At 40.4% G+C, this 131,094-nt stretch overlaps 1 protein-coding gene across 10 annotated transcripts; it reads right to left on the bottom strand.

Moving 5' to 3' along the window:
* Positions 1-11,521: 11,521 nt before the first annotated feature.
* IKZF1 (IKAROS family zinc finger 1) lies at positions 11,522-84,640 on the bottom strand. Of its 10 annotated transcripts, XM_035318629.1 has the most exons (10): positions 84,343-84,629; positions 83,545-83,756; positions 71,566-71,619; positions 63,942-64,061; positions 36,519-36,578; positions 34,129-34,389; positions 27,685-27,852; positions 25,631-25,756; positions 20,363-20,497; positions 11,522-15,953 (listed from the first exon to the last, which is right to left on the bottom strand). In XM_035318629.1, exons 3-10 carry the CDS (start codon positions 71,603-71,605, stop codon positions 15,247-15,249), a joined length of 1,617 nt encoding a protein of 538 aa, XP_035174520.1. In that variant the 5' UTR covers positions 71,606-71,619; positions 83,545-83,756; positions 84,343-84,629; the 3' UTR covers positions 11,522-15,246. The 10 variants fall into 10 exon arrangements, with proteins under 10 accessions (XP_035174520.1, XP_035174525.1, XP_035174521.1 ...); XM_035318634.1 differs by lacking the exon at positions 83,545-83,756 and having other exon boundaries at positions 20,393-20,497; positions 84,343-84,631; XM_035318630.1 differs by lacking the exon at positions 83,545-83,756 and having other exon boundaries at positions 84,257-84,630.
* Positions 84,641-131,094: the final 46,454 nt, after the last annotated feature.

Raw genomic sequence — 131,094 nt, 5'->3', positions numbered from 1 at the left:
TCCCTTCCCTTCCCTTCCCTTCCCTTCCCTTCCCTTCCCTTCCCTTCTTTATTAAGAAGTTGATCAAAAAAATCCAGGCAGTGGCTTGTGAAAATTCCTACCAAATTCTTACAGATTGAGTTCTGTGCTGTAGGCTAAAATGTAATAAAAGATGAAATTTTCTAGGCTTCTGCTTTTAAACTTTGAATAGGTCTTATTATTATTATTTCTCTATTTACTGCTACTAGTAAAAAATTCTACTGGTAACTTTTCAGAGGAAATGATGTCTCTTTCATTTGGGATGATCCTCCACTTAAGCCTGTTACCCAGAATCGTTTTGATTAATAAATGTCACCAGTTAGAAATATTACTCAGTAGTGACTAAGACCTACAAGTCTATTTTCTCCTATTCCAAGTAAATGCTTTTATATGGTACCTCTTTCAGCTAGTAACTGGTTATCCTTGCAAATCTGATGTAGCCAATGAAATTTCTTACAAGAGCTTTCATGAAACAGCTTGTGCTCATGTATTTAATTCAATATTCTGAAGAAAAGCTTTTGACCTTATTTGTTTCAGCTATTTTTTTTCCCAAATAAAAGAAATAAGAGATGTGAGATTGACATAGGGAGTTTCAATGCTCTCAATATATTGCATTTCTTGCATACCAGTTATTTACAAGATATGGTGATTCATGCCAGAAGAAATTGCCCACTGGAGCCCTCCCAGCCCTCATCTGGAGCAGTTTGCAGCACACAGTCAGGCTGTAATAACAAGCAGTCACCATCTTTAGCGCCTTGGGTTTTGAACTGTGGAGGCTTACAGCTCCCATTTGTGTTTAGCCATTTGTGCTTAGTTAGCTGGGACATCTAGTTCGTGGCTAGCCCTCGTGCCAGAAGAAGTTACTGCTCTCAGCCATCCCAGTAAACCCAACAGGGAAGGATGACAATTGGAGGTACTGGTGTGGCTTGCCCACAGCAGAATGGATATAAATTAGTTGCAGTGAGGAATATAGATAGTTATGTAAGTTGATTTGTACAGGTTCATGATTTTTCTTCAATTCTGGAGAAAATTTATAGAGAGGGTGTGAAATCTAGAAGCTGTTTTCTGCAAGATATTCTGGTGCCAGCTACTCCAAGCATGCCATAACTTGGCATCTAACTGGGAAAAAAAGGGAGAAAACTCAGAAAGAATCAACAGAGAAAATGGTAAAGTATAGTGGGGGAACTTGATCGTATATAAAGATGCAAATAAACACGTGTCCATTGAAGTTGAAGGGCAATGATGATACCTGCTTAACATCATCTAAAAGCATGCGTTTAGCATTGATGGCATAAGATTAGAAAAAAAAAACTTACTTTCAACAAGGCCACAGAAACTTTGGGCTGGTATATCTACACCTATAGTGAAGGAGGAGGTAAAAAATAGGCTTTTAGTGACAAGGGAGGAGGTAACAGGTAATTTGTTCCCAGGTTCTGTGATTAGTCTGTTATTTTCTCAACATCCTCTAGTGTTTTTTTCATCAATTTTAATGATAAAATAAAAAGGTTTCACATTGCTTAATATGGCGTCTTACTATCTGTCATATGACAGTCTTAGAGTTGACTGAAAAAAAAGAAATATAATAATTAAAACACTGATATCAGAAGGTGCTCTAACATGAGATGTTTTGCATGAAAACAATGCAAGCAATCTCAAGATCAAATTTTCAGAAACTTGTGCTGTTACCTGCAAAAAGTATATGCTAATGCTCTATCTGCAAATGTCACAGAGCTTGCACACTCTGGGGCCTGCTATATCATAACTTAATTCCATTAAAAGTATTCCTCACATGCCTTTAAAAGTAGCGATAATACAACTCCCTAAATAGTTAGGATAGCACAAGCCACCCCTCTAGTGACCCCAAGGTAGGGGTAAGTTGTACCAGTGAAGGTAACCTTTTATCTGTGGAACGTTATCCCTCCACTTCGTGGGGAAAAATATATCTGTTAGGAATCTTACATACCGATGCTCTCTGCTTCACATGACCCACAAACTGGGGATGTCTTTCCCACAGCACGGCCAGCAGGGAGAGTTCTGCTGTCGGAAACGTTAACCAGGTTGGCTCAAGTGCTTTTGCTGTTTGTTCAAAGTAAAGCAGCTGAATGCCTAAAATTGGCTATGAGCTATCTGAAGTCTTTACATGCGAAAGAACTTCTTCATGGTGAGGGTGACGGAGCACTGGAACAGGCTGCCCAGGGAGGCTGTGGAGTCTCCTTCTCTGGAGATATTCAAGGCCCGTCTGGACGCCTTCCTGGGCAGCCTGCTCTGAGCAACCTGCTTTGGCAGGGGGGTTGGACCCGATGATCTCTCAAGGTCCCTTCCAACCCCTACAATTCTGTGATTCTGTGATTCTTCCTCCTGGAGAGTGGTGGAAGTGCTAGCAGAGGCTTACATGTGTCCCCAGGTGGGACAAGCACTCTCAGGGTGCACCTGTGTCCCTGGACTGAAGGGTACAGAGCCCTGGGCAGACAGGTTATATTGGGTCTGTTTCACCTGGTCCAGGAATTATACAGATTGCCCCAAATAATTCCAAGCACTTATGGTATACAAAGGTTTTACCACAAATTCTTGTCTGTTTTCTTCATTCCCTTAGCCACCTGCTCTGGCTGGTTGGTTGTGTTTAATAGGGAAAAAAAAAAAAAAAAAAGTATTTAACAGTGCTTAGCAGAGTGCCTTGTACAGGAGAGGACGAATATTTAATAGTAAGACGTGCATCTAGGACAGGCTTGACGAGGCTAAAAGAAGCCGTGCTCAGTATATATGAGGTTTAGAACTTCCTGGAGAAAAATTTACCCACAATAAATCCACTCAATTTCTAGTAACTTCAGTCTTCTCAAAGGAAAGTACCGCACCTGTAGTGTTGACTTGATCTTTTTAAGCCTGCCACCAGATGGAGATCTTTTCCCAAACAAGTCCACCCAGTTTCTTAAGGAAAGCCCAAGGGTAGTCAAAGTGGTTTCCTTCTTTTATCACTTAAAATCATCTAATATTAAAATCATCTATTATTAATGACTTGTTACTGGCACTTTATTAAGGATTTGGTGGACTTTGATTTTTATGGTGTTTTTATTTATTTATTTTTAAATGGGAGCTGTGGAAACCAGCCTGACATCAACTTGACAACAAAGACAGGATTTTTAAAAATTAATTTCAGCTTGTGTTAATTAATTACAGCCTGAGGGATTGGGCAAAGAGGTGAGAATCCTGATACATTTGTGCATTCGTGTTGAAACTCATCCTTGATCTTAGGATTTTAATAGTAGAACAAATGAACAGAAATCAGCAGCCTCCCGGGCTGGAGATCCTGAAGTGAATGCATTGAAGTTTAGCTACATAACAGGTACATAGCAGGAGCTGAATCCAATTAATTCAACAGTCTCAATTCATTTGAGTTTTGGTTGATAGCAAGTGGCATTTGTTGCTCTCTTCATGTCTCGCAAGTAAAAATCATTAGTGCTATCCTAATAGGCTTACACTTCTGGCAACACCACTGCACCAGCAGTGCAGGGACCTTCTCTTGACCCACTTGACAGAAATCCCAGAAGGGCCAGCCCCTTCGTGTTGGGTAATTAATTAGCTTGCTGGATGATCCCTCCAATTAAAGTATGATTGAGTTGTCTTGGCAGGGTAAGACGTGTCTGTTTGTGGTCGGCATTGTAGATAGTTTTCCTGACTAAAGAAACCACTTGTAAGATTAGTGAGTGTTGGAATTGGGCAGGATTCTCAGGAGCTGCTGAAAGTATCAGCCCTTTGAGCGTATTTTAAGTGAACCATGCTGATGTGATCCAAGATCATTAATCAAAAAAAATATATAAAACATTTATTTTAAAATAGATGGCTAATATTGCTTTGTCTTCCAGAGTCCTGCAGTTTCTCACTTCCCTGCTTTGTGGGTCAGATGCTTTGCAGCCAATTTACATCAATTCCTGGCACTGTTTTTAAAGGAAGCAAGGGGGAACAGTGAGAAGTCTCACTTTCTGCCAACAACAGGAAGTGTATGCTCTTTGAGTCAGACAGCTTGTTTCAGCGATGCCTTTTGTTGAACCAACAAGTTACTGGACGACGCATTTGATATAAAGTGTAGTGCTGCTTGGCAAATCCCTGGAAAGGCAACAGCACAGAGCAATGGCGTGGGGGGTCAGGCAGAAGGCTATTACAGCGCTCTTTTTTCGAAGCCAGCATTCACTTTAAAGACCAGTCATCCGAGGGAAGAGAGGAAATGGTAGCAACATCTCTCATGATCTGTCTGATGGGTCTGAATGTGCAGCTACTGAACTCTTGCTAGGGGTGACCACTGGGGCTCTTAGGCTGGTCAGCTCCTGGGCTGATACTGCTACGCAAGACAATACAACTTTCCTGCATGTTGGATGGAGAGATTTACTCTCCTGGGTCACATACTTAATTTTGGGGCCTAGAGCGGGCTAAGGAATTCTTTGAGGCCTATAAATTGGTTCTATATTTTTTTTAAAACTTCCATGGGAAAACTTTTTTTTTTTTTTTTTTTTTTTCATGATACATAGTTAAAAATGAAATTAATATGGGGCCAGCTGTAAAAAAGAAAAGGAATATAATCTCTTCTCTGAAATTTGCATCTTTGCAGGACCCATTTCCAGGCCTACCTTTTGTATGCTGATTATACATTGCACTTGTTCTGTGTTTTATTTTGTGTTTGTTTGTTTTCCATAGAAACACAGAATGGTTTGGGTTGGAAGGGACCTTAAAGATCACTCAGTTCCAGTTCCAACCCCCTGCCATGGGCAGGGACACCTCCCACTAGACCAGGTTGCTCCAACCCCATCCCACCTGGCCTTAAACACTTCCAGGGATGGGACATGCACATCTTCTCAGGGAAAAACAAAGATTTTTCCTTATCAGTGAAATAACACTTAAAAAAGCTAACTGCAAAAGCCAGTCTCTTGCATTTACCATTTACCTTCATTCCTTCCAGTGTTTTCCTGGTGCACAAGCAGGCATAGTCTAAAGAATACAAGAATGAGCAAAGTACATTTCTGAAGAAATTATTTTTAGTATTTTACTGTCCCCAAATTATCTTTATATTGTGTAAATCTACCATCCTCTTTCCACTGCCACCAACCCTCTGTTTGTGTTTCTCCTAGGTATATGCTTTGTAGCACATGCTAGTGAACTTGCCAAGGAGTGCTGTGGAGACACGTGCCCCCTGCGTGAGGAAGTGGGGTGTCCTGAGGCACACAGTTGAGACTGGCAGCAGATGGATGGTGTGGTACGGAACAGCAAAGAGACTTAGCCCTCTGTTCCCATGCACCTTTTGGAGAGGCTCTTCTCAGAGCTGTTAAATGATCCCGCCAGTTCTCATCGCACCACCAGCTTTAGCTTTCTAAAGATTAGTGCAACCTATGTGTTGAGTTCAGAGAAAAAGTAGGTAAGGATATAATATTCCAAGTTGTCTAAGTGGCCAGAGGCTTAGTACCAAATACATATGGCACAGTAGCATATAGAAAGGATGGCTTTTTGACTCAAATATTTATCTAATTACAAAGGAAATTAGGCAAGCAGTTTATTTAGGAGAAGCAGAACCAAAAGGAAAGCTCTCAGCTTTCCCCATGGGCAGTACTGTTTCTCCAGAGAAGCTGTGGTGATCCTGCAAAATTTGACAAGAAGGGTGTAACAAGTCCTTCCCTATTTTCTGGAAATCCCACCCTCTTTCCACATCTTATCTGAAGTTTCTATTTTGCACGTTGGTATTTGTGCAAAGTTTCCAGCAAGACTTCTGTTTTCTGCTGTAAAACTAGCCTGCTAAACTAAATCCATCATTTGCTTCCTTTTGTTTGGAGCATGATATTTTCACTTGGCCATTCCCCTGCTGGCTTTTTGTTTGTTGCTTTATTTGGCCTGAGATATTTGGGAGGCTAAATAGCATGGTTTTGCTTTATTTTTCCTCTTTTTTTTTTCTTTCCTTTTTTTTTTTTTTTTTCCTCAGCTTAGAAAAGCATCCCAACTGTTAAATTGGCTAATTGCTACAAATCTCTTTTTTTTTTTTTTGAGTAGCTCCCAATAACTCTGTAGTAAAGTTCATTACATGTCTATAAGAAAGCTGAGAAAAGGTCTGAAGTTCCATACATCAGCCAGAGAACCTGTTTTCCACTGTTGTTTTCCTCTTCATCTATGCATCATTTAAAGACATTTGCAAAGTAAATGTTGTCTGACTTCAGCAGTTGATCATGGAAAGGATTATATATCTTTGTATATCTGGGCAAAATATTCTGTAAATGTAGGTAGTGTAAGGACTGTCAGTAACAGAGAAGTGGGAAGAAAACTGACCACTGTTGGTTAAAAATATATAAATTAACTATTTTGAATTAGACACACATATAATACAGATATACAAACATACTTTGACCTAATTAAAGCCTGATTTGGATTCTTAAATTTAGGTCCTTTTTACAGCTCTTCAGAGTTCAGTGCAAGGGCCTGCGAATACAGATTTCTGAATTTACTACCCACGGAGAAGAAGCCTAGTTTGTGGCTGGAGAATAAGCAAGTGATAGAAGACCTGGCTACCAATCCTGATTTTGTCACTAACTTTTTGCATGATCTTGCGTAAGGAATTTAGGCTTTCTTTGCCACAATTTCCCTTTCAGAAAAGGGGGAAGGATTTAATAGTTTTAGAGTAATGCTTCCTTTTACCAACTTTTCATAAATTTTATCTTGGATTCTGGAAACCATAGCATAAGCTTAAAGATAATAGGATGAAATGGTATTTCTTTTTGCTTCTGAGTCATTAAAGAAAACTCCACTTATTTTAATTCCCCCTTCCAGTAAATTGGGCTAAATACCTCCTTTATTTGAATCAAAAATTGATATTCTCTGCAACTGTGTGTCTCCAAAGACTGGGATATTAAGAAATACCAATAGCAAATATTTTAAGGTTAACGACAAACCGAAAAGGATTGTTAAAAAGGATTTACACTATCTGACTCTCTGCTTTGTCAGGTATTGCAGAAAAAAAGGAAGTATGAATGTATTGTGAGAACACCTGCATTGGCTGTGTGGATTTTTTTTTATTTTTTTATTTTTGCAAGGGGAGGTTGAGAATTTGCTAATATCCAAACAAAAAGTAGTAAAGTAGTTTTACTTCACAAATTGATTTCACATTTAAGAGAGACCAAGGCAAGAGGCCGACCATTCCATAGTGTAAAAGATGTGCAACTATTAAGAATGGTAGAATCACTTATTTATTTATTTATTTATTTATTTTATTTTCCTGGAATGCACTGGTTTGGGCCTTTCTTAATTCTGTGGTAATAACCCTTATGGTAGTAATTTCTTTCTTCATCACTGCTGAACTTGATGTGTTAATTTTTCCACCTGATCTTCTACCACCCTTCATTTCCCTTCTGGTCTTCCTATTGCTTCTGGTACATTTGTCCCTACCTTCAATGACCAAATTATGATTCAGCCATCGAGAACTGTTATACAAAACTCAAACAGATGCCTACAGTCTCTTTTCTTCTGGTTTGGGCTTTGGACTTTTGTTGAAAATCCTCAATTTTACCTTTCTCAACCTATTGATAAGTGTATTTCACTGTCTCCCTAAAAGCACACTAGCGTTTCTTCTGTCTGCTGCTCTGCTGATCAGGATCCAGTCTTTGTTTAAAGGTCAGGTAAATGCAGTGTAGTTGTGGCTTAGGCAGAAGCAGAATACTGCAGATGCGTGAACTGCAAGGCATTTCAGTAGGGTGTACTCTGCATCAGCTTGATTATTTTCCCTCATTCGGGTTTACTGCTCCGGCTACTTCAACCGAATTCTCCTGACAGGTACTATCATAATATTAGGCAGTTTCAAACTGTTTTGTATCTCAGAGAGCTCGCAAAAGGCATGGTGAGACAGATGTTTCCAAAGCAGAAGTAATCATTCTGATTTGTACTAATATTTGATGAGTCCAAAAAAACCCCCACATACATGTGGAAGTGTGTCAAGTGCTTTTGCTACAGACTATGCAAATAAAATACCATACATATATATTATTAGGGTCTGTGTCAGCTTCGTGACTGGATGCAGTGCAAAAACAGCGAGTTTGTTGGTGGTTTGGAGTAGGACTTCTGAGATGGAGAGGTGAATCTTAAATGTGCAGTGCCAGAAAAATAAATGTAAAATTTGCATTACAGCTCATCTGTTAGCACCTGCAAGCATGTTTTTCAGGAAGTATTCACTTTGTCTTTTTCTCCAGCACAAAGCAGAAGGATCCTGTAGTCTCGCCCTTGGCTAAGCACAGGAATCTCTGTAAGATGACGGAGGCACTTTTTGTATTCTACTGTTATCAGTGAAACAAATCTGCCGTGTTTGAATCCATATTTGAACATCCCTGAATTTTAAGAGCTCTTTGGGTCTCTCCTTTAATTTTGATGGTGTACAAAGGCTGCAGTATTTGGTCCTCATCAGTGTAACAGGAACACTAAAGTAAAAGCTGTGGTCAAATAGACATTACTACAGCCGTTCAAAGAGAAAGAGAGGAAGAGGGGAAAAAGAAAATAAAACTCTCCTTCACTTTTAGTATATCATAGGTACATGTTAAGCTGCCCCCCAAATATTTATGTTGTGTTCTGAGTTGTTTTGGCTGCCGGGAGGCGAGGAGAGGAGAGGAGCTTGCCCATCTGGGGCTCTGGGTCTGTCTTTGCAGTAAGGAGCCTGCAAAGCTGGGGCTGCACCCTGGGCCTACATTGCACTCGCCTCCGGTCACAATGAAGTTCAGTGCATGCAACGAGGGGATACCAGCTCGGGAGGTTTTACTCTTTGTTCCTGGGGTGGCGTGAAGTTTACGGGCATTAAAGTGAACATGGGAGCCCGCTGAAATTAGTCACTAAAATTTTCACTGTCTTAAGAGAGATGAGTGTTTTGGCCCTGAAAGCTTCAGTACAGACTTGATGAGTCCCCCCTGCCCGCATCATAGTTTCCCTAGAAAATAGCTAAAAGCAACCTCGGGCAGACACTAGGTTCAAAATTAAAATTTAATCTGGTTGAACACTGAGTGGGAAACAAGAAGTGAAAACTGTCAACTGTGCCCAGATCCATTCAGATCACTTCTAGGGACAGTTTTGATACCAAATTATCCTTGTTATGCAAATTTCCTCACCAACCGGCTGGTTCCCAGTTATGCATGGGGAGAAGCGGTGGCCACATCTGCTTCCCGTTTTGCCGTTTCAGAGACGAGCCATCTGTTTGGCCTCATCCCGAACAGCCTGCTCGGTGCTGATTAACTTCCTCACCCTGCCAGCCCTGGGCTCACTGTCTGCTGCAAGGTGTAGATTTTTTTTTTTATTTTTTTTTTTCACTAACTGCTTATAAACCAGAACCTTCACTTCTCTCCCAAGGGACAGGAAGGCGTTGGTTTGTGTGATTTGCAGCCGCCACCCGCGGCAGAAACAGCGGCAGCTGCCCTCTATCACTCACATGCTTCATACGTGTGGTCGGGACAGATAAAATGGGAATTGTTCTGTGACCTGGGACCTTCTTTAAAGCAGTGAGGCCTTACTTTAAATAAATTAACAACCTGTAATGCTAACGGCTGAATTCAGCCAAACTCTCACTGCAATTAATAGGAGTCTCTCTGTTTTGGTGGGAGTGCAGTTCCAGCCACTCTCACTGCAGTCCCATTTTCTCTTGAGATGTGATGAACTCCTGCTCTCTGAGGCCCGGCTTTGTAATTCTCACTGCCGTCCACCTCATTTTTGGGGAAACTGTTATTTTTTAAAAAATTATTTTTTGCATACCTATCTTCTGGCAGCGGTGGCAGGATTTTGGGAACGTGCATGTGCACAGCTTCCAGTGATTTAGTTGAGAATCATGCGTTCAGCAGCCCTGAAATTTCAAAGCTGGAAAAAAAGATGGGCCAAAAATTAAAACTATGAAACTGGGATCATGGATCTCTTTTTAACATGAAGACTCCCGTTGGCTTTTACAGGCCAGGTCTCATGGATTTGGGTCTTTCTGTATGCATTAGGACCACAAGCTGATCTCACACACACCATTTTCCTTCCAGGCAGGCAGCAGATTGTGTTTCGTGACTGTGGATACAACCCAGTTGGCCCAGAGGATGCCCTTGAGTTTGACCCACAAGGCACAGGGGAACAGATTTTTTTAGAAACCAAACACTTTGGTTTTCCAGGCACAACACTTCCAGCTTTCAAATTGCTGCTGCTGTTGCTGAAAGTTTGAAGCTTTCAGTGGGAAACCTTCTCTCCTTCATTTTTGACCAGCTCTGCTCCCAAGCTGGCAAAAATGGTGTGGCATTTTCAGTCTGTTGGGAAAGTCGGGAGCATTTCTAAGCACTTTTCCCCAAATAAAATACTCTTTTTTTTTTTTTTTTTCTCTCCTCCCTACCCACAAAAAATTAGTAAATTGTTACATTATCACATCTATGTCCTCCAGGTCTGGCTTTGAGATTGGAAAGAGAGTCTTTGAAACATAATAGATACCTGGTACAGATCTTTAGTGACACAAACTTTAATTTATCTGTGGATGTCTCTACTTAAGTTTGATGATTTAATAACTTTGATGGGGAATATTACATTTAGTTTATTTCTGTGATTATTAACAGCCCATATTTAATTTGCCAGAGAGCCACCTGCTGAAACAGAAATTTGTAGTTCATTTCATTTTCTGAGAACTGGCTGTGGTGGTGAACAAAAGAATCAGGACGTAAGAAGCTTCCTTCTAATATAAAAATAGTAACAGTTTATGAGGAAAACCTATCACAGTAATTTGAGGAAAATCTAGATTTTGGGAATCTGTAAAAGTGTTTATAACAATATCATTATTATTATTATTATTATTTTTAAAAATCTCATTTTGTTTATAATAATACAGTTTTACAAATGGAAATATTTCTAAAACTTTATAAACTATGCTTTTCCTAAACCAACCAATGATTCTTGTTTGCATCAAATATGTGATGTGAAATTTACTGTGCTGGAATCCAAGGGAACCAGGGACACCCACAGAGAAATCACCTTTGTTATGGTAAATAGTAGAAATAATTCCTCAGTGTTTTATTTTGAATTACCATGGCTCTACATGCAGAAGTAATTGTGTTCAGTAATGGCTTAGCTGAGGGGAGGAAAGGGCAAGGGAGGGCTGGAAGGGAAGAAACCCCCTGAGAGTCAGGCGCTCGAAGCAGCTGCCCTAGTTTTTGTGGCTGGGGGCACTGCGGGTAGGATGTAGCAAGTGTATGGGTTTGGTCTTCAGCTGGAAGTGGCCTGGTAGGGCTGCTTTAGGTGGCTTGGAGGTGCAGGGTGGTTGAAACAGCGCCACTTTTTTGGCCACAGAGGATGGGCTGGGAGGGCAGCAAGGTCAGCCTCGCTGTGAAGCGGGCCGTGGGTGTGGCAGCAGATGCTGAGGCCGTGCCCGATGCTTTCCCCTTCGAGCATCCCACGGGACCGCATGTTGCCCACGCACGCAGACGAATGGTGCACAACTGCTTCGTCTCCTACCCGGAGAGCGACAGAAATGTCCTGGGTTTTGGTTTTTTTTTTTTTTTTTTTTTTTTTTTTTTTTTTTTAACCACTTTCTCTTCTCTTACAAGATACATCTCACTTTGCAGACATACCTTAACAACATTTCCAATTTTTATGATTTTTTTTTTTTTTTAAATACAATGTTCTCGAAGAAAAAACAAAGTTACAATAGAAAATCACAGAAAAAAAAAGTGTGTAAATACAATGTTTCTGTTGGAAAGGGCAGTGCCTGGGGAGGGCTGGGAAGCAGTTCTTTTTCACTTTTTTCAAACAGGTCTAAACTTAAAGCCATTCACCATATTTGTTTTCTTAGGGTTCAGCTAAACCATCTTAGGCTATTGCACCATAGCAGAGGAGAGAAAAAGGGAGATTATGCTAAACTAGTTTTCTGAGGGCACAGTTTGTTTAGATGTACACACACAACATCCTACTTTCATGCCTTCCTTGCATGTTCATCAATAAAAGTATTGAAACACTTGGCTCTAAACAAATTGAAGGTGATTTTGTGCAAAATCTAAACAAAAAACAACCCCCAAAAGCCCCTCCATGCAAGGGAATGCTGTTTGCTCCTGCCTTTTGACTACGCCCTCTGATACTCTGTATCTTAATATTACTTACTTATACCACTGTACTGTTTAATATACAACATCAACATATTCTGTGATAGTATAAATAAGGAAACTCCAGACCCAGGAAACAAACCCACGGTGACTGACAGTGCATCATCATGTGATACAAACCATTTTAGATGTATATATATATATATATGCACACTTATATATGTATATAAAATATTTATGATACACAAAACTTTTGATAGGGCATGTGCATGTTGAGGAGAAAAGCGACACAGAAGGCCATACACATGCATGTGCGCACACAGATGTTGCAAAGGCAGTGAACCTAGCCAGAAATCAGAAATTGTATTTAAAAGCGGAGTCTGGGGCAGTTTTGAACTCAACTATGCCTGCTTACAAGGTTGAGGTATGTGTCTTTGTATTGTATTTTTGTAAAAATAAACAAAATCACCTGAGTAAGCTTTTGCCACCCCCATTTTACAGCTTGGTGTGTCTTACAATGGAGCATTATAAAAAGATTATGGCATGGGGTGTATAGTGGCCTAAATCTAAGAACAGTGGTGGAAGAGCTATGAAAGCAGAATGACTACAGATTGAAAAGGGGCCAAGAAACTACTTTGTCCCTTCTTGCTCTGAATCAATTGAAAGTTGAGAGGGGTAAGGAGAGGTGAATGTATTCCTACCAACTATGAAAAAATGAACCCGCTTAAACTTTATTTAGAACAACCAAACAAAACTGTAGGCTCCTCCCTTGAAGGTCTCCTCCAGGTCATCCCTATACAAAGTGGTACTGCCTCATTGTCACATACAGGCTGTCATGAAGCTAAATATGTAACAAACATCGCTGACAAAACCGTAATTGCAGTCCTGTAAGGCAACGGAGCTAAAATGGGGGAGCAGGAAGAGCTCAGCTCTGGGTCTGTCACGTGTTGTACCAATGTCTGGGGGTCTCTGGCCACTCGGTGTGCTCTGTCCTACGTGGTGTGTGGTAACGATCTGTTTTCACTGATGTAGGTACACGCAGCAGCCTGTGGACAAGCATGCAAGGCACCTGGTGACAAAGCCACTCACTGTGCATGCCTGCATGCGCTTACAGGGTAGAAGCACTGCTGTGCACACACCTTCTTTCAGGTAAGTGTCCTGCCAGTGGCATGAAAAGCTAAGACAGGTAAGAGCATAAAAGATCCTGTTCTGCACAGTTTTATAATTCACTATTTCATCAGTATCTTTCCTCTGACTTCTGTGTTGTTGCTCCTGGCTTACACCTGCAAAAGTGAAAGCAGAAGAAGGAACTGGCTGTCTGTACTAGAACTGTGCATTAAATATAATTACGCCTACCAGGCTGAATTGCCCTAGGTACAAGTGTTTGTGGTTCCCTCAAGTCTCTTTTATAACACATATCTGTCTGTGCAGGCACCAGGGGATGGAGCACATGTAACTCTGTTACAAGACCGCTCGCCTTGTTGGTTACATGATCTTGTTTATTGGAGAATATCCATTTGTTATTCCGAGTGAAAGTATTTATGCATTAAGGTAATTGGATGGGTTGTTTTTATGAATGCTGCCCAGGAAATGCTGCAGCACCAATGAGAGTGTTTTGTGCAGCTGCAAAGATTTCTTTTTAGACCCATCTTACACTATGGGGGTATTCAGGAAGAGGAGTGAACTATTTGGAAGAGGAAGTTAAGAAGGAGTTTTTAAAAGTACTTTTTTATATCAGCTGTGTTTGGGGATAAAAAGTATGTATCATAGCAGTTTTTATTCTAACTGAAGTTACAATATCTGCAGCAGAAGCTGCCATGGAGAAAGCTCTTGGCAGATTTTACTGCACTCTGCAATGTGCTGCATTCTCTGGTCTCTATTCAGCAAAACACCATTTTTTTTTTAACCTTAAAATTAGCTCTGCTGAAGTAAAATTAACTTAAAGTACACGGTAAGTGTTTTGTTGAATAGGAAGCCAGGGTGCTCAGCACCTTTGCAAAGGGACCCACCTTTGAGGGATTGGTCCCTCGTTAAATAGCAAGTGTAAGGAAAGAGGGAGAAGGCTACAGATTTTGACTGGGTGGTTTAATTCAGCTCGGTGTTTTACAAGTAATTAGGTGCAACACAATAGAGCCACAAAATCTACAAGAGGTCATCTTCAGTGGAAGCCGAGTGGGAATTTCTCACAGATAAAATATAGGGATATTTGGGTATTTTCCAGGCAATGTAAAAAGATGAGAAATGTGCATAAGGAGACTTTTGCCACACATATTTCTAGCTAGTGCTTTTCTCAACTGTACATCATACTTTTCTAAATAACTAAAACTTAAAAGAGAAAGAAAAATTAAATACACTGTATCTTGTTTATGCAGCAAGAGGAGGGGTTTCTTAACGAAAAGTGGGGTTTTATTGGATAGGGAGAGAAAACATTTATTTAAAGAAGAGCCATCAATACTCTTTTCTATACATTAAATGCAATCTGTACTTCACAGAGTATATTACAGGGGTATTCTTTATATCTGTCACACACCTGCTCACCTGCCTAGAGACACAAACAAGGCATGCCATGATGTCAATCACAGATGCACCCTTGCAGGTGGAAATACTCTACGTCTTACTGCCAAAGTAACCCTGGACCCTCTGGCTGGGTTCCAGTCCCACCCCAGCTGTCTGCGAAGTCATCTGCGATGGGCCCCTACAATCTTTAGTTGAGTTTAAAATCTTCCCAAATGAATCAAATAATACCAGAAAGTCAAAAAATATGCATCTGACAGAAGAGCCCTATGCTCAGAGTGTCAAGAGAGCAAGCTAGGCCATTCCTGTCTGTCACGTTCGCATCCGTGTTGTGCATTCTGCGCGTGGTTAACAGTTTTGGCAAGGGAGGTTTGCAAGAAGCATCACTTAAGGGAAGGGCTTTCAGCTATCTGACTACAAAAGCTCCTACTTACATTACTAAAGGTTTTTGGTGATCAAATACTTTCAGTAAAAACTTTAATATTCACTTTAGAAAACTGAGTTGCAATGCATGCTACCAAAAGAAAAATCTTTTCTTGTGGGAGAAGATCTCTGGATTTTGGATTTTCTTGTTCCTTTTGCTGTCCAGTAGACTTGTGCTTTGTTGCTTGTGCAGCTCCAGTAACACAGCTGTTGAGGCTGGATCTGTGCCGGAGGTGTTTTAACTCATGTGGAAGCGGTGCTCCCCTCGAGTTATGTGGGAAGAGAATTCATACCTGTCCTGGCTGTGGTAGCCACACATGTTGCACTCAAAAGGATCGCGAAACCCGTGGCAGCCCATATGGATTGTGTACATCACATGATCCAAGAAAAGGACTCGACAGTGTTCACACTTGTAAACTTTCACTTGCTCCCCATTGCTGCTGATCACTTTGAAAGCATCCGGGGAATTGTCAGTACCTGCCCTCAAGACATCATATTGCCTGCTTTCTTCTTTTATGGATATGCCATTTCTTGCATGGGGACCTATGTGATTTGTCAGGTAAATTAAACCGCTGCGTTCCTCGTTATTGCTCTCGGTATCTGTTGAGTCTTGGCAGCTGTTGCTGGGAGAGGCATCCCGTTCAGAGGAGACAGATTTGGCTTTGGAAAGCAGCAACAAGTTTTCCACTGCGCTGTCCTGAGCTGTGTGGTTGGAGCGAGCCTGATTGTCCCCGAGAGGTTTGTGGAGCTGATACATGGGGTTGATGACGGGCACCACTTCAGAGCCACCTGGCGGTGTCTGGACGAGGGGGCGCAAGGACTCTGCCCCCAGGTAGCTGATGGCATTGTTAATGGCCTGGTCTATGACGTGCGTCTGCATTATCTCATTCTCCTTCTCATAGTTGGTGGTGGCATCATACGGAAGATCAGACAGACATTTCTCACCTGCGGTGGAAAATATTCAGGAGTTAGACAATTCATTCCTACATAATTAAGGAGATGATTACCATGGACTAATCAAACAACAGAAAATCAAAGAATCGATCAAATCCACGTATGAAATGCACCCGTGATATTCACAGATCTCTAATATAGCTGGTCAGAGAACTGGTTGGTTGGTGCTCTTTTAACCTGCAAAATAATCTGAGCTCTTTGGAAAACCAAAATGGAAGAAAACAGATTTTTAAAAATAATTCTATGGGGACTTGTCAGAGCTACAGACTGAGTGCTTCATCTTTGCCCTATCCTTTCTAACTGAACTCCCTCATCTGACTTCTGCAGTCAACTGGGGCTAGCCTTTGTGGCTAGTGAAGACAGTGTACCAGCACAGTTACAGGGAGCCTGGGCTTTATGCTTCAGAGAGTGAAGCACATTATCAGTTTTTCCCTAAAACATTATTTTTTAAAAATTGTAATTACAATGTTTTAGTTTTAAACTTTCGGTTTCTTACAACTAACGCATATCACTAATGTGGTCATATGTAATTTCTGAAAGAAACCAACAACAACTTAACTTTCCATATTGCAACCTTCCTCCCACGCGTTGTTTTTTAAACAAACCGTACAGTAGACACATTGTGAGAAAGTCCACGTGCTCCTAGAAATTTTGTGTCAAAAAAACTATAATCTACAAGAGCAGGGAAGAACCATGGGATATATTTTTCCTATCAGGTAGAAAGGTACGCACAGAGCAAGATTCTTACTGCTTGAAACCTTGACTTGACTTGCAATGCCAAAGCTAAGGGGTACTCTTCATTTTTAAAAATCAGATTGCCCTAATGTATCTCTGGCTGGATCCCCCCATACTGAACGCTGAATATCACTATAATTTTTCAAAATATGGTCTGAATTTTTGGGTAGACCTGTGTGGTGCCAGGAGTTGGACTTGGTGATCCTTGTGGGTCCCTTCCAACTCAGTATATTCTGTAATATTCTATGATTCTATGACTGAAAATTTCTGGACAGATATGACTAAGAAAAACATAGAAGGTAAAAGTTGTAAGTGGGAGAAACTGTTTAAAGGCGCAGATGCTGTTTTTATGAACCTGAATAGTCTTCTCAAATGGTGTTTGTAAACCATCAATGTTATCAGGCCCCTAACAAATCTGCACAGATACAAAGGGGTGAAAAATCCTGATACGTTCCTAGGGTCTACCAGTACCACATCGTGTACCGTCTGGATAGCCTTCCTAGCTCTGCAGGAAAACTTTGGAAATGCAATGAAAGTCACAAACATCTCTATGAAGTCTGTAGTGCTGTCACCATTTCCTAGTCAACATGACAGTTACTTGCAGACCTTAGAAGATTCCCATGTCCTTTTCCTTGAAGATCCCAATATATAAATGACACCATAAAATGTATTCTCATTTGCCTAATAAATGCTAATAGGAGCATGGGAAAATTACCAGAAGTTCCCCAAATTAATTTCTCAATAATTTCCCGCCCAGTTTCTACTCGAATATTCAATGCCAGTGAAGAGCAAGACCACAGCTTAGAAATCTTCTAGCATGACCTATTGCAATGACAGGCCTCAAGTGCAGAAAGTCCTACTGTCTGCCTTTCCCACAAGGTGCAGTGTCACACTAGTTTGTCCCTGCTCTGCAAGCAGAGAAAGAAACACTCCTGGCACTGCATAAGTTTCTATAAGGGATGCAGAGTATGGGCACTTTCTAACAATGCTGCACAAGCCTCTGCTACCTCTTGTTTCCTTTCCCTATCATTCTACCAATTTGAGCATCCTACTACTGTGGTGCATATATATTTATTTCAGATTTACTCATTCTAATGCTGTAGTTTTCAGGCAGAGTTTGAGGCTCAAGATTCAAAATGGGAGTTGTGAAAGACTCTTGATTGATATACAGAAAAACTCTCCTAATAGGAACATATACCCTTGACTCATGGGGGAAAAAATGAGGTCAAGATCATTTGTATTCAGTGTATACTGCATATCACTGAAAAATTTGACTGGTTTTCATTATACACAAAATTTGGGGCATCTGGAAACCATAATTTTAATAGCTGTTTCTTGGGTAGTATTTGCTTTATGTAGCATAACTACTTGGTACTTGGACTGAAAGTATCAAGTGCTCATAAGAAAAATTTGTTTCCACACAGAACTGTCTGAAAATACACAAACTTGAGGTAGGCAGGTATCATTTCTACATCTGGGCAAAGCCGATAATACTTGCACTCATTAAAAATAATAGCTCATTTCTGTGGTTATTAGAGCATATGTAAATTAAACTACTAATGGTTTGATGCACTTCAAGCTTTGCACTGTTCCGAGTTCTGCAGCAAGTACTTAACTAGTAACTCAAATGCACTCAGTGCATGTGGACTTTTCCCTTTTTTATTTTTTTGCCACTCGGTTTTCTTTGCTGCCTATTGTTTTAATGTGATAAATGTGTGTCAATCTCACCTGTCATTCCCACTCTCTAGTTTGGAAGGCCCAGTTCTGTTTTCAGGTCTGGGAGCTATTCCAGTTTGGAATACATAGAGGGCTTCATGAACACTTTTGCTGTCAAAGAATTTTACAGATAACTGGCTTAATTTGGTAAACAACGTCACTTTGGAAAGGTAATGGATTTAGCTGTGAGAACAACGAGTGAAGCAGCAGACAGTCATTCTCTTATGCAAAGGATCCCGTTTACTCCTTCTCCCTGTAATTCAGCATGGGGATTGGGATGACATGGTAATCTACAGGAACAATAAATCTGTTTTATTACCCAAAGGCTTCCTGACCAGCTGCCCCGACCTTGTGTTAATCGGGAATTTACCTATTACATGAGGCAGCAGGTGAGGATGGGAAAGGAAAGGATTTGGGGGCATTTCCCAGCCAGAGAAGTTTACACTTTTGAAGGCTATCAATTTTCCATAAATATCTACTGTCAGTACATTGTTTTCCTACGTTGCACCCTGAATAACTAACTGACAGAAAACTCTGCTCTCTTAAGACTTGTAGTTAAACTGGCTGCCTTCACTGTTTCTCAGGGTGAAGAGAGAAAAAGAGAATGAAAAAGCTAGCCCACACCCATTGCATGTAGGACACTTGCTAAGACCTTTCAGGTTTTACCCCTTCTGGTCTCCCCGGAGCTTTCATAGAATTAATATATTTGCCTAATACAGTCAGTTACTGGGGAGTCTAATGGAATCTGGTTTGCCTCACATGGTGGCTATATTTTTTGGTAACTACCTCTACTACAAATTTTGTCCTTCATTTTAAGAGCATAAGCATTTCTTATCCTTGACCACCTCCTGCAGTTTTTTTGCTTTGGGACTTGAACACAATCTTGGACTTTGACTGCAAATTTTTGTTCCAGCTGTAGCTGAGATTCTCCTTCCCTTGTCTCAAAAATACTAATTTTTTGTTCATCTTTGTGTCCTCATTGAAGAATGTTTGTTTGGAATTTCTGTCCCATAAACTGGTCTAGTTTTCCCTTGACTTTTGACTGAAGACCTTTATAATGTGTATTTTTCTAAAGACTTCAATTTTCTCTGTCTCCTATAGAATATTATAAATGTATGTACAGAGAATTATAAAAGAATCTGAGTAGATACGAGTATATGCTGTCATCAAATTTCCCATGTTATTATTCATTTAAGACTAATTCAACATAGCTGATAAAATATTGTCTGTGTCTGACTGCTACAGAACTGATCTAACCATTATTTAGTAGAAGGCTTAACAAGCAGAACAAAATAGGTGTAGCCTCCATTTTTTCATTGTTAAGACAAAAAAAATGTGTGTATTACGTGCAAACAGCCATGATTTTTTTCACTATTCTTAGAGTTACCCAAAGATATTTTCATTTAGGTATTATTCTCAGAACTATGTGCATATATTTCCACAATCATTTTGGGCTGTAGAAGTATACAGACTTTGTGAAGGGGTGAAGAGCATTATCCAGGCTATGCTCAACTATTCATGAATGCATTCACATATACCAGCATGTCCAGATCTGGATCTCATCTAATAAGTTAATAAAATAACCCTGAAAATGTGGTCAAATACTTTCCCAACAGAAGACCTTCCTAAAGCTGTTTTCAGGTTCTTAAGACAACCTCAGGAACCTGGGTAGATCTTGTAAAGATCTGTCTTGTTAGCATTAGAAAAAGAAAGAAAGACTTAAAATAGATCTCCAGATATGGGAATTTAAGCCTGCAGAAGTGTATAGTGGAGAAGCTTGGCTGGCTTTTTCTTCCCCAACACATTGCTGTATCTGCTTCTATAGAAGTAAATATTGCTAATTTAGTTAAACAATTAAAATCATAAAGCAAAAGTAAAAATTCTGTGAGTTTTGTTGGGGTTTTTGTTTTGTTTTATTTTTTAGGAGACAGCAAACGTTTAACTCTTACCAACAAATTTCTGAGGCATAGAGCTCTTACGTTTGGCGACGTTACTTGCTAGTCTATCCAGCACGAGGGATCTTTCTGACCCTATCTTGCACAGGTCTTCAGCCATTTCACTCTGGTTAGTTTCCTCTTTTATGACTGAAATCAAATGACATCAGAAGGGTTAGGCACGCTTGTTCCATGTTAATGGAACCATTGTCTTCAGGTTAGAGTTTCTTAGCTAATGTCTTTCAGCTCTCAACCAGATCCAACACTGCAGACACAGGTCAATTCTGACTGTAACAAAGTCCCTTACGCTGATTAATCTATGTATACATATGCATGTCTCCCTTGTTTAGGACGAAGAAATGAGACTGCAACTGCAAGGCATCTGCCTGTATGTAGCACAATCACTCTGCCCTTGATGTACAGCCACTCTGCACTGTCATGAATAAATGAGGCTCTGACATTATACTGGACGTGAAGCAGCTCAACTTTTCACCCTCCCACTGTTACCCCCACCTGTCGTAGTGGAACAGCCTACGTGATTACCACTTCTTTAGCAGGAACAATGGACAAACTTCTCAGCTCCAGTAGTGGAAAATGTAGTTGCAAGTTACATCACCACACCCCCTAAACCCCTACCTTTTTCCCCTACCTTTTTTTTTTTTTTTTTTTTTTCTCCTAGTAAATATTGCCATAATTCCTCAATGCAATTTTTGACTTTAAATCACAATTTTAGCTAAATTGCTAAGGTCACATCTATAGTGGAGTGCTGATTTCTGATACTCAAACCTGTTTTATAACTTCCTGCAGCTGCTAAGACACTGTAGAATTAGAAAGGAACTTGGCTGTGAGGCTCTAGAGCAGGGATACTATTTCACATTCACTACATTCCACTTCAGTATTTTCCTGCAGAAAGAGAAGGGATATATGAAAATGAACCTGTGAAACAATTACTAAAAAATACATGGAAAGGTGTTTCTGACTTCCAGCAAATAATGGAAAGGTAATATGCTGTGAGATCACAGCACTTTTTTTTTTTTTTCTTTTTTTATTTTATTTCTTTTATTTTCAGAGAAAGGCAGGAAAGCAGTTAATTTTATGTTTACCTGCTACTAGGATATTTATATTATTCCTGAACTTGTGAGTTACTATAAAAGGGAGAAGCAAAACATGGTTTTTAGACTTAGATTCTGCACACTACTTCAGTTAGGTGAGGCACTCTGCTACATTTTGCCTTCTGCACTTGCTGAGAATTTTTTTATGGATTTATTCCACTTGGCTGTGAGAAAGGCTCCCAGAACCATTAGTCTGGTACCTGTCTGTTTCTTAGTAGTTGGGAAAATGCAGGTCCTGTGCAATATTATTTTGATGACATAGAACTGCCATAAAAGCAAAAATTGTAGAAGTTTCATTGCTCCTGAAAGATGTGAACATCAGGCCCTGGTGGATAACTGGAAAGAGCAAGAGAGGTGCCCCAGACAGCAATCGCTCACATTACCAAGCAGAAGAGCACATGGCTGGCTTTTGATTCATTGCTGCGGTGACAGGGAGTCAGATGTAATGATGCCCCAACTCGTAAAGATGCAAAAGCCTGTGACTGACACAAGATGTGAATTAACAGCATTTGGTCATTAGGGTGCAGGATATTAAAAGACATTGATGCTATCTCATCACCACTGAATAAGCACGTGCTAGCATCTTGTACTGGCTAAGGCTTCCAGTTAGTAGTTAGGAAGAGACTTCCCAATAATGTTTAAAGCAGATTGTTTAGCAGTGAAACAGGAGATTGGATTTCTAGTTATAAAAGTGAAAGGACTGAGAAATATCTGTTTAGGATGTTACAACAGTTCATTTCTCTTAGTTCAAAAGAGGGTAAATTATATCTTCAACTTCATTCAAACTTCCAATATTACAACTTTAAAAACTGTTTATATATATATATATAATGCATATATATATATATAAATGTATATATAAATTTGGACAAGTTAGATCAAATACTAATTTGCAGCCTTTGCAACTGACCCTTCTTTAAATTTTGCAGCCAACCTGTTAACTTTCTGTAATTCTTTGTTTATGAACTAGAAAAAAAATGTTGTCTTTCCAAGTCAAAATCCACAGGTGATTCAAGAGCTGTAATTGACCCTTTTTAAGCTTCATAAACTATTTTTTCTCTGTTATATATGGTTTGCCAGCTGTATCCCAGGCTGCATCAAAAGAAGGATGGCCAGCAGGTCAAGGGAGGTGATTCTCCCCCTCTACTCCACTCTCCTAAGACCCCACCTGGAGCACTGCTTTCAGCTCTGGGGGCCCCAGCTCAAGAAGGACATGGACCTGTTGGAGTGCGTACAGAGGAGAGCCACAAAGATGATCAGAGGGCTGGAGAACCTCTCCTATGGAGACAGGCTGAAGGAGCTGGGGTTGTTAAGCCTGGAGAATAAAAGGCGCAGAGGGGAAACCTTAGGTACTGGAAGCCCTCTCTAAAGGGGGCCTACAGGAAAGCTGGGGAGGGACTCTTTGTCAGGGAGTGGAGGGACAGGACAAGGGAGAATGGCTTTAAACTAAAAGAGGGGAGATTTAGATTGAATATTCAGAAGAAATTCTTTACTCAGATGTTAGTAGGGCACTGGCACAGGTTGCCCATAAAACTGTGGATGCCCCATCCCTGGAAGTGCTCAAGACCAGGCTGGATGGGGCCTTGGGCAACCTGGTCTGGTGGGAGGTGTCCCTGCCTGTGGCAGAGGGGTTGGAACTAGGTGGTTTTTAAGGTCCGTTCCAGCCCAAACCATTCTGTGATTCTATGGTTTTACATAGGCCTGATAGGACTTCAGCACAATTCCACTCAACTCAAATGCAAAACTCCAGTGAATACCTCTAAGAAAAGAGCTTCACATGGACACTGATATTTTAGTCCTCTAAAGTAAGACTTTTTCCATTAAATTCAACTGGTTCCTAATTTCATGCTGAATCTCCTTCTCTTAAAGAAAACAATCAAAAATTAAAATATAAATACAATCTGTTTCCCTTCTTAATCTTATTTGCTGGATCTTTCCCTTGTATAAGTACTTTCCCAATTACATTTGTTAGATTTACAAGCTGACAGAAAACTTTTACCAGTTTAGTTCCTTTCAACTGATTTATTTTTTTAATGTATTCTGCATGAGGTATTTTAAAAATGCTGTAAAAAATCAACCCGCTGTAGCAGAATGTCATATCAGATGCCCGAGAAAATATTTGTACCAACTTTTTTGAGTCTGAAAAAAGAAAGGACTTCATAGCTCTGTCACACCCTGACACACCCTATCATAAGAATCGTAGCAGTATAATTACTTAATTTTCTAGATATAAGAACAAATATAAGAAAAAATATCGAAGGATGCTCATGTTCTGAACTGTTTCATTGCACATTTTAATCTTTGGGTTTATATGGGAAATAATGTAAACATTGCAAAATGGTATGTATACCCAGAGCTACCCTGTTTGCAGTGAAACAGAAAAGATTGTTTATAATGCAATATACTAGGAAAAAAAAAGTGGGAAAGATTTATTTTTAGAAAAATAAAGGTTTGTTTTATTAACTGATTACTAATATTTTAATTTTTATTTTTAAGAGTCTTGGGCAGAATACAAGGGCTAAACCAGAAGTTAATCCTGTATTTTTTTCCTAACTTGCAAAAAGCAATCCTATTATATCCAATGTGAATTTATGTGATGTTTTCAGTATATGCTTGGAAGGTAATTCTTCCAAAGCGTTCGTCGATATCCCAGGTTTTCATCCCAATCAGATATTAGACATTCAATCCTAAGTTACTGTAAACTCTTTTCTGACAGGATTTGCTATAAACATGGTTCTATCTATCTCTAAAACTATAACATTTCTAATTATAGTTTCTGATTCCTGACATCAATTTCATATGGGTATTTCTGCTTACTAAGTCTTTAGAAGTAGTTCAGCTACTAATTCATGCCGATTTTCATGTGTTGCATGCAGGCATTTCAAATCCAATGCCAGACACTTGAAAAGTTGAATTACAAGGCAGAATATTTGCTTCTAGATCCGATCACCTCTTTGAGGAATAAGTATTGCTGCCTACTGTATATTACTTTGAGCTTCTCTATTTATACTTTTTCCATCCCCTCAATAAAATTAGAAGGGGCACTGCCCTCACACACTGTCTGCCAGACAGTTGCCAGTCACATTATGCCAGTTACTATTATATGCATATACTTTACATTATTTGATGGCATGTAAAAACATATTCAGGTTCTGTCCAGATATAATATATCAAATGAGGAATCATTGAAAACAGGTCAGGGAGAACTTTCCACTTTGTCATTTGACAAACTGAATAATATATACTGACAGGATTGAAAGGTGTGCAAGAAACGTAACTTATTCAGTGAGCTATAACCTGAAGCTCAGATGCTAGATCTTATAATTAGCTAAAATTATGCGTGGGTACTTTCTGCAAATAATCCCGTACAGATCCTTGTGATCTTTATTAAAAAAATATCTAACCCCCAACATCTGCTTGCTTGCTGTATTTCTGGGCATCTCTTGTATTTCTCCAAGAGATGCCCTTTACATTCTTTCTACATAAGACCAGTTTCTTTAAGAAGAGCAACAGTTCCTGTTAAAACTGGTGAGACTGGGAAGATGTAGGCTGTCAACAAATTGTTACCCTTTCTGGACTTAGTAAGATTGGCTAGGTTAAATCCCTCTGGCTTCCTGTCCTCTTGCTTGGAAGACTGAAATGGAAGACAGGTAGCTCATTCTTGCCATATTCATTGGCCCCAGTCATAAAGAGAGCCCATTAAGCTGTGCCTGGGAATGGCAGGAGATGAGAAATGCTGCAGGAGATCCTCCAGCCCTACCTAAACCACTGATATTAACTCATTATTAAGAATACACCCACAGATGGACTGTGATATAAGACTCCAAGCAAAAGGAAGAAGTGTTGAGATGATGTAGTTATATTTTGGTCTTGAGATGGTGAACTGGAGTGTTCTAGGTCTTGCAAATGTCTTAATATGTATCTGATTTCCACTTTGGCTTTTTTTTTTTTTTTTTTTAGCTAAACAATATGAGACAAAAGCCAAATATTTATCAAATATAGAATAAATCCAGATGCAATATTATAAATATGGTGGTGTGTGGGTGTATGCGTAACATTCTGCCTCTCCAACAAGAAAAGATGCCACAAATGGTACTACTGTTCCTTTTAAATTCCTTTTCCTGAGTACGTGACAGGACACTGTTAACCCCCAAATGGATGCTTTTATTACCTGAATAAAGGTTGCTTGAGATACTCATGGTTTGAAGGTAGTTATGACAGCGTTCTTTATGTTCTTCCAAAGAGCTGCGCTGCTTATAGCTGCGACCACAGTATCCACACTTATGGGGTTTGCCAACTGGAGAAAATAAAATTAATTGAAAAGTTCACATGAGGTATTCAACAGCACGTTAATAATGGTAAGAACAAAAAACAAAACAAAACAAACAAACAAAAAACACCCCAAAAAATCCCATGAGGTGAACTGAAGAAAGATTTTATCTATTTTTATAAAATAATGGAAAACTAATTGTATATCTTTGCATCAACAAGCCAATTCTGTGGGTGCTGCAAGCTTATTTCAGATGATTCACATCAGATAAGGACTGTAACACTAAATCTTCAAAAATGACATCTATACAAGTTAGAAACTGAGAAACCTTCAAAGATCTGAGCAAAGTTACCCTAAAGCCTAGCTCCCACGGAGACTGTGAACAAGGAAGACCTATTCATAGGTCTGTTCTTGCACCTGCCCATGACTGGATATCAATTCTGCTGTAACAAGAATCAGCTCAAATCTTTTAGAACAATGGTAGATTGGTAGATTTCACGTTTCCTTGCTCTCTGCTTCTGGAAATTCAAGACAAAGGACATGACAAAAATTGGTTTTACATCAATGCAGATCTAGGCAGTTGCAGGAATTTCACAATGATAATTGGGTTTCATGGACTTCTGGACATGAATTTTCTGTCTTAGTGTGAAAAGATTGTCACCTCATAAGTGATTTCACAATTTTAGGTGGTTACACAGCTGAACTTTTGAATTTTTTTTACAAATTCTCAGGTGAATATCAGACTCAGGCATCCAACTCATTTATAATGTATTTGTGTCAATTTGCTAATTACAGGAACCAATCAAAATCTATATTTTATGCATTTTCTTTTAGTTATGGAATCCTAAGCATTTGCTGAAAGCATTGAGGTGTAGTCTCACGTATGTATGAAAAATTGTGGTTTAAATTCCACAGCCACTAAAATCAGTAAGGGGGAGAGAGGCAAAATAGAACTTTAAATATGAATTTATTTTGGATATGTGGGACCAACCCTAGGGTTCTTATCATTTAATGTGTGTTAGAAGAATTTCCTTAGCTCTGTACAACACTAAAATGTCCCTTTGAGAGCCTCCTTCCACTACTCAAAGCAATTGTCCCAAAGTCACCTTTCACAAGTAAAGTTACCAGTGTCAGTTCCAGCAATTTGTCTTGGAGGTGTCGTATCCAATTTGTATTTCCAGCTTAGCTTGTGAAACTTGGTGAGACTACACTCTGCTTTTTAAGGTACTTTATAAAGTTGCTAAATTATTTTTTCTTCACAGAAGGAATGTGACTAGGGCTTTCATCAATGAGAAGTCAATGGCATTGGAAAAATGCAACTATTCAAAAATATTCACTCATTTCTATATATTACTATTGAGGGAAAACACAGAAAACCTCTACCAGAATCCTAATTTTTGGAAGATTCTTATCTTTCTCTCTCCCTCCCTCTCACTCCTCCCCACCCTTTCCCTTTCAATGTACTTGTAATAACCAGATGCAACAAATAACTGCTGCTAAATGCTGTAGGTGGTATTCATGCCTTACACTGAGAATGACTACCAGACTGAAGGTTTTTGAGACTTCATGACTTAAAATCTACTGTGTGTAGACCTTGTGTTATCTCTGTATGCAGATAAATGACATCTAAGCCCTAAAGCATTCAACAGCTTTAATTCATGTTGGTAGTTCCATGAAATGAATTACTCACACAAGACTTGTAAGATGAAACCCTAATACAGAAACTTCTAACCGGCCAAGAAGTATGGGAAAAAGATCAGCTCAGCTGAAGGATCATGAGTGCAAGCAGAGATTAGTCATTTCTTTGCTGCTAAAACACTGCAGCCAGCTCACAGCTTGGTTAACACTGCCATGAGACTACTCGCCTTCCCAGAGCGAGAAGATCCCTCAGGCTTGGTGGCCATCAAAGCCCCCATCTCCTTGGTGCCCCAAGGCAGTCCCGCAACTTCACTTACCTGAGTGAGTCCTCAGGTGGCCCGTGAGGGCATCCCTGCGTCGGCAGGCATAGTTACACAAGTGACATTTGAAGGGCTTTTCGCCCGAGTGCAACTTTATGTGGCGCAGAAGGTTGCCTTTCTGGGTAAAAGAGGCCCCACACTGATTGCACTGGAAAGGGCGTTCTCCTAAGGGGGGAAGGAGAAAATATGTGAGAACAAAAAATCTTACGCAGTAACAAGAGAAAGATTTCAGCGAAAAAAGTTGTTTTCTCACTGCTGCTCTGTGACTTCCACCGGCTGCAGGTTTGATATAACATGAGGCTTTCAGACTAAACCTGCCAGTTTCTTAATGCTTCACTGGCTGGGTCAATTTGATCTGAAAATCTAATTTTTTTTTTCTAAATCAGAATGGCACATCACAATGCAAATTCAAACTCATTTAAATAAAGTGACTGCAACATTTTGTGTTGAAGAGCCACTCTTCCTGATCAGCAGTTTTGGAATAAACCAATATCCAATTTTGCATGTTGTGGCATTTGGTGGGGTTTTTAATGTGGCTTTTTTCAAAGGGTCTTTAAAATATGCCACTGAAGCAGCAAAATAAAAAGGAAACTCATTAAAAATGCATTTCAGGATCACAAGTTCATTTCAGCGTTACATTCTTATATTTAAATGAAAGGCACTTCATTATAACAGTTATAATAACTTCTTTTCATTTACATTTTCCCTGTATTTTCCCTTTCAATTTCTTCTCCATTACCTGTCTGTCCCTAAGCAGCCAAATCAGGAAAGAGACAGAGAAAGAGAGAGAAAGAGAGAGTAAAATCACATAAGTTAAGACAGTGCAAAGGGAGCCCTGTACTTCCATACAAGAGTCCCAACTCTTCTCTCAGCAAGGTATTAGCAGACAAGTTGTATAAATGGGCTCTTCTGGTTCATGCTTTGGAAAGACACAGGGAAAAACCTGAAGTGATACAGCCTTGCTTTGTCTAAATGGGTACCTCCTATCAAGCAAGAAAATCATGTAGCCTTTACAAAATTAATATGGCTGTTGTTTGCTCTTTAATGCTGTTTACAAATGGTCATATATTCACTTAGCTATTTATTTTTGATTTAAGATACATGAGGCCTTTTCTTAAGTCAGTAGGAAATAAAATCTCTTATGTTTCCAGTTGTACCAGATAGGAATAGAGGAAAATTTATACATGAGAGCACTTCATAAACATGAACTGCTTCTGCACACCCACTTCTCATAAGACATAGCCCTTGACTAAGTCAAACCAGCCTTTGAAACTCATTTGCTGAATTCTGTTTTTCTTAGGCAAAAATGTAATCTACTTTAGTAATTGTAATGCATTCAAAATATTAGAAGCAGCTCAGAGATGACCTGTTCTTAGCTTTGATTTTCTTTATATAGCAATAAAACTGAATATAAAATTCCAGTGCTGAAGTTAAAACATGTAAAAAATAAAATACAAGTTAAATAATTTCTTTCTTCTCTCTCACTTAACCATCACTTACTACTTTGGACATCTAGGAGCAACTTGTATGTCCACACGTGCATTTATGTGCAGCATGATCATTTTTTACTTTTGGATAATGCTGTAAAAAGCTGCAAAGCAATTAGCAGCACAGTCCCAACACAAAAATCTGCAAGCTCTGCAATCAAGGTTAGCAACTTTAGCATTTAGCTAACAATGAAAGAAACCTATGTTATGGCAAGATATTTTCACTGGTCAAATAACTCCAAGCAGGTCAGCCCTGACCAGCCAAATGAACCTGCTTTCTTTGTCCCTCTGGTAACCGTATTCATCTCAGCTACATCCACAGCTGGTACAACTGGGGGCCTACAGAAATGCAAGCATTTAGCTTGCAGGATTTTGCAATATACTTAATAAGCCATGCACAGCAGTTCTTAGGGGAAAAAGAAAATGGGTACGAGTCTGCTCTACCTCCTCATCTCTGTGACAGTACTCAGTGTGGCAGGTATTTTTCAGAAATGGACCAAAACTGTAATGAAGAAGTCAGTTTGCAATGAGGGATACAGATTCAGAAGGAATGGTTAATTCTTACTAGACAGCTTTTCCTAGCAATCATCTCTGATATTTTTACTTAGAGGGGAAAACAAGGATCGTAAAAGTACTCTGGGAGATACGTGTAAAGTAAGAATGAAATGTAGCTCCAGCCTACAGCTCTCATAATTACAGGGTGAAACCTTGTGCTGGTGGAAAGGACAGACGGATGGAGCATTTCCCATGAGGCTGCTGCATAGCAAGTATTTCTACAAAACCTACAATGGGATGACACGTAAGGGATCCCAGGCTTGCACAGCTGCACATGTGAAACTACGTCAGCATTAAAGAGCCTGGTATGACATGTAGGTTTGCCAGCCCTCGGTTGTTCATGCTACAGTTACTGGAGTGGGGATCTCCTGCATTTCATGTGGTTTCTGTCATCCCATACATCAAGCATGGCTCCCAGCCATGTTAGGAGGCAGCTGGTCCCTGACAGAAGGTCACTGGCTGTGGCAGCATCCCCCAGAAACGGGGAAGGGAGAGAATGAAAGGTAAAAATGCGTAATGCATCTTCTGCCTTCTTTGCCTGTTATTTTCTTGTCCCTACTGAACATCACTTGCCTGCCTCATGTGGATTTCACTTCACAACATGCAGCTATGGAGGGACAAGGGCCCCGGAGCAAAACTGGAGTGGGGCACTGAATTGAATCAACCAACACCGCAGTGCACTGCAAGCCTTAGTGGGACCCAGGGCCTGGACTATTTATTCTGTGAAGAACATTTATCATCTTAATTGAAATCTTTCTCAGTTGTTAAGCAACGTAATGACAAAGTCACCTAACACTCAGCTGCTCATAGCTCTCCTCCTTCACATGTTCAGAAACGCTGTTTCTTCAGCAAGCACTCACTTTCTAAATAAATTTGAGACATTCAGATCCAACCAAGACATAACTAAACTAACTTAAACTTAAGCTAAAGGAGTAGGTGTATAAAGAGGGAATATATAAAAATATATGCACGCACATATATGTACATATCTGCACACATGCACACCCATATGTGCACGCTAAACAATGGAAGCCTGAGGCGATGCCCTGAGCTCTCATTTTCGGGGAGCAGAAGGAGGTTTCTCTCACCCTTTTCCTAAACCCCGAGCAAGAAAGCAGTGGCAGGCTGGAGAAAATAAACTCAAAAAAGCCTCGGGGAAAGGGAGTGACTGGAGTTGGACACCTGTGAGTTGGATTCGCTCCACAGCTGGGAGCAACAGGTGAAGTCCTGGGAAGCAGTAAGGGTTTTACAGCTGCTTGCAGGCAGAAGGGGTTAGACATATGAGGTGCTGCTCTGCATATCTGTGCTTGGCAGGTGTATTCATTAAAAGTAATTATGGCTTTTATCAGGTCAGGCAGTCATTTTATTTTGGCACTTCAGGGTGCTAGAGTTTTGTTCACCTATCAAATATTTATTTAAGGAAACCTCACTGCATATGCAGGTTTTATATGAATTAGCAGCAAAGTAATTCATTTGTGAGGCTTATTCTTTCATCAGGCATATATTGAAACGGGCGTCAGCATAGTCAGTTAAATGTCTGTAATAGTATACCCCATTTCTACTTTAATTTTCACAGCACAACTGAAAGGAAAAGCAGTCACCACTATCTCCCCATGACGTCCCTTTAATTTAAACTACCAGCCCTGAGCCCCCGGTACCTCCATTACCCTGAAAGCGCACAGCTCCCCTACGAGGCCTGCTTGCAAAGGGCTTGGGGTGAGATGGGCCAGAAAGCAAAGGCTTTATTTCCATGGAAAGATTCAGGGATTTGACTTGATAACTTTCAGTTTTATTACTGAAAACAGGAGGAGGTTCTGTTGAGCCACGTACAGCTCGTGAGGCTTTAGCTGTGTTCCTTGACTAAAGAGAGGACCCCGTTGTCACAGGATGGGCACCACAAGGGGCCAAGAGGTCTTGTAGGCCCCGCACCTATGGGCTGACAGGGCTTTCAAAGCAGTGCCTGGGGGTGTTTGGCACCGACTGCTCTGCCCAGCACAGTGCTGTGGAAGCTGAAGTCTGCCCCAGGAGCAAGGATGGAGCCTTCGCAGAAGCTGGCAGAGGGGGAATCGTGGCAGAGCTCTCCCTGCCAAGACACAGCCGGCACGGCACGGCTGCCTGGATGCTAACCGGCGCGCTGGAAACGAACGCTGCTCTACCCACAGCCTGACAAAAACCAGGCGTGTCCTCACCGAGGCCATTCAGCCTTGGTGTAAACACCGTTTCTGATCTTTGGGAACCCAAAATAGCTCCTTCTCAGCTGCAGCAGGCGATGTGTTAGCCACAGCCATGGCTGCTGTGCTGCCACCACCCTGTGATTTTCAGAGGTGCTCACCATGGCCATAACATGCCGTGAAGGACTGGGCCATACAAACACCTTTTGCTGACCATCTGTACAAGATGAATTCTGGACAAATTCACATACTTAAGCCACTTTCTTCTCTCTCTTTTTTTTTTTTTTTTTTTTTTTTTTTTTTTTTTTTAAATACTGGAACAAGCACAGCTGTAGCTTGGCTGCTTTGTTCCCACTCCCATTTCCACGTGCACGTGTCTGCACATAAACACGTGCCTAATATTTCTCTGTTTCTCTTTCTCATTTTGTCATTTTTATATCAAGTTATTAATTGACTTTGTATTTTAGCTGCACTGAATTGCACACTAGCTCCTTCTGTTCCTCCTCAACCTACAGTTAATAAAACAGCAGCCTCCTTAACCAAGCACAAAGCCTTCTGCCTCTGAATGCATTTTAAGTTGCAGCATTTTATTTCAACTGCTACTAAACTCTTCTTACCCCCATGGGCCTCTTGTAAAGGCCTCAGGTCCAAGTCATTTTCCATAAACAAATTATCAGCTTTTAAAGGATCCTGCTAAAATTCAATGCTAAGAAAGCACTCTGTTATATCTAGGAAGTGCATTGCAGCCTCTCTTCTAGGAATAAATTGTGGCTTTTCCAATAAAGATACGTATTTGCTCTTCCCTGGCTGGAGGATTCATCACACTGAACTGCAGAGTACTGTGAAGCAGCCAAACAAAGCAGCGCTGCTACCTGTGGATTGCTTCTGAACGTGGCTAATCCACATTAACCCAGGGACTGCACCCTTTGAGATCTTGAACAGTCACAGGTAAAACTGCAGACATCATCACTGGGGGGGCTTCAGGGTTCCTCAGGAATCCTCTCCACCAAACTCTGAAGGCTCTTTGCTAATCTCACTCCTTAGTAATTCTGGGGAAATCATTTAAACATGATTAGGGAAGATGCAGAGGAAGAAAATATTTGCTCAACTATTTCAGTGGAATATAACCACTGGAAAAATTATTTTTACCTTAAAAATATTTCAAAATTTCCTCCCATCTGAATATCCATGTAAAACTGCTGAATACATTATTATTTGTTTTCAAAGTAACTTGTGCAGCACAACAGTACAGTTCAGCTCTTCTCCCTTGTCTACAGAAGACCTTAGAGTTTAGACTGGAAGCCTCATTTTTATATGGCTTATATCAGGTAAGATGAGACTCACCCTGATCTTTAGTTCTTAATTTGTTTCAGCCTCTTCATTTTTTTTTTTTTATTTTTTTTTTTGCACTCTTTCAGATTATTTAGAATTGGAAAATTGAGTCAAAATTCACAGCACTTTGATAATGAAAAGCCATCACTGCAGAGCACAACCTCTTTACGTGTCTCTTTTGGTGTCCCGGTGGAGACCTTTTAGTCCAGATCTGACCAATGACAATACTTGCTTTTACTTCATGAAATGCTTGATGTAAAATTAACCCCTTTTTCCCTAAGACTGCCAGTGCAGTTCCCTTAAAACTTTATATTACTTATTCATTTTGCCAATCACTTTCATAATCATTGATCCATAATGAACTTTTTTGCATTGCTGGAAACATCAGAACTATGTCAATTTCAGAGTTGGTCACATTTTTTTCAGGAGTTCTTAGAAATTTCTTACAAAATAAACAAGACTTTTTTTTTTTTTTTTTTTTTTTTCATTCTGAAACATTTTTTTTTCATGTAGCTTCAAACCTTCAAACCAAAGAAATTGTACATTCCTTCAGACACCAATTTTAGTATCAGCATAATGTACAACTGTTGAATGGAATAAATGAAATTATACCAGTTTCCTGTTCCGCTGACAAATCTTGGTTGGTGTTATTTTTTGTTTTGGTTTGGTTTTGTTTTTCCAATTCTAACGCAATAGATGGACTTTCATCAAGAAGAAATCTCAATCTCTGTGCTGTCCAAAATGCAATAACAAAAAAAAACAAGTTCCAAATGCCCACCGATGCTGCGTTATCTTACAAGAGGAAACATGTGCATGATACTCACAGAAAAAGAGTCTTAGTTCCTAATATGTGGCCAATTCTTGACAACTAAAGGAAAAACTATGCCAGGCCTTACCAGTGTGGCTTCGTTTGTGAACCATGAGCACATTGGGACCGATGCAAATTATCCCACAGATATCACATTTTAGCTTTCCGTTAGGAAGTCGAATGCCTCCAACTCCTGACATAGCCTTGCTGCCTGGGCCATTGTGTGAGCCATTCATTTTCTCTCCCGAGGTATCAAGCATTCGTAAATCCTCCGCACATTCTTCCCCATTCATTTCACAGGCACGCCCATTCTCTTCATCACTCTGAGTCTCTATTTTAATATTACCGGCTGGAAAAAACAATAGAGGATGCCACTCAGTTTTGTTACAGAATAAATATAGTGGCCAAGAAACAGTCACATCAAAGGAGATAACTTCTACACAGAATGTACAATATACCTGAATAACAAAAGCTACAAACATGACTACATTTCTACGTGCCATGCGATGAATTTGCAACACATGGAGCAACGAACAATGAGTATCAGTAAGACAAGTACAAGACATCCGGGGAGCTGGGAACCCAAATAACATTACAAGTCTGTTCCTAGGTCACTGTGAGATTTTTGCATTTGTAACATTCATTTTAACAATTCAGATTAACAAATTTACAATGAATCCACACCTCACAGAGTTGTCCCAAACAATTGCGAAAATATGCAACACATCAAAGACAATGGATGAAAATGAATTGAAAATGCAACATTCTCCATTTGGCAGGAAGGTCCTGAGGGCTGTGCTAAATTCAAATACTTGTTTTGTAGGTTTTTATAGGGTAAGCAAGGACAATGTTCACATTGAGCAAAGAGTACAAACACTGATAAAGAGTGAAAAAAGATGAAAGGATTTTAAGGGCAAGGACTGGTATTACAGGAAATTATAGGAGTGATAATTGTGTTTTAGGACAGCAAGATTAGTGTCACAAAGTAAGAGGAGAGGATCAGCTACAGCCATTAGTTACTATGAAAAACCAGCCAAATCAATAAAGATGGGTGGGAGAACTATTTTGACTTTATTGGACAACTCCTTTGTATTATAATCCCATAAGTGACAATCGGTTGCAACTAGAAGAAAAAGGCAAGTGTAAATTTGGCATAGCCTGACTACATGTGATAGCACATAGGTTGGTAAATTTTATCTGATATAAACACAGTCAAGACTCAAACCTAAATCTTACAGAAATGGGCCAAGATTCAGATCAGTTAATGGCGTTATTTGTTCCTCTTCTCACTGCAGGACCGTGTTATCTCTTGTGTAAAATAAACCATCTTTACAGTTAATTCCTTGTTTTCTGATCTGATGATTTCAGTGGAAAAACAGTTCTTCGTTAAGCTCCAAAAGAGCAGTTAATTGCCCCAAATCTTACTTTCCTTTTAGTGAAAAAACTCATGCTTCACTGAACCTCCAAAAGGGAGAGCATTTATGGTAGTGGCTAGCTGAGTACATAAGGCATCTATTTCACCCCATAAAGAGCCTGGTCTTTTTCTTTTGTACAACAGTAATTACATGGTAGCCTTATTCACAACTGGTGCTGTAGCAATGACATAAATAAGATACAGTCACTAATTACATCAAAGGTTGAAAGATCTTGAGATTTACTGGAAAATGTAATGTTTGCCAAACTGTCCTCTCTTACACCCTGCAGCCTCCCAGGTGTTCCAGTTGGATTGCATGGACGTGACTGACAATAGCACCTGAATCAAAGTCCTACCAGGAAAGATGCTGGGAGTAAAGGTGTGCACATTTCTGAGCACTGCTTGACCGGACACCTTTTAAAAAGTCTGCCATTGTAGGCATTTGAATTTTCTTTCAAATACTGCATTTTGAAAACAAATCATATGCAAGATAGAATGTGCACACCCTAAATAACAAGTTTTCCTTTAAAATTTATGTTCTAAAAAGGGCAATAATTTAGAGGTATGTAAAAAAAAAAATCAGTGTCAAAGCAATGAAGTACAAAAACAGCATAAGTGGCTAATTAGAAGTGGTCTATAGTATTCCACAAAATTAGTAGAATACTACCCCATAATGATGTTTTCGCTGTAGTGAACAGAAACAATAGAACTATTCACCTTAAGGATATGACAGACTTTCCATAAATCATACATCAGTTCTTTTCTCTTAATTATAAGATTATTAATTAGTATGCAAATATGTACATAATAATTTGTGTGTAAATATAATTATAGATGCCTTGCCTGCCAGGAATTTGGAGAAGGTGGCTTTTGAAGTAGGCTTTATGTTAAGTTAAAACAGAACATATGTGAACAAATCAAAAAGATCAGACTCCTTAAGACCTTTGATAGCATATGCAGACAAATGTACATTACTGAGAAGTGAAATGACACACAGAATATCATAAAACTAGGAACTTGATGGAAATGCTCTTTGTAGTGAGCTGAATTTACAGTATACTTACGGGAAAAAGATTTGGGAATTATTGCATGAAAGTCCCTAAAGCCTTCTGCCCCATATGCAGCTGCAACAAAGAAGGCAAACAGGATGCTGGTTTGTGGTACTGCTAGCAGTAAATGTAAAAGAAGATGGCATTATTGCTATACGAGAAATACCTAGGAGAAAGACAGAGCTATCAGCACAGAAGTAGCACAGGTAGTTCAGGACAAAGCAGGAGCAGCAGTAGGGCAGCAAGCAGGGGAATTCTGACCTGCCTACAACTCTGATTTGTAAAAATGTCACATTTTCCAAAGCATCCAACAGTTTTATCATGTTTTCTAAAAGCATAACCATTCCTGGGCATTCCCCTTGTTCACAGGTTAACTTCTGCTGAAGTCAAGATGAACTTTGGCTGAAGTGTCTGGAAAGGGTCAATGGGAGCAGAGCACCTAACCCAGCCTTCTCCTGGCCCCCAAAGGAACCACAGGCCCCTACAATGTGAGCTTCCTCTCAGGATTTATTTTATTTTTTGCCATCACGCCACCTTTGTATGCCAGAGATCTCTTCCTTATATGTGCTTGTTTCTAGTCACCACAGTTGTAAAAAGTTAACTTGCTTTGTTTTCTTCTCACGCCTGATGTTCTTATGTAATGGAAGAAGAGGGAGTTGGATTACATATGTACTGTTGGGTACCAGTATATTTGTCTGCTTGTATTTCTGAGGCTTTTCCTCTCATTGTATCTACAGAAAAGTAGCTGCACAAACACACTATACAGTGCATATTATGAGTGCCAAGCGCAAATTAACATGCCCCGGAGCACACTGATACAAGTCATTACTTGACACTGACAGAGAGATATTGATCCAATCAAACATCGCTGAAGCTCTCTTGCAGCAGTGCCCCTGGAGCAGCACAGCTACACTGTGCAGCTCAGCAATCTGCGTAGATCAGACCTGGCATGCAGGATGCTCCTACAGTCGCACTTGTTTTGGCAAAGGGGCTCGTTTCGGGTGGGAGGCTGACTTGGTCACAAGAGGTGACACACAGCGAGGCCAGAGCCTTGCCCTAGCTTCTTGCACAGATTTTATAGGTGTAATCAGAAAACTAAATCTCTTTGTACTCAAATGTAGCACATTTTGCAAACTTGTTTTTTTTTTCAAAAGAGAAATATTGACAAACGCTCCACCAATGTAGGAGATGGAACGGGAGAGAAAGACCACTCCTGCAGAAATACTCAGGGTTTTTGTCAAGTCTGACTGAGAAACGGGAAAACAGGATGCACAGCTTTGTCTGGAGACTTAGACTGAAAACAAACAAAGAAAAAAACAATTTTATTTTATTTTTTTATTTCTTTTGTTAGAGAGGTTCTGTCTCTCCCTTGTTATCGTGGGCAAAATCATTTCTGGGGCACTGATGATGTGACAAATAACTGGGAATCAGATATTTTCAGATGCACATTCAGCATTTGTACAGGTTTCTCAAGCAGTTACTCAATATAGTCTTTGTAGAAATAATTTCTGGCACATTCATGACTATCTATGCATACATGCAGACATTAATTAGCTCTACAATAAATCATGGTAATAATTTATCATTGGCTCTTCTAACACCATTAAGGTATTACTTACCAATTAATCTACTTTAATTTTGTTGGAGATGACCATAGAAGGCTCTGCGTTTTATTCTCTTTGTACACACCGGTGCAATTCAGGGGAGTTTAATACAAACCCTTTTTTTGTGCAAGGAATGTAGAGTGTCAGTGCGGTGTCACTGACCTGACAGCTTTGCCCTCACCTGCCTTTTTACCCATCCATACTGTGGAAAAGTAACCCAAAAGCTGGGCACTGGGTGGGTCTCTTGCACTGTCTGGTGTCTGTTGGGAGCTTCACGTGGGACTTTCTGAAGATCATTTGAACTTTATGTTACAAAGAATGTCCTGCATTGTGTGATTAAAGGTGGTTTATGCAAAAGTCCTTGGAACAACAACAAAAAAATGACATATCAAGGGGAAGAGGAGTGACAATGCGATTTATCTGTCTTTCCAGTTCCAGGCACCTTTTTCTGGGGAAGGGCAGTATAATGGGCTCAGCACAGGACTCAGGCTGAGACACTTGGGTAGGCATGAAGGAGGACGAGGAGCCTGAGTCGTGCTTCCCTGGAAAGAGCTGAGCAATGTCAAGAGGGAAGGGAGGTGTTTTGCAATGAGTGAAAGAGTCTGGTAGCAGGGAGAAAGGAGAAACCAAATTGACTTCCCAAGAAACAGGAAGGTTTGGAGGGCAGCTTTTAAAGGACAGAGTAGCAGGCAGCTAGGGAAAAGGCATATGAAGGTCTAATGATTTGTTTCCAACTGATGATTTTTTGGAAAAAAATCATAATACCTGGCTATCAAAGGAATTTAGGGAATAAAAAAATAAATAATAAATAATAATAAAAAAGATCATACTGAAGTTTCTGGGACATCTGAAAAATACTGAACTTTCTTTTATTTCTAATGGGATTTACATATCTTTAGTACTTTTATCCCAGCCAAGGTACTTAACTGCATCATGTGGCATATAAATGCCTTGAAGAAGTTGTCCTTTAGCCTTTCTTTGAAAATAACCATGATAATCTAATTTTTGGTCATGTCATTAGTTCATGCAATGTCCTTCACATACTTTGCAGCCAATAGCAGAGAAAATGCTTCTTCAAGTTGTTTCAAATAATTTAGGTGCATGTAATTTTTTTGTTTGAATGGCTCATTTTTTATTCCAAGTCAAGTCAGAAGTACTTTGTTGATGTTAGCTGATGCTTCATGGTAGCTTTAAAGTCCAGCAAGAGTTTTGCATGAAGGCACCACAGCTATTCAAGCACTAGATAGGTGAAGCTGCAACAATATTTGGTTGATTTGAACAGTGGATTAGCAATGTTATGGTGAGAAGGAGAAACCCTTTAACACCATCCTTGCTAGCAAATTACAAAAAAATGTTGCTAAAAAGGTATAACAAGTTTAAAAGCCTATTAAAACAAAATAGTCCACCCCAACACGCCAATGTGTCAGCAAAGCAACCAGGATCTCTTCCTGTTTACATAAATGCAAAATATAGATAAAAAAGAGCATTTCTACCTGTTATTTCTACTATAAGTCATAACAGCTACTCTGCTTTGTTTTGGTGTACCACCCCTAGTATGTAGCTATGACCTGAAATCCAAACCTTCCCCTTTTCTTTTCACATCATGGTCATTTTCTGTGGCATCAGTTCCGTTCTCACAACAGAAGGGCTCTGCAGGTGGAGGATGCCATTCTCAGAAATACAAGACACATGAGCAGGTTGTTTGTCCTCAGAATATTTAAGGATTTAGTTCTTACTAGCTAGGCTTGACAACCACAAAGACAGATTCTTTAACTTAAATTGTGTTTCCATTAATAGTATCTTTCCCTGATGAGCTTCTGAAGTGACACGAAGAATCATGTAGCTGTATAAAATGACAACAAAAGGCCTGGGCAGAGCAATCACAATGAGCTATGTAATGGTCTCAGCCCTTCTTCAGTAAAATTCAGAAGACACAGCACAGCATAGCTGGGACTGATCGTAAGTGACTAGATATTCAACTTCAGGAAAAGGGGATATATCCAGGTGCTGTTAGAAATGTCTGTTTTGCCCAATCCTTTGTACATACGGCACTGCACTGCCCAGTTTATCAGGCATTTGTGGTAGCTGCATATGAGAGGCCAGCTCAGAAAAGCCTAAAAAGTTAGAGCCTACAATGCGACATAATTGCTATGGACAAGAAGAAACTAATTAGTAATTAAAACAGGCTGTATGCAGCCCATGATGCACAATCTGTTATGTAGGGTGTCCATTAAAAAGGATCAAGCATTTGTGGTGTCATGAGACATGAGACCACTAAGACGGAGGGAGGCGAACGCCCGAGCGTGGTGAGGAAGCCCGGCGATACGGCAGTGCAGGCACCTTATCACTTTGCTTGAGAGCACCGCGTTCTTTACCACAGGCTGTGAGGGGGTGACAGATAAAAATGAAGGCTTTTTTAATGAGAAGCTCTCAGCTGGATTTTTAAAGGGAAACAAAAATAACAGAAAGAAGCGTAACAGCATGAACTGCTGGGGCACACCTGTAGGCATGACAGACTGGGCACAGCGGATAAGAAATTTGTCCCGGCAGGGTCAGAGCTGCCCCTCCTTTGACGCCAAGTGCCAATCTGCTGCCGGCAGCCAATTTCTCCCCTACTCTAATTTTGGCTTTCAATCAAAAGTATATTATTCCAGAAAGACAGGCGCCTTCAGATAAGCTATCTCCCTCAGGACAACCAGCATGAGGCGTTCCACCCACCTCGCGCACTCCGCGGCCATTTTCCTCTCAGGGCTGCCTGGCGGGAAGCTCCCGGCCTGCCCGTGCCAGCTCCCGTGCCCATGCCCATGCCCGCCTGCCTCCGTGGCTCGACTGCAGCAACACAGCAAGCAGATCGACCTAGTGCTCTGGAGCCGAAGGGAATACAAGCAAGCAAACAAATAACCAACAAATATTTCCTCTCAAGGTTCACAAAGAAGCAGCTCTTGCTCCGCGGTGCAGACTCACAGTAATTGCCAGTTGGTTACCTATGGGAATCCTCTAACGCACCAGCAAAGATGGAGAGGTTGAAGGCAGATTGAAGTAATGATCTTGAAATCTACTCACACACTTGAAGCTAGCTGCTTTTGAAAGTGAACTATTTTTTTAGCAGGAAATGATCTGTAACCAGCCCAAGGCTCCGATCCAGTTCATATTCGTGGTCTTTATCACGCTACTCGCTGGTACATTTTGTACTGGCTTCAAGTTGTTTTTTTCAACGAACTGGTTACAACTACCTGGCTGCTTGGTGTTCATCTGAATTACCAGAGAAATGAAGTTGAGAGAGAAAGAGCATTATCAAGAAAAGACATGCTAAACCTATTTCTTAAGTTCCACACATAGTGTAACCCATGCTTCCTCTACAGGGACAGCTCCTTGTCTTTTGCTGGCCGCGTGATAGAGAAGCTAAGGAAACTGCTAGAGGCTTGCTGGTAACAGAATTTCTTGACACTTTTCTGTTTTGAGAAGGAAGCTGGGAAGATTTTCAAACTGGAGAGAAAGGTTTGCCAACAAATTACGGCAAGAACAGAGCTTCTCATCCTCAAGAACTTTGTCTCTTCTGCTTCCATCAGACTTTTCTGTGTGGGCATTAAAGGATGAGGAAGTAGCAAAAGGGCATTTAGCAAGAAATTTTTAAAAAGCCAAGTAACCTCAAGTAACTATACACAACAGTGAGGTAAAAACACTACCTTATATGAAAATATTACTGGCTCACATGGGTATATTTGTGTGGAAACTCATGCTTACGTGCTGAGTCTGGCACCATCGAAGGCTGCATTCACCAGAAACACTATAAACATTGCAGCTTGTACTCTTCCCAGCACAGCAGCAGTTGTCCAGGGGAAGCAAAGCCAAAGACATTTGGAAATTTAGTATTTGCAAGGTATCCCCCTTCTCTAATCCTTCCACAAGGCATGTTTTTGTAAAATTCATGAGTGTTAACCCACTGTCAACTAATACATCAAAACCCTAGCTGATGGAAGTTGTGCATGGTAGAGTGGGAGAAGGTGAAAACAAGAATTTTACAATCACAGAGACAGGCCTGCTATAGCTCATGCAGAGTGTGCGCCTGTAAATAACACAGTTTTGGAGTGGCTAAGACAAGATTCAACAGGGAGACTGGAGAAACTCCTTACAGATGGTAGGGTCTTACATGAAGCCATACATACGATCATCACTGGAATTTATCCTTACTGTGCTATAAACCCGGGTGTTACTGTGTGGACCCTTAGTGAAAGCACAGGGCTTAAATGCAGAAATACAGGGAGCAAAGCGTGGGTACACACTTATGGCGTCAGTTATGTATGAATGATGTGAACACCAGTCACAGGGGGAATTTTAAGCTTGTCTAAGCAAGAGAAAACTTTCTGAAACCTGAACGTGTACAGAGGATATTGGTCAGACCTATACCAGATGAAGATGGCAGTTGCTACCCCACTTGGAAGCAAAGAGGTGTCCTTGGATCTGTGGTAGCAATGGGAGGACAGAGCTCATGGGCTTGCTGTACAGCTGGTGTGGTGTGCGGGTACACAGGGATGGGGAAGGAGAACTGTTTTGTATATTGCTTCAGAGCACCTACATTTGCCTTGCCTACATGCAAAACTAGCCCTTGCAAACCTTCCCCTTTTCATGCTCCAGCTCAGTGAACTGAATCTACAATCTTTCATTTTGTCCCTGGAGTGGCACAGATCCACACTGTCTCAGGATCTGGCCCTGTAAGTCCATCCTTTTGTACATTTATGCTATGCCTTCTCAGCCAGTGAGACATACACAGGGACTTTTACCAGGGACTATTTAGGTACCATGATGATGCCCTGAGCACTATTTTACACAAGTGTCGATAGTTCCTCAGCTGTCAAAGGGTTAGTAGATCTAAAATTAGACCAAGCAGCTGTGTTTAGGTTTGGGGAGGTGCCCATGGGTGCTCTGCCAATGCTGTGCATTGTCAGTCTCCTCTTTTGAGAAGAGGTCTGAGGTTGAAATGGAGAGGAATCTTGCCATTTCAGCACTTGAGAGGGAATATTTTATGACAATTTTATTGAATGGTCGGCTGTCAAAATAAATTCCAGAGCAGGTTGCTCTGTATCTCCCTCACCAGACAATGGAAAAAGTAGGGATACTAGTAGTTTATTATAGATTAAAGAAGATTAAATGTAGTTATCACATTACAGTAGTAAAGCAGATGATCATGATTAAAAAGAAGGTAATCCTGAGGTAGCCTGCTTTAGATCTGCCACTCCTGAGAGCTCAGTTATTTTTCTAGAAGTATTTATTTGATGCTATTAAGTTTTTTCTTTTCATGTTGTAAAAATATTGCCAGAAGGTTTTGCCATGTAGACTGCTGTTTACCCGATCACAGTGTGCTCAACAGTCGAGTGAAATAAAATCCTAGTCTACATCTGGGGAAGAAGCATAAACTGTTCTATAGGAATCCTAAAGAAGTTATCAGAATATCTAATGAAAGAAGTTATATGAATATCTAATGTTGAATCACACCAGATAGATATTGAGGAGAAAAATGTCAGGACGAAATTGACTCTTTCTCATTGCATATTACAGTGAATGCTTTGTCACTGGATCTGTGGTGAGTCTCCTCCAGGCAATCAGTCCTCCATGTTGACTGGTAAGGAACTCCCAATGATGTGGGGAGACTCTCAAGAGCTGACATTTCTGGATCATTCTGGAAGTCTGCAGACTCTGTTCAGTCCATTTTTTTGAAAGATTTCTTGTCTTTCCCCACTTCCTTGGCCATTTTTCATGTCTGCTGTTTAGTTGCTTTTACCTCAGCAAAAACACTCTTCTTGCCTTCCTTCTTTGAACAGAATCCAACCTTAACCATATTAGCACTGTGGTAAGTTATCCTTGACATAATTTTCCCTTTTGTGAGACATCCAACAATTGCACTGTTGTACACTGTTTCCTGGGGTCTCTGAACACAGTACGAAGAGGAAAACCTAAATTTCATCAGCTTTCTCTAACAACTGACTCAAAAATAAGGACAGATTTTTCCAAAAATCCCAGTTTCTCAGAAAAAAAAAATATAATAATAAAAAAAGACAAATTCTACTCCCTTTGAAACCTGTTACACAAATGCAAATGAGATCAGAAGGAAGTCTCACAACTACCTCATTTAGATACAGGGGAGCATAACTTCATTCATGGTAAGTGCCTACAATTCCACTGAAGTCATTAGTGGTGGAGATACGTAATTAATGCTCACAAATGGCAAAGAGTCCTGTGAAACTCTTCTAATTTCACTGAGGCCATAAGTAAGCCATGAGGAGTTTAGTGAGGCCACTCTGCCCTAAAAATGGTTCAGGAAGGAAATCAGACTCAAAGTGGGCCAAGCTTGTGGCAACTTTCTAGCTCTCGTCTCCAAGTGCACCTCAGCTGCCATTTGAAACTACTGAACTTAGAGGAGTCCCTATTCCTGTCCTGATGGGTATTTCCAAAATCAGAAGGGAACCATGCCACAGAAGGGTGCTCCAAGCTGAGGTTGATTGGGTGCAGGTATTATCATGCCTCCAGATGAGAAAGGCCATGTGGCCCAGCTTCCTCAAACCCTGAACAAATCTTTAGCAATGCTTAAGGCTCATGAATGTAAAAAAAATGTTTTAAAATTATTTTCTGTTCTCTTGAACGAGTAATCTGACATTTGAAACTCACTGGAAACACAGTCAAGATCACAATCTTCAAACAGTCACAAACAATCACCATACTGAGTGTCAGTATCTTACATCAAAATGCAACCGTTTTCTTCACATGGATAGATCAGAAAAGCATCTAAGCCAACATGTTGCTGGCAGAGCTTCAAGGGAAAAGGCTTACAGAATAATAGCTGTTGAATTAAATGGTCTTCAGTAGCACCACTCTTACACTACATTGTCAATAATAGCTCCAAACAGCCTGCTATAGTCAGGTGAAACCTACATAACAGACCACAGAAATTCTTTCATCAAGGCCTTCACTTCTGGCTGTAGTACAGAGTAACGTAATATGATTTAAATGTTCCTTGAATATTTCCAAATTATTCCACTCATTTCTATACACCTACTTTTTTTTTTAAAAAAAAAATTGTCCAATGGAAAAAATTTACAAAAGCAACTAATGCTTTGAGGATCTCTGAATTGAGGCACTAACAAAATGAGATTATCAGAAGACACAGATCAGCCTGGAAAACACTGTTCACTGAGAAGTACGACCACTATCTCATTTTCCATATCTAAATTCTGGGCACCTAGTCACCTCTGAAAACCAGACCACCCTCTGTTTAGCATGCATGTGCAGGCAGGCATGTGTTAGCCTCTCACAAACTCTTTGTCATAACCTCCAAGTTGATCAACCAAAAGGACATGTATTGGCATATCCTGGTTTCAGAGCTCCAGAGCTAGTTCAGGCCTTGCTTCCTAATGTGCAGCAGAAGGAGGCCATCAAACCCCTATTCTACCACAGCACCCTACAGAGTGCAAGCAACTGTGCAGCAGTAGGGAGCAATTTGGAAGTATCTAAATTATTTGGGAGCTCAGGTCTCCTTGACTTATAGTAGTATTTAGACTTTTAAGACAACCTGAGCTTCTCATGGGGGGTGGAGAAACAAGAAACCCACATGAAGAATGCTGTTGAACTTGAGTCCAATCGCAGCCATAGATGAGAAACATCACAGCTTCCCCCTTGTCCGGCTTAACAGGAAACCTCTATCTGCTGTTCCTCTAACTCCTTCCACAAACACACTGAGCAGTCTGGACATATTACCCATTTCCTCCCAACCCACAGTTGTTTATCTCCCTAGCATCTGTCATGGCCTAGAAGTTTGGAGCAAGTCCTACACCAGTTGCTACGATGCAAATTTATAACAACCAAGCTGAAAGGCTTCTAGAAAATTCCAGAATAAATAAGTAAATAAATAAATAAAAACAAAGAAGAAATACATACTTCTGATTGATGGCTGCCCTAGGAAATAGCTGAAGAAAAGACTGAGGGAGTGTTTTCCCAGTTACCTGATATCTCAAGAGAGCTACAGCACCTCCTCGTTCTCACCTGTGGCATCTTCCAAAGCCTTATTTCACACACACGCACAGGTACTAATATGATTTTTTCCTGTGGGGTTCTGTTATTTTTGTTGTTGAAAGGGCAAGGCTATGAATTCTGCACACAACAGTCCTAGAGGTCTGCTAAGCTTTTGTGTCTTACTCCACACCAAAGTTCAGAAACACATCAGGGCTTTATCTTTTCTACTGCAGCAGTATCATGGGAGAACTTTAAACTGGGACAGACTGCCATCTCTTCTTTCATTCAAGGAAACGGTGGTTATTCAGTTTGGGATTATCTTAAACTACATGGAAAGCCATTATCCCAAGTTCCTGAGCCAACAGCCTCATGACTTTCTGTCATTTCTCTTGCCTATTTATAAATCTTTGCCTTCTTTCCCTCGGCCCCCACTCCTCCCTCCCCACCCTGACCTGCTTCTGAACACTCCCGGAGGTGAAACCAAATAGCTGCAATTGTGACACTGCAGTTTGTGTGTCATATTGTAACTGTGTTTCCACATCCTCCTTGCTCTGTTGTAAAAGAGCTTGAAGAGGAAGAAGTGCAAATAATGAAATATAGGAAAGCAGGAAAAGAGGAAGCAGCCGAGAGACAGCAGCCCAACTGAAATGCTAAGAATTATGGAGAAGTGACAGAAAGGGAAGCACAGACCAGGAATTATACTTGGTGGCTTAGCAGAAAAAAAAAAATAGTAAAATACATAGGCTTAGCTTTTTCTGCCTCTCCAGCAATCTTCTAGATTACTACTCCCCTCTGACTTTCACTCACTTGAACTGTATTCCCCGTTCCACCTAATTTAAGACAGTTACTGAACTGTGCTATTCTCTGTGCAGCCAGACTGCACCAAACCTTAACCTAGAAACCCCTCCTTGCCTTCACATAAAGCAAGGGGGTGGACTCAAATCCTTCTAAGGAAGAAAAGAGGGAAATCAAACATGAAGGATGCTTCAGGGTGAGCATACTTGATTAGGCAATGGTCTTATTTGCTGAGGGTAGCCACGGAGGACAGAGTGATGGAAGAGTACAGAAGGAAATTAGCTAAAGAAGAGTACAGATTGCCTAACCAGGCAATCCTGCCCGATTGCCAGTGGATGGAGCAGACAGCTTAGGAAGTCCTTCCACTGAGACCATGTACCGTTCTGTCCTGCTGATTCAGAATGAAACTTGTCTGGAGTAGAATGCGTTTAAAATTCACGTGAAGAATTTTCTCTTCTCCATTTGCAGGCAAAAAAGATACAAAGCAGAATGTGAACCTCTTTAAGAACAGAGCAGGACTGAGTTTTATACACTCCCCCACTCTCAGTGACTTTTCAGTGAAAATTAGTCTGATAAAGGGCAGAGTAAAAAGTAAAACTTGAGAAATGACCCTCTGTAAATATCACAGCCTTTATAGTTACGCATCCCTTTTGAGTCAAGCTCCACTCTTTTATGCTATCCGGTGGCTAACTGAATTTTGTAGTTTCTCAGGAAGATAGTGGTGAAATCCTGTATGTAAATGAAGACAGGAGTGTTACACAAAGGTGTACTGCGGTATAATTATTTGTTCATCGCTGCGTGAAAGCTACCCTGTTGGAAGAGCTCGTTCAAAACCATTTGTGGCTATTCCCCCACAAAGGAGGCTGTCAGGAGGTGATAAGAAATGGGTATTAGTGAGGCTTCACTTTCTTTGAAACACTCTTGCACAGAGAGCACCAGCAGGCTCTGATATTTTCCCTACTGTTTATCTGTGAATTAGGAAATACGTTCTGGGCCACTCAATCAGTACTGAGTTCCTCAGCTAACGTTAGTATATTTTGGGATGTGCAGGAAAGAGGAGAGAGGAATTTAACCACATATGAAGGAGTTAGCTTCTGAAGAATGGCAGCATTTCCTGAGATGTTATGGGAGAGATGTACAAGCATTGTGAAGGTTTTGCCTGCCTTGTCTTATCTGTTACAGGGAAGGGCTGACATGTATTTTGGGTGTGAGGGCCATGACCTGACTGCTCCTGGCTTTAGTCTGGTTTTAACTTCAGCTGAGCTCCTCACTCTTGATTTAGTTCAGCATTTCCAAAGATAAAAATCAGTCATGCAGCTGTGCAAGAAACAATAGCCTACCAAGTCAAAAAAGTACTGTAAGAGAGAATGTAGCTATGGATGATCTCCACAGCAAATGGATGCAATTCTTCTGTTTGATTTTGGATGAGAAACGGCCAGCGAAGGAGGGAGACACACGATGATGTTCCTGTCAGGACAGTCATAATGCTACTAACTGTTGAATCAGGACAGCAGGAAACAACTAAGCATTAGCTTCTGCTGCAGTTCTAGCCATAAGGAAAGGCATGAGCAGTTTGCTCGGTTAAGGAGCAATACCACAAGGGGATTTTTATGCTGATGTAAACTTGGAAAAAAGAGAACATTAAATAGCAATAGAAATGGGCAATACTTAGTCCAGAACTATTCTCAGTTTCTCACTGAGTATAAATAGTACTTTTAATAATTACCTTCCTCACAAACAGCAGGCTTCTGCTTCAGCCTACAGAAAATGTGATAAGAAACAAAATTGTATGTCCCCACAGATGGACAGGGCACTGGATTGAGACTCAGGAAATCTAGGTTTAATTCCTAGTTCAGCCACAGACTTCCTGTGTGGCCATGGGAAAGGCACTTAATCCATCATGTGCCTTTACTTCCCTATCTGTACATTTTTCAACTCTTTTTTTTTAATGGGGATGAGATTTTTTTTTTTTTCTTTTCTTTTTTTTTTTTTTCCCTTAATAATGGCAAAGCACAAAAGTTATGTTACTGTCTGGAGTGATTCCTATATCTGGGTACATGCCTTACAAATGTCCTAACACGTGAGGCTGCAATCTGTCCACGCACCAGTCACCCTCCTGGCATGTGTCCTGCGGGAGGCAACTAGGGACAACAGGACAGACAGCAGGGGTAGCTGGACAGGCTGTACCACTTAGGTATTGTGAAAATGCACTGATAATCTGTGACATGTCCCACAGAACTATACACCAGTAGGAAGCTTTTTATTATCCAGCCTAATAAACCTTGGTTATATCCATGAAATACTGGAGATCAAGTGCCTGGAGCCCTCAGCCAGCTCCCCCTTATCTGGGATTGCTCCAGGTCAAAAGGCAGGGTTTTTCTTCCCTAGACTATTGATATGGGATCAAGTAAGGAACTGTAACCTTCCTCAGCTGGCCTGTTCCTGTGCTGTCTCTCTGTTTAGAGAGAGATGTGAAAGTCCCAAAGTCTACTTCAGGAAAAAATGGTGCAAGCTGTTTAAAATATCCAGAACAGTTTAAAATTTCCCACTGCCCTGCAACCAGCATGGCAGAAGCTATGAGGGGCTTGAGAAAAGAAACGAGAGGGGCTCAGCCTGGGCCTTTATTATAGGAAATGACTGAATACTGAAAACGGTGTCATCTCCAGTTCAGATTTGTAGTGCTTCTCATACATCTTCAGTTATGAGGTGTGAAATCTCACTCCAAAAACAAACTGCTGGAGTATTTTTCTGTAATGCAAAAGATCTTCAGAAGTATCTCAGCAAAAGTAAAAGCCTGGGTAAGAGTATGGATTTGAACCCCTGAAATTTTGGGCATATATCCAAGCTTTACCTTCACTTGCTCATCCTACAGAATCAACCTCACTCACTCTCCTCTCACATCAGCATTAGACTGCAATTCTACTCATTGCCTTGCCACAGACTCTTGCCTGTACAAATCAGACACAGAGCTGGAAACGAGCTCTCCCCTTTTTGCAAAAGTTCAAGTGATGCTGTACGTTCTTCTTCTGTACTAAGTTCTAGATCAGTTAGAAGTCAGGAAATTAATGATTTCATGATTTCCAAAATGACCTAATCATTTGCTGCCAATATATATTTTACGCCCTCATGTAACATCATGGAATCCTTCATTTATCTATATTTATCTGTTTTATATTTTTGATCTCACTTTTCAAGTTAAGGAGACGTTAAAATAAATCTGAGTATTTGAATGCTTTGTGCCAAACCAATTCCACTGATGAAGACACTAAACTATTTTTCTGCAGCTAACAAAAACAAACAAACAAAAATTTTCTCTGTGGTCTCCAGCATACTCTTTATGGTATATATTCTACAGCACAGTTTATTATATCTTATTGTGTCCTCCCCAACATTTACCTCACCTAGGAAATAGGAGGCTTAACTAATCACTGATGTATGTGTAGCCTTAACCAGATTGCAAACTTTTTAGGGGGTGCTGTTGGTGTTTATGCACTGTCTGGAGAAACACAGCCCTGATTCTTTTTCTAGAAACCCTATACTACAATGCAAATTCATAGATAAAAACAAAACAACCAGAAAAATACCAGTAGAAACACTCAAAGCTTAATTCAGCCCCCTTTCCCTTTTCTTGGATAAACAATAAGAGTGATTTTTTCCCGCTAACATGAACACAGGACAGGCAATTACACACAATTAGAACAAGATTGTGTTGTGTGCTGTGAAAATTGGTGCCAGACGTTCAGCAACTGTTCAAAATCTGGCCTCCCATAAGTGTTTATGATCTGTTCAGGCTATCAGCCTTGGCATTTCTTGCCCTCTCAGCATTTATGGGTTATTTGAAAGTATCTAGCAGGTAGAGTTTTGTCAAACTTACTCTCTGCTCTTAGTTACATGTCCTAGACAGTGTAAGTGCCATTTACTTGGAGGACTCTCTGTCTCTTTTGAAAACATCTGCTTAGTTTATGCTTAAAGAACTTTCCAAATACTGCAAAATAACACACATTGTGCTTGATGCATATTTACCAAACACAACATTTTCTAAGAGTATCTGTTACAAGTTTTCTGCAGTGCACCTATATATTTCATGCAGCCACATTTATCTGCCAGTGATGGAGCCTTTAATAAGTGCCAGATAGGGATAGTTTTTAGATAGGCAAAACTCTGAAGTTCTGACTCCGCAAGCATCTAAATGTGTGTGTGTGTGTGTCTGTGTCTGTTTGTGTGTTTAAGGGAACAACAGTGAACTCAAGATCTGAGAACTGGTAAGACTCAAAATTATATTGCTGAATATAATTTACACAGAATTTGATAATTCTGATAGCACTGCTCACACAGTGGCTAGTTTCTCTCTAAAGCTCTGTCTCTGAGTTCATTCCAATGTTCAGTGTCAATAAAATAAAAATCCTAGGCTGCTTAGGCATGTGAAAAATCACCTAATGTGCTACTACACACCAAGAAACCTCCTTCTTTCCCATAAACTACCATATTGCAACTACTTGTTGCTGCCACACTGGAGAGACTGCTCCAATACTACTCAGTCCAGGTTTCACAATGTACCTAAATTTCATGCTAACACCCAGTGTGGCTGGACTAAGAGTGAGGCAAATGGAAAAGTTGAAAAACCCTTCCTATTAAAATGCAAAGCACCTCTAGAGAAGTGGTTATTTCTTACTAGCTAAGGCAAACTTTGATATCTGTGCCGTGTCTGTGCTGCACTGTGGAGTACAGCGTGAGGCCCAGAAAGCAGACTTAATCCTGCAAACTCTGCCACCTGTGAACACATACATCTGAAAATATAACATGTCCTACTCGGTCATGCAGTCTAAACCAGGTCACTGCCAGGCAAGTGTTCAGGCTTGGCCTTCAGAAAACAAGTCATTAACTGGTAAACTGGTCAGCAAACAGAAACAAAATATTGGACTAACCAGTGATGTTTTGTTCATTTGGTTGCCCCTCGTCTCAGCAGTGCTGAGAACTCTCCTGGCCACCAGGACACACGCAGCTGGCCTCATCCACAGCTGCACGTTCCCTTTACTGAAAGGCTCCATCGAGTCCCAGCAGAGCTGATGTGAGCCGTGGGCTCATGCCTCCAGGGCAATGTGCTTCTCAGTGCTTGTAGAAGAGAACGTTAAAAGTTTCATTTTCTGTTGTCATCTTTTTATCGAATGAATGTGCAGTGGCTGTTAGCAGCGCAGGGCCATGGCATGCTGCGGCAAACCTTCCCAGCAAGTCTTGTGAAATTTGTTTCTGCTGATGCAAATGTGCTACTTGCTAGAGCTCCACAGTGCTATCTGATGAACTCCCATCCCAGGCTCGAACATGAAAAACGCAACCCACAGCCCAGAACGTGTGGATCACTGTGTTCTCAGGAAGTATGCAAGTAACATAACTATTTCTGCTCTGTCTCACTGAGGGTAAAAGAGATGGGTGGAAAAAAAACAAACACAAACAAACAAAAAAAACAACATTGTACATCAAACAATTGTCCTCACTGAGGAAGGCTGGGGACTGTGTTTTGCTCAACCAGCCTAGCCCTTGTGAGGAGGTGTCATATTTTGCACCAAGCTGTAGATCCCTAAGACTTGAACAATGAGATTCACTGAATATCTCTGTTGCTTTCTGGGATGGGAGAGTGGAAGGGTCCATCATTATATCTCTAACAGTTGTTCTTTTAATCGTGCTTTTGTACTCATTTGCTCAATTAGCTACTGAAACATCTCTAAGAAAGTTATCGAGGTAGGCATGCAACAGCTTTTAGTGGAAAGCTGTATCTCAAACAAAAGATAAAAGATATTATATCAGCTTTTTCCATGTAATAGTTTCAACATGTCAGTCATCTATCCTTCTGTTTTGAGGACCAGATATCTCCCAAAGCTTCACTCTGCAAAGCTAAATTTAGAATAGGACTGTAAAAGAATCTTCTGAGGAAACCACTTCATCAGCTCAGTCCTCACTCTCCGTCAGACTCCGTCTGATGGACACTGTTGGAAACTAAGCGAATAAAATATCTTAACAAGTGAATGAGCAGCACTTAAACTGATGCCCATCAGAGGTGACCAAACTGGTGAATGGCTATTCACATCAGGAGAGCTCACAGGGCTTGAGGGGGACTATGGGGAAAGGGCCCTGTACTTTGCCTTTTCCTCAGAGAGGAAGCCCAGGAAACTCCTTGGCCTCTTCTCAGGAGAGATGAGGAGCCCTCCCTCTCTGTGGAGCAGCGTTACCTGCAGGAAACTCTCTCCCAGGACCCTGGAGCCTTAGGTCGCACGCTTCCCACTGCATGTCCCCTTGGGAGTATTGGCATGAGGGGGTGGCTGTCATTCTCTTGTCATGATCTTCTGTGCTGCAAGGAGATGACAACAGGAGCCCACATATGCCTTCACCTGCTGAGCCAGGAGCACAGCATGGGAAGAGCAAACACCACCTCCTTCATGCCAGCCTCGCTAGCCTCATCCATGCTGCACACAGGCTCTGCAGGGCACCACCTGCAAGGTGAGGAGACGAGCAGAAAGGATGGAGGTGGAGCACGACTCTCCCTCTCCTCTTCCCAGCTCCTCCTTTCTTCATTAACTTTTTGGTGGCCTAAAACATCCACCTCCCCAGAAGAGAGGCTTCTAGTCTCTAAAGAGTCTGCAAAAGCCACAACATGTACAAACGTATCTTCCTCAGCTGCTGCCCACTTCCCGAGTGGAATTTACACTTGGGTTTCTTACAGGGATACAGACGAGTTAGTAGGAACTAACATTTTCCTCTTTTTTTGTTACATGCATTTATTTATTTATTTTTTTTTCAGAGTGTATGTTTGACAGTTTTTTTTCATTTCCCCTATAAAAAGAATGAAAAGCTCAGCTTTCAAGAGAAATGCTCTTTTGTGTATGTGTGCTCTCTCAGTTTTTTACACACACACATACACACAGAGGAATTCGACTTTGCGGGCATAAAATTATGTGTGCAGACAGACATCTTTGTACATACATGTGTGCATGTGTTTGTCCTTACATGTGTAAAAGAGAGAAAATTAAATAAAAGCCTTCCTTTGGCTGGAAAATACAGTCATTTCAAACTACAATGGGATTATGAAAGAGAAGCAATGAATTACAAAAAAGTTGTAGGAATGGAAAATATTTTTGCACTGGCTCTTTAATGCAAAGGGCTAAATTGTGTATTGTATAAATCAGCCTCTTTCACAGCACAGAGGAAAAGAGCTTATTAGAAATGGTTACAGTGTATAGCAACACAGAGTACAGTGTACAGACTCATTAATGTGTAATTACAGAACAAACAATATGACACTTCTTGAGATTGTTTTGCAGGGAGAAAAAAAAATCCACTTAACACTGCAATAAGCCCATGATAGCATACCAATTCTACTAGGATCTACTAGCAGTGCAGGGTAAGATTAAACAAATGTGTTGCTACTAGAGGTAATGCCTCATTACCATCATTCATTCCTTGTCTTTTACACATGTTAGGCTCCAAAGCCACCAAAGTTTTCTGCTAGCACATTATCATTTCTCATTTTTATTTCTACTTGCTGTTATGTGGACAAATGGGAAGGAAGCTCAACCCCTTGCCAGAAAAGTCTAGTTCCTAAATGACTTCTAGATAAATTGTTGTAGGTCCACACCTGCGGTAGGACAAAGTCCCAGAAAGCACGCTGGCCCACAGCACTTCCCTACCTCCCCTCCAGCTTTCAGCAATGTGAGGTGTCAGTTACAGAATTATTTGGTTTCTGGAAGGAAAACTGAGTAGTTGTGATTCAAAAAGGAAGGTGCCTCTGTAGGAAAGTCATTTTGATGTTGAGGGGATATTTTCAGCTCTTTGCTCATGGCTTCAGGCAGGGGAATCCACTTCTATACTGGCAGGACGATGAGTAGAGAAGCAGGAGGACCGACTGCGTGGTTGCTTAGAAGAAACTGTGAAATTCACATACCAAAGTGTGAATCCAGCCAGCTGGGGGGTTAGGATCATGGACAATTTGACACTTTCCTCTGCCACCTAGGTGTTTCTTTCTTTTTGTGAATCTTAGCACAAAAGGCAAGCAGGAGGTCTCAGTCCATCCCACTGCCCTCACAGTACGGCTAATCATTTTTATTTTTGTGGCAAGTTCTTTATGTGCATGCGTGCATGCGTTGTTCTCCCCTGAAAAGGAATTCTCACACAGAAAGACCTGGGAAGATATCTCCAAAGCACAGAGACAGTGTGAGGGGTGCAGAAATGGCAGGGTCCCCTAGCTGGTAGGAGCCATTTCAGTGCTAGTGAAACCATCCCACTTCAACACCAACCACTGCCACCACTTCCGAGCATTGCAACACATATTAGCAGCAGGAAAAAATAGGCTCAATAACTCAGTCCATGTAATGCTGAGGTGCACAGTGCTGTGAACCAGAAAGGGACTGATCTCACCCCCAAAATACCCTAAGCCATCATTAAAAATCACAATGCAAAGCGCTCTGCTCAGACAAAAAACAAAACACAAAATCCACCAAAGATTTGAGAAGTTCATATCCATAGTGGGGATGTTGGCTGATCACAGCTTCTTACAAATACAGGATGCTTTTAAATGATGAAATATGGAGAATGAATATTTCCTCTTCTATTAATTGCAAAACAAGCTGGAAGTGTCACCAACCCGCTAGTTAAAACCCACCTTTCCATTGCACTAAACATTTCTGTTGCATTACTTAATCAGCAGGGAGGATTAAAATCATGTGCAGATGCTGTTTTATATGAAGGACCAAGCAATCCCTTTTAGACCTCTCAAAATTTTTATATAGGAGGAGTCAGAAAGCAAGCAAGTTCTTACGTCATTCCATAAAATAATCTAGAAGTTACTGAAAACTCTGGTGAGAGCTACTTCTTCCTCAGAAGTTACATTTCCAAGGTAAAAAAACAAAACAAAACCAGGCCTATGTGAAAGTTCTCCTTACTCTTCAGTACAGGGGGTACTGGGTCTCTCTCTCTCTCTCTCTTTTTTTTTTTTTTTTTTTTTTTTTTTTTCCCCATCAAACTCTGATTTGTAGCTTGGAAGAGTGGAAGTCAACTCATTCAGATGTTTCTTCACCTTTGTTATATTTATTAAACTTCCCATATTAGAAAATTTTGTACTATCTTTGGGGGAGGAGAAACAGGGGAAATGGAAGGTGAAAACCAAAGAGCAAAACATGGAACTTTACTTTCATTTCTGGAGCAGCCTTTTTCTGTTTTTAAATTGGCAGTAATTCTGTGCTGTCTCTGCATTTACTAATCCTCTACAAATATTCAATGGGATTCTTAATTCCATTTTTAGATATGAATTTTGGCATGTTACAGTGGAAATTTCATTGAAATCAAAGGAGCAGGTGCTACCTCCTAAAATCCCATTTGGTGCCTGTGGTGCTCCTATGGCTGATGATGGAAGGATAGATTAGACACCTTATTGGGATCTCTTATGCCTATAACTTAGACACCAAAGTGTTTTTTGAGAAACATGTCCCCAGTGAATAGAAGAACTAGGCACTACCTACAACTTAAAAATGTGTAAAAAACAAAGAAAGGGAAACACACACCAAACTGATTACTAGGATACACACTTTTACAATGCCGAATTCACCTATCTAGGAGGGTGGGAGCAGCAGAAAGAGTCTCAGATTGCATGTTGTAGGTCTAACCTGCTTTTGGGCTGCTGCTCTGCTGGCTTGCTTATTCAGGAAGGCAGCTGGATGACGCAAGATAATTTCCAACAAGTTGTCTCTGGGGACCAAAAGCCTGGGGTCCCAGCTGCTTCATGTTCGCAGTTCAGCTTGCTGTGGTCACACTTCTTCCCCATAAATGACACATTGAGGGTGCTGTGCTGGCTGCTATGGCATTCCTACCTACTGCACATGTGGCCTTTTTTTTTTTTTTTTCTTTTTTCTTTTTATTTTCTGGAGACACCATCTTTTGAGGCTTCAAGCAGCCTCACCTAGTGAGCTCAGTGAGACTGGTTCAGGGACAAACCTCTGCCCTGCTGCAATAAAGGATGTTTGTTCCTGGCTACAGCTCCAGAAAGGAGCTCCCTCCATGAAAGGACTTGTTCTGCACTGCAGAAACTGTGGCAGCACAGCAATGCTGCAAATTTCTAATGCAGGGATGCAGCCACGGGGACACTTCATTTGCAAGTTTTGCTATGGGACAGCGCTTGGGAGGCTTGCACTTTGGGGAAGGCAAGCCACTGCAGGTCAGCTGCAGCCAGAAACAGCCTCCTCCCAGAGAGGCACCATAGCAAGAGCTGAAATTACAGAAATGTGAGGAGAGTTTGAACTAAATCAAAACAGCAGCTTGTTCCAAAACAGTGCCTCTGTGGAGGCAGGTGGTTCTCATGCTGTGCCTCAGTCCAGCAGTTAACCTTTCCACTCGGGGTATGCTCCTGAAGAGCGTTTGGGTTGAACGAGAAGTTGCTCAAGATGAAAAGCAAGCAAGCCTATAACAAACAGTAAACAAGAAATAGTACGAAATAGAGGGATGGGTGGTGCTGGGAGGTCCATCCAGACTCATGGTTCAGTCATTCCCCTAAAATAACCTGAGGCTTAGCAAGCTGCATTTAAAGAGGTCCTCCCCAGCTTAAAATATGCCCCACTTCCAGCCAAAGCCTTGTGCTTCTGAGTCGTGCTGCAGCCACGGCTGAGATCCTGCTAGATAATTTTAACTCCCGAGCTAGAAAGGGGCTTATCTCTGAGGCACATCTCTTCTGCTGAGATAAAGACAACTTCCTCTAACTGCAGATTAGATCGGCAGCCTTAGTATCCGTACTTAAAAGCCACACAGTTAAACATACTGCGTGTCTCCAGTTCAAACGATGCTTGCTGCTTTCTCAACAGTGAAGAAATACGACTTGCACAGCTTTGAGGCTCTCCCTGCCTTTTGCACTGATGTGCCCCTCTGAAACCATGGCAGCACCCAGCAGGCACTCATGGAATTGGCTGCTGCTCCACAAACTACGCAGCTCTGGAGAAACAGGGAAAAATAAATAGGTAGCTTCATCATCTGCTGCGACATTATGTTGCCACACAGTGGCAACAGAAGCCGCGCTTCTACCAAAGGGGTGAGGAGCGGAAAAACTCTTTGAAAAATGAAATGGAAATTGTTGGAAAAGTGCAACTTTTTTTTTTTTTTTTTTTTTTTTTTTTTTTTTAGGATCAGTTATGTTCTCATGTTCTCAAAGATTTGATTTTATCACATGCTCTGGTTTTACGAGGTTAAACAAAGTTTTACATGACAGGTTACACAGTGGTCTGGCTGTGCTTTGCATGGATTGAGTTTACTGAGCTACTAGAGCGCACACACACTGGGACTATGGCAGTTCTCCTCATGGGTCCTTCAAAAAACTAATTGCAAGTTGGTTTTCAAAATGTTCAGCCTCCATCATTGCAGCAAGCATTTTTAAATTTAACAAAGGAATTTGCTTTCAAGAAGAGTGCTGTTTTTCCACTGGCCTCTTGAAAATCCATGCCCATTTTGCTAAGCCGTAAGTCATTAAGTTGGGCAGAGCTTAGCTCTGGTAGCGTGGTGAGTACTTCAGCTTTCTAATGGCCCCATATACCTGCATATTCTGCACCTCACTCTTAACACATTGTTTCACACTTTGCACAAGCAAAACATATCTTTGAATGAAAACATGCATTGTACATAACATAAGGCATACATAAGGGCATTCATGAAACCTGTCATGTGCCTTCTCCCACTAAACCACCTCATCCTCCTCTATGCAAATTCCCAGGAGAATATTGCATACAAATTGAAAATAATCCTGACAAAAGTATCTCCTGCGTTCTCCTTCTGAGACCGACAGGGTCTCAGAGCTCGCAATATTCAGTGGGGCACTTGTTTGGGGCTAGAAATGGGGGCTTCAGACAAAGCGAGAGGGGAGATTCCCAACTTCCCTATTTCAAAAAGTTCCTAAAATACTTCACTTAAAAGTTTTTCAATTCCTTGAGAAGTCTCCTCAGTAGGACTTTCAAGCCCTGTTTCATTGTGGAGGGTTATGTGAGTACTCTAAAGACAATTCTTAAATCTCCCCCAAACATACGGAAACAAATTTTCTCTCCACTCTCAGGGCTGGTTGAACTGTATTAGGTGAGGTTTCATCAGCAATTATTTACAAAGGCTAATCAGCTCCTACTGAAAAGGTATGAAAAGGTTCATACCTTTGAATAACAGAGATACACATCTGAAATCTGAGCAGGCAAAACATGTTACACGGCCCTCCTGGTTATGTTAGCTCTCTGAATAGCAACATGTCCACATGCATGAGTGTCACACGCATTTTATTACTCATACACAACATACTACCCTCAGAGCAACTGAACTCCGACAGGAGGAGCATTTTTGGCTCTGGCAGTCTTTTTACTCAGCTCCTTTCCCTGCCCTACAAAAGTGCCAGGGCAGCAGCGAGCCGGACCTGTCTCAAGCAGCAGGACCGATTTTGCAAGCTGGGGTGGGGCACTTCCCCTTTTGGCTTTTCTCCCTTCTCCCCTCCGCCTGCAGCCTTTCCACACTTTTGCTTTGTCTCCACCCAGCTCTGCTTGGGTTGCAGCAGCTTGATGTAATGGCACGCTGCTGTGGTTGGCCTGGCGGCCCCTCGGCACTGCTTGTGTCCTGGCTCTCGAGCGCCTGAGCTCCTTTTAAGGAAATAAAGCGCTTCTTCTGTCAGTTGTCCCATGTTTTAACCCAATTTTGTGAGATGAGGTCTCCCCATTACACCCTCACAGGAAGAAGAATATCTGTATGCGTTGTGTATATCAGGCCTATACTGTAATCCACGACTAGGGTATGATCACTTCTTTTTTTCAGTGAGAAACCCATGAATTAGGTGTTGGAAGCCTAAATGGTCATCTTCAGCATCAGACAGCTGCCAGTACAGAAACGCTGAGCCCACAGTCTCTTCCTAAAGCCATTGAAACTGTGAGATGACTTTGTGTTTTTCACCCATGGCCAGATATGGTATGGGCAGTTAATGATAAAGAAATGCTCTAGTTGCCTTTTTAGGCACTACCACTGCTACAAGTGGCTTTTTCTGCAAGAAGCAGGGTCTGACCTACTGCTCACTGAATCGTTAGCTTCCCACACATGGCTTGAATTAGGATGCAGTCCCCAGGCAGAAACAGTCCTAAATTGCAACCGTCTACCACACACAGGATGTTCAGTACTGATTATCCACAAAAGGTGCACGCGACATTTAACTTGAAACTTGAACAGAGGCAGCAAAAATCAGCAGAAGATATTTCAAATCAGCTTCCGTGTTACAGGTTAGCATGGGAAATATATCCACCCCTCTAAAATAGGTTACATAGCACTAATTTTTAATGGAATGGAAATTCAGTGGCATGTGTACTTCTGAATAACTTAGATCAGAAGTTCCAAAACTATTTAGGAACTTCATGGACCAATATGGATGGTGAAACAGAGCCTCTTGTGCCTTAAACATCCAGCTCTTTGTTTGTCTGAAAGTGTTCACTATGTTTTCTAGAACAACTAAGTTCTGCAATGTAGAGCAGGTGGGTGAGCAGATTAAAATAAATAAATAAAAGAAAAACAATATGGACCAGATCAGCCTGAGAAGGAAATCTGGGGTGGAGAAGAAGACAAAGAAGGGCGAAGACTTAGTGGTCAGAGCAGAAGAAATAAAATTTGCAGGGGGAAGCTGCTCAACATGTGACAGCATTCTGGGATTTGTAACATTAAAAAGATAGCAAGCTCATGAAGAAAATGAAGAGATGTAGCAGTAACCAGGACACTTTTTTTTTTTTTTTTTTTTTTTTTTTTTTTTTTTTTTTTAATATGCTTTGGCTTTGCTGTGCTACTTGGTGGCATTACTACAAGCAGTTGATGACTTACTTCCACAAATGACCTTTTCACACCCATTTATTATTTTTGCATCGGTCAGAAGCAACCCATGCCTTGAGTTCCATTGTCTGAGGACACAACTCAGAGCATACATTTCACGAACATCTGAACACCTCCCTTTGAAATGTGTACCCTGGCTAGTCATTTTAATTGGGACACTCAAAAACTGAGGGCACCAATGAAAATCTGGCAGGTGAATTTAATACTTTCATTTATGAAGTCCACTTCACCTTCACTCAGAGGGGGAAAGATGTTTCAAATGGTTCTCCCTATCAGGTCTATAACACCAAGTTCAAATCTCAGTCTAGAGTTTGAAGAAGAAAGAAAGGAGATTTAAAAAATACACAGAGGAGATAGAGCCTATCTTTCTTTTCTAAAAATAACTTATTTCCACTAATCTTTGACCTTTAAAATGCTAAATTGATGAAGAAGGTAATTAAAATTTGACATTGGGGTTAAAGGTTTCATGAAGTGTTACTACAAATCTGAGTAAGCAAACGGTCATTTGAACATTTCTATCTCACAGGCTGATTAAAATTAACAACAGATTTCTCACCTAATTTTAGTAAAATGAGGTAAATAGTTGCTCTCTTCATTTAAGAAAACTGCAATTTCCATTGTCACATCTATAACACTACATGTACAAAAAGTGCTCCAGAACCTAGTGACCCTCTTTGATAAATTCCTGACTCAAATTAACACTCCTATGTGCATGTAGTGAGGACAGCTGATCTTTCAGGGTGCCACGGATCAAGTAGAATGCACTGTAAGTCATATGCAGCAAAATGCACAGGGGATTCCCTTTTCATGACAGAAGCAGATGGTGCATTAGGAAATTCATATAGAGAAAAAGTGCTGCCTGGTTGTATCTGCTCATGTGCACTGCCTGTCAGTTATCATAGGCCATAGTCTATCTCCCAGCTGTAAGATATATATAACATCAGTGGTTCTTCACAATAACCTCCTGCTTATCTACCAAAATATATTTTCAGAGCATCCTTTTCTACCTAAGTTTTGTCATAAATAGAGGTGAGAAACATAACCTAGGACTTAGAGATGACAGCAGTGAGCTGAACACAAGGCCTGCCTATGCTGCCAGACCAAACAAGGTCCCCTTCATCCCTAGTAGATCTATGGGATCATACAAGCCAAACACCCCTCCTAAAGCATTGCTTTATCACTAACAGACTGATCTGACAATGATCCAGAATGTGCAGAGCAATCATTCAGATCATGACACATTTGGTGCATGTGTCCAGATCTTTTTCTTTGTTTGTTTGTTTTGAATAAGGGGAATATAATTTGTTCAAAGTATACTCTTTCAAAAAGTTGGGTTAAAGACTAGAAAATGAAGCAGAAGAGGTGAAAGTATGTGTAGCTTTACAGAAAAGACAAACATTACAAGAGTTGGAGTTGAAACCTACAGTTAAGATTATATGTAAAACAGAATGCTGTGAATTGTCTTTCTGTCTGTTGGCTATGGTAAACACCTCACTACAAGATGTATCCTTCTAAACCAAAGTGTTACAGCTAGAGAAAGAGGCTGTAGAAAAAATATTAAAGTCAAAATAAGTAAAATCTATTTTATTTCTGAGTGCACAAAGTAAAACTAATGAGAACAACAGGTGGAATTTGTATTTCAGACACCAAAAATAACATTTTCTCCTTCATTTATTACAGTAACTTTTAATATGCACTTATATTGATAAATAATTGAACTACTGGGAAAATCATTACATCATCAGCAAACATAAATTTCATCATTGCTGATTCTGTGTGATATTTGTGAGGTGAAGTATATTCAATGCATACAAAATCCTATGTGATTATTCAGTTTTAGACAAAGGACTTTTAAAAGTATTATTCTTTTTTATTGAGTCTGGAATATTTTGTAGGATTTTGTTACAGTTGGAGAAAGGAGGCTTAACTTGTTTTACTGAGTTAGCAGACAAGCAGTAAAGGCAGGAGTTTGTCTAAAGAGCTATGGATTGAGAAAAAAAGCACTAGTTAAGTGATCAGTTTATTAAAATGCATTTTTAAAAATTAACTTGGTCCATTAGGTGTGTCTATATGAATGTAGGAACTGAAATTTACATGCACATTTTTGGGAAGAGGGAATCAAACAGTCAAGTGAAGCTCCAAAAGATTCTGTATTACCTACTAGTTAGTGCTGGAGTCTGGAAGTAGAATGTATTCCTAATAATGACACCATCCTGCTCTATTACTTTGGCTTGGTCATTTTGCCTTCTCAATCTCCCTTTGTACCTACCATACTTTACTGGACTTCCTTAGACTATAAACATTAAAAAGCAACTGCTGTCTTTCCGTAAAGTCTTCCACCCTGACCCTCATTCTTACAATGGGAATGTTAAAATGAAGAGCAATAAATTAGCAGATAAAGATATTTTGATAGACACTCCTGTCCTGAAATACTTTTTATCACATAGGGCATTGACCAAAGCATTCTGGTATTCTGGGAGCCAAATGATCATCATGCTCAAGTAATACTGTCAATCACTAGTCCTTCTTGAGGACCTTGGGATTCCTAAAAAGAATCAGCATTTTGTAAAATCATCTCTTAAAAACAATAGTACTCCAACAGACTATTGTTTGTGGACTTTTACCTAGAAGAGCAAAATTCAAGTGTATTTTAAAGTTATCCCAGGTTAAAAATGCAAGGAAAAATGAAGATCAGATGGCAGACTCTGAAACACAAATAATATATGTTTTCTACTATGACATTTCTTGAAAAAATATTAATAGCAGTTAACATTCAAAATAGAATTCAAATAACAATAAAAATATCTGAAAGTTTCCTGAATTTGTATCAAATCTGAGTTCAGGTAGTTTTGACCTGGTACCACATATTTCTTTGCATTTCCTACACAGAATGAAAATAATGTTTCCTGGGGGAAATTTCATGCAATCAGTCATGATTTATAAATAAGATAAATAGTTGGATCTTTTTAACTTCTCTGCAGATGAAAAGGCTTGGTGTCCTTCAAAATGCCTTTCCCCAAGAGAAGATTGCACAAAAAACACTAAGCACCTGAGTAATCCTTTGCTGAACGAGATGAAAAAGCACAGGACCTTCATGTATACCAGCATGCTACAAAGGACTTTAACACTATACTGTGTAATACTTCCCATCAGAGTGGACTAGTCATCTTACCCAAGACTCTCTCATTCTTAGCACTCTGTTGTCCTCCAGTACTAGTTGAAAGGTCCTCTGGTACAGGCATAGGTTCATCTGCATCATCTGGGACATCGCTAATTGGAGGACTTTCCTTTCCTAGTAGTGAAGAAAGCAGCATCAGTGAGTCATCAGAATAGCCTCATTTTCAAATAATACCATAAGAGGAACCACAAACCAAATAAAAGTTAACAGAAAAAAAAGTTGTCAATTAATAACACTACTAAAAGCATGACATTCTTCAAGACCAAAACCTGCTGTCCTGCAAAGAAAGCTCCTTTAGAATACAGGGGGATTGTATCTGTGAGATGAATGTGTGGCCACTTTGTCTTCCAAATTTACTGAAGACTGGATACACGGTCTCAAATCTTAACCTTTGGGGTGTTCATAGCACACAGACGCTTTTCAGCTGCTGTGCTCAGAAGATCCCTTCTTCCAAAGTAGACTGACAGAGCAGAAAGGGTATCAAATTGTCTTTGTTTTAAATACTCATGTTTCTTCTGCAAAAGCTTCTTGAGAGCATGTCCTTTTTTTGCTTCAAGAACATAGTGAAGTCTAACCCACAAATATTCTGGAGCTCTAACAGAACTACCCAAAGAATAAAATTTTATCTTCAGCTGAAAATTCAACCAAATCTTCAGCAAGGTTCACTAATACCCACAGATCAAGCTTTGGCTGGTCCTTGTGCCCACAAGTAATTAAGTGCCTACAGCTCCTGGGACCTCCTAAAAACATGTACAATTAGGAGGGGTCAGTCAAGGCATGACTTCAAGGGTTTTATGATCACTTATTTGTAAGTAGGAAACAATCCCCAGTATACTTCATACACAAGGTTTTGCACAACAAACCAGTCTACTGCTTTAGCCCATTTTAAATATAATGGAACTGTTTTAGTGCCAAATGCAATATACTAAGGAAAATAACTCCTGCTAAGTAGTGCACTTCCAGAAACAGTTTCTTGGTTAGATCTCAGTCGTAGCATACATGTACTGCTCACAGTAATCCCTGTCTTGTAGAGCTTCTTTTAAAATGATTTCACTTATCTGCTGGCAAAACATGCCGTGGAAGCAAATACCAAAAGAATTATTACGCGATTAGTTTCCTTGATTATTACAAAGAGACTAGTCTTTGAATTAATAGCAAAGAGTAATAGCCCAGATAAGTGTCTGAACTCAGTAATATTGACATAAGACCTTTGTCTCCAAAATGGAGATGTTACCAATTTACAGTAATGCAATCTATTAGACATCCCATGGCAATCAGCACAGCATCAGGGGCAGCAATTTCATGGCACAGAGGCCTAGCCAATTAGTGTTTTTTCTAATGAGCATTCCCGCATTAACACACAAACATTTATTAATTCTGAAATCAGTTCTCAGAAAAGGAAAAATTAAAACAGACATTGCTTACTTAAGTGATAACAGTCTTTATGGATTTGCTCTAGAGGGGACTTGGGAAAAAAAGAAAATGGTTTTCAACCTCCAACCTCCAAGACGAAGCAAAGCATCATGCTTTCTGAGCTGTTTACTGATCACAGCAGGAAAGCCAGGTAGGTTTAAGTCATCTTACACATCATTTCACTCTCTTCAGGGGCCTGGCAAACTTTGGGCTGCTCCCATCTATGACAGTCCCAGTCATGGCTTCCTCCTCAGGCCAAGGGAAAAGCTGCCCTGCTGTGCAATATCCTCCTGTACCCTGAGGGCCATGCAACTGAAACCCCCTCACACCGGGATAATCTGTGTTCTCTCATTTGCAGGAGAAGAGTGTAGGTGCCTCAAATTCCCACAAGAAATATTGTTAAAAATATGTATTTTTATGTCCTTGGAAGAAGGACAACAAACCACTTTGATCTCTTTGATCCTTAACGGCCTTGAATGACTAATCCTTTAGTGAGGATCAGCTCAAAATATTTGAAGATAGGGTAACAGTGGGATAAAGTTTCTGGTGTGGGTTGTATTTGTGCACAAATCTAGGTTTAAATTAGTGAAATGAACATTTCTTAATGATGCACCTATCAAACTGTAGAATAATCTCTGAAAAGAGATGGTGGGAGCAGCACTAGGTGAACCATCTAAACCTGCCTGAGGACAGCTAAAGACCAGCGCTGTGCAGCCAGTGGCATGGACTAGATGATTTCATAAGGCTTCAGCTTCTGTGCTGTGTTCTTCAATGCACAAAGTCATGCCCACCACATGTGAGTGCAACAGCGAGTGTGGATTGTGTAAATGGAGAAGGACTGAATTTCAGAGCAGAGGAAAGTAAAAGCATTTCTTTATGGGATTTAAGGAACTTAAAGAACTGCCAGAAGCTTTTCTGATGTAAATCCTATGCATGCTGAGCTATGTCTTACAGATAGGAGGCATGGGTGAGGAGAGACACCTGAAATATTCCACATTTTTCAACTTCTCCCCCTCCAAAACAACAACAACAACAAGAAAACAACAACTGAAACCAAACCAAAAACAAACAAAAAATAAACGAATAAACAGAAGGTTAATCTGAGGGCAACAGGTAGTCTGGTCAGAACCAGCTCTCTTGACACTACATCTAGCTTAAGGACATTTGTTAAAAATAATTGAAAGCCATGTGCAATTTCCCAGGTTCAAAGTATGCTCCCAGTTACACAAATGGAAGTTGATGCTTTGCCTAATCTAGATTCAGAAGTACTGTTAACCTAAAAAAGCTGAAGGCTTTTTTGGCTACCCATGTAGCTAACCCATATAAACACACAGTATCAGAGCTCTGAGATAACAAACAGCAAACAAAAAGTTTCTTAACATGCAGTTAGGCATCCTAAAATAAGTAGGCAAAGTAGGATGTTTTGAAGATAAGTTGATGCACTCTTTTGGAAAAAAACAACAATAACTTTTTAGTAGATCAGTCCTTTCACAGTTTATGGTGAACAGTTTGATTTTACTAAACTGATATGGATCTTCTACATGTTAAATAAATAGTCATTTGCCCAGGTGGCATGAATCAGACCAGCCTCACAGACTTGGTGGAGATCTGGTATGCCCTCCTCATCACAGGAGATTGCAGCTAAGACAACTTTACAGTAAGTTTGGCTTTACTGACTTGTATCACATCATTTGATTTCTTCATGTTACACATGATAGAGAAATCCCTGCATGCAAAAAGGCAGGGTAAAAATAGTTCATTTAAATAGATATATTTGTTGAGTTCTGTGTTTTGGATTCCAGAGCATGATATTCATATTTCATGCCTTAACTACATCTAAATTGTTACACCATGATTAGTTCACCACTGCATGGTAATCTTACAGATATGCAATCTAACATCCTTTTGCCAATGAATTCAGAAATGGAAAAGGGGCAAAGGAAAGGAGGAAGAGTTTCCCATTTACTTTCTAACAGGCGTGTCTAGAATAATGACTGGTCAAAAGGACAGAGATAAAAAAAAAAAAAGCTAGTGCAAATACTGGCATGAAGTTTTAAAATGTCATATAACAGAGTAAAGTATCATAGACTTATTCTATTCTTATTTATATTTTTACTCAAAGTTGATAATGAGACATAAATTAATCTCTGGAGTTGTTTTTGTCTTATGATTAATATTATAACTTTTATACAGAACCATGTGAGATACCAAATGAAGAAGACAACGGAGCTGTAGAGCTGAATTTCTATTTCTGGCTCTGACACTGAATGATGGTGCCCTTGGCTAAGTCATAAATGCAAGTGACTTCAAATGCAGGCTGTATGACACATTAACCTCAATTTGTACTGAAGCTCTGAAAGACGGTCTTAGATTTCTGAACATTGCCATCTCTGTATGAAAATTTTCACAGAATGGTCTAACCTATCAATGGTGCTTGGTAATATCATCAGTACTTCAGTATCCTCATCTGTGCCCTACCAGTTTAATAAAGATATGAGGAAAGAGAGGAATGGAATGAAGTACCCAGCCCTGTAATTTATTCCTGTCAAAGTTTGCGTGCCTTGTGGTGCTTTAATATCCCCACTCAGTTCTGGAAGCTCTTCCATTCACATGCCAAAATGGTGTTGCTAAAGCTACGGCAGTTAAAAAGAAAGCTAGGACAGGATTTCTTACAGAAATTTAGCTCTCTACTCTTTCACAAAGGAATGTTGGATGTATTTAATACCTGAGAGTTGTTTTGTATAGGAATACTGGAACCACTGACGAAGTTAAGCAAAAACAGCAATATTCAGGTTTTCTAGATGACAGTCAGAACCCAGTTCATGTTCCATTTTCACTAGCAGAACCTCCAGTCCCAGGTGAATGAGGAGAGAGTCACGCTGGGACAGCACCCAGGCTCTCAGGTGGTAGAAATCATCCCAGGATACACTCATTTACACCTCCCCAGAATCTAGCAAGAATTTCAAATGCAAAACTCTTCTTCCTGCTTTTGCAGAGCATTGGCACAGCCGGTAGGTGCTGGGGGGATCTTTTTATGTTAGATGTGGAAACATTTGCACTGTTTTTTCATCTTCCTTAACTGTTAGGCCCTAGAACTGAGAGAAAAAAAGGCAGGAAAAATACTGCTTGTTAAGTGAGATATTATCTGTGTTTTCTGACTCTCTTGTATGGGTGCCGGATACCGTTTGGTTAAATGTGTGTCAGCTCTCTCCTCATTTCAGAACTGCAACTGCTTGCCTCATGAAATATCACTTTCAGGAGAAGAATAAAAAGCGTGAACTCTGAGCTGGTCTCGCAGTATTTCGGTTCCTCCAGGAGCAAGCAATGCCTGGATTCCCAGACGTGGGAATGCCTGCACACACATGGGGTTTGGCTCAGTCATGCAAGTTCTACACTCTGTTGGCCCGGCTCACCCCTGCCACACCTGAGTCAGCTACAGCTGCATCTGCATAGGGCAAATGGTTACAAAACACTGCCTTTGAGCTGGAAGGCTGTTTCTGGAGAACTATTTTATTTCTGGTGGTTGAAAAAAATAATAAAAAAAAGCAATCCTCCCCATCCCCCCCAACTTTTTTTTTTTTTTTTTTTTTTTTTTTTTTTTTTTTTTTTTTTTAAAGCACAGCCCACTGTGCTGGGACAAGTCACCTAATTCCAAAGGCTCAGAGTATTCTACATCTGATGAGCATTAGTCACAGAGCAGGAGAAACAAATAGAAGTACTTTTCAGCTGGCATGACAATCCCACATTCCTGTAACTGTGCAACTGTCTAACTGGTTCTAAATACAGAGCAGAGCTCCCTCACCATGCAAGGATGCATCCAAGAAGAATGTAGAATCCCAGGAAGAGGACAAGAGGGGGAAAATACCTTTCTGGATCTGCCAGCCTGTGAGAAAGGAGTAACCTGAAGGTAACCTGTACCTTCAGATCCTCTACTTCTAAGGTCTAGTAAGAGTTGTTGAGGAGCCAATATCTATGGAAGGTGATCTGACAAACAGATCACCAGTGTGCAGAAGGCTGTGTTCACAAGCAACTCACATCATAAATGAAAGTACATTTCCAAGTTCTTTTTTTGGCCACTTGTTCACAAATCCAGCTAACAATCCAATACAACCCACACTCTGCTCACAGAAAGTACCAGATGAAATTATCAGCAGCTCGGAGACAGGAAGAACAGGAAGAGTTCGGTGCAAAAACTTTTTTTTTTTTTTTTTTTTTTTTTTTTCTATAATCTGTTTGTGTAGGTCTATGTCTTTTTCAGAGGTAAAATTCCTCTTACACAGATGTATTTACTAGGAAACCCTCCCTCATCACAGAAGATTACTATTCTCATCAGCAGGATTTGCTAGAAATCCTAAAAGTCACTGGAAAGTACTGCAGACCCTGAAAACTTTGAGAGCTACAAATTATCTACATGTATTTATATTTAAATTCACACTTACATTCACAATTTTAGTTTCCTGCAAATCTCCCCTCTCAGAGGAAGAGGCAGACCATAAAGAAGGCAAAGTGTGTGACCTTCTAATCCATTTCTTGACTCAAGTTAGTATCTTCCACATTTCTCCTCCTTACATCCAAAGAAAAATAGCAGTGCCCTTGTAAGAGGCAACAGGTGTGAACCTGTGTTAATGCCAGTGTGAAAATACCACAAAGGCTAGGTGTGGGCATCCAGGGCTGTATGTGACACCATGCAGGAAGAGGAGGTCAGAGCTCCTGCCCCAAGGAGCTCACACGAGCAGGAAAGGGCTTCTGCGGCACGCAGAATAGCTGGGCTTGAATCACTGCCCATCTCAGTGCCCTTAGCAGACCCACAGTGTTTTGTCAGCACAGAAGAGTTGCAGAATTAAAAGCCCACTGCATTTTCTGCTGGAGCCACACGTGCTCCAAACACAGCAGGTACAGGACATGTTTTATGTCATTTACAAATTGTTTCAGCATGCAGCAAAAGACTGCTGTTAAATACACCCAGTTGCAATTTAAAAATTGTTAACTGAGGAGGGGAGTGCAACATGCCACCATAGTTCTGACTAGGAATGACTTCCCTATACCAGACATGACTGAGAACCTTCTGTTAGCATGAAGAATTGTTATATTGCTGTTCTTTCAATTGGAAAGTGTCTCTGATTTTCAATTTTCAGATGACACTAAATGTCCTCAGTTGCAATTTTTGTGGAAACTCCTCAACATTTTTATAAAGGAAGGAAAAGAAATAGAGAAAGAGAGAAAATTGTGTTCATATATGTCAGGAAAAACACAACTTGGCCAGCCACACTGTACCAGGAGCTTACAGTTGGCCTCCAGGTCTTGAACCTGCAGTGCCCAAGAGCTCTCTCTTAAAAATGAGCCATGTGCCCAGTGCCTATGCCGGAAGGAGGCCCCAGTGAACAGGGCTGGTGTGCTCCAGTCTGAACACTAAAAGTGAAAACTGAAAGCCATTAACCGTTGCAGCTGTCAACACATCAGGGAAACTAGGAAAGAGGCTAACTTGTCCTTTTTCAGCTACTGAAGCACTGAAGTATTAATAAACATTGCTTTGCTAAGTTCCAGTACCAATTTGCTAAAGAACCAATTTCCAAGGAAATTAAGAATTGAACTCCCCATAGGAATATCAATATGGGATAAGACTGCAAAATCCTATCCATGCCACCACAGGGCAAATTTGAAACATACCTTCTCTATTCAGAAACTTACCTTCTCTACTGTTCAAATACTTTTCAAAATATTACACCTTGGACAAAAGCAGTTACAAGCTTAAAGTCTCATGTCAATCAGTCCTTTTTTTTTTCTTTTTTTCTTTCCTATGTGGTAAATAAAGTTTGTTTGCTTTTGATTAGTATTTGCCCTCCTCCTGTCTGGTGAAGTTTGTTCTGTATTTATTTTGTAACAATCAGAATTTTGCTCCCAAAAGAAAGAGTGTATATGTGTACCTGACCATGCTTCAGGGATACGCTACCACAGGTTTAATGCAAAATTACTTCTTTGCTGCTATATTCCCTTGACTTCTTTATTTACCCAGTTCCTTTTAGAAAATCCATGCACTGTTGAGCTTGATATTAAGTGATATCATTAATTATATCTCAATTCCCATTCTGGTTTTTAAAAAGACCCAAAGCAATTTTATTGACAACAAGAAAAACATTGTACTGTGCTCGAAAGATGAGCAGGAATTTAGGATTTTCTTTATATATGTATTCATTAAGGACCTCACCTGAAACTTGGGACATATCTTGAGCCTCATCTGTTTCCATTTTCCTCCAGTTATCTGAGAAGAGAGGAAAAGCCTTAAGTTAATGCAAAATAACACACATATACACACAGAAAAAGAAACCCCCACATGCACACAGAAGGAGAAAGAAGGGGAAAGAATAAAAGCCCTTTGCTATTTAACTATAAGATTATCTGGGAAGAATAATGTATTTTTCTCTTTATTTCCTCCCTGCATACTTGCTGGAGTATCAGACTGGCACAGACCTTGATCCTTTTAAAAACAGCATTACAAAGATTTATAAAAATATCATTACAAGCACAGGAGGACCAAATTTGTTATTTATTGTTAATTTCCTACTGCATAATAACCCAAAATGCAAACTGACTGCAACAAAATTAAGCAGAAAATTAAATGGCCCTGGGTCATTGTAGGCACAGAATTCATTCTCTTGGTTGATCCATAGTTATGTTCTTTCTAATTTACTGAGCATGCATCGATGAACCTTGAGTCAGCTTGGTGACACGCGTACAATCAGCAATCAAAAAACGAAGCAATTTGCTGAAGAATGTCTCATTTACCCAGGCAGGGCTGCATATCTGAGCAGCCACCGCCACTACCTCCATTAATAATGAATACACCTCAAGCAGCAGCAGATGGGCAGAACAGCAGCCTCAGGCTTTGGCCCCTCACTCGTTCAGGAGTCCTTCCTTCAGACCACACCGGCCTTGCGCTACGCGGGGAGAAGTACAGCTCCCTAAAATAGCGAAACGAGCCCAGGAGAGAAAGGGAACCCAGGCCTTCCTGTTTTGCTGACAGATGGCTGGCTCCGCCGCCTGGTAAGTCATACTGGGAAGCTCCTGCCCTCCTCTTGCGACACACCATGTTCCGAAGAGTGAGCGACCACTGACCACAAACACCAGGGAGAAGCAGGCGGAGGGTTAGTGGGGTAGAAATAAAGCTCAGGTTCTCAGCCAGCACACGAGCCGGCAGGCCCCGGCCCCATGTGCCAGCTGCGGACAGCTGTTAGCCCCATGGATGATATGCATGTAGCCAGAGCAGGTAGTCCCAGCACAACCTACTCCAGCCTCAAAATCTGGCGTGGGTGGCTGAGGTGGCCTCAGGTGGGGAGGGGAAACGGCCTGTGAGCTGTCTGTTCAGTTACGGCACGCTAGGTCACGTCTCCAGCAGGATGTGACTGACTTCACATCCCTCCAGAAAGGGAGCTGGCTCTTTGCTGTTCCTTAAAACCTAGAGATTTCCCCATCAACCCTGCTTCCTGGGATTAAAGATGTATTTTTTTGAGGGTTAGAAGTGGACAAGGATGTGGTCTAGGCTCCTACAGAAAGGGTACCAATGATAGCCTCACCTTTTTAGCCCAACTTGCATAATTTGCTTAATTTTTCTTCCCAAGTCATCAGCCTGCTACCCAACAAACTGCAGTGGGGAAACGTAATAGCAGTGATCACACATATTCATCTCATCAGTTTTATGGTCTCCTTGCTTGCTTCTGTATGTGAGCAGTACATCTGAGATCCAACACACTGCTGCCCCACCTTGCAAAAGCTGGCTTCCCTCATCAGGTCCATGCTAGATTTGCAGAGAGTGGAGACTGCAGGACTGCAGACATATAGGTTGGGGAACAGGTTTTTGCCTATGCAGCTTGCAAAAAAAGATCTGAATTCTCACAGAATGTTCTGCCTGTTGCACTCCTACCATGGCACTACTTAATATTCAATAACGCTTTGCTAGCATTATTCTGTCTTAAACTTTTAATTCCAGACAAAAAAAATTGTGTAACTTCTATATGTAATTCTCAGAAATGATTACAGCTATGCAAAACACAAAAAGTCACCTACCACCCAACAATTTGCATCGGTTCCTATGGGACTGAAGAGCTTTCAATTGGTCCATTTTTAAATAAGTAGTTAGTGGGAAATGCAGCTTCTCTTGCAAGAGGGAAAACCCAACACCTTTCTATAATGGTAGCCTGCTCAGTGACTGGAAATGAGGTGCAGTTATGGCAGGTGGTATAGTGCAACATTGCTCAGTCCCTGATTTCTCCTGCAAGCATGACTGAACACAAAGGAAGAAAAAAAAAAAAAAAAAAAAAAAAGACATGCCAAAAAAGACATGCCCGTGCATTTATTACTGCCTGTGTGGGTCACCTGGCTGATATTAATCAGTTGATTACTACACATTTTTCCACAGAGTACAGTGAACCTCAGCCAACCACAGAAAGCATCCCAAGAAAATGTCCACAAGAAGGGAATCACATTCATGAAGGGTACTTCATTCCTACTGCACCCGCCTTTTCACAACTGCTTAGGGCTTTGACAGGACTGGGAAAGACAATGGGAGAAGGAAATGGCAAAGGAGAATATACCTTCTTTAGGGAAATTTATGGTGTTTGCCTTTTTTTTTTTTTTTTTTTTTTTTTGCAGACATGAGTATTTAAAAGCCATTCTTCCATTTCAGTATTCCTGAATTTACTGGCCCTTGGAATGACAAGCTTTGCATTCAGCATTTGTGCAACTTAGGCATCACACTTCTGTTGTACTCCTTCCTGCCTTTGGCTGCCATCAGACAGCAGCAGACAATTTGAAAACACTCCCCAGTTCTTAAATGGGGAGGTAAACTGGAATACAGGAATACAGGTTGTTACTTTTTTTTTTTTTTTTTTTTTTTTTTAATAATATTAATGGAATATTCCCTGACTTACATTCTGTAAGAGTAGAATGTCCTAAAACTGATGCCCTCCATTATCAGAGATGAATTCTCTTCCATTTCCTGGGGATGAAACATGGAAAGAAAAATAGAGACATTGGAAAATTGAGGAGGAAAAGATTTTCTTTCCTCTAACAATTACTTAGAACAATTAAGCATGTTTCCTAAATGTAGATGAAGATCCACAAGCACTAAGCAAATAGATAAACAACAACTACAAAAAAAAAGAACTGAAAAAAAAAAATCCTAAAGATGTTCTGAACCACTCACAGGGGAAAATTACACTCCTACACTATAGTATGCTCTGGTATCTGGTAAACACCAATGAAATCACAGCTAACTTCAGTGTAGGCTCCATATCATCAAAATAAACATGGCAGGGCATCCCTCCACCACCAGTTCTGCAATGGCAACAGTGTTTTGGTTTGGGATCTGTTATTATTACCATGTTTTTCAAACAGGACTTGGTCATAACGTGGCCTGGGCTGAATTTTAAGTGTTAAAAGTGGAATTCGCCTCTTTGGATTTGTCATAGTAAATCTATAAATAGGAAGCTATGACCTGTGTTTGCCTCCCTTTCCTCCTCTGCTCTAGCAGAAACATTGACACCAGGTTCCAGGAAAGCACGAGAGCTCTGTGTATGGATATCAGGATTTATACCAAAGTATCTATGTGATATCAATTTGTCAATCATCAGAACTTTACAAATATTTTTTCTTTTTTCTTTTTTTTTTTTTTTTTCCCTTCTTTTACGAAGTGTTTATGACATGGGACCCTGTTTGTTTTGTCAAGCAAAAAAAAAGTTTTACAACTTTTCATTGCATGTTGTGTCTACAGAATGAAATTTATCACTAGCATAAGAAGCATGCTTGACTTCACTGTCTTCAATGCTGTTCCATCTATTTACATTAGCAGGTAACTTAGGAGCCTACATTAGAAATCAAAAGATGAGTGGGCAGCTCACCAAAGCTATTTCACTCTCAAACAGTGAATACATGTAGCTCTCATTTACAGCAGGAAATGGATCAGCACCTAGGTGATACCAGATCTTTGTGTTTAGGAATCCAAAGAGCTTCAAAGTTTGCTTCCTTACTGAAAGGGCTCCCAGATTCCCACCAGAAATATATAAAACCATTTCTTCAAGTCTTTTCAGACGCAGAACTCAAACCTGTATGTTTTCCTCTTCACAATTCAAATACCAGATCACAGATAAAGCTACTCTAATGTTTTGGAAAAAGAATCAAATATTGCTGTCCTAAGCTATTGAGCTAATTAATAATAAACACACACTAAAGCTGAAAGGCTATGCTGATTTTGTTTTAAACAAAGGAAGCACCTTACTGACCATGATCACACAAAAGTTTTGGATTTAAATTAGCCAGCATTTGTCCAGGTTTTGTAGCATCCTGAGCCCAAAAGAAAATTTACACTTGACTGATTTCCCTCCTTGCAACTCCCTGCAACACAACTTGTGCTATGTCTTAAGCATATGTCAGAGAAGGTCCCATGAATCACAGGCACTGCTTCACTTACTCCAAATGTAAATTACATCTGGAAGTAAATTTGGGACCTTTTAGGATTCTGTGTGTAAATAGGATAAAGTCATTGCAAGGTCAAGATTTTCCAATCTATCAGAATACAAGAAATTAATTATTTGCAAGTCTTAGTTTATTATTTCATCTCCTGGTTTATGATGCAAATTCAAAAGTAAACCTTTCTGGGAAAATGAATGCTTAGCATTTATGCAGTGTATTATCAATTCAAACAAATATATATAAGCATATCAGTCCTTCTACAAACCCTACCCTCTGAAGGCCAATGAAATAATTCAATGAGATGACCTAATCCAATGCCAAAGACTAACTATTATGTTTTCTTCTTTGTTTATCAGCTATGTAGTTACTGACTTCTCTGCAAAAAGATGTGCTTGACACTCAGCCCAGTGGCATTACGGTATGGACATTAAGTCACCAATTTAGTCATTTGTAGAGTTCGTTTGGACTTATATCAGCATACCTAAACTCAGAGCTGTCCTTCCATCTATATATAACTCTACTTCTGGTGCTGCAAGGAGTACATAAATGCACACCACGTCCTGCTGCATGTTTCCTGCTTGTAGGTGTAGCCTTTGAGTAAACAGTAAGGTCCCTGAAGGAACAATTCTGTCTTGCGTACACCTTTCAGGCGCACGCACAATTTTCCACAATGCCTTAGAGCAGAGAACAGGAGCTTTTGAGAAGTTTGGAGGGGGGTGAGAACTTTGTGCTGAGGACCTGTGTTCTGCAGGTGCCTTTGGAGGCACAGAATGAGTGTGGAACACACACTCTCTAGCTGCGCTAGCTCTGGGTTAAATGTGATAAAACAGAAGAGCAACCTGGCCAACCCCAGCCTTGCTTCCATAGCCCCGGTGGGGAAATGGCTGATTTCGCAACCCCAACTTGAGCAAGCAGCCTGGCAGCAGGAAAAGGGACTGCTCGCACAGGTCGCTGGAGTGGCTAGCTCTGGCCGAGTGCTCGTGTGAGAAAGCGTCTCCTCTTTGTGGTCTCTGACGCGTCTCATTGGCTCCTAGTCATGTAGGCCATGGCTTTGGCAAACAAAAATCCAAACCAGCAAGCAAAAACGTAAAACCCCAACCCACTTTACAACCTAATCTGAAGCAAAACTCTGAAGACGGGTCCTAGATTCAACCTCCCATGTCAGGTGAAGAAGTTGAATAAAGAAGTAAATAAAACAAAATCAGGCAGCAGCTTGGAAAACATGGCACCAGCTGAACACTTATAGCACATAGTGTACCCCATGGCAGAATTTGCACATTAACAACAGGTGATAAGGTCTATATACGCTGCATCATCAGATTTTTGTTTTTAAGCTGGGAGTTGTGTCTACCTGCAGACCTTTAATACAGCTGCATTTCTCATTGCATGGTCAGATGGCCTTGAAACAAGCACCTTTCATCCACTGGAGCTGATGGGTTTGAAGTAATAACCAAGAGACCAAGAGAGAGGATGCATAAAGACAGCCCTGTAGAAATATTTATTCTTGAGCTTCCTTTTTTTTTTTTTTAAAAAAAAAAAAATACATAATGTAACTTTTTTTTCCATAGACTTTTACCTTCACATATGACTTTTACCTACTACAAACGACTGAGCACAAAACAGGAAGGCTGTCAAATGCGGGTGAAAAGTAGTATGTATTGCACAACCAGTGGAAATACTTGAAAATTACTAGAATCCTACAAACTAGTTTTAATTAAAAGTGTTCAATATCTCAGCAAGCAGCTGATAATTAGCTTTATTATTGTAATTTAATATGCTAGACTTCACAATCTCTGTGAATGACTCTACTTTAGAACCATTTTAATTCTATTTTTAATTTCCGCCTCATCACACAGCTCAATGTAAATAATAACTACAAAGATGGGGGGTGGTCCTTTTCTGAAAACTAAAAACAGAGAGTCACAATTAGCACTTCAGTGTTCTTCCAATGCTGTTTTAAAAACACCCCCCAGGTCTTTTAAAAGATTGCATTAAAAATAAAAAAGATTAAAACTAAGTGGATCATTTTTTTCTCCCTTTATTCCTCTCCCTCTCCATTAATTCCATATTCAGAGTTTTCTATGAAGTCTAGGGAGATGTTTAGTTTATTCAATCACTTCTCTATTCCTGCCTAGTGTAAATTCTGGTTAACTACATGAACTGACAATACAATTATAAGCATACAGTCAAATTTCAATGGAGAGCTCCTGTCTGCAAAATGAAGGGAGATCTGTAATTCAACACACGAGATTAAGAAAAGAACTCTGCTAACAGTACAGATTTGAAACATTTGTATGTCTGGCACATGTAAAATTAATTTCCATGTTAGTGAACAATTGTGAGGGTGTAAAAAAAGTTGTCTCGGAGGTCCTACATAATTCTCAGTTCTTTGGGGATTCTTTGTACAAGCACTGACAAATGATAAAAAGTGTATCTTGTATGCATGTTTGTGTTTTCCATATGTACTCCTTCTAACATTCTACTGTACTGACCCATATTTTTGTAACAATTTATAGTTAAAGGGGATTTTTAAAAGGTCTTTTAGTGACTGTGTGCAAATGGCTGGACTCGATATCCTTGCAAATATGAAAAAGGTTCTTCCTTCTAGTTTTTGAACTGTAACCAATCATTAAAATTAGTTGCACAATATGAGAAAAATATGAAGGTAATTTTCCTAATTAAGGCCACGTATTATTAACTCATTAAACTCTGTCACCTTTTTTCTTGATTTTTAGTGAAGAAAAGAGAAATAAATTCGCCATGACAGGGAAAATGCACACATTTCCGTCATACAAATAAACTGACTAAAAAAGGTGAGATGTGTAAATTGAGACACTCAATCTAAGAACACGGCATGTTCTCCAGTGACCAAACAGAGCTCTTGGATATTCTTCCAGAGCTCTCACTGGAGAGAAAGCAAGTAGCAGATGCAAAACTGAACTTTTTGTATTCATGTATGTACATAGGTACGGCTTAAAAGCAGGGGATGTCTTTAGCAATGTATATCTAAATATGCAGCTGAGAAAAAATAAAAGGATCTCTTTATGTCTCGAATTGTTACTGCTGAGTATCCCCAACAATATATCAGTAGTCGATTTGTCCAAATTATAGGAGGTTTCAATAACTCTGCTTCACAATCTCAGAATTGCTTCCTAATTTCTATCCAAACTGTTCAAGCTGTTACGAATTATTAAAGGACATTATCAGCCTGAATAAGCATATTAAAGATCTGTGTGATTTTTTTTTTTTTTTCCAAATAAACCTAAAAATAACTCCTAAAATTACTATAATTGAAATGAATTAGCAAGTTTCTCCACACTACATTTTTCAGTTAACTCATTTTGCTTTTGCAAATATTTTGGACCCAATCCACTACTGACAATTCCAGCTTTATATTGCAATTACTCCACTGTTCTCAGTGAGTTGACACAAGCGGAAAAATGAAGCAATGCAACAGGGAATCAAACCTATCATACAGAACAAGTTTTTCTTTTACTGAGAAAGCTAGAGCAACTGGGATCAGAAGAAGAAATTTAAATAATTCGGATGTGATATATTTCAAAATAAGCTAAAGAAGTAGTAGACACTTCCCATATTAAAATCAAACAAACAAACAAACAAACAAACAAAACAATTCCAGTGTGAATGCTCTTCAAAACTGCAATCTGAATGGCCCTTTGAAGCATTTATACCAGAAGCACGAGTGTGCCACGCAGGTCCCAAACCTGCATTGTCCCATCCACGTGAATTTTCAGTGGTACAAATAAAGTTAAGAACATGCACATATCTGTCCAGGTCTAGGACCTACCTTTGCAGTCACCACACTGCCTTGGCAGTGACCTACCCAGTGCAAAAAACCTGCAGCCTCTTCTTGTCCATGAGCTTAAAGCATTGAGGAAGGTGGGTCTTAAAGGAAAAGGGTGAGGCAAGCGTTGTTGGGTTTTTAATAAAGATTCATCACAGCACAGCCTCCGGGGCTAACATAATGCTGTTTAAGTTTAGGGAGCAAACAAAACTCTTGCTAACTCCGAGCTGATGTTATATTTATGTATAGATTACAGTCTTAGGGACAACGCACCGCGGCTGACCTTAGAAGCAGGGAGTTTCCCAGCTGAAGTCAGTTTCGCTGGATAGTCACTAGGGAGGTGAAACTTGTGCAGCCTCCTTGAATGAGTGGAAGGTACTTAAAGTAGCCTCCTGTTTAAAAACTGACATCAAACTGAGAAGACCAAGGCTGCCTGTTTTGCCTCAGATGGAATTCAAACTTTTCTCTAAATGCTGTAGCTCTCCAACAGGAAAATAGATTAAAAAAATATATAAATCTTTGGATCAAAGAAAAAATGCCAGTGAGGAGTAGATTTTTCCTCTTTTGACTCCTGCGTTGTGTGGCAGGCACTGAAAAAAAAAATCCCAAAGAATCATATCCCCAGAAAAACTGACATAACTGACACATAACAAAACTGACAGGTGAGTCCTCACCTCCCACTTTTCAACTAATGCAATAGATTCCAGGTATTCTTCTGAATGTATCTAGCAAAAACAGTTAACCATCTGATGTTTTTCCAGCAGTGCAACCTCCTCCCCCTTCTTTTTTGATTCTGCGAAGAAAATGTTCCCAAACCTTTCATCTGGATGATCTTATACATCCCAGAAAAGTGGGGTTTGTCGATTTGAAAGGGAATTCCACGGGAGTCCGTTACAATGTCGGCAACATATCCCTCTCTATGCTCATAAAGATGACAACTTTTTCTAAAGACCCCATTGTTGCTACACTGCATTTTACTACTTTATTATGTTTTCTTCAGTCTAATTCTATTACTTTTAATAATAGTAGAACATAATGACTGGTCAAAATGTAATCAAGTACATATGTGAATCTTGACTGGAAAACAATAAAATTCACTGTGGACCCAGCTCTTTTTACACATAAAACATATAAATAAAATCCCACAAGTCCTCAGTGGAAGTTTTTCCTGACGAGGAGCCACACAATTAGGCTGTGATCCATGACTTTTGATATCCTCTGGACTTTAAGGAAAAAAAAATGCCAAAAATGATCTGCCAGATCTAGCATACAATTCATTATGCCCTTCCTCATTTTCTGTTGCTTAAATACAAACTGGACCCATTTCCTTGTTTTCTGTAAGATTGCACTATTAGTGTGAGAAGTACCTAAGCTCAAATAAAATTTCTGGAAATTTTTTTTGGCTTTGTTTTGCAGTTATCTAATTTTAACGATGAGAAACAAGTTTTGCATTGTTGTAAAACTCTGTGGATGGATTCTGCACTTACATTTCTGCATAGCTATGCAGTGCAAGTGGCAAGCAAACCAAGTTTTCGGTATTAGCCTCCGCAAGGGAAAGAAAAACTGCTACGGTAACACGGGGATGGAGACTATTGCATTTTTATTGCACGCTGCATAGAACACAAATGACAAAGGCGTCATTCGTGCTTGCATAATGGGACACACCACCAGACTATTCCCAGAGCGAGCACAGGCAGCCAGGAGCCCAGGTGGGAAGTCACAGGTGTATGACCAGCTTCTCTCCGCTGTGACCCCTGCGCGTGACCTACAAAAACCCATCAGCTCATGATGCTCATGGGGACTTGGGCAGCCAGCCTGAGATGTACTTGGCTGGGACAAACGATGTGTATAGGAGCAATGCCTAAGGTCCTCCAAGTTATCGTGGGCACAAAGGGCAAGGAGATAAGCCATCCCCGTGCCCAGTCTTCCCATCGTTGTGTTGGGTCAGAGAGATCCATGATCACATTCCTCACTGGGGTCCACCGGTCCTTCTGGGCTGAGTTAGGACAGTAGCAAAATCCCATGTTATACCTCTGCCTGCCTGCTACTTCCCCTGGAAGTCATACCCAGAAGGTGGGGGATTCTCTGAGATAAACAGAGAGCATTAACTTTGAAACCCTGGCTCCTGAGGATGACCAGCACTGGGCTTCCACTGACCTCTGTATGGATCACTCAGATATTCAAAGTGGATAAGCCTGCTTTCTCCTGGCTTTTTACCTTAAATTCACCTCCTCTTAAGGGATATCATTTCTATTTCTTATTGTTTTTAGACTAGCAGTATATTGAGTTCTGGGTTTAGATTAATGTACTCCCCCCCCGCCCGAACATATGGATAGTCACCAATTTTAATATTTGTGAGAAAGTCTTTAGGGCTGGAAGCAAGTCTGGGATAATAGAAACATGAACTAAGGAAAGTGCAGAGCTCTGCAGTATTTTGGACACTTCCCCATACAGTTCTGCTAAGGACAGCTATCATTTTAAGAGTACTTGTACATCGTCTACGCTTGGTTTCTCATGTCCACATGCTGCAGTTTCAAAGGCTTTGATACAGCAATAAGGCAAAAAGCTCATCATACTGCAGCTTGGAAGAGCTTTGTTCAGAATTGAGGTGTCCTTTGGGGTGGGTGGGCAGGGAGGAAAGGAGCAAGTGGGGATATATTGCAGTCTCAGCGGTATAGCTCCAGTCAGTTTAAAAACAAACATTTATGAGTTAAAAATCAAATGAAAGCATGTCAATAAAAAGAGGCTCCTCCATGGGAGAGGTGGCACCTTTTGGAAAAGGCACATAGGATGAACTACTGTTTGCCACTGTTATATTAACCCATGAAGAGGAATATTGGGCCTTTGCATGGTAACTTAAATCTATTTTCACTTTTTGTCTTAAGTTTTCTCTCATTAGAGATTAAAAGAAGAGTAAGAATAAGCAAAATTAGTTAAGGGTAAAACTGTGATCTGGGAAATTCAGAAGCAACTACCCTTTCATATAAGCAAGCCACTCCATCCTCAAATTTCTCCATTTCAGGAAAACTCCCAGTCCCTTAAACTATGCGATTCACCAGCAAGGCGAGAGCAGTGCAGCAAGCTGGTCACAACATCCGCCTGTAGAGCTGATTCAGATAAAGTCTTTCAAAGTATTTGGAAGGATTCTCACTGCAATATATTAAAAAATTTTCACTACATTTCAATTATTATTTATAATGTTTAACAGACAGACATACTATCTAGTACTCCCTTGTGCATGCGAGTAACTACTGATGTGATCAGTCAACTGAAAGCTAGCAGAGTGTGTCTTTTAAAGGATTTGACCCTTACAATGCACTGCAGCCTTTAATTTTAAAACTGGATTATTAAAGTTTAGCAAATGGGTTGTAAAGGTGAAGGCATGAATTATAATCAGGATTAGATACCTTTTTGTTTTGGACTGCTGGACAATAAATGCATATGCACAAAACCTCTTTAGTGTCTACCTAATGAAAAGAAAACTATCTGGTCAGGAAGGTCTCTCCTAACTTCTCATTCCTGCACAAAATCCCGTGAAAATGCTATTTGCACTTCTATTTGTGAACAGACCTGATTCAAGGAAAGAAAAACAAGAAGAAAAACGAAAGAAAAGAAAAGAAAAGAAAAGAAAAGAAAAGAAAAGAAAAGAAAAGAAAAGAAAAGAAAAGAAAAGAAAAGAAAAAAGAAAATAAAAAAGAAAATAAAAGAAAAGAAAGACAACACTACCGTCCTTTACAGTCATTCACAGAGTTGAAGCTAGTGGCCATGCTAGTCTGGGAACTGTTGCATTCCACAAAACATCACTTTCCTGAGAACATTTGCAAACCTAAGGCACAAATGTTTCCCGACACAGTGCTCTCGCCATCCCAACTTGTAAGAACCGCGTGCGCAGAGCGTCTGGCAGCGCTACCCTACCTTCTGGACCACGGCAGGAAAGTAATCCAAGAAGCAGTCCGTCTCTTGAGGCGCAAAATTAAAAGTTTCCTCGGAAGCCAGTGCCGCGGCGGGCAGGGCTCGCACACTGGGTGCCTGCGCGCATCTTCTCCAGCAGCGCCGGCAGAGCGGGGCAGCCGCTGCACGGGGCTGGGGGTGGGGGGCGGGGGGGACCCCGCGGCGGAGCCCCCCGGCTGGGTGACAAGGGACAAAACTTGTGGCAGCGGCTCCCCCTTCAGCTGTGCTTCCCTGAAATGCCCCGCTAATTTGGCAGGTCCCCGGGATGAGGCTGCCGGAGCAGAGCCACGGGGGCTGAAAGGTGGGGAGAGGGGGGAGGATGGGGAGATGATGGGAGATGATGGGAGATGGAGATGGGGAGATGATGGGAGATGGGGAGATGATGGGAGACGATAGAAGATGATGGGAACAGGGGCACCTCCGCTCGGCTCCGTGAAAGCAGCGCTCCCGGAGCCAGCGCCTCCGCTCCCCGACGGCGTTTTAAGCCAAAAAAAAAATAAAAAAAAAAATAAAAAAATAATAAAAAAAGACGGGATGGGGGAGGCAAGGAAGGAAAGCAGAGGGAGGGAGGGAGGGAGGACAGACGGACGGACGGACGGACCTGCCTACCGGGCTCTGCTGCCCCCCCAGCCTCCACCCCCCCGCCTTCACCCTCCCACCAACTTCTCCCCGGTACCTTTGGGGTCCCCGCTCCCCCCGGCTGGGTCGGGGCTGCGGGAGGCAGCGGGGAGTGACTCCGGCGCCGGATCCGAAGTAACTCACCGAAAAGCGGTGCAAAAGCCGGGCGCCGCGACGCAGACCCTGCAGGGCGCTCGGGGGGCACGGCGAGCCCGGGGGAAGCGGCTCACATGCTCGGCGGCTGAGCGCAGCTAGCGGCCGTGCAGGATCGGGCCCTCGTCTTGGCCGTGCCTCAGTTCCTCATCTGTGAGAGGAGGACAATAATACTTCCTTTCTCACATCCTATCCTCATCTGTGCGCTCATGGTACAGAACCCATCTGCGTGTGGGTAACTTTACGCGTGTGAGTAACCTCGGTGACTTGCAAGGGACAGGTTGGAGATGCAAAGAGAGGCAACATGTAAGTATCCGAAAGGTGAGGGCCCTGTACTGTAAGCTTTTCCAAACAGCTCCCTTACTAAAATTTTATACTGTGTGACAAAGTAAGGTCTCCAAAACAAAGCCGGGCTGCTTTCAGAACAGCAGGAGCAGGGCTGCACCTGGGGGTTTACCGCAAGCACTCCTTCCCCTTGAGAAGCTCCACAGACACAACTGCTGTGTGTGCACGGAGTGGGTGATACCCGTGTGAGCTCCCGGAGAGCCAGGTATGCTCGGGTGCTTCTCAGTTTTTTAAGCAGTGGTTTTCCTCACTGCATCTTGGCAAAAACACAGAGCCCTCCTTTTATCACCGCTCGTGAGCAGACCTTATGGGTCTCACAGGGTCAAAACCCAGAGCCAAATTCTCCTCTTATTTATTCCAGAAGACCCCCACATGTTTCAGCAGGTTTGCATATAGGGAAACAGGAGTGTTTGATCTGTAAAATCACACCCAGGCATTTAAAAGGAAGGAAGAAAGAAACATACAAATTCAGGAAAAGGTGCCACCGTGCCCTAAGCAGTTAGTACCTTTCTCCAGGATATCCAGAGGGCTCTGCCTCGGCGAGATTGAGGAACACGGGCAGGGAGAACTTGGCTGACCTCCCTCTTGGAAACTGGAAGCTGGTTAACTCAAGGACGCAGCAGCTTTCCCCAGATGCACGTGTCCTGCCCGGGTATTCTGAAGTGGAAGGACTGATATCTCACAGGAGAGCTGTGCTTGCAGAAGCTGTTTGAGGCTTTTCTGCCTTCCAGCTCCCACAGAGCCCACAGGCCAGCGGTTCTGAGCCTGCCCCAGCTGACGGGGGAAAGCCGATTCAGCACACACTCTTAAAGGCAGATTTCACACTACACAAGCCACACTTTCTCGTTAAGCATTTTACAAGAATGTTTAAGGCCAGAATTAAGTTTCTGGACACAGGCAAGATGAGCCTGCTGAAGTTATATCTTGTGAGATGTCTAGCATCTTCCACATGTCACTGTGCTGAGGTTTGTTATTGGCAAATAGGAGCTGTCAGGACTCGGAAGATCTTGTGAGGATCCCTTAATGGCTGAAGCCCATGGGAGTTACTAGCTGCTGGCAGGCTCCTAGCTGGAACAGCAGTGGTGGATGCCTGAGGAGAACCACAATGTCTCAGTGATGTCAGTTCAAGCAGGTCTGCTGAGCTGTAGGTGCAGATATACACTCAGACCCTTGCCTTAGGAGCCAGTCATCTTTCCTGCAGTCATTTTTCCTGCAGTATTTCCACTGATATCACCGGGAATTGTGTATGAGCCAAAGCGGGTTGCAAAGGATATAAGGTAGGGCAATGCATAGGGAAAAGGACAACTGGCCTTAGAGTCATCTAACATGTTACCAGCTAAAAGTTCTCAGACCAAACCTACTACAGACATTTTCCCATTGCTATCAGTTCTGTTGTGGGAAGCATCTAACATGGTTGTACAGTCAAAGCTTTTCTTCAGATTCTTTCCTAATTCCAAATAGTAATTGTTATTGCAGGAGGTACAATGTTTCTATTGAAGTGTATTACCATTCTCCATTCATTGCTTTATTAAAGCAGTCTTACCAAACAGTCCTCAAAATGGACAGCGTGTTGCATTCATGCTGCTTCAGTCCATTGTCAGGCCAGCGATGAGGAGGAGGAAGCAGAAAAATAAACCAGAAGTGTTATAAACAGAGAATCAGCAGAGAAGCTTTATGCACAGATCATTCACATTCTTTATAACAACTGGAATGCAGCTGACAGGTGCTCCTGCTCCTGTTGCTGCTCCACTGCGAGATTTATGTTCCAGTCCTAATTTTTCAGAGGATGGCCTGGGCACAGTGTCCATGGGATTCACTTGCAGGATTGTAAACTTATTGGGTGAGTAGTTCTCATTCAGTTCAGAAAACAGAAGTTCTAGTCAAGATGAGCATGGTGAAGGTTTATCACCTGAAACATGCTAAATTTCCAGAGGCACAAATGGGTAATGGATGGTGTTTTTTACAGCCAGAAATCTCCCTCAATGAATTCTACCATAATGCTAAGTGTGACCAGCTTTGTTCCACAGTCTTTACTCTATGTAGTGCCCAGAGACTCTAGTTAATAGGTGTCACTGTTTCCATTCCACATAATGTCTAACATTTCATAGATCTTCTTTTGTTTATAGATTTTTAATCCATTATACCACAGTCTCAGATTTTTGAGTTCAGCAAAATACTCCTTCACCTTTTAGCAAAGCTGTAATGCTTTTACAGCACTAGCATCTCAAAGGTCCACGATTTCCTCTTCTTGCACGCCATGGGAAATACCACCTCTGCTACTGACACATAAATACAAAGTGTCAGAACCAAAGTCTTCTTCCTTTTGCATCAATTTGATTTTGTCATTTTCCTCCTTGCACTTCTGTGCCAATTCCTCACTGTATTGCTTACTGACCTCTCTCAAGCCACCTTATATTGGATTCCACCTGTCCTTTTCTTGATCTCTCACATCATTCTGGTTTTATTATGTATATATAGGAATTTTGAGCAATTGCCTCTAGGCTTTTTTCCACAAAACATGTCTTCACAGACTTCCTCAAACTCAGCTGCAAGTCCCTGTTTCTGTGTTTTCCACTGACTTCTACCGTAACATTTTTTTTGGGAATCACCTGTGTACAATTAGAATGCCCCTCTACTGCTGTACCTGGGCCTCTCTTTCAATTTGTTCTCTTCGAGCTTCTTATCTAGAACACAGAGGAACTCTTAGTGCCTTATGGACACTACCACAAACACAGAATAAATAATTGTTATAATAAGGCAAGAGAAATATGAATGACAGTTGATCAGATAGGTGAGATTTTAATCTGCATGAATTAGAAGGTGGAAAGAGAGAAAAATTAACACTGTCATCACTGGCCTTGTTAAATTCCTTCAATTTTAAGAATATGATATGCTAATAAATGAGTTTTTCTATTTTAAGAAAGTTTGAAGAATATATTACAGCAAGGAAATGTACCAGGCTGAATATGACTGCACACATATTCTGGCGCCAAGGACAGCTACATGTTGTATGAGTGCTGAGTGAATGAATGAAGTGGAACCATGAAGCTTAATGAAGTTTGCTATTCAGCAGAGTCTCAAGTTTATGATTATACTGGAATTAAACACTTTATGTGCGTACACATGCACACAAACAAAACACTTGGAGCATACACAGGACATCATCAGCCCCACGCATTGTATCACACCACTGGTTGAAAAGCTTCCTCTCTAAAACTTGCTGCTTGTAGTCACATCTGGACCACAGCTCAATGCAGACCCAGTACCCCTCTGTGAGCTCCCATTAGCATCCAGCCTGTTTTCTCCACATTTTACAGGCCGAACTCTGGCATTTCCACACAGAACAGCTTTGGCAAGTTGAACAGCCTGTCTCTGGAACAAGTGGCCAGTGGGCCTGTCAATGGTGGTGATAGGAGCCAGCCATACCACCACTCCATTTCCTCACACAGGCACTCAGGAATTACTGCTGGCTACATCCAAGCAGTACCCAAAGGCACTGGTTAACAGGTGTCACTTTCCTACGTGCTGTTCCAAGGAATTTGCTGTCTTCTCAGGCAATGTGAACTACCTACCCTATCTAGCAAAGTGGGACATCCTCACTTACAGTCACCCTAGATTACAGTCCTGCCAGTCCTGTCAGGGTGTTGCTTACAGCTGTAACACCCATGTGCTGGGGCAAGAGAGGAGGATTTGATTTACTTACACAGTAAGAAAGTGCTGACTCCAGAAGTAGAAGCAGTTGGCACTGATGTTACCAACAGCAATCTCAGCTAGGATACAAGTGAAGAGTTGCCCGAACCACTCTTCCTGCTTCAAAGTTACTCTGCATATAAAAACATGGCATGTAGGGTTTAATCTCATGTAACTGAAACCAATATTCTGACTCTCTGTTTTGAAATGCCCCCTATGGCCTATGGAAAAAAAAGTTTTCCTGCTTCAGCTACTATAAATGATAGGTCAAGTTTATACTTATTTTCTGTAGTTCGTTCTACATAGAATATACAAACAATTCTACTTAGAGTTTCACCTGGAGGCAGCTACTGAATCTGAGTGGTTGCCAGGGTTAAAAGTGAGATTTCCAAGGTTAAAAGTGAGAACTGAAATACCTTAGAACAGGACTGCAATCATTTCTATACTAATACATATCACCTCGGTTTCCAGAACTCTCTGACCCGACATGAAGGAGAACATGACCCATCCAGTGCAGAGTGACAAAGATGATTAAAACATGGAGAATCTTTCACATGAGGAGAGGCTGGGAGCAATGGGACTATTCAGTGTGGAGGAGGCTTGGGGTGGTTGGGGGGTGGGGGGAAGAGAGGTGGGGGAACACGGGACAGACAGACAAGGACGATGACGACACACACTCATCAATGTGTGCAAATACCTGAAGGGAGGGCTCAAAGGAGACAGAGCCAGACTCTTCTCAGTGGTGCTTACTACGGGACAAGAAGCAATGGGCACAGAAAATTTCACCTGAACACAAGATAATAGTTTATTTTCTGCTGTGAAGGTGGTCAAATACCGGAACAGGTTCACCAAAGAGGTTGTGGAATCTCCATCTGCAGAGATATACAAAACCCAGCTGTACATGACCCAGGGCAACCTGCTCTAGCTGAACAGGGGTGGGCAGTCTAGATGATCTCAAGAGCCTCAGTGATTCTGTGGTTACAAAAGGGCAATCACCTGCTTTCCAGATATCACTTAGCCTATGCATAAATTTAAGAAAATAAATGTTTTATCATGTTAGTTCTGCTGTTACTGGTCCCTTCCAAACTTGTGAATTCTTAAAGTATAGCTATAGCTGAACTTCAGTTAAAATGTCTTAAGTCATTGTCCTTTTTCAAAAGGGGGGTAAAGCATATACAAGAGGGGCTAAGAGGGATTATCACACTGCCTTTGCATTATCCACTGCATCTGATGTTCAACTAATTTGTTATTTTTTTCCCAAGCATATTGTATCATGGAAGATGACGGAGGTGCTATGGTTGTCTGTCTACTATAATATACTTTGGAAGATCACAGCAGTTAGAAACAACGGTACTCAGGCAGAGATGAAGACAACCCTGAGCTTATTCAGACACTCAATCTATTCCAAGATCCACATCATTCATCAGGCATTTCTTCAGTAATAGAGTTGTAGAAGAGTTTGCAGCAACTGTTTCTCTTGAGAGACTACTGACAAAATTTAATCCTACCTGAGAAATTAGCTGAAAATAGGAAAAAGATAAAGGTCCATTTTTTTGGTATGGTTTTAATCTTGACTTAATAAGGAAGAAATTAGAAATTCAGAATGATAGTTGACTGACAAATAGAGAGTTCATCCTCTTCTCAATGACTTTTATGATTACTACCTAAAAATTCATATGGACAGATTTAAAAACTCAAAAGTGTATATCTGTTGGATTTTCTGGCAATTGAGAAATGAAACAAGCCTACTGTCATTTCATTGGTGTCTACTCCTTAGTAGACATTCATTGCTCCTTAGCCGGCAGACAGCAATGGAAAGTTGTGTTAATGAACAAGTTTATTGGTCATAGAGGTTTATGTTTTCATTATTATTTTTTAAATCCATCTCTTAGAGTCTCCTGGATATACCTTCACATCACAAAGCTCTAATGAAGTCAGATTAGAAAGATACAGAAACATGCTGTGTTTGATTTCCAGAAAGAGTAAACTAAAGGGATTGTTAATACTTGAACAATTGATCCAACTTTACTGCTGAAGAAAGCCTCAGTATCAAATCCTGATTGTTTCAAGTTAATTTATTACAGATAATTATTTAGTGAATATCTCTGAACAGTTGCACTGCATGGTAGTTCAACACTGAGTTGCTTTCTTTGATTATGTGAATCATGTAACACCATTTCCAAACTGCCTGAAAGTGGCAAGAAAATCCATGTGTGAATCTAGTATTCATTCTGTGAGAGATCTTCCTTCACTGAACCTTTTTATTACTAAAGTTTAATTCAGGTTTACAACAGGCATGCACATTTGGCCCTAGGAAACAAAACTAGTGTCTATGAGGTCTGCTGTCTTCTACAGGCCCCTTGCTCAGAAGACTCCATTATGCTCCCTGCATGTAGTTAGTGAGGGATTACAGCTTTGGATCCTTGCTGCACAGATGTGCCAAATATCCTGAGTCTGGGAAAACAGACCCACCTTTGGGCCTTTCTGTTCCAAAGTATTTCAACATAGCTGAGAGTATACGTCTCCTCTCCTGGTTATCTTGTGTATAGCTAATGAAGACAGGTATGTGGTCAGACTGCCGTTGTGGTCAGACTGTCGTTGTGATCTCTATCACTTGTTGGAAACCATTTTTTTTTTGGTTTGTTTAATAGCAGTTAAATTTTTCTGTTAAGGGATCCAAGGGGGAGCTTTCTTCTATAACAAACAAGAGCGATAAGGAGAGCCCTAGAGACTGGGGCTCAGGTTTGCAAGCAAGAGTCTTGGACAGTGTTTGCTGTGCAGTTTTGAGTGAACCATAGCTCTCTGGAGAAAATGGCAATGTTAACACTTTTCTTATTTCACAAGAGGGTTCACAGGACACCGCAAACATTTTGAAAAGTTCATGAAGCGTGGTAAAGGAGTCCATTATAAAGGCATGTCTACAGGGCAGGCTCAAGCTTCTCTGCTGTCACGTTGAGCTGCCTGCTGACCAGCCAGCTGTGAGCTAGAAGCCCATAGCTACACGGATGTCAGCCTGAGGACACCAGTTTGGCTATCTGACTCCCGCTGTGCAGCTCCTTACCCCAGTGGATTCACGCCATGCCTATTCCCTACATCTAGGTTCACACTTGTCTGTTTGATAGGCAAGCAACCTTTTACAACTTGGGCTTCTAAAGAGCCGTATTTAGGATTATTTTTATTTTTTGCACAACCTGAAAATGGGCAGGTACCACCCAGGGATTAGGACTCCATCATGTGGGACAGTGTGCAGAGGACTTACAACCTATAGATCAGGCTAGGGAGAACCAAAAGCTGTGCACAGGGAACTAGAGGAAAATGTGAGATATTATTAGGCAAACCAATAGGCCAGGGCTTGAAGTGCAATGTCACTGCAGGTGTTATCAAGTTTCTAGGAATAACAGCTATGAACAGGTTCAAGGAATAAAATGAAGTAGCCTGGGTAGTATGCACAGACACCTCCTTCCCACTCCCACAGGTAACCAGTGAGGAAAGAAAGTGCTGATTTGAAAGGAGAACAAGAAAACTGCTTGGAGCAGTCAGGGATACAAGGGCTTCCAGGAGAAGTATGGGTAAGTAAAGACCATATTAAATTAACCTGAGGAGGGAGAGCCATAAACAGATACAACCCCCCAAACCATGTGCTAAGGCAATGATGTTTCCAGCACTACGAATGGTTACGAGGAAGACAAGACAGGCTTGGATCTGTCAAGAGCAAGAAATGAGGCAGAGGTGACTGAAACACTAGATGACAAGAATTTACACATGAATTTCAGCTATATGGAGGCTTAAGAAAGGCCCCACATGGGTAAAGTTTTGCAGAAAGGACCCACAGCTTTCAGACTTATTATTTACAGGAGGATACTGTACAGGTGGTTTAAAGAGAGTGCCACGTAATTTATTCTGGTCTGAAGCAACATGTATTATACATTTTTATTATGGAGTTGATCATGTCAAAAATAAATATTAATGGTGTAGCTGTCACAGCTTCTCTTTGTCCCAAGCCTGCCCCTTCCCTGGGTGTGTCCTTCATAGCGAGTGCCTCAGGAGACTCAAGATGGAGACGGGTGATATCGGGGTGAAATTAGCCATAAAGAAAACATTTAAATAAAAATGATTAACCCAGTGTTAGAGCTATTATGGGACAGAAAAGAAATGTCAGAGAAAAAAAATGTGTACTGCAACTGCCCCATTACTCCATAATTAGTTTATCTTTGTATAATTTATGGTTAGTTCTATTCCAATGAATTCCAGCAAGAAGAAACTCCTGGTTTATGACGAGGCAGAAAGAAATGAAGCAGTGATGCCCAGATTGCTCAGTGTTTAAAGGTATTCTGGGAACCTAGATGCGCTCTATCTTCAAAAATTAAAAGGAAACAGTTCCTTTCCATACAAGCTGACATTGACATCAAACTGATTACAAGTTAGGCACTCAAATATCTTCACACATGTATACTTAAATTCCAATTTTACCTTAGTACAGGTAAATACTGTTATAGGGCTTGGCAGAATTATAACTGTTTGTATTAAATAATCAATCTGGTGGCTCTTGATAGGCATTAGCTGAGTTTAATGAAAAGTATTATTTATCTCAAGGGAGGTGAACAATTATTCTTTTTCTGGTCCTCTAACTCCTTCTTCTCTTTAGAGACTAATATTTGACTAGAAAAATAATCATTAAGAGAGTTTATACCGTTAGATGGAAATCTAGCCCAGTTACCTGACTTAATGACACAAACATGCAGTAATATGTATATATTGATGCCCTGAAGTGAATATCAAGATGTTTTGTCCTACAAGTTAAGTATTGATCAACATGTACAGTGTATTTTCCCTTTGGATCGATATGTCTGTTTGTTCTTAAATCAATAAGTGCTTATTGTTACATAGAGTAAAAGTTTGGCTCATAATTGGATAAAAGTAGGCATGTAGTAAATGAGAACATTTTTCTTGCTTCCCTCCAACAGTTGCGGGGCTCAGGGTTTAAAACAAAAATCAGACTGAACATGTACAATGTTGTGTTTGAGGTTCAGAAAATACTATCACTCATAATTGCTGAGCTAACAGAGTAAACATCCACGTATATGACCCAAGTTTCTAATCAGAGTACAATGGTGCTCTCTGAACTCAGCCAAAGCAGGCAATATTCCAATTACACCTCTCTGCTTTCTGGTTACTCCAACTTCTTGGAGTATTCTTTTGTGCATAAGTTAAAATAATAGGCATGAACATTCAAAGAATCATGGGATCTGCTCTATGATTATGCATCTTTGGTCTCATGCTTCCTAACTTTTGCTTGATTGTAACTGGTAGCCTGATTTTGAAATAAAAGACATTTGAATTTGGCCATTATTTCAGAACCTCAGCATTTTCAGAACCTGGGAATTTTCATCTTTTATATCATTCCAAACACATGCAGAAATTCCACATTCCAAATTTTATTTACTACAAAATATTTTCCTGCCACTTTGTTGTTCTTGTGGTTGCTGTTACAGCTTGTTAGTGAAAAACACCACCACCATACTCATCACTCGTGAGCTCCATCACATAAAATGCAATCCACAGTTAAGTTGAGGTAAACTAACCAGTAATAAAAGTGCAAGCCTGATCTACCCTGAGTGAGAATTTAGCCTAGTAGATCTCAGTCTGAAAAAAATGTAATATTTCGTGGAAAAGTACATAGGGAAACAGAGTCAAGAATATTGTTTAAAAATACAAAAACTAACACAAAAACTAACTAATGAAACCTCTTATGTTTATTCTGCCAGTTTCTTCTTCTTCTTCTTGTTCCATGAAGAATCAGGAAGATGAACATGTATTAGAAGCATTGCCACATTTTGCCATTTCTATAAATTAAAGAGCAGAAGTGCTTTAAAGACAAAGTAATTTGACATTATTAACTACATTAAAGAAGGGGAGTAAAAAGATTCTTGAACATACACACCTTGTAATATAACTTATAAGTAAATGCATAGCTAAGTAAAATAATCAAAAGCTATTTTTACCCTCTTAAGAACCAAAATTAAAGTTCTCATTTCTCTCCTATTACAGCAAAATGCAACCAAAGTGAGAAGAGGTCTGCTGAGTTTGGCTCTTGGGGGGAATGCTGGATTTTCAGTTTTCACTGCTGCCAGGTACACATGGTGTATGCATGCTGCTACGCCACAATTTGTATTCCCTGAGTGAGTTCAGAACTGGATGGATTTTGCATAGTTTTGATAGACTGCTGCTTGGCAAATTAAGGTACTCTTTTTAGGACCAGTGCATTACTAAGCTGCAGCTTTTTGCCAGGAAGGAATTTTCAGACCATGTAAAGCAATGCCAGTGTACAGTGGCATACAATTGCTAAATTCCTTAGGTCATTTTGGGGAAAATAGTCCCCACAAGTTTCACAAGTTTATTGTTATTATTACTATTATTATTATTATTATTATTATTATTTTCCAACAACGTGAAACTGCTCCATGGAAGAACTAAATATAACACATGCCTTCCAGACCTTGCCAAGATGCCTTACTCCCCAGACCACATTGCTTCCCATGATCACTCTGTGATCACATAAAATTTTCTTGATTTGACACCTCTTCCCTTTTATACCCTGGGTTTTTGAGCTCTTAGGCTCTGCTGGACTAAACAAACTGTGCACCCAGTCTCCCACTGACCAGGCAGGTGGAGACAGAGTGGAGTGAAAGCTGGCTGCTTCAGCTGCTGCTTCTGCTGTTGCAGGAGGGGTTTAGGAAAAGGGAAGCCTCCAGCAGTCCCCATGGATGAGTGGGCAAACACTGAGGCAATCACATTTTCTGTATCTATTTGGATGACTGCAAGCAATCAGCCACCTCTGTGTGTTTGACCAAAACACAGCAAGTTGCTCACAGCGTAAGTGCAGTAACATTCCTCATATTGCACAAATAATTTCACTGTTATTATATGAACAGAAAATGGTGCTGACACTTATTGCACTTTGCTGTGCTTTTCTAGTTCACAATTTACACAGATGTAACAATTGCAACTTGGCCCAACATGACCTCTACAATCCCAACAGCACCATTTTGTCTCCTTTGTGTCGTACAACTCCCCTTCACCACTCACACAGGCACTGGATTTTTTCAATTATTTTCCTCTAGTACTTCCAGTTTCCCCTGTAGCTCCATCCACCCTATCGTCTCTTGATCTCCCTCACCCCCATTTTCACTCCCTTCTTTACTTTTCTGTACAAACTATCTCCCCCATGGTTCCCATGCCAGTTCTGCAGTTCTCTCCCACCCTTGTCTTCCCTTGCCTGTCCAGCTACCTCCCACATTTCCCTTTCATATCTGAACCCGCTGAGCATACTGTCTGCAAGTACCGATAATATTTCCTGTATTCCATTTGCACCCCAGAGCATCTAATCTAGTTTCTGCACCTTTTACTCCCACTGAAATTAAGAACAGATGAACTTGGTCAGACCAAAGGATCCTCTAACCCAATATTCTGTCTTCCACAGTGGCCAAAACCAGATGAAGTGCTATCAGCATAGGCAAGGATACAGTGATATTCTTCCCACCACCCCCAGCTATTCTGGTCAAAATCTCTAATGATCATTTCCCAGCCAAGTATCAGAGCCAGAACTTACTTATCCTTCTTGTTCTGTCTGCATCCTTTTACATAAACTAGTTTTTCTTGATGACTTCAGAATCAGTGCTTATTCTTAGTTTTCCTCCTAGCTTCATCACACTTTTTGGAAGCCCCTCTTCCTCTGGGAATGCTTCTGGGCTAAGTCCTAGGCCTCTCTTATTTATTTTTTTTTCCCTCCCAAGTATGAAGATGGAAGGTGTTCTTGTAATTACAAGTTCAGCTACCAATTAATTCCATGTTGATCATTGACAATGTCAGGCTAATAATTTTCTGTCCAAAATGAAATTTCAGCTTTGTCTAACATGTCTTTGTGGATATTTCTCTAACCCAAGTTCAACAGTACCAAAACAGGTGTCATTCCTTCCTCTGAATCATAGTAGACAAAACCAGCATCCTACCTTTTTAGTCAGGCTGTCACCATGAAACCTCCCCCTCAGCTCAAAACTCTCTTGTGTTTTTCACATTTAGACTACTGGCAATCCTTGAAAACTCCTATTTTAGAACATTGTTAAAAAAGACTTTTGCTATACATCCAACTGTTTTATAAGAGCTAAATTCAATCCCTGCCCTCCCCCCCCCTTCCCCTCCCCCCTATATCTTGATTACCACAGTATTCTTTCTTCTAACCATGAGAAAAGACATCTAGGTTTGGTGATTCTTTGAGAATATGGATTCATAGTTCATTATCCTTGCCCACCCCTTTGACCAAATTAAATATTTTCCTAGATACCTTCACTAGCTGTTTATTCTATCAATAAATCAATAATGAATAAATAAATAAACTTTCTTTTTGTTTGAGTCTTTTCTGGCCTATAAACTCTCAATGTATCCAAATATAAGCCCTGACATTCAATGGACCTTTGCATTATACCTTCACCAGCCCGCAGTTTCATTTTTCAAATAAGAACCTTTCTTCTCTCCTCACTGAGAATGGCTCCTGAAATCCTCCATGTTCCTTGTGACTCTGTCAACAGGGATTTGTGCTCACCTTGTCAGGTGGTTTGACAATAGTTATATGCTGTGAGCAGGCCGAGAGTGATACTGCACTAAACAGTTACTGTTTTATTACTTCACAGTGCTCTTTTACCTCTTGGACTCTAAAAAAAATAAACTAAAAATCCCAAATGCCCAAACTTAGCTCACAAAACCTATGAGAAAAAGGCCTTCTTTTCTAAGAAATTTACATTTTTTTAAGGGCTAGGGGAGGTAGCCCTTAGAGTCTATAACAGATAGAATCTAAATGAGAAAAAAATCATGTATGTTAAAGACGTCTTATGAAGCTGTTCTTCTATATATTAAAACGTTTTAACTTTGGTTCAAAACAACATCTTCTGCTACATTCCATATCAATCTTATATAACAAACATAACTCATTTAATGCTAGGGCACAGTATTTAATAAAGCTGTTTATTAGAGGGTTAGGAACAAAGAGCCACATTTTAAAACAGACCTCATCGGTCAAGGCAGAATGAGTACGAACAAGTTACTACTCATATAGCTAGTTATATTCACAAAATACATTCTTCAGTATAAAACCAGATAACAGCATGTTTGCAAACACTTCTTGCCGCACTCTGAGCATCTAGTTTCAAATACTCGAAGGTTTACAAACATTGAAATACCTTAAGCAGACAAAACCAAATCAGGGCTGGAGTGAAATCCTTACCCCCAAGAAGCCAATGGGTTTTCTGCCCTTTCCTTCACTGTTTTCAGGTTCTCAGCTACACATTTGTGTGAAACTCAGATTTCTTAAAGTTAAAACCAACAGCCTGTTTGTAATAGGCACAAAAGCACTGGAATTTATAGCTATCATAGGAAAAGCTTCATGTGGACTACAAGATGGTTATCTGAAGAATAAACTGTATGGGACTTCTGATCATAAGAAATAGGTATATGGATACTTCCAGTGTGATTAGTGTAACCTTAATTCCCTTGGCATAACATCTATTATTTACAATGCTTATAGACATACAGGTAGCATTTTAGAGGTCCTCAGTAGAGAACACTGTTGAAAAATGAAACAAAACTCTCAATTTTCAATTTTTTTCTTGTGGCACGGGAATGCTTTGCCTCCAAAAGTCAAATAGCAAAGATCTTATAGTAGCTTGAAAACAGATTATATGGATTCCACTTCCTTTTTTCAGTTAATAAGGGCACTACTTAGTAATGAGATGAAGGATAAAACCCAAAGCACGCAAGAAAAATGCAAATGAGGACAACCATTCTACTTGGGCCAGAAGTTGTAGCCTCCAACCACTTGTCCCAGCACTGCAAGAATCACTTCAGGAGGATGAGAGGAGCCACTACTGTCCTGATTAACTGGGTGTGTAGAGTTTTGGGGGTTACTCTTCTTGAAGCACACGCACAAAACACAAGAGAGAGGAAATCATATCATTACCCACATGAGCCTGTGGTTTGGAAAGATGAGCGGTTGGCTTCCGGCAGCTGCAAGGAATGATGGGGAGTCAGATAGAGCCCAGCTGTCACACACTCCATACGCTTTTTCATAACACTTTGTCCCCCCATTTTTTTTTTATTTTTTTTTTTTTTTAATGCAGTAAGCATGCTGTCCAAGTCTGCCAGAAAAATGAATTACATAGGTGTCCCCTCACTCAGCTATCAAATCCTTCTCTTCCAACCTACTAAATAAAGAGAGGGGCTGTTGCACTCATAAAAAAAATAATAAAAAAAAAATAAATAATAAAAAAAATGAAAGCAAGGTAAAATTGTTTTTATGCAAACCCATACTAGAGAATCAGGAAGGTATTCATTTTATTTTGTGTATCTAGACAGTGATTTTAATGTTATGTAAATGCAGCAGGCAATTCCTAATCTATCCTGAAATGTATGTGTCAGAGCTCTTGTGTAGTACAGGTTACTGATGATAAAAACAAGATGTGTTTTTATACAAGGAAGGCACATGATTACCAGCTTTGGATTTTTTTCTTTCATTACAAATTTAAAATAGGACAAGCCAGTGCAATATAAACTGAGGGGTACCACCACAGAAAAAGCTAGTGTCTTTTCAGAGAGTCAAGTTTGACAAGCATTGTTTGCCTCTGTCCTTGAAACCAGAACGGCTAGACATGGTAGCAGCCCTTTAGACTTGATTAGGTAGAAAATCTTCTATTAATCTTTAGACCTTAGAGCACCAATGTTCCTTTTTTTTTTATTTTTTTTTTCTTTTTTCTTTTTTCTTTTTTTTTCCTTGTAAAAAGGAAACTTATCTTGCCTAAAGAACATTTCCAAACACTCAGTTGAGTTGAGGTTGTTGTGATAAGGCAATCTTCACATCAGGAGGCTTTTTCAGAGAGGAAGAAGAAGCACAGATACAAGCAGGGTCCAAGCCTCAGATCCAACTGTCAAGGAAGCTGATGCACAAAAGGTCTTAAACTGACATTTATGAAGAAATTACATGCTTAGGTATCTTGGTAGGACAACCTGGAGTCTCAAACATAGCCTCATCTGCCACCTAAATCTGGCAGCCCTTCAGTTTGTGCTCCCCCCCAGAGAAACAGCACCCTCATTTTATCCCAGAAACCAGGAGTCAGAGCATGCACACAGACCATGCATCCACACCCACATCCCTCCTCTGCCTGAGCAAACTCAAATTTACTTGTGCACCCTGCTGGCTGAATGTGTGCAACACCCATGCACTACCGTGAAAAAGTCGTTAAAAGTACTCCGTTACAGAGTCTAACTCTTTCCCACTTGCATAAAGCTGTTTTAACAGGCTAGATAGACAGCATTGCCCTGCATGGTCAATATATCTGCTGTTCAATCAACTGGCAAGGTCCTTTTATAGCAAGTATGGGCTCCATCCTACAGATGTATGAGGAATTTGAGCCCAAGTCTCCTATAGCTGGCTTTAACAAGGACTATCATAAAAGGTTGTGTGGGAGAGCAGGAAGCAGACTGAGAGGAGGAACTTCTGCTGTGTTTTGTTAGAAAAAAAAAAAAAAAAAAAAAGGCAGACATCATAATGTAAAACTAAACTATAAAAGAAGATTTCAAGGGCTGTGACTATCAAGCACCAGCTTGTGTTCCCCACCTTCCCCACCTTGGCCAGTCTTCAAAGAGCCCTGTTGATACTAGAACAGGGTGGAGTTTTTCCCTACTCCTGGGAATTAGGAAGCATTGCCCAGGGACAACAATAATTTCTCTACCATGCAACAGTCTAAGTAAATTCCAGATTGTCTTTTCAATTCAATGCTGCAATATCTTTGTCCAGGAAAGAATTTCCAGTGAGGCCACAGAATGCCCAGAAACCAGATGTGGATCTCAAATCCAGTTTCTAACTAAATGAAAATCACACATTCAATTCTGCTGTCCTTTACCATGAGATAAACTGGAGAAACTACTCAGAAATACCAACATAATCCAGTCCTCACTTGTAAGTGATGCCAGTCAAAGGATTATCCTTTTGTGAGAACCAAAGGTAATTTTATTGGGTGGGTTGGAAAGAAAGTCTGTGATTCCATACGAGTCCTGTAAATTCCACTATGGAGAGCAAAGACAAGACCTTGAAATTCTCCTCTGTCATGCCATTATTTCAAACCAGTAATTATTACTACATGCTTTTATTACCACTACGTTTCATTTGAGTTAGTACATAGAAATGCTATTGGGCACACAAGCAGTGATGGATTCACTCTCCAAGAGTTTACATTACAAAGATACAAGTCAAATAAGGGGCTGGGCCAGTGAAGACTCTCAATTTTCATTGTTAAATTACACTGTATTTTATTATCTCAGCAACTACCTGCCTTATGTTATCTCACCTCCCCATCCTTCCATCTTTTTATCATCTCAACTGCCAAACCTTGAGTACCAGTAAAGGGCAAAGAGGCAGTTCCTTTCTGCTGCTGACCGCCCTAAAAACAGTTTCACTGGAAATGCTGCAAATACACATGTCCCAGCCACCTCACAGCTGGGAGGTACTCACTGTCTGAGTGCCAGGAAGCTACAAGGCATGCACTTTTGCACTGGAAGACTAAATGCACCCTGCCTGTCAGCTCTCAGGAGGGTAAAACATCACAAACTTGTGTTAGCTAGTTTTTAACCAACCTTTGCCATTCTTTCATGTGCATGTAAATGGCAACACACACGTGTTTTACATGTATGTAAATTAACAAGTAGTGGAAATTGTCTCACGTCTTGAACTGCAAGTCGACTCATGTCCATTCCTTTCATATTCTCACATTGTTCCATATAGAGACAAATTCTCACTGAAAAATAATTTCTAAGCAGTACTCTCCTGAATTTCCCTGTTTTCTTCAAAAATGTTTGCTGCTGATTGAAACTTGTGACAGAGAGCCACCAAACGACAGAACAGCTTAGGCTGGAAAGTCTCTGAAAGTTATCAAGTCCACCTGCTCTCAGAGCAGGTCCAATTGAAAAGCTAGAGCTACACTGGTCACCAAATTGGAGGGAAAAAGCAGCACAGACAAAGTTTATGAATACAAATAGGCATTCAAATGTTTGTATGATTTGCCTAATTACAGAGAGGGATGCTAGTTTAACCATGGAATACTTCATTACAACATCAAATTAATTCTTGTAAAGGCAATGAAATTTTCATTGAGTTCCATGGCGCAAATCAAATTTTAAGTCATGAAACTTAGGTGCTAACAAAGTAAATCAATGGAATAAGTGTAATCCCAGGCATTATCAATGCATGTAGATGTTAAAGAATAAAGTATAATAAAATCAATATGCAGACAAGAGCTTTGATACCAGTGAGTAACTCCTATAGCAGACTTTATATACTAATGTGGCTTTGCTTATTTGAATTTGGGTCTAAGTGTTGCTGAGGGCCAGGTCCTTACATGGTATGAGAATCAGCTTATTTCCACTGTTGCTTCTCTGCCTCCATCTGACCTGATCTACTGTTGTCATTACTGATGATCAAGGGAGTATTTTTCCTTCCTTTAGCAAAGCAGGTTACATGCTTTGATGTACTCTTCTCAAATACGCATGCAGGATCCAATTTAATGAGAAGGAATAGGCCTGATAACTTCGGTTAAGGCTGGAATCAGGCACGGAAACAGATCCTTTGAAACAGGATCCATGGCTGGGCAAATAAGAGATTGATTAGGAAATCAAAGAAGCACCAAAGCAAAAGATAAGGGAAAACTGTATTTGTGACCAGACAAAATGTTGTGACTCCAGAGATTCTCCCAGGTAAGTTATACAACTGAAGCAGAGAAGACTTGAGCAAAGTTATATGGGTTGGTGAGTCTGACAACCCAAGACTAGATACAATGCATTCCAAGTCAAAGGAGAAAGGAATCAAGCCTCAGGAAATAGGAAAATCTGCAGCACAAAATCAAGGAAAATGTCTCCATTCTGCAAATTGCTTCATTTCTCTGTTGTATAGACAAGTCACCCAATTGGCAGCCACAAGCCAGACCAGTCCCCAGCCAGATTCATCTAGTTCCCATGTTTTTTGAAAAGCTTAATTATCCAACTTCTACTACCTGGAGAAGTGACAGTGGACTTTTTGTTTGTTTTTGTTCTCATAGTATAGAATGAGGTGTATAAGTGAACTAAGTTCGCTCTTTTTTGAGCCCTGTAAGATCCATAAATAAAAAGACCTAAATGTAGATTTTTCACAAACTGGAGATCTTATCCCTGAAAATGCCATATAGTGAAAAAATATTTTAGAATTTTTCCAGAGGGAAGAACAATTTCTTCTTTTCTTTCCTTCATACCTGTGTGTGAATGAAAACATTCACTTCAGAACAGAATGCACTTCTCATTTACAATCAAGTTTGAACACTTAGCCCACTTCAAACTTCTTTCAAAACTGATCTTAAACTTATAAACAAGGAATTACACACCACTGTTTACTAAGAAATGTGAACTGTTACACAGTAGAATAATTCCATACAAGAGGTTTTAAGGAAAAGCTGGGACCACATGACATTCCTTATTTAGGGGTGCCTCTCAGTGGCTAAATTGTCCTGGTGAAATTGCATTGACTCTTGAACATCTAGAATTTCGGATATCTCTGGGACATATAACTGAATTTCCTAAAAGTGACAACGTCATGTTTGAAGTAGAGTCTCATGAGACAATTCGTATTGTCATTTGTTATGGCCTCCAACCTGTACAGAAGAGCTAGGGAAGCAATAGATAAGCACATGGAAGATGTATGTATTTACAGAACAAAATTACTGGTGAGCATATATTAGCAAAGGCTCACTAAAACAGCTGGCACTGTGCAAGGAATCTCTAGGTCCCATGCTATCACCAGAATTCATGCTTCTCTAGCTTAATTCCTAGGCTAAAATTAGTCATAGTAGCTGACGTCGTAGAGGATTTCATTTGTTCATGTTCCACATTAGTGAAAAGACAGCTGTCTCTGTTTTTGACTTGAATGTGAGTTTCAGTCTCAGGACAAGAGCAGAAACCATGCCATTATCTGATTTGTGAAAAAGCAGGCACTTTGAAGATGTTGATTCTCATTCAAAATTCATATGAAAAAAAAAAAAAGCTTATGAAAGACACAAAAGAAAGACATTTTCTTTTAATCAGAATAATCATTACTATTTCATTCTTAGATCAACACTTAAAATATTTACTCAATGTTACATCAACATTAATAATGTTTTTATGGGTTTTATGCATGGCCAAATAGTATGTATATATTTGCAAAACAATCTGTCAACATTGTATCTGAGGTGCATTTTCATGAAAATGTGAAATTTCATTTTAAAAAGTTTAAATGCTAGTTCTCCAGTGCAGTCAATAAGAAATTTACCTAAGCAAACCCAGTACATTTGAACTCAAACAAACTGTAAGCACACAGTACCTAGGGGGAGGCTGCAAAAGCTATTAAATAGAATAAATAATATTCTATCACATATGTTGAAAATTACTTGTTTTGGAGAAGGTAAGGCATATGGGGCCTGTTATTTTATGTAAGCTTCCTACCAGGGAAGACTTAGTTTGGCTGATGGTGTCAATGAAGTTATCAGAAATACAAGCATTCATCTACGTAATTGCATGGGAGAAAACATTAAGAACTTGGCACATGTTAAAAATGATTCCTAATTAAAATGTTATTTAATAAACAGGCCTATTTTATTACTCATGGACCTAAAAAAAAAAATTAATAAGTGACTGCTAAACAAGTAATTATAAGGGTAATAAAGCTCTCCATTCTGATTAGGGAAAATATTCATTTCATGACCATCCAGTGATCCATTTTCTACCACAGCTGTCAAAAGAAGCAATCTGCAACCATTCAGAGATGTACTATTGTTATTATGCTTATGTAATATGGCTATTACATTTTTTAACAGTAATAATGACCTCAAACTAGTTCTTAGGGTAATTACAGACCAGCTTGCTAATACATTAACTGCTCCTGAGCCTTCTTTAGGTTCAAGTAAATTGATGCCGTTTTGCTACTAGGGTTGTGAGGCACAGGGGTGGATTTATGGCTTTCTGCCTCCTATCAACATCATTCAAAGCACTCCACACTCCTAGTCAGGTTGTAGTGAAAACAGTCTCCACCTGCTCACTGTCTTCAGTCATGAAAGCCTTGGTAGAAGAGCCCCAGACTATGAGGTGCCGGTCACCCACACTTCTCACTGTTAGCTGATGCAACTCACCACCCCTGCAGGTACCCCTGTAATATATCCTAACACTATGAGAGATTAAAAATAAAAAAAATTACAAAGAAATTACAGAACAGTATTGCCAGCTGGCAAGATAACAGATTTTCAAGCTAACCAGAGCTCAGGGAGCTACTAGGTTAACTTCATGTCACTAGATTAAGACCAAGTTTCCTTTCAATTTTCCCTGTTCAGGACCAGCCTCCCATAACCGTCTGCACATGTTTCTTTTAGCTTTCTTTCATCATATAGCTTGCGTCAAGCTCTGACAAAGGAGACTTACCAGGATTCCAAAACGTTTTCTACCTTGCTTGTCCTATCTAGACTTGGACTTAATCAGTCAGTGAGGAGACTGACTTTACTCACAGAAGGAAATACTTCTCCAGAAATTTTTGAGACAGGCCATGAGTGAGACATCCATCTCATTTTTCTGCATTGGTGGAAATGAGTTCAATTTCAACTATCAAAAGAAATTTCATAACTCAGACCACCAATAGAAATGTACTATTAGTTATCATCTCTGTTTTTTTCCAGGAACTTACTTATGCTTTGATATATGACACAGGAGAGAAACAGCTCTTAAGATCTATTGATATCAGTGCTGTACTCCTAAACAGGAGTAGTTGCTGCTCTTCTCCAAAACAGCGTCACAGGAACAGGGTGCATTGCAGTGGGAGATGGCTTTTCTGATGTAATTTTTAGAACGTATATTCACCTTACCTAGACTACATGGAGATTTACTGCCTTTTGTTTGTCTTTAGGTTTGGTTCATTTGAAAAATGTTGCAGGATTTGCACTTAAGGGAATCTCAGAGAACTGAATCCAGACAGCACGTGCTAAGGCTTCCTCCCCAGCCGGTTCTCCCCCTAGAGGAGCCTCTGAAGGCCTCTGCCAGCCCCAGCGTTTGCCACTACCACTCAAAAGGCTCACTGTATGGAGCAAGACAACACAGCAGTTCTTATGACTCCTGTATGCTAAACGGTGGGGGCAATGGTTGTGCTCCATGCAGAACAAGGATGTGTGTGGCTTTCACACTGCAGGTGAAGAGATGAAGGCTGAACATTCCTCATTTTACCAGGCAAATCTGGTGTTTTTCACTCACAATATTTCATTTTAGCTGAGAGATATGAGAGCTGTCAGTGATCCATACTTCTGGAAAAAAATCAGGTGAACTCTCAGAGTAAGACAGGATTGCTAGGAAGTCACTGTAGGATTTTCATCTAAAAATAAAGACTTTTAAAAGGACAGCTGTGTGAACAAATTAAAATTCTGGAAATAAGTCTTTTGTTGCTCATGGTTTAATCCCACAGTTTTCAATTTTTATGTATCTTGAGTAGTAGGAAAAGGGGAAATAAGAAAAAGAAAAGGTAGAAGGTGAAGTCCTACAATGCTTATTTGATATAGAAATGGCAGCATGTATAAGGTTAGTTCAGAATTTGGTTGCATGTACGGAAAGTTTGTTTTTTAACTGAACTACCTTAGAGAAGTTTATTAGTGCAACCACACTTAGAAGGGAGATTGCAAGTGTTACAATCTTTGTTGTGAAGTACAAAAAAAGGGAAGAAATTCTTAACTATAAAAGCAGGAGATGAATTCTCAGAATTACTAACCTCTTAACCAATGTCCTGATTCCCAGTATTAGATAGTATTTAGGAAGTGACTCTAAGTCAATATTTATATGTCAATTTTTTGTGTGTTTACCTGTGTTCCTCTACAGCATTTGCTGTCAGTTTTGGCATTCTGAAAAAGTATCCTGAAGATCATCAGCATTAGAAAGAAAAAATGGATTTTAATAGTAAGATGCAAGAAATATGCTAGCTGCCTACACTTTTGAATGATACTTGTAGTTTTGGGTTTATTTTAAAAGCACCATCCCTTAAAAGCAATTTAAGAAGAGAAAACTTACAAAAGAATTACTCAAATCCACTAGTTAATCAGGAAATTTAAGCAACAAAACACTCTACATCATATCCTGTGGGATGGACAGTAAAAATAAAGGTATCCAGATTCTCGCTCTTCCCTTTTCAGCTGCCTTTTTTTCAAGGAAAAATACCCCAGGTGATGAATATGCTCCCCAACATTATTCCAGAGAAGACGAGCACAGGTGTTCCATTTCGCACTCCAGTGAGAGAACAGGACGCGATTACTATTCTCCCCTGTACAAGAGGATTGTTTGTTCCTACTTTTTTTTTTTTTTTTTTTTTTTTTTCTCCATTACAAACCTGGAAGACAAACTCACCTTCTTTAAGAATTTTTAATTTAAGAATTTTTAATTATTGGTTAGAACATACTGTATTTTGCCAGGTAAGCTTATAATGAGAAATTTATATCTCATTTCCAGGAGCATCTTGGAAACTAAAGCAATTATTTCTCTAAATAGCTTTCAGTTCTCAATTGTATATCAGCAGCAGCTGCTCACTGTTCAATACAATAGGTGCTCTAGACAAAGATCCATGCTTACACAGTTCAAAAGGGACAAGAGAGGTTGTTTTATTCAGGACCCCTGCATTCCTATCATTGCACTCAGCTGGTGTACTTTTATGGAAAAAAAAAGCATATGTAGCTACAGCCTTCATCCTCCACCCCTTTATTGCCATGGTATTTCTCCCCCTCAGAGGTACTTGATGTTCCAGGTGACCAGGAGCCAAAGAGACAGAATCCTCTAGTGAATGATGAAGGGGAATTTCTTGTTCTTCAGTCTCTATTCTTAGGTCTCATCATTTTGAACTCATGCCTATGTGCCCCTTCTAGCACCAACAGGGTTCAAAGGCAGTAGGATTCACCCCTGAAAGCAGCCCAGCTTAGAGGACCATTTCCATCACCCTTACTGTCTAGGCATAAAGCTCACATAACCAAAGTCCATGCATTAAAATTCTGCACATTTCATACATGGCAGGATTATGAAAGGAATCTTAAAAATTGTCTGATCATAAGGTGATCAAGGTGGCAGAATTGTTTCTTTACAAAATTTTTATCCAAGATAGTGTTAAAAACAAACAAACAAACAAACAAACAAAAAAAACCAACTTGCTCAGGTAAGCCACTTTAAAGTGGCATTTGATAGCTTAGCTGATATGTAAAGTTATATCATATATGGATCTATGGAATATATATATATATATATATATATATATATATTTTTCCCCCTGGGATTCTGCCTGGAAAACAGTCATGATCATAAGTCCCTCTGCACATCCTCACACAGTACTTCTCCCATCTAATCACTTTATTTAACAAGAAATATAAATGAGAAGGTATCTATTAACATCTATGTGAGCAAAATAAAAGTATGGACTTACACATGTGAGTGCATACTGCATCTCTCCTTCCCCAGGAAGTAGTTTAAAAGAGGGAGAACTTGGGGGCTTTAGTAGAACTTACTATATATTAAGTTATGTTTAAGTTCCACCTCCTAGTAATTTGTGAACCTTGGTGATTAACAGATGTTCTGTACATTACAAAAAATATAATTTTCTCTAGCTATGGGTACCACAGTTTCTTGTTCTCTGTAGTAACATCTGATAGACCTATATTAATTCTTTAAAATATTTTTACAGGAAGTGTAATCTTCAGTAGCTCAGAGCCTATGGGCAGTTACTTAAATAATCACCAGAGCACTTTTGTAGTGAGTGCTGCCAGGATTAGTGCCTGAAAAGCAGGAAATCCTGGTAGCTCCATTTGACCACTACAGTGACCATGGGCAGAATTAGACATCTGAGTCACAGGATTTGGGTTTTGTTATTATTACCTGAAAAACAAAGCCAAAAAAGCAGACTAGATCCTTATGTTAGGTGCCTAAGAATGCTACCAATCACACAGTTCCCCACGCGTAAACATTAAAGAGGGTCTTCTTAATTTTTAGTTTTACAAGAAACAAGCCTTACTCTAGAGGAATTCCAGTTATGAAGTTTATTGTTACTGATCAAGAAGATACAAAAAAAAAACCTAATAGCCTAATAGGGATTAACTCGGTCCAGATTAAAAAAAAAAAAAAAAAAAGAAAAAAAAAAAAAGAAGCCCTGGTAACAGGGCAAATGGAGACTGGCAAAGGCAGTGTGTGTGACAGTCATGTGTATATACTGTGGAATGAATGGTGAAAAATGGAAGGAAAAATGCCGACGTAAGGCAGGAGTGGAAATGACAAAGGAAATCTTTCACTTCATGGCCTTAACTGGAGGTCCTGCAGAATAAATTGCCAAACCTGTCAAGAAATACATCACTGAACTCAGAAAACTTCTCTCAGTCAGTAAATATTATGTTGGTTATGGAGCTGCATTGACCCAAACCCACTGATTATCAAAAAGAAGTCGCTGATTGTAACCCATGATAAGATACTTGTATCTTCCCTGTAATGCCAAAGAAGATGACAAGCTGAGATGAGAGGGTGAGATACTGAGCACCTGCTTGTTAATACCTGAAAAATAGATAGAGAAGGGATAGATTTGGGCAATAGTTTCAGTCATCCTTCCTTTGAGTTCAGAAGTGGTGTGTCTGCCAGGTCACTGCCTATGAGAAAGGATCATGAAGAAGTCCCTGCTGCATAGACCCATACAGCATCAATGCATGGGTTTGAAACAAAAGTGCTCTGATACACAGTTGAGGCTGTGCCAGTAGTGACGGCAGATACTGAGCAGGGCATGCTTTCAAGGTTAAGAAACAGAGGGCTGTGGAAAAGGAGAGTGGATGTATTGTGACAGTGTCTGTCTATGTCTCACTTAGGGGCCAGGAAAGAGCATGCAAGTGCCAGGTGGGAGAGGAGAACTGAGGTGGCAAAACACTGGCAGGACAGAAAGTGTGCCCTGCTGCCTGCTGGGCATGGAGCTGTGCCTGAGAGAGCACCGCGTCTGCAAGGGGAGACAAAGCCACCCCTGCAGGTTTGAGAGGGGATGTCAAAAAGTGACTATGGTTTATCTTTACGTCTGGAAATGCGTCAGGCATGAGATAGAGGACATGTGCCTTGGTCTCACATAAGCAACCTGTTCAGACTGCCTCTGAAACACTCTGAAATATGCAGAGCAATTGCAGGAGACCTTACAGTAGCTTGTTGAAATTTTGGCAATTAAAACTCCCACTTGGAAGATGTTGGCACAAAGTCATACCTTTGTGGTACTGGGAGTGGCACAGGCTGCCAAGTGCACCTGGTGACTCCCAAAAGGAAAATGGCTGAGGATGGTAGCTTGGTCTGAGTGCGCACGAATGGATCCGTAGCCTTAAAATTAGTTGCAGACAACTTATGCTGCTCTTAAATGTATAATACAGAGATGGAAAGGGGGAGATGCATTCTGCTCATAGGGTGGGCTATTTTGAAAAAGACCTGTCATGTAAATAGCAGAGAATGTCAAATTGTCCCTGATTGCCAACAGACATGCAAGACATGTTCTGTAAAATGCTTGGGCAACAGGAAAAGAGAGGACATTACGCTATAGGCAGGAAATAGGAGGTAATGAAATAGATGCCAAATAAAGAATGCAAGTTGCAACCTAAGAAAATAGTTCCTCTTTTCCACCCTATTTTTCCCTTTTTCTCTTGTAATTCCAAAACATGTTTTGTCCAGTATACCAACTCTTTTTCATTCATTGGGTTTGAAAGAAAAAAACATGCAATTAAGACACAGGTATTCTTCTGAAATACTAATGATACACACATTTTGCCCGTTCTCCATCTTAAAGATACTTAAGGTTTCTTGAGTTCAAAGTGGGTGCTATCAAACCCCATGGAGCCTGGTTGAAATATCAGCTCAAAAACATTCCTTGAATGCTAAAAGAAACCAGCAAAGAAACATTTTTCAGCTAAGATAAACCTGTATCATTCCTCACTTAGCTTTTCTTCTGTGACCACAAGCATTTTCCCATTGTAAAATTAAGATGATACATATTCCTTCCCTACAGAAGACATCCTATCTACCTGAGAAAAAGAATTTATTTCTGAATACCACATGCCAAGCTACACAGAAGTTGCTTTAATTCTTGTTCAGTGGTCATGATTAGCCATCAAACTTCTCATCAACAGTGAGGATAAATTGCAGTTTCCATTCAAAGCTGTGCTAGCTTTCCCCGCAGCTTCACTGTTTAATGCGTCTTTAATTCAAACTCCTTATTTAAAAAGTATTAACACACCGATGATTTTCCAGTGGAATAAATGCATGGTTTGTCTGATCCTCAAAGGCAGAGAGATTCTCGGAGCAGGGATTCTTTCTCTGTACCTGTATGTGAAGCATTCGTCCCTTCAAGCTAGGAGATACCCAGTTCAAATAAGAATCAATCATTAATGCAGGTAGAAAACTTTCAATTTAAAACTTTTACTTTGTTAAAAAAAGTCACAACAAAACCGCAAACAAACAAACAAAAAACATTCAGAAAGAAAAGCATTCACTTGAAATTTGTGTCCTTCTCCACTATCAGATTTCAGCTTGAAGGGAGGAAAGTTCTTAGAGCTGAGGAATATTGTCCCATCAACTCTTAAGATGATAATAATAGCACTTATTACAAATGAAAGATTAGCCCAGCTTTCATGCATGGGAACTTTTCTATCACATATGGCTAGTGGAATATGTGACTCTTTTCTACGTCATTCCCACACTGCCAGTATGGAACTGGTCCCAGCGTGTGCTCTGCCAGCTCACAAAGTGGAGCTGCAACATATTCACAGTTTCCTCTAACCCGCCTCTTTCAGCCCCACCTTCCCCCTGCAGCTTCATTCACACAGCTCAAGCTTCCCACCCAAAGCAAATGCTCCGCTCCACCTCCACACGAGCAATAGCTGCTTTTTCTTTGCATCACCTCCTTGCCTTCCACTCCCACAGCGAGGTTTGCAGGAGGCTGACCCACCTCTTCCCAGTGCCTCCTGGCTTCAGGATGCACCACCTCACTCCCACATGCCTCGTTTCCTCCCCCATCTTGGTTTCAGCACCTCCCACTGACCTGGGCAGGAGAGAACCAAGTTTTGGCTAAATATATCAAACTGCCCGAGTGGTTCTTGCATCACTGGGGTGGGCAGCGAGTGGGAGCTGAGAACATGCCTCCCCAGCGGGTAGGAAGCGCATTCAGATGTGCATCATGAGCACAGCTGCCCTTCTGAAGCACCAGCAGTCTTACCATAAATACTTCTGAGTTCACCTGTCTGCTGAGCTACTGTTAAGCTGTAACCTTTATGCTTCTCCATATGGCCTTTAATTATGAACTCAATATTTTATGGCCTCCAAAGGGAAAAGGTACCTATGTGTGCCATGCATTGCTCTAAATTTGAAGTTGTTGTTTAGATCGTATCTTAAACAGCATTTGCTATACATATTGCATAATACTAATTCTCTCAGTACCACTCAAGTACAGGCCTTAGTGGGAACACTGTTTTTCTCCTGAGGAACTAGTCAGAAGACACACACATGCACAGGCCAAAAGGTTTTTAATAACAGGTTGCAAAATTTGGAGTGTTTCATATTTTCTATTTTTCCTTTTTCAGCCATCTTTGTCCCACCTCCTCCGTGCTCCCAGGTATTTACCAGAAATTAACATTTTGCAGAGGTATTTTCTCTCAGCAACAGAAATTCACATTTTTCTTTTTTTAGCTGTTACTTTCTCCAAAATTCCTTTGGTCACTTCGTAAATACTTCAGCTATACAACAAATGGCATCTGCTGATGGAGTCCTTGTGCTAGCATTTCTAAACCACCTTCCTCAAACGCCACACACATTGCCAAAAGAGGGATGGCGGTGGCTGTCTGCAGCACCCTGCCATATATCTGTGGCAGTGCTGTGGTTAGTTTCTCACCCTTAACTAATGTAGCAATACCAGCAAAATGTGGTGGTGACTGCTCTCATGGTCCAGATGTGCTCCCATTGAAATTAAGTGAGTTTTGCCACCAACTTCACCAAATCCTTTCCCAGTCTGAGCTTCCTTTTGTCAGTGTTACACAGAGAGCTTTAACCACGCACTTCACATGCACAGTGCTAGGGGAAGTGATGCTGAGGGAGAAGGAGGCCTAGCCTGGATCTGCAGAGGACCCTGCCCTGCTCTGAGGCAGTCTGAGGTTGCACCCTTGTCTCTGAACATAACTCATTTTCTTGAGGTAGAAAGCAAAAGCCTTTCCGGTGACCTGCAGACCAGAGTGAGGGCGCAGACATTCTCAGAAACATAGATATGCTACGTGTGTAAGCGTGTTAACCATGTCACCTCAGTGACCTGGGTGACAAATACAAGGCAATACGTGGATGCTGAAGACTCATTCTTTAAAATCATCAACTGCTGACTGCAATAGTATTATGGCTTCTCTAAGAAAAAATGCATTTTTTTTTATTTTTTTTATTTTTTTTTTCAGAAATCATGATCAGCTACCCTGTTATAAGCTGATCTTATCAGGGTTGAGTCATACCAGCTATAAACTAATCTCCAGGAAACACCTCCCCTAACGCACCCCCCCGTTACTCTTACTCTGGAAACTCTTTGCGAGCTACACCTCATTTTTGCCTGCGTAAGTGTCACATAGAGACCATGTGAAACAGTAGGGAAAGCAAAATTCAGTAGCAAGGCATCAGCCAAACAAGCTCATTAGAGCAAGGTAAGATCTGAATTGCCACCACATTATTCTTCAAGCAGATGTTCCTCCAACAAGACAAAACCTAGTTGGATTCGCCAAGCATCTGCAGCCCCTGATACCGCATGCGCAGCACGAGGGAGCCATGAGTGCTTGCAGGTTCTGCCCAGAGGATTCCCCTCTATGCAGGGACCCTCCATGACTGGGTTACCAGTGGTAGCTTCTCCTGTTCCCACAGCAGCTTTACTGCCTCTTGCACTCGATCCGATGCTGCGAGACACAGTGGGAAAATATGGGCAAGGGAGATAGGGAGGAAGCACCTTGAGAAGGAAGCAGAGGCAGAAGCTTTTCAAAGGAAGAGAGAATGAAAAGGCTGAGTAGCAGACCACTAGAGGAGAAAATATGCTGTGCCTTTAGGTCTTCATATGATAAAAACAATGTGCAGAAGCCACAGGGCTGTAACTAACTGCTTTCAAAGCACATATGAAAGTTTTAGGCTTTAGCTGCTGTGTAGAGAGCAGTTCCTGACAACTAGCAGAGTTAAAAGCACTGCAAGAGCCACAGCAGAACTCACATACTTAAAGAGACAATATTGAAATACTGCATGATGGGCAACAAAGGAAAAAAAAAAAAAAAAAAAAAGAGAGTAAATTTGCCATAGGAAGAGACGGCCAGGGGGCATGATGGCATAGGCTTTGTTATTGCCAGGCACCTGAATAATATGTTACAGGTCAGATCCAAAAATCAGTGCTTAATAAGTTTTCTCAGAATAACTTCTGGAAAGAGGACACTGGTGCACTCCTAAATTGATCTTCCTTTTTCCCTCTCCTCAGAAGAGGAGAATTATGAATTTAATACAGAATTAATTTTAATACTAAATTTATTAGTATATCTGTGACTCTCCTAAGGACTTGGAGGTGGGCTACGATTCCCCTTTATCTTGCCTCTTAAAAAAATCCCATGAAAACCAAATGCAGAGAAGATCACAGCATCTGGGACTTATCATATATGTGAGCATGAAAGACTTTCAGTGAGATACTGTCTTCTACTATATATATCTCTCATAGTGGATTAGTTGATTATATTTTTTATTGTGTGGCTGTGTAATTCCATGCAGTTATACAACATATTCCATGCAGTTATACAACGATAACAACTACAGTTATATAGCACATATATAGTACTCATGGGAAAGTACATTTTATATTTATTTATTTTGTATGAAATTTATAAATAAATTTATTTTATTTATTTTCTTTAATAATTACATTTATTTTAGATAAAATTGATGCTCCAATGCATTTGCTGTCCAAGTTCCTTCTGATTTCAATGGAAAGTTTTTTTTTGTTTTGTTTTGTTTTGTTTTGTTTGTTTGTTTTTCTTTTCTTCCAGTGATGTTCCTAATCTTTAGCTAGTACAAGTCTTTGGGAATGTGCAGTACAGGCAATTTTAATTTAATTGTTGGGTTCCAAAGAAGGACTTTGGGGGCATGTGGATAGAAAAGTCAATAGGCAAAGCAGAGCTGCCTTTAGTGTTAAGCCTCACTAAATGTGTGAATTTGGGCAAGTATCTGACTTTTTCCTTAGGTTCCCTATTTGTAAAACTAATGTTGGACTCTATTGTCAAAAAGTACTGTAAACAGACCAAGCAGTTATTATTGCTATATACTAATTAACCCTTCAGGGAACAGTAAGAAAAAATCATAAAAAGTGACCTAGCTTCTCATCTCTCAGTTGGTTAGACTTGAGGCATTTTGACAGGGCAACGTGGAAAAGCTCTGGACTACACTCACAAGAGGTGCGTGTGACTCCTGCATTTAGGTGTCAGTGGCATCCAATCCACCCAGCAGCTGCCTAACCCTATGGGCACTTCTGATTCTTCCAGAAAAACCCCAGTCCTCCAGGCATACCATACAACTGCTTAGGGTTCTGATTCTTCTGAGCAGCTGAGCACTTCACTCCTGCCAAGTCATGGCAGGATTTATTTCACTTCTCAGTCAACAGCCGTTAACACAGTGAGGGCTAAACAAAAGAAAAAAAATGAAGGTAGTAAGATCCTTTTACACATATTAAATAAAATGCTCAGCTAGAATACGGGAAACTCAGGGTTGGGCCCTACTCTGTGAGATGCAAAGCATGTACTTTGAATCCGTTGCCCAACTCTGCTGAGGAGACAGTTTCCCTGTGTGTGAGGCACATACATTGGCCCAGAGGAATGCAATGTTTGCAAATTGCTCATTGCTCATGGTTTCCATACCTGCCCTGCCTTGGTTTAATTGATGAGAAATAATAGATTTTGATGTAAATATCTTTTAGAGACTCTTGGTGAGGGAGCATTGGGCAACTGCACCATCTGTTTCCATCTTGAGAGATCTGAGGAGGTTGTATCAATACTGGTTCAACCTGTGTCTTCGCACTCCAGATTCCTGGAGTGCTTTTAGAGGTAACCCTTTGGCTGAAACAAGTTTATCTCTCTTCAAGGCATTTTTATGGCTGGTTAGGGTGATATTCGTGTACATGAAGTGAATAGCAGATGTCTCATGTAGACACAATGCTGATCTTAAGAAGTGCCCTTATGAGCCCTACAAAGCCCAAAATGTTTAGCCACCATTTCTGTGCAATGCTTCTCTGGCATCCATTTTACTGACTTCTCTACTAAAATACAATGAGACCACACAAAGACTCCAAAATTACTGAACAGGTATTTAAGATGTGAGGAGACGTTAAATTAAGAAGCAGGGCTTAGGTGACAGAGGATTCCCTAGAATTGCCTTCCAATTTGAATGCTGAACTCAAAACTTCCAGGAACACTGTGTTCACACAGCATCAGCCATATGCCATCTCATATTACTGAATCTGGAGTCAGTTTGGGTGTGTGGAAGTAACTGGAGGTTTGCACTATGAGTGGCTGGAAGTGCAGCATCACTTGTCCTGAGTAGAATCAGAGCACAATGCTGAATATTACATCAACTGGGACTGACTGTCTGGATACTAATGGCTGCTTAATTTGCATTTCCCTGCTTTTTAGTGCATGCACTGTTAGGAAATCTGAACAAAATAACTCATATTTAGCAAGTTACTTTTGATGGAAAAGCATTAACCTCACATAAAAACCTTAACAAATGCATTGGAATAGACATTTACTGAATTCAGTAGATCTCTTCATGGACATACATTATCTTTTTGCTGCTGTGAAGAAGAAAAAAAGCTGATTGTTGATCTAAACAGTCAGTTCACCTTAAAACAAACAAACAAACAAACAACAACAGCAACAACAATGAAACTTCAGGAATAACTCAAATCTGTCTCTGACTCCTTTCTTTCATTGTCTCTAATGGTGCTTCAGGATGACATCCAAGGTTTGATCAAGCTCAGATTAAAGTCTTTCCTTACCACCCTGGAAGAAACCAAGCATCCAGAATCAAATATTCTCCACCACCCCTCTTGTTAATGATTAGTTTTGTTACTGAAAGTCATCTGTAATTCCCAACGTGGACCAGCCAGTGTTGGAGAGCGCAGAATCATTTGCCTTCCTAAAAAACATTTCTGACCTTTCTTTGCTCATAATCACTACCAATAGCAACGTCTAAGTCTTTCTGGAGAAAAGAGTGACACTTTTTGATTGCCATTGACATACAATTAGTAAATGAGTCAGCACCTTCTTGTAAATCAGTAGTAACTTCAGTGTGCTGAGTCACAGTTTCAAAGGTATTCTGAGGTTCTCTTATCTGCACAGGCAACACATTTTCTGTTTGCTTCAGCAGTGAGGCTATTACTCTGAGGCTTAAAAAAAAAAAAAAAAAAAAAAAAGGTTTTGTGGTCTCATGTCTTATTCTGAGATCAGCATTTAACCATTTCAGTTCATCGCATCTACACATGAGAGTTTAGACTTATTTTTCCAAATGATGGTTAAAATCTTCCCGAGGCAAATGTACAGCCCACCCAAGCTGCTACCTCCATGTTGTCACATGCCTGGTTAATACGTGCAGGCAGGGAAATGTCACATAAAAAAGAAACTCCAAGGGGAGGCTGTGCATGTGGTGGCTGCCTCTGGGTGAGCAGTGTCTGCAGCCCACCAGTGCCAGGTGGTTGTCTGCCCACTGCTGCAAGGTGAGGTGACAACCTCCTTCTCTCTGCTTTTTGTTCAGGCTCTAATCTGGAGCTCTTTTCTCTATGCAGGCTTGACCTCTTTGGAAAGGTCTTGCGATTCCTACATCATGTCAAGTTTAGCTGATAGTCACCAAGTGGTCTACATGCTGCCTAAGGTCGTATAAGAGCACAGCTCCAGAATCCTCCTGTCCTTGAGAGGGGTGAGAAGAACAAAAGACCAATTATAAAATCTCTACAGATGAGGAAGATGGTGAATGTAGGTACTGGAAAAGTGATATATAAGTGCAGCATAGTGTTAATCTTACATTGGCTAAACTTAGAATCATAGACTCCTAGAAACATGGAATATCCTGAGTTGGAAGGGACCCACAAGGATCATCCAGTCCAACTCCTGGTTCCTCACAGGACCACACCAAAATTAAACCAAACATCTGAGAGCATTGTCCAAACACTTCCTGAACTCCATCAGGTTCGGTGCTGTGACCACTGTCTGTCCCAGTGCCCGACCACTCTCTGGGTGCAGAAACTTTCCCTAACACCCAGCCTGACCTCCCCCGTCCCACCTCCATGCCGTTCCCTTAAATTCTGTCGCTATCCCCAGACAGAGCTCAGCACCTGCCCCTCCACACTCTTTGTGAAGGAGCTGCAGGCAACCATGAGGCCTCCCCTCAGTCTCCCCTTCTCTGGGCTGAAGAGAGTATTTTCTATAACCCTTGCATTTTATAATCTTTCTGAATAGCTCTGCAGAGGAATAAAGAGGAATAATTGCACAGGGTGTTTTTTCTTCTCCCCCTACAAACTATCCTGTTCCAGAGGAAAACAAATCCACTTTTTTTTTTTTTTTTTTTTTTTTTTTCACCCCACGTTGGGACTTCATTATATCATAAGTTGTCCTTTCTGAGCCAAACCCCTTCTGTGTTGAAACCACTGGCAGAACTGACTTCGCTGGGAGCAAGAGGTTCTTAAATCCATACTGCCAAATACGTCCAGAGTTCAGGCTGTGAAGTCATTCTCAACATTAGGGCCCATTTCCAAACTCATGAAATCAATCCCATGTAATTTTCCCACCATCCTTGTGTGTGGAAAGAACAAACATATATTTCCCTGTAGAGGTAAAAGTATGCAATCACCCTATCTTCTTTTCAGGTATAAAAAAGTTTGTACTTTAGCATTCATTCAGTAATCCAATGCTTCGTTATTAATCATCATGTTGCCTGTTTTTACTCATGGATTACTTTGGTAAAACCTTTCCTTTATGTCCTCAAAGGAAACTGGAAGAAACGATCACCAAATGCCACATTTCCCATTGGGAAACAGCATTTTCAGCCATCTGAACACTTGGTGTACCACTGAACAGCAAAGCTGTACTACAGATAGTATTTATAGTACATTTTATGAGGCCAAAAGTTGTCAGTTAAACCACCAGAAACTAATAAATGGGCCTAGTGTCATTTGAGTTGTCAACAGGATATAAGCTGATGTAAGGGGAACACCTACATTCTGTAGACTTCTTTTGTATGAATAGATGTATGGTTGGTAGTCACACTTGACTTTGTAGGAATGTTTTGAGTAAGGAATATAGTAATTTCCTCCATTGCAACAGTAATGATCACTAAAAGCCATTTGTTATATAGCTATGTCTAATTCTTGAATATGACGATGCTCAGTACAGTAACCTCTGTTTTACGGTAAGTGTTCTCACATGTAGCAGTTTTTGTTGAGAGAGCTAAGAACAGGAAAATCACAATATTGAACTTTGTGTGCTGCTAAGGCTGGATGTTAAAACACATGGAAAAGGGAAACATGACTCTTTCATAAACAGAAAAAACTTTTGAATTAGATCACCTTTTCAACGCATTAAAGTCAACAAATGTATTGTTGTACACAAACTGAAATGCTGTGAAACTTCATTTATAGTAGTTACTATAGTGTACTACTACTCTGGTACTAGTATTTATAGTAGTTATAACAAGTATATATACCATATTTACTTTCAACAACAAAACCTTCTTTAAATAAATCAAATTCTCAATTGATAAACTTCTATTCTTTACATACTTTTTTTTTCCCAAAAATCACATGTTGTGACAGCATTTTAAATAGCCACTCTGCAGAAGTAGGGTAGTATCACAGACAGAGCTTCTGTCTCTGATAGCATCCTATCATAAAAAGAGCACCAAGAAACTGGATGAAATGTAAATCTAACCAAAGACAAAAGTTTGATTGCAGGGTTTGAATCTGCTAGATTAAGATCAAGTACACTGAGTACCAAGATGAATTTTTTCTTTGTTCAGTTCTCCTTCTGTTTATCACTAATACTTATGTACATGATGTAAAATAATAATAATAATAATCAAACTTGATTATATACCTCCAGGGTAAAATACAGTTTTATTGGTTTGTGGAAGGGAAAAAAACACTCAAATTTTCACTGACAGAACAGCCTGCCACTCATATATTAAAGTTTTTAAAGTTTAACACTAACATTTATGTGTACCTCATCATTTCCTGGAGTTATTAGATAAAGTGTCAATGGTACCCTGACGGTGTAAATGACTATCTGCTCGAAGAGTATTTGCTTTTTAACAAAGGCAGGGATTTCCCTGAAAAGAAAGGCCAAAGAGCTTTCCTGTACACAAACTTATCAAGAAGTAATCTGTGCTGCATTCTTCGTGGTTTGGAATAGGAAGTATATGTGAAAAATATGGTGGGAAAGATTTTTCTAGAAATATATCAGGCTGTCTGAAAGAAGGAAGTAGTGAGAATCTCAGTAAGTAGCAGGATTTTGAAAGATTTCTGCTATCAAAATGTAGACAGGGTTCAGATAAATGTCCGAGGAACCTCTTAACTATGGCTTTCCTCATTAATTCTCCCCTGTTCAGTATATATAGAGACAGAACACTACACTATCAACTCTAAACTTGTGTCTAGTTATCTTAAAAAGAGAGGCAGTTTAAGGTAATTTGTATTTAAAAACTAGAAACAGGACTAGAAAAATTCATCATCAAGAGCTTCTATTCATGTGATTTACCCAGAACAAGCATTACTACAAAAAGAAGCCAGATCTCAGAGATAAAACAAATATATAGTGAGCACACCTCATTCTGATACAGCAGTAGGTTTCCAACTCAGCTGAAGTTGTAATAAGGGCTCAGGACTTGGGTCTGATAATGTTAGAGTATGCCTAGAAGGAATGACTGACAGTAAGCCAGATCTGCTGTTACACGGGGGCTCATCAGCCCTTCTAACAACTCACAGGGTATGTTAGCATTTGCAGGCGGAGACAGCCCTCTAGCACGGGCTGAGCCAACCAAAGCACTTTCAGCTCAGCACTGTAGCAACAACAGCAGGACTCCAGCACAGGCTTCCTTTGACTGCCTCTGGCACTCGAGGCAGACCTGTAAAGCCCATGTCAAATGAAGCTCATGCTGACTTGGTTTTGTTGGTACTGGGTGACTGAATCAAGGGACAACTAGTCTCCTTTGATGTAAATATTTTGGGCTTTCTTTGGCACTGTGGTGCAGAGGGATGCATCTTGATCACATGGGATGCAAGAATGGATCATACAGGAAGGCAAAGTGCATATCAAATCAGCTTCATGGGAAGCCCCAGCAGTTTAGGTCAGTAGTGAAGCTGGGTGGCCCTGGGTATTTGTGCTTTGCATAAATACATAATTTTTTTCATAGTCAAATTAAGAGAAATGAGTTACTGCTAAATATATCCTTTTTTTTTTTTTTTTTCTTGTTCTTTTATATTACTTTGATTCTCTTTGCTCTAGAATGAAACACAGATGCCCTTATGTCAGTAATCTTGAAACTAGTTGTATTCATTACTAGACAAAAATAACTAATCTTTAATATTTCATGCTACTCCTTATTGTGTACCCAACTGAAATGAGTCACTATCTAGGACATTTATCCAACATCTGTAGTCTAGTTTCAGTTTGCAAGCTCCCAGGAAGAAATTAAGATCTCTGCAAAAAGAACATCCAATACCAGGAAGTACTTCTATCACCAGATGGAGAATTAGGACAAACTGATGAACTGACAGAATTACAGAACAATGGTGCTGCAATGCTCATATTTCAGTCTAGTGTTTACTAGAGTTTACTGTTTTGACCTGACCACTCAAAATCACTACACCATTCATGCAGAGAAATAAGGTGCTTTCGCACAGGACTCCACAGAAAGCAGCAGCTGTCTAGAAGGTAAAAACTGCCAAAGAGCTACAACCAGCTACAACCTCAAGGTAGGAGAGCGTGAGGCATTTTTCCTACAAGGAGAAACCACTCTTCTGGCCAACCCCCTTCCCTGCCCTCCAGAGTACACTCCCTAGCTCCAAATCAGGGGTCTTAGTGAAGCTTCTCTGCAGAATTTGAGTAACCTTCTTGTTAACTAAATATATGACTCTGCCAGAACATAAAACTTTTCTTCTACCTTTGAGGACTTGATTTCACTTCCCAGGTTAAAGTCCCTTAATTATCGGTCTTTTAATTGCATCAAAAGCTGTCTTAATCACATGCTTCATTTTCAATGGGCTAGTGAAATATTGGTGGACCAAAGAGAGATATGTCAATGGCTACTCAATATACATTCATTGGCATGATCTTTCTTGTCAAGCTCTAAGCTATCTACCTGAGTTCACACAAGAAACCTTTCTGTGTGCTTTTAGATATCTGCAAACAGAAGACAATGATGTTTCACTTTAACGTCTTTACTTGCAGGGCATTTCTTTGAAAATAAAAGGCATCTAAGATCACTGGGACATCAAATTTCAGTATGACAATTCACTCACATATTCATATTCATTTTCTTCCTCTTCTGAAGAGAAGTAGTAGGACAAATAGAAAGCAAGGAGATTTTAACACACTTTTTTATCTTTTCCCTTGAATTTATTTAGCTATGAAAGCATACTAACTTCAGAAAATAAATGAGTTTTCCATGGAAGAACTATTCCAAGCAGTTCTCTATCTATTACCTAACATCTAGCTATCAATCACCTGCTTGATTCTTTTTTTCCCTTTGCAGTATCAAATGACTTCACTTACTTGCACGGCTTGCAACAGAATGACCGCTCCAGTGATTTCACTGCTTGAATTCAGTAACTTTAGTGAGAAACTAATTGGGCAGTCTTCCTTATCAATTGATATCATAGCATGATAATATACCTTTGGCTCCAATTTCAGTGCAGACTTGCGTGCTAGTGAATGGGCCTGTTCCAAGCCCAATAAAAGCAGCAACAGCCTTTCTATTGGTTGGCCACATCACAATTAGATCAAGTCCTAACATAAATAAATCAGAATATATAACCAGACATCAGAATGCTAAATAAGGACAGGCAATTCTGGGCTCCCCGGTACAAAAAAGACAGGGACCTCCTGGAAAGAGTGCAGCGGAGGGCCACAAAGATGATACGAGGCCTGGAGCATCTTCCCTATGAAGAAAGGCTGAGCGACCTGGGTCTGTTCAGCCTGGAGAAGAGAAGACTGAGAGGGGATCTTATCAACGTGTACAAATATCTGAGGGGTGGGAGACAGAAGGATGTAGATAACCTCTTCTCAGTGGTTTGTGGGGATAGGACAAGGGGCAACGGTGGTAAAATAGAACACAGGAAGTTCCGCACTGAAAAGCGAAATAACTTCTTTCTACTGAGTGACGGAGCACTGGAACAGGCTGCCTAGAGAGGTTGTGGAGTCTCCTTCTCTGGAGATATTCAAGGCCCGTCTGGACGTGCCTACCTGGGCAGCCTGTTCTGAGGAACCTGCTTTGGCAGGGGGGTTGGAACCGATGATCTTTCAAGGTCCCTTCCAACCCCTACAGTTCTGTGATTCTGTGATTCTGTGATCTCTCTCTTCAGGAACTTTTTTTCAGCATGATCTTGATCATGTCTTTGGATGAGGAAGAGGTAAGGCTTTAGGCCACAACAATGTAAGCCTACATTACATCAAAGTATTAGTCATACACTTTATCTGAGCAATTCTTTTTCCAGCTCCTACCTACAGAGCTTAAAAATAGCAAGGTGGTAATCAAATAACCCACTGCTTGTATTGTCTGCTGGAGTTCAAAACACTATGCATACAGTTTACTGTAGGTGTTCATAACAAAGAGTATATTGGCTACTGGGACGGAAGCATTCTTCAGTTTTAGTTCCTAGATATTCCTTTCCTCCACTTCTTGAGATTAATACCAAGGACAAAAAGAAACCAAACTCTCAGACCAGTTTCTGTGCCTAGCTGCGTTAAATTTCATATGGCTTAGTGAGTTCCCCCCCGCCCCCGGCCCCCCCAGATTTTTTGGTAGTTGTCTCTAGATAACATATGTGGGATTTTCAGGTGGTTAGTATTTACCCAGCTCTGCACTCATTGATTATCAATGTATTCAGTAGTAGCAAAGTTTCTATGTATTTTTTTTTTCTGCAAATCCAAGACCATCTACTGTTAAAACCATAGAATTTTTGTCCTTGACCTTAGTAGAATAAAACTTATACCTTATACCCCCATATATCCATCTCCTCCTACCCATTTACACACCCAGGCATTTGCTCCTCTTTGAGGAAGGTACGTTTGTGCTCTGTCCCTTAACTCACACACACCTCTACATCCCCTTCCTTTACCGTTCCACTGCTGTCACCAGCCCTTTTATCCTCATCTCCACTTCTTCCTCCAGTCATTATACTTTCCAACCACATCTGCATCTTTCTCAAAGTTGTCAAGGTCCCCAGTTTTGGTTACAATCTCTCCCACAATGTCAGCATGCTCATTTCCTGTCCTGCCCCAAACCTTGATCTTCCCTTACTGCTTCTTCCTGGAGCAGGGAATTTGCAGACAATTAATTACAAATCGGGGAGGAAGGCCATGTCAAATGTTGGGCACAGCCAAATTCCCCCCCTCTGGGGGTTTTCCTGGAGCAACTGTGGGACATGAGAAGGCTTGTCAGCCTGGCTGTGCTGATAATGTCATGGAGGAAAGCAGCAATGGTTCCCAGTTAGTAACATTATCACAATTAATAGAAACATCTAATGTGGTGAAGCTTATAATTATTTGTGGAGTTTGGGCCAGTGACTGCAATTTCTTTGGAAAAGGACCACTGTGCTTATCCTGTGTTATCCTGTGCTTCTCAAGCACCATCGCTGCTGAAATACTGACAGCAGAAGGCTCTGGGAAGAACTGCAGATTTCCCAGTTGAACTTCAGAGAGGAATTAAAAAAATAATAATCCCATCTTCTATCATTCTAGACAGCTTTAGCTATAATAAAACAATTATTAAACTAAAAACTGCAAATTCATTTACTTAATGACACAAAAAACGGAATTGAAATATGAATTTAACTCAGAGAAAGCCTTAAGGATAAATATGTTATAGGCTAATTTTTTTTCCAAGACTAACTTAATATTAACTTTTAAGCAACATTTTCACAGGCCCATACTTAAAAGAAAACAATATAAAGCACATACATTCAGAGAGCATGAAGATCTGTGCCATCTGCAGCGTTTACCTGCTGGAAGAAAGCCCCCACCCTCTCTCTGCTTGCACCTGAGCCAGACCCACAGAGCCTCACTTGCTGCACCCATACCATGCCCTGCTTTGCCCAGCTGGGCAGGAGAAGGCCCCAGGCTGAGTCTCGGCCCCCTGGCCCCTCGACACAGATCTGGCAGTTGGGCACAGACCTAGGCCAGGGCTGCCTTTCCCTGTGCTGTGCCCTCGACCGGACTTGGTGACAAGGTGACATGCAGGAACGAGGGGACCCCCGAGGCGGTTCTCAATTTCTGTCTTCTTTCCAAAGTCTCAAAGGTAGAATTTGGCTGAAGTAAATAAAAAATATGGTCACCCTCTATGATTCATAGGTCAAAAAAGAGAGAAAGCTGCAGAGAAGAAAGCCTTCCCTTCCCTGTCTATTTCCTTTGCCTAAAACTGAGATGTTTAGGAGGCCCCAGGTGAAGATCCTCTGGACCATTAATACACATTAGTGCTCTCAGTGCCCGGACACCATTTTACAGAGACTTCCCCAAGGGGTGAACGTAAGCAAGGAGTTTGCAATTGCTGCCAAATGCCCCCCTCTATGGCAGGAGTGGTTGTGTGGTGTCTCTGGTTGAAATGCCACTGACACAGCAGTGCCCTTGGCCCTGACATCTCCATGGGGCTGGGTGAGGTGTATGGCTGCAGCCTGCTGGAAGAGCCAGAGGAAGAGCCCCAGAGGCAGGCAGCTCATCTTACAGGCAGCACGTTTGCTGCCTTCTTCAAAACCAGTAATATCACAAGCTGTTTGCCCTTTCCCCTGAGCAGAAGACAACTCTCTCACAGTTTCCAAATCCGCCTTTCAAACCCATGGTCCACCTGAAACAGACCTTTCTCTGGATGTCCCCTGGCTGCTGGTGGTGTGCAGTGATACTATCTCCCTCACATGGCTCTAACTAGACAGCATCTTGGACTAAGGTCCTTCAGCTGCTCACAGTCAAAGTATGTCTAGCCCTCTCTGGGGTAGGATGACCTTCGCCTCACTTTCACCAGGGGTGTGACAACAGTTTTTGTTCACAACCAGTTAAACCCAGGAGAAGGCTTAGGCTAATCTCTTATTTTCATTTACTATTTTCCCCTATTTTGTGTGGTGTTCTGATGGCATACTGGCAAAAAGTTTTTTTTTTTTTTTTTTTTTTTTTTACTTGTTTTTATTGTTTCATGCATGATACCCTGAACACCGGTATCTCAAAGGCCTCGGGAAGTGAGATGAGACTCAAATTGTCCCAGGGCAATGCCATCTCCTGCCCTGGTTCTCCCAGGAGCTGTGCTCTGTGCAGGCAATGTGGTCTTTCCTGATCTTACTGAAAAAAAAGGAACATCGAACTACTTGATCCTTCAGGAAGAGAGAAGGAAAGAAGAAAAGAAAAAGAAAGAAAAAAAGAAAAGAAAAAGGAACAAAGAGAGAGAAAAGAAAGAAAATACGCAAAAGAAATAAAAGAAGAAGAAGAAAGGAAAGAAATAAAAGGAAGAAGAGAAAGAATAGAAAGAAGGCAAAAGCACTCACCAGGTTAAAAAATGACCTGTGATTATCATTCAGTCAAAGTTAGGGTTTTTGTTAGCTGTTAAAATGGTATGGCATACTGTGTTACATATTCTCATTAATAAATCTGTCTATTACTTCAGTGGTATCCCCCTACATGTCTCTGTTAATGTTGCGTAATTATTTCCATCCTAACCCACTCTTCTCAGTCAGTCACCCACCTAAACCACTTTCTTAAACTTTTACCATTCAGGTTAAAAATTTCCACACCTGGCCTCTATATGAAGCTTCAACTTTTTGGAAATGTGTGGTAAAACTCTCTTCTGAGTATAAGGGGAAAGGAAAACACATTTCTCTGTGTTAAAAAAAAAAAAAAAAAAAAAAAAAAAAAAAGAATAAAACAGAACTCACTTTTTTTTTTTTTTTTTTTCACAGCTATGGGGTTGGTGTAAGATAAAAAAAAATCATCATAAAAGGAGGTCTCATAAAAGAGCAGAATATTTCCTATGTTCCAAGGTTACAGGTTTAGATTCGACAGTAACATGCCTCTAAGCAGGCTTTAGTAAACAACGGAAACGAGTGTCTGTAGTTATATACTTTTATGTATTTATTGTATTAAGTATCTATATTTTATGTTATATATATGATATGTATGCTTATACATAACATACATTACATTTAACTTTACATTATAGTTAAAATGAGTGTTATTATGTATAAATATGCACCGTGTTCCGTACAGATACTTTATACACAAGTTTATTAAGTGCCTAGGATGAATTACAGGTTTGAGAGAGGGCAATGCCCAGCAAAGGCACAGCTAGGATGTCATGGGCTAGGCAAATTTATGTCCAGACTGTCTAAGGTGGAACATGATTCAGAAAGTACAGTTATGACTACTGATTTAAAGCCCGTAGAATTTTACAGTTTTCTTCCTACTTATTTTGAAAGTTTTAGAACTGGGATTTTTTTAAAAAGCTGTAAACACCTGTGGTAGAGAAGCCTTGGTGTACTTACACAGATCATAAATGTACCTCCCCCAGTCACTAAACTCCTTCAGCTGCTAAGGCCCCCTTCTGAAGTACAGACAAGCCATACTCAGTGTTAGGCAATTAATTATTAGGTAAGACCTCTCCTCAGAGCAAGGGATTTTTATGCAAGGTACTGGACTCTTGGCAAGCTACAGAATGTGAAGCCCCATCCAGCCTGGCCTTGAACACCTCCAGGGATGGGGCATCCACAGCTTCTCTGTGCAACCTGTGCCAGTGCCTCACCACTGTCATCATGAAAATTTCTTCCTTATATCTAATCTAAGTACCTCTTTTAGCTTACAACATTTGCCCCTTGTCCTATCACAACAAGCCCTGGTAAAAAAAAGTCTTTCTGTCTTTCTTATAAGTCATCTTTACAATTAAAGGCTGCAATAAGGTCTCCCCAGAGCCTTCTCTTCCCCATGCTGAACATCTCCAACTCTCTCAACCTTTTTTCCACAAGAAAGGTGCTCCAGCTCTCTGATCATTTTTGTGTCCCTCCTCTGGATCTGCTCATAGAGGTCAATGGAAGTCAATGTCCTTCTTGTGCTGGGGACTCCAGAACTGAGGAGAAAATATTTTCCAGTGTAAATGGATCTACTTATTTGAAAGGAAAGAACCTAAGGAAAGTATTGCAACAGGCAGTGTCTGTTATAGCCATGCACCCTTCCTCTTTCCTTCTCTTTCTCGGTTCATTGTCCCCTTATGGTAAGCTGTGACCTGTGAGGGGTGTTGATTCAAGTGATGTGCAGTCCCTTCAGACCATGTAAGAGGACAGCTTCACACACTCTGCGCTTCCGCTGTTATTTACTGGCCCTTTTCTACATTCTGGGACATTCTTATAATGCAGTTCTAAAAAACAACTACTTTGAAGCAAGCACTGATGTCATTGCTGACATTATGATATGGCATGGCTTTACCCTTTTTTTTTAGAAATAATACTGAGTCATATAATTCCCTCCTCCTATTTACAGTTTCTTACCTTCTCTTCTGCAGATATGAAAAGTGCACCTTTGACAAAGCTGTTTTAGAAAGGACAGAAGCTATTTTAGAGTTGATTATCCAGGGCACCAACGGCTGGCCTTAATCTATATTTACTGAAGTAATTATATTTTTTATTTTTATTTTTATTTATTTAAATAATAAAGAATAAGAGAAAACACTGCCTGATCAGAAGTCCTCTGTGGGCCATCTAGAAAAACTTAGTAGTCAGACTAGTTGTGGTCAGGAGCCCATGGGCTTTGTCCAGTTGGAGACTAAAGCAAAGACTCCGATGCTGACAGTGCTGCATATAAGAATATTTAAAATTGGTATTAGCTCTGTTTGTGCAACAATTGTGAGGATTTGGTAGCCGCAGATGGTATTTAAATTCTAGTGACAGATCCTGCAACTTGCACATACTTGTCAAACACCTGACAGTTTTGTATTTTGTGTTCTCTGTCTGTACAACCTGATAACAAATGGAAAAAAGGGAAAAAAAATGTATTAAAATGTTTAGCGAAACTTCAGAAAAGAAGAAAAAGGATCAGGCTTACAAAATTCAGTTTCTTTAATTTGCTGGCTGAAGTACCAAAGAGCAATTCAGCAATCAAGGCAAAGCTGCTAGACTTCATAGAAGAAGGCTTTTCAGGACTTTAAAATTTTGTTTTTCAGAAGACCCAATCTTTTGGGCCTTCTTTGTTGTATTCTATGCTACCTGCTTGCAAGACATATTCTGTAGGTTAGAAGGAAGGTTTTCTCATGGAGAGTAAACAGTTCTATGGAGATAAAATGAATTAATCTAATGCTAAATCCCATGGATTTCTCTGGAAGTAATTAAATGACCCAAATTAAACATAAGTTACTCATCTTGCTTAATTGGGATCTCAGCAACTCCTTCAAGGTTCTATCATTTTTGAAATGTTCTAAGCAATTTGTGTTTGTGAATAGGACTAAAGAAGCTTTCCTGACCAATGGAGGTAAAGTGGAATAGGCTGATAACAAAGGATCTATTAAAACATCATTGGAAAAAGCTCTATAGTTCAAGCATTGGCTCAGTTAATCTCTATAGATTTTTTAATGCTGTTACTGGAAGGCTGGTGACGGAGAGAGGGAGAGAAAGAACGCAACACTCTTTTTTATACTTCATGGATCCTTAACCCTTATTTAAAGATGACTTTGGATTTTAGACCAAATAACTGTTCTTGTAATTATATCAAACAGTTAAAAAAAAAGCTAGTTAATGATGTTCAACATAAGTAATCATGTTAAATAGTGAAATTTAATTTCTTAAAAACTTAAATCCTCATATCTTTTGGAATGCATTGTACTGTAGGATGTCTGAGTAAATTAAATTCTCCCCTGCACACTAAAGCATCAATTTCCTTATGGTAATTATCTGCTAGATTGGATCTGTCAGTAGCAGGGAAGCATGCCTGACATTATACCCTCTTTACAAAAAATGATTACAAAAAATTAAGACGAATGAGTAAAATTAAGGCTGCGGCTGGTAAGCCTATATAAAGCTCTCATAGATCACTTTACATAAGCTACCATTGTACTGGATACTAAGCTTTTAATGACTAGTTGCATAATGAGGTGAAGGCCATTAAAGAACAGCAGAGGTAACTGATCAGAGAGATAAGAGCTAAAAAATGATTTTCAGCCAACTAGAAGCCATTTATTATACACAAAAACACAGCTCTAACTGAAATGTCTGGATAGATGAGGAACTTTTGAAAGTTGACAGGATTTTCTTCCTGGGAAAGTTTCACAGATATGACAGAAGCCTGTCTCTGTCACATGAGATTCTTCTTCTCTGCTACTCATTACTCTAGATTTGGGGTGATTTTTCTTGTTGCTTTTTGTTTGCTTGCTTGTTTTTTTTTTTGTTTTGTTTTGTTTTGTTTTGTTTTGTTTTGTTTTCATTTTCTTTTTGTTTGTTTGTTTGTTTGTTTGTTTGTTTTTAATAAAGCTGATCTGTAGCACTGTATTTCATTAACCCCTTTCAAAAATAAACACACCAGTGAGTGGTGTATGGATGTAGGTTAGTTGTTGCAAGTCAACTGATACTCTGTCATGGGCTGAAAAACAGCAACCATGCAACAGAACTGCCTCTCGGGAGAGGGGTTTAGGGCTGCGAAGAACTTATTTCTCCTGGGGCAGTACGAAGATGAGTATGTAAATAATTTCTCTAATAATGAACACTCTGGGCCAAATCAGAAAAAAAGAGTTGAAGTGCCTTAAGTTGCAACGTCAAATTTTGAGATAACCCATATCACAGTGTGTAGCCACTTTAACCAAGTCAGTAGGAGATATGCACATATATACCTATATATAAACACACACAAGCACACATATGTGTATATATATAGATACATACACATACATGTCTGAATAAAACCCTATTGTTTACCAGGGAGTGTAGCCTTTAAGACAAAAGAATACAACAAGAGACTGTAATTAAAAACAACCTTCTTTCCTTCTTCTCTCCCTCTTTCCCACCTCCACCTCATGGGGTGGGAAATTTCACTAGCCTCTTGGCTAAAAGGATTCAGTAGGGCAAACAATAGGCTACTTGAGGATCTGGAAGGCTACTAACGATAAACAGGGGAAGATCCAGAGGAGGGCCACAGAGATGGTTGGGGGCCTGGAGCACATCATCTGAGGACTAAGAACCTCAGTTAATTCAGCTTGAAGAAAAGGAATCGGAAGGAAGGGTACAATTGCAGTCTTCAACCAACCAAAGAAAGGTTATAAGAGAGCCAGAGCCAGGCTTTTCTGTGAGGTGCAAAACCAAGGGACAGCAGGCGATAGTCACAAACTGTA

Source organism: Oxyura jamaicensis, chromosome 2 (genome assembly GCF_011077185.1).
Source record: "Oxyura jamaicensis isolate SHBP4307 breed ruddy duck chromosome 2, BPBGC_Ojam_1.0, whole genome shotgun sequence".
Classification (NCBI taxonomy): domain Eukaryota; kingdom Metazoa; phylum Chordata; class Aves; order Anseriformes; family Anatidae; genus Oxyura; species Oxyura jamaicensis.
Note: the sequence above shows the minus strand (reverse complement) of the source record. Positions and strands in the feature narration are given on the sequence as shown.

Excerpts from the sequence above, each read along its gene's own strand:
- IKZF1 (XM_035318630.1), bottom strand. The coding sequence starts at position 71,605 with ATGGAAACAGATGAGGCTCAAGATATGTCCCAAGTTTCAG. Across the intron at positions 64,062-71,565 it reads AGATATGTCCCAAGTTTCAG|GAAAGGAAAGTCCTCCAATT; the intron begins GTGAGGTCCTTA and ends CTTCACTACTAG. Across the intron at positions 20,498-25,630 it reads CTCAAGCAACCTTTATTCAG|TCATAAAAGAGGAAACTAAC; the intron begins GTAATAAAAGCA and ends ATTTGATTTCAG.